The sequence below is a fragment of the Phodopus roborovskii genome, unplaced genomic scaffold (genome assembly GCF_943737965.1).
Source record: "Phodopus roborovskii unplaced genomic scaffold, PHOROB, whole genome shotgun sequence".
NCBI lineage: Eukaryota > Metazoa > Chordata > Mammalia > Rodentia > Cricetidae > Phodopus > Phodopus roborovskii.
In genome coordinates, this window is record NW_026126514.1 from 3029951 (window position 1) to 3174129 (window position 144179).

General features: G+C 37.6%; 1 protein-coding gene and 2 non-coding genes across 6 annotated transcripts; 2 read left to right on the forward strand and 1 right to left on the reverse strand.

Annotated features, from left to right (window-relative positions):
• The first annotated feature begins 5534 nt into the window (after window positions 1-5534).
• On the forward strand, window positions 5535-78236 carry Arhgap5 (Rho GTPase activating protein 5). 4 transcript variants are annotated; one of them, XM_051195829.1, is made up of 7 exons: window positions 5535-5620; window positions 19381-23260; window positions 47439-47583; window positions 66514-66591; window positions 68968-69099; window positions 71042-71147; window positions 75572-78236. In XM_051195829.1, the coding sequence occupies exons 2-7, from the start codon at window positions 19547-19549 to the stop codon at window positions 75897-75899; spliced, it is 4503 nt and encodes a 1500-aa protein (XP_051051786.1). In that variant the 5' UTR covers window positions 5535-5620; window positions 19381-19546; the 3' UTR covers window positions 75900-78236. The 4 variants fall into 4 exon arrangements, with proteins under 4 accessions (XP_051051786.1, XP_051051782.1, XP_051051784.1 ...); XM_051195825.1 differs by having other exon boundaries at window positions 5597-5620; window positions 47436-47583; XM_051195827.1 differs by lacking the exon at window positions 5535-5620 and adding an exon at window positions 5735-5771 and having other exon boundaries at window positions 47436-47583.
• A 28341-nt stretch (window positions 78237-106577) lies between these two features.
• Window positions 106578-106684, forward strand: LOC127230806 (U6 spliceosomal RNA). Its single transcript, XR_007835208.1, has one exon. It is a non-coding gene; the product is annotated as a U6 spliceosomal RNA (small nuclear RNA).
• Window positions 106685-107322: 638 nt separating this feature from the next.
• On the reverse strand, window positions 107323-107429 carry LOC127230805 (U6 spliceosomal RNA). Its single transcript, XR_007835207.1, has one exon. It is a non-coding gene; the product is annotated as a U6 spliceosomal RNA (small nuclear RNA).
• Between the last annotated feature and the right edge of the window lie 36750 nt (window positions 107430-144179).

Consider the following 144179-nt stretch of genomic DNA (forward strand, 5'->3'; position numbering starts at 1 on the left):
GACTGGCAGACTTCAGAATTTAAAAATAAAGTTGAGTCCTCAAATATAAATATGTTCTTTGATTGGCATAGTTTGTTCTGTAGAAACTTTAAAAAGCCATCAAAGCAATATTATCTAGAACCAACAAGTGGCAATAATGTGCTTTCCAAGGCTTTCCTTTAGTCAGAAGTTACTATAAACAGAACTAGACAATGCCCAAAGTGGCCAGCTGTAAGAGTCAAAAGAGAAAGACAGACAGAAAGGTAGAAGGGTCACCTAGAAGGTGAATAAACAGGTAAAAAGAAATGAGAAGACAAATGAAGAGAAGAAGGAAGCCAACATTAGCTACAGTTTAGATTAAATATTAACATACTGGTCAATAATGTTGCCATCTTGTCTGTGAATGTTTTCTTTTTATACAAACCATTATGGCATTATTATTTTTTAGTGAGACTTCACTCTGCTTAAAATAATGTGGTTATTTTTCTCAGTGAATATATACTTCTAAAATGTAATTTTAAATATCTGCTGGGTATAAAGATCAGTGACTGAGTGCTTGCCTGGCATTGTGAGCCCTTGGGTTCTACCCTCAGCATTGCAGAAAAGATGATGATGACGACAATGAATTCCAATTAAATTTAATCTTGTAAGAATTTGACTTATTTGATTTAAGGAGCATGTGAAATGCTTCACTTTTTTTTTTTTACATTATCACTTTTATTTTGTCATGTTAATAAAATCTCAGAATTAATAATGTAAATACTTTTATGGAAAAAAGCAAACTATTTAATGGCCATTACTATATGAACAAGAGTGAGACACAAAATATGTGACATAGACCTGTTCTGGCTTGTGCCGATTTAGGATGGAAAGTCTAATTATGGAAAGAATTTGACTACTATTCTTTACTGTCTACCAGTACTAAGGAGGATGAAGCATTTAGGGCTAAACATAGGATGAGATATAATGACATTCTGTCTCAAAAAAGGTATTTAGCAATATATAATAATTGATCTAGAGGAACTATACTATTTTTTGTTTCTTTCCACAAGAAAATGCATAAGCATGGACAGACAAAGCAAATATTTACCACCTACTGTACTGTATGATAAGGAAAACTGACAGAGCCTTAATTGCAGAGTGATTAGCTACCTTATTGTTGATTACAGAAAGCTCCTATGCCGCACCAATGCTTTAGGATGTTCCCTGATGTTTCAGACCCATAGCTATTGGTTGCCAATGACTCATAGTCACCTGCCAGAGAGCCGCTATATGGAGGGGCGCTAGCTGTACATTGGGAAGGACAACTAAATCAGCTTTTATAGGCTTTCCCCCTTAAAGTGACTATCTCAGCTGGTACTTCAAGACATAATCTAAATCCTCCTGTTAGTAATAAATCCCAGAAATCCATAAAACCTAGAGTGTTTCCTATCAGCAAATATTTACTAAGCTTTGGGCCAATAACCCTGTGTCTTATCATTGCATGTAGCCAAACATGGATCCATAATTTCCATCCAGAAGCGCTCACAATCTAAATTTGGTCTCCACTAAGAATGAGAGAATTCACAACAATTAAAATAATGTTCACGCGACCCAACAGTCAGGCAATACAGGTTTCTGCTTCTCACTTAAAGGATTTGGAACTAACAGAAGAAACAATCTAAAAGAGAGAATCCAAATCCTTCAGTTAGTCACCTTTTCAATTATTTTTCAGCTTTATAGGGTTAACCTTATTGGGATTGATTAAATTCAAGCTGTGATCTTTTATAAAAACACAATGGAGGGTCCAGATGGCCTAACAATACCCCCTTTTGTGAGAGGAAATAACTTGAAGACCTTTTTATTTTGTCTAATTAAAGTATTTGTACTGATGGGACCTGAGCGAATTATTACTTCAAGAGAAGTATATATTTATATATACATTATAAATATTTGTTACAAAATAGCGATTGTTTTATAGTAGAATGCTACTTGGACAATTTTAGTTATGTCCTAGGACCAGAGTTTCAGGAACATGAAACATTTGGGAAACTAGACTCTGATCCCATCTTTGGGATTTAGTCTGAAAATATGGTTCTGGAGAGTCAACAGAACAGAGTTCAGTGGAACAAAAGGCCAGGAAGGTCAATGAACTACTGTTCCCCTGTCCTATCCTGTATTCATGATCACCTTAACTATCGTCAAAATATTTTCTACCCTAACAGCCAAGACACAGTTAGCAGTCTTTCTTCGGGTTGAAACTATCATTGGTATTGGCAAAACACATACAAGGAAAACTCTGCACATCTTAAATCAGCAGTTGGCTGCAGTGGCTGTCTATATGCCATCATTGGCCCACCTGCAGGAGGAAAGCCCGAACTTGCTGTGCCTTCCCATGTCACCAGTCTTAACTCTCTGAGACAGAGCGTTCTAGTGAGGAGATGGGAATAGGTTAGGAGGGTTGGGAGCATGTTGAGAAATGCAGTAGTAAATTAGACAATAGTCTTGCATGTGCTTCTTAGTATAGACATTTATATCATTATTCTCCATCTTCTTTGTGTACATTGTCTGTAACCAAGATGATATTCTGAGATAAGCTCTTCTCTGGAAACCCTTCTTGTGTCAGTGAGGCAAATTTACTGGTTACTTGCATCACTAATGGAAAAGTCATGTGTTTGACTTTTTTTGTGTGTTCTTGGTTGAGGCTACCAAAGACAATGCTGTTATGATCAAAGATTTCCAGCAGGGGGTGTAACTGCTTCTATAGGGTAAGTTCCTGTGAGGACATTGTATTTCATGCATTTCCAACAGAGATGAAATTAAGGTAACATTTTTTATGACAGTCTTTTGGTCCGAAACTGACAATGCAAATTAATATTCTGTTAGGATATGTTGAAGAACTAGAAATTTATACAGGTGAATATTTAAATTAAAACACTAAAATGCCCAACTGGGATGTATGTTATTCTGCCCCCTCCCCAAAGGAAAAGAACAAAGCTCTGCATGATTTTAATTGTCTAGCACAGAAGAAGTGCTTTCATTTTTTTTTTTATTCCAGATAACAGGAGTAACAGACTTGAGAAAGCTGAGTAATATTTATTCCGGCTCCCCCATGTTACTGCAAATGAGTTTAAAGCACAATCTCCTCATTTTTCTTTAAATAGTCTCCTTTGGATGTGGAATGTGTTTCAAAGCTCAGGCTTACAGGACAGCAGCCACACACACCCTTTAATGCCTCTTACATACGTGTGTGTGTGTGTGTGTGTGTGTGTGTAGGCATTATCACTCACAGAACTTTGGCCTCTAATCCCCATTTTTAGGTTTCTATGGCAACAGAAGACCATGCTTCGTTCTTTTAGAGAGAAGTAACATAGAGGCAACAGCAGCAGTAACTTATGTAATTAGTAAGTAGTTTACTATTAATAATAAGCAAAATTTTAAATTTCCAGATCTTCAAAGTCAATGTGGATGGTGTAGGACTAAAAATAATGTCAGCTATAAGAATTATTGTTTGAAAACAATGCCATAATTGGAGAGGGGATCCTTTATTAAGAGAAACGAGATTTCAAGTCCTTTTTGCACCTACTATCATGTCCTACAGCTAAAAATTACATCTTCTTATGCTAATATTTCCTCTGTGAGCCCTGATTTTTTTTTTTTTTTTGACTTCAGATATGTTGAGAAATGCCCATGGTTAAAGATTTTCTGGTTGTTTAGAAAGTAATTCCAAAATTATCTTAGAGTATGGGTCCCCTATGGTACTTAATATTTTATTCAGGTTATGGTTTTTAATTGGCTCCACGCATTGTTTAAGGTTTTTAGTACAAAAAATAAAAACTACACAAACCACATTAAGTTCAAGCCTATAGAAAGGGACTAGTGCATCATCTTTGGAGTTTCCTTCTTTCCCCTTCTAAATTCCATGTGACTTCCACTGCACATGCTCTTCAGCTCTCTTCCCTGGCCGTAGTTCATAAGCATCCATAGACCACAACCTACAACCTACTCTTAGTTTCTTGGTAACAGTCAGATGCATCGAGGGACAGAATCAGAGCTTTGTCGTGCCTTTTTAAAAGTAAGGAGCAAATTACACACAGAGAAGTTAGAAATGTTTTAACTGCTTTTAAACCATTTTAAGTTCACCTTTGAGGACTATAGACAGTGGAGGGACATGGGTAAGGAACAAACGAACAGATCTGCTGGAATATTGTGACAGATAGACTGACAAGTATTTTCTAACGAATTTGTACCAACAGACAGTTTTTGTTTTCTTTCCTGACAGAGCGTGAATTTATTTCGGGATGGTAGCAGCTATGCCATTATAATACGAAAAGGCAACCTTGGCTAGCTTCAGTACCTTATGTAGCATAAGAATAACCTGAATTTTTAAAGCGCCTCTATATGTTTACTGATGATAAACCATTTCCAGTGCAGAAAACAAATCTTTCCCCAAAGAGAAATTCTCCCCCAAATTACTGTGCAGGACCCAATGAATTAGAGCAGATTTGTAGTTTTCCTCATTCTTTTATCTTCTGGCAGCTCTTGTAGCAAACATCTCCCTATAAAATTGGGGTGACCTTGCGAAAGTCACAGAGAGTTGCTTCAGAAATTAAAGGCCATGATTTCTATCGTTCATTGTCTCTCTCTATGCACAGAAGAATACATGAAAAGCTCAACATACTCCCAAACTTGTGATATTTCTAGAAGTCTAAAAAAAAAAGACTGAATACATTTTAAAGCAGTCTCATGAAAGCCAAGAAGCAGATAGTTTCTGAAGTGAGCTGGGGCCCTTGGGACCACCCTAAACCACCTAAATAAATACCGGGGTCTCCTTCAACTTCCCCAAGATCGGCCAGGATCAGGCCTGTGTCTGTGTGGGGCCCACGGAGAAAGGACCCCTCTTGCCCTCGTCTAACTGAGGCTTCTGGCTGAGTGTTGCTCCTAGGTCACTGGCGGGTGAAGTCCAGTTGGTAAGCGATTACCAGGCAGGACTGGCGGTGCGCGCGCGCGCACACACAAACACACACAGAGACAGACAGACAGACACACACACAGAGGCAAGTCCCTGCAACGGAGCTCCCGCACATTCACATTCTTTCCTCCTTTGCATTCCTCAGTGCTCACAGAGACCTTAGACTCTAAGGCTTGGGGAAACTGAATGGAGGAGCGTTCGGCGCCGGTGCCGCGCCTCGCAACGGCTAACACAACACTAAGTTCCTCCGCAGGGCTCTGAGTTAGCGCCAAACACCGGCGGCACGAAGGCTGGGGAGAGGAGAGGAGGGCTGGGAAGGCTCGGCGACCGTGCACGGGCGTGCGGCGCCCAAAGCGTGGAGGATGGGGCGGAGGAGGAGCAGAGCGCGGAGAAAGGGGAGAGCGGAGGAGCGCCACTCACGCCAATGGGTAACAGGGAAAAGGTGAGAAGGAAGGGAGTAGGAGCGGGAACCAATGGACGGCAGAGGCGGAGACGGGAGGGGGCGCGGGGGGGAGGGGCGGAAGCCAATGGGGAGCGGGGCCCGAGCGGGGACGCGGCCCCGCGCGCTCGCGCGCCCCCTCCCCTCCCCTCCCCTCCCCTCCGGCGCGGGAGCTCGCGCCGCCCCGGCTCCCGGGAGACGAGGGCAGGGGCGGGGCCGGACCGGGAGCGCGGCTCGGGAGGCGTCTGGAGGTGAGCGCCGCGGGGCGGGGGATTGTGGGGCGGGCGCGGGCACGCCCGCGCGCCCCCGTGCTGCCCGGGCCGCCCCCGGCCGGGTGTGTGGCTTGGCGCGCGCGCGCGCGTGCTTGCGTTCCGGCGGTGCGCGCCCGGGAGAGATGCTGAGGTAAAGTTCGGGAGAGAGGGAGAGATCCGTCGGCGCGAGGAGCCCGAGTGGCCGCCATTACTGAGCCCAGCGCGGCGGCGGGCGCGGGGGGAAGGGGGAGGGTCGGGGCCGCCGCTGCCGCCGGCGGGAGGGCGGGCGGCCGGGACAGCAGGCAGCGCGAGCCGCGGGGCTCGGGCTTTCGGGGCGTGTGTGGCGGCGAGGGCGCGGGGCGGGGGGAGCGCGCGGGCAGCGAGAGGCGAGCCGAGAGAGGAGGAGGCAGGCGGCGGCGGCGGGAGCGCTCCCCAGGAATGTCGCTGCCGCCGCCACCGCCACCGCCGGGGCCGCTGCCGTTGAGGAGGCGACGGAGGAGACCGGCGTTGTTAGGTAGGACCTCGAGAGCCGGCTGCGCGGGGCCTGCCGCTCCCCGCCCGCCGGGGACCCTCGAGAGCCGCCGCCGCCGGCTGCAACCAGTTCAAGGGGCTGGGGCCAGGCGGCTCGGTGCTCGCAGGCCGGGCCGCGGGGAGACGGGCGGCTGAAGGGCAGAGAGGCCGGAGAGGGGGCGGCTTTCTCCACAGGTGACCTGGCCGGGGTCGGCGGAGGCCTGCGGCTGCTCGCCGAGCTCGCGCCGGCCCCGCCAGGCGTCCGCTCCCCGCGCCACCTTCACTTGTCCGGGGCTTGCTTGGAGGGGGCGCGGGGAAGGAGGGTGGCGGGGTCTGCTGGCTGGACTGCTGCGGCTAACGAGTTCCACCTGGAAGGGGGGAGCGCCGTAAGCGCCGATCGGCAGAAACACGATCTCGCCTGCAAACTTAACCGCCTTTCCGGGCGATCGGCCCTTTCACTTTTTCTCCTTATCGCCTCGACTCCTCCCTAGGTTCTCCACCACATTCCCATCTGCTAAAGCTTGGGGTAGGGAGTGAGAAGTTGCACTGCGCAACCCAAACACAAGACTCCCTCGCGTCGTTCGGCTGCTCCTGGGCCGGGGCTTTTGATCCCGAGTTTTCTTCGCTGGAATAACCTCTAAAATTTCCCTCGGTTCCCAGCAAAGAAAAGTATCGGGGCGGGGGTGGGGGTGGGGAGCAGCTCGGGAGCGCGCGTGCACTTATCCACACATAAATACACTCGCTCACACCCTCCCTCTCCGGCGTTATTGGAAATGCAAGTGAGGTGCGAGCTCTGCGTGTAGCTAAGGCTGAAAGGTGCTAGAAAGTAAGGACAAGCTGTTAGGATGGCTAATAAAATGCCGAGAAAGTTGCAGGGGCGACGTTCATACTTTTACCTTCTGATGGAAATCCAGTTTGGGCCAGCGCTTAGTAAATGGCAAGTAACGTACTAGATCTAAACCAAAATAGTAAGATGAGTGAATTTTTACAAGCATTTCTAACCTTAAATTTTGGCAGTTTGCGTTTTCTTTTGGGAGGGGTGGAAAGCAAGGGCATTTTTCAACACGTCCAAGTGTGAGCAGTGCAGTGTTCTCTGTTTCCTAGTCTTTGTGCATGTTGCCTTCTGCAGGTGTTTGAGGTGGGAATTGCCCATTCTACTTAAATTCAAACCGAGTATCCAATTTGAACAGGATGTTTGGAGATGTTTACCTGCATTGAGGAGACCACTCACGTCATGGACGAGTTCTCTTAATCTCCATTTAAAACAGTCCTTCCGGCACCCATTGCATCCAGATGTTAACTATTCCCGAAAAATATTTTGGTTTCAGTATAGACGTCAGTAAAATGTGTTTGGAAATGTTACTGTCAATTCCAGTTTATACTGCATGGTACTCCTTTTCAGTATTTTTACATCCTGAGATTAATACTGTAGGTGACCAGCTTCCGGAGAAATTTAATTGTAAATTTCTCATTTTGTGCTCTTTTATCCCTTGTATTTGAGCCATATGTCTCCTCCTGTCTATAGAAGGTAGAGTAGAGGAAGAAAGTTGTAAGTGTGGGTCACAAAAACCTGCGAAGGCATTATGAATTGAAAGGCTAAGGATGTGCTTTTTTTTAACTTCAAGAGATTGATCTGATTGATTTAAAACAGAATCCAATAGTATAGGTAATTAGATAACCATTGATTTGGTTGTCTTCTTTTGGGATACGGGATACATTCTTTAACCCTGATCAGCATGCCTTTCCCATTCTTTGCATATTCATTATTAAGAGCATTGGGAGTGGGCTCTGTTACTAGTGGATAGAAAAAAACTCTCACGAAATTGTGTGTGTTGCTTTTTAATAATGTATTTTTGTCCACTTAACCCATTTTGGCAGTTAGATTTTTTTCTTCATGTGGTGCTGGACATTGGAACCAGAACCTTGCACAGTGTTCTACCACAGAACTACATCTCCAGCCCCTTTGAAAGTCTGTCCAATATCTTAATATTTTAGTTCTCTTACGTGGTATTTACCTTGAATATTTTGTTGACCCATCTCCCTTCTTTTTTAAAAGGACATATGTAGTAAATTTTTTTTTTTTTTTTTTTTGGAGACAATCATTTTCACCCTGAAAGTTAAGGTTTTCTATGAAATAAACGCTATATTTGCTTTTTGGAGGTATTGGAAGTTATGGTTCAGGTTTAAATAATAGTTATGTAACACCCCCCCTACACACACACACACACACACACACACACACACACACACACACTGCTGGGAATTGAACCCAGGCCCTTGAGCACACTAGGTAATCACTTACTCTATCAACATCCTTAGGCTTTAACTTTTTTTTAAATTAAACTAAAGTATGTTTCATGAATGCTATACTAAACTTTTCCAATTGTTTATTTGGATACATAGCTTTTTCTTTGCAAATTAAGAAGGCATTGGTTAATTGACTCAAGAAGCAGTCTGTAGTGTTTCATGTTTGTAATAGTCATTAAGTACAAGAAAGAAATGTATCTAAAAAAATAATGAAGGAATTTTAATAAAGTCATATGTCATCCATTTGGTAATTTGTGTAATGAGCCATTTAAGTGCAAGGTTTTGTTGATTTTATCAAACTAGGAGAAAATGTTAGTGTGTCCGGTTGGTGGTGTAGAGTACTTATCTAGCAAGTATGTGCAGGGCCCTTGGTACATTCCCTAGTATTGCAAACAAACTAGAATGAAAGGTTAGAATTTAAAAAAAAAGAAAAAGAATCAAACATGAGAATTTAAAATACATTCTTTCAGGTTCAAACCTCCTGGATTCCATGAGACTTCCTCTGACAAGTCTCCCTCCCAAATTAAAGGCAGTTTCTGTTTTTTAACCCTTGAAAGTTAGTCTGCATTAAGAAGTGCTAAAACCTCTGCTGTATTGTTCATGAATTTGATTATTTTTATTTAGCACTTAATAACATGCCATGGGGATAAAATGATGAATTAGAGGTTAGGACAGTTTGAACTTGAGAGGCAGCAACTAACTGTAAAGGACTAAGTAGATAAAGTACCTGAAGTACAGAAAAGAGAACATTTTTTTTTTTTCTATCATTATGTTTTGGGGAAGCCTTCACAGCAGAGAACATTTTGAGTTCTTTTTACCCCCCCCCTCCCCTTTTTGTGTTCTGGAAGCTGAGTCTCCACAAGGCTGAGAAATAAAACAATAACTTTTCCTCTTACCCTGAGAATTAGAAGTATGACTTAGGAAAAGTTACATGTAACTTTTATTTCATGGTTAAAACATGACCAAAGTTTGTCACTTAGATTTTTCTTAAACTTGCAGCATTATTGCCAAACAGTTGTAAACCCCCCACCCAACTTCAGATTAATCTTGTGAACCTTAGCAAATTTATTGAGCATGTGGGCACTGTAATACTAGAAAGTATATTTGAACTTTGTTGTATGGCCTTAACTCCTCTCAGAGTTTAGAGTTTGTCAGTTTTTATTTTGAAGCCTCCTCTCCATGTGGTATCTCTGTTATGTACATGCAGATGCCCCTGGAGGCCAGAAGAAGACAGAGTGACGTTGAGCTTCTGGGAACCAAACTCTCATTCTCTGCAACAGCAGTACTTGCTCTTAACTGCTGAGCTGTGTCTCCACCCCCAGAGCTTATAGTTTTGAGAGAGAAAAAGAATTTGAGACATGGAACAGTATAAAAATAGTCTAGTGTGAGTCCAATACAGAACAGGTGGATTTGGCTGCAGGACAGCATGTTACAGATTTAAACTTTGCTATGAAGGGCTGGAGATTGGCCTTAACAGTAAGAGCACTCGCTGCTCTTCTGAAGGATCCAGGTTCTAGTCTCAGCACCCATATGGTAGTAACAACCATCTGTAACTCCAGTTTCTGGGGAATCTAATGACCTTTTATGGCCTCCATGGGCATTTCATCCACTTAGTACACAGACATACATGCAGGCAAACTACCTATACACATTAAATAAATAAAACTAAAAAGATATATGAAATGTGGTATAAAGAAATTTCTAAATAAGGTACTATCTGGCCAGGTGGGGGTGGTGCACACCTTTAATCCCAGCACTTGTGAGGCAGATTATCTCTGTGAATTCGAGGCCAGCCTGATCTACGATCTACAAAGCTACACAGAAACTGTGTCTCTAATAGACCCCCCCCAAAAAAAAAACAACAAACAAAAAAAAAGGTACTGTCTGAAAGTAGTATATAGTTAGGATAGTAAGGAAGAAAAAAAAGTCATTAAAGTAATAATGACTATGGACCAAAAAATATGTGGGAAGTGTAGGCCAAATTGGCAAATGAGAAGAAAATGCAAGGTAAAGTGTAAGAACATCATTTTGTATCTCATGAGTAAATTGGACTATTAGGAGAAAACACAGATACAAGAGTAATAAAAAGATGATGGAAAAATAAATATCTGTTCTTTTACTAATTAAATACTTTGTGGGTACTGCTTCTATTTTTACCTTTTCAAAGCCAAGGTGACACTTCTTTTTGGCTGTTGACTATTTAAGGAAATGGCTGCAGAGTATGGGATTCTTCAGATTATTTCTAGGAATACCCAGATGGTCTTGATTTTTCTGAACTTTATGGTCTTATTAGTCATCTTGCCCTTACCTCATTTCATTACCAAGTTCCGTGTCTTTGTAGATAACACCTGAACTCAGGTGTTATCACCATCTGTTGCTAAAACTGATTAGCTTTTCATTGAGAAACATTGACTCATTTATTTCATATGTCTAGCGCCAGTCACGCAGCACTCTGGCATTGTTCTTTTCAGTTCTGCTGAGAGAGTTTAGGTGCTTAAGCATACAGTCTTTATCCATTTTGTGGGCTTTGTATCCCATCAGATTCAGTCTTGTATTCTACTTTTAGACTCTTCTGTTTCATTTTTAAAAGATCTACTTCCTGCTTGCCCGTTTAAAGGATATATTATAAATATAACCAAATTTCTCTACTTTCCGGTATGGTTGCTGTGCTTAGTTCACTCCATATTAATCACACATCTGTAATATCTTCTCTTTGAAAACCAAACCCTATCACATATTTTATTCATATTATTTGTGTTCACAAAAATTTTTTATCTCAGGACTAGGGAAGTGGCTCATTGGCTAAAAAGCGCTGGCTACTCTTGTGGAGGACCTGGGTTTGATTCCCAGTACACATGTCTGCTTAGCTTATAGTTGTCCTGGTACCCTCTTTTAGCTTCTATAGGCATTGGGTACACATGTGGTGCATGTGTGTGTGTGTGTGTGTATGTATACATATATATACATACACACACACACACACATACAGGCAAAATACTTAAACACATAAAATACAAGTAAAAAATTCATCTAAGGTTTGTAAATTTTGACCTTTGGGTCCAATCTAGCCTATTTATTTCTCTGCAGTTCCCCTTTACATTGTGAAATAGCTGTCAAAATTATAATAATGTTTTGAGATATATGAAACTTGTATAGAATTCAAATGTCTAAGTGTCTAAATTATAATATATCAAGATCATTTTATTTTCAACTCAAGTAGTTGGACAGACACTAGACAGTATGCAAAGCCTACTTAGTGCCCAACCATTATGGAAAAAAGTTTTCCAAACCTTGGCCTATAATAGCTTATGACTTACCTTTAATTTGTTTGGAATCATACTACATTTTTCAATACACACACATACACACACACACACACACACACATACACACACATAAAATTGCTTTTATCTCCTTAGCTATAGTTCTATAAAGATATGTGTGGGGAGAGGATTGTTAGTGATAATGGAGTTTTTTGTTTATTTTTAAGGCAATGGCTTCCAAATTGCCATTTAGCCAAGGGTAACCTTGAATTTCTGATCCTCCTGCCTTTGCTTTCGGTGATTGTGCTGTGATTACAGGTACATATCACTGTACTTGTTTATCTTTTAGACTTACTGAGGCAGGCTTTTTTAGTTTAGGCTGTTTCAAAACTTTCTGTGTAGATAAGACTGAATGTGCCTTCTGCCTCAGCTTCCCAGATGATGAAGTTACAGACAATGGATCACCTTGACCAGCAAGATTCTATATATGGTATTGAAAATGATTTTTAGCCTCTCAACACCTTTTTAAAAACTGTCCAATGTTTTTAAACCCTGTACCCCTTTCTGTGATGATTGGGCTTGCTACTTTTCCCATCTTTTAATAAAAGAACCACTGAGATGGTTCAGTGTTTATGTCACATGGTGGAAAACTACACATTTTCCTCTGATCTATCCACACACCAGTACTATATATACAAATAAATGAAATTTAAAATGTTGCAGAACCTTGCTTATAGTTATTCACATAATGAAAATGATGGGTCCTCCTCTGTGTAACAATACAAGTACAAAGAGTAAAAGGATTCCCTTCTCCTACTCTTAGTGTTTCAAAGAGGGGTGAGCATATCATAGTACTGGCTTTACTGGACTTCTTATAGTAAGTACCTTTGGACCTTCTAAGTCTCTGATATAAGCTTAAGCAGGTAGTGGCTAAACATAGGCACTATAACTTAGGTTATAGAAATGGGATTCCCTTGCATGCTTTTATTTCCACTATAGAATAAGAAAATAGACAAGTATGAGTTTGGAATAAAATTCTTATAAAGGCATTGGGAAACATCGTGTTGTCAGAGAAAGATGTAGATTAAATAATAAGGTCTGCAGTTACTTTGTTTGGAAATAGTTTAGCTGGTTTACAGTTGCTTTCATCAATGACTACCCCCCCACACACAGTAATTTGAAATGTCGAAAGACTTTTGTTGAATAGAGCTTAGGAAGCCCAGGGTCCCTGCTTAGATCCCTTACCCTCCACCTCCTGGAAATACTTTACTATTTATAAACCTGTAGTATATGTTAACGATCAAACTATAGGTCTTAGAAAGACGCTGGACATTTTACATTAAGATATTCTTATTAGATTTTGTAGGTTTATAGCAGTCTGTGTCAACAATTGTGACTTCAGAAATTTATGATGGTTTTAGAGTTGAGTGCACTGAGCCTGAAGATTGGGTCACTTACTACTTGCTAAAATTTATTGTGTCCCTCTTGTGTCAGGTATTCTGGAAGCTTGAAGATTGGGTAAAAACAGAGAGTTCCAGAATTTGCAGGTAGTCACTACATAATTGTTTTAAAAGTTTTGGAAAATTTGCTTCATTCGATTATAGTCTTGTCTAAAGACCAGTTCATAGAATTGGCTTCTCGCAGCTACATTACATCTAAAGAGTGTGTGCTTTTGTGGCAGAAATCTTACTTCTAAGGTAAAATATAATACATCATTGATTTTTGTTAAGAATTGCATTGTTGATTACTCAGGTATCTTACATATGCAAAATGTTATATATTTTTGTTCATAACATTGATAAATTTGTCAGTAAGAACTAGCAACATGAACAGAAGTAATATACCAAGTTTACACTATTTTTTTAGTATGTAATTTTCTTTTTTCTCTCAAGTTATTCTGGACAAGTTTGCCTTAGCATATAGATCATAAGATGATCTTTGTGTTATGAATGCTTAGTTATATTGGGTATTTCAGATTGAATTATAAAGTAATTATAAAGTTATTTCTGTATAATCAGGTCTTAGAAATGTAATTTCCTATAATAAGTACTGTGAATTTAAAACAGACTAATATTTAAAATCAGTTACATTCAGGATTGTATTTATTTCTAGATTTTTAAGCTTAGCACTCATTTTATGTGTGTGAGTGCTTTGCCTGCAGCATGAATGGGCATTATATGCCTGCAGTACCTGTGGAGGCCAGAAGAGGATGTCAGAACCCCTGGAACTGTAGTGATGGGTAGTTGTGAGCTGCTGGGAATGGAACTTAGGTCCTCCACTAGAGCAGCAAGTATTCTTAGCTGCTGAGCCATCTCTAGTTTTAAATATTATAAATAAAACATATGATTATTCTGGTCACGTATATTATTATGCATAATAATTTACTTTGATTCAGATATATCGTTTTGGAAAAGTTTTCATCTCCATATTAAGATCTATGATTCTGTTGTGTGAAGTACTTTTAGGCTTGTGGGCTATACTAGAGCAGTGAACATATAGCTTTATGCCTTTTTGGCTCTTCAGTTAAATCTGGAATGAAATGGAAGAAGGGTTGAGTTAATGACATAATAATTATGTTACATGGTAGTTTTGGAAATATTAGTGAAAGTGCAAAGGCAGGAATGTGTTGCTTCCTGTTGTGTGTCTCAGTGTCACTGAAGCAGAATGAGAATTTGAGAAAATGTTATTAGAGTAGCTCAGATATATGAAAACACTGTAGAAGGCAGATAATGTAGATTAGAATATTGAGGACTTGGCTTTTCCTTTTAAAAGTACTGGAAAATTTTGAATGGAAGGTTCTAGTTTATATTTTAGCAAGCTTTGGATGCTCGGATATTAACAGATCAGAGAAAGGGAACAGAAATTATGCAAAGAAATGAAATTAGAATCATTCACCAAACATTATGAAGACTAGAATCTAGGTTATTATAGTAAAGGTATCAGAAACTGCTAATTTACATGTGTATTTTAAAGATAGAACCAGTAGAACAAAGCAAAACATTGTAAAGCTATAAACATTTTGAAAATTATACTTTTTATTATTAAATGCAACAATTTTATGAAAAGGGATAAAAGTTTTATTTAAAGGTTAATGTTTATAGATTATGTGTCTTAATTGACAGTAACTGTATATATATGGAATGCAGTGTGGCATTTTAGTATATGTGATAAATGCTTGCATCAGGATAATTGGCATAGCTCTATCACCTTAAGTTTTTTTTTTTTTTTTTTTTTTTTTTTTGGTTTTGGTATTAAAAACAATCTGAATTCCTTGTATTGGTTTGCTGTTTGATACTGTTATAAAGTGCAGACCAGAACCAACTTGAGGAGAGAAGGGTTTATTTGGCTTATACATTTCAATCACAGCTCATCATTGAGGAAATCAGAGCAGTAATTCAAGAGGAGCAGAGGCAAGAACCATGAAGGAAAACTTACAGGCTTATTTTCCCTTGCAGCTTGCTCAGTTACCTTTCTTACACAGTCCATATCCATTGATCAGTCTAATGGAGGCAGTTCTCAGTTTTGGTTCTTTCTTAGGCATGTCTGGCTAACAGCCAAGATTGACTATTGCAAGTTTAACTCCTTGTCAGCTTGACACACAAACACATCATCATGAAATCTGTAACCTTTCCTTTCTTTGCTCCCTATGGCTTGTAGTAATATTAATATTACAATATAAACACAGTCTAACTTCTAAAAGTTTCAGTCTTTAAAAATTTTAATACTTTAATAAAAGTCCAGATTCTCTTTAAGATTCAAAGTCTCTTAACTGTGGGTTCCTGTAAAATCTAAAACAATGTTTATTTTAAGAGAAAAGAAGAACCTGAGTATAGTTATAATCAAATAAAACCCAAACCAAAGTCCAGTGAAAGGTCTGTGTCTTGACTCCACCACACACAGTCCATGCAGCTTGTTTCCTGTCTCAGGCCAAGTCCACTATGCATCTAACCCTGTCCTTTGTAGTCATCCTATGGTCCTGGCATCTCCAGTATAGTAGAGTCTCCATGGTAACAGATTCTGTCTTCACCAGTGGCCTCTCTTGGCTTCATAAAGTATCAAGCCACAGGTGCTGTCCATGACTCTTTCAGCCATGGGGTTTCTACTGCAACTGAAGCTGAACTTTCACCAATAGCCTCTCCTGTCTCTCTTCAAGGAATCTTTGACCTTGCCATATAGTGCCAGGCCTCAGCTGGTCTCTGTGACCTCTTCATGGCTTCAAAACCAGTACCATATGGAAGACTTACACATTGCCAAGTTTTGCTTTCTGCTTGAAATACAGCTCCTAGATCCACCTCCAACTGTTTGCTTACTCTGAGGAATTACTTCCCAGCTTTCACCTCAGTGATGCTGGTCTCTTATTGATCATAGTTCATTATTCAGCACCTGCTAATCAACATTGATTGTCCCAGTAAAGCAAAGATTCTACTTATATAGATTCTTAATTAAAATGTCATAGGAAAGTAGTAGAGTCCGAGAGACTCAGATGTTCTCTGAAACTTCACAAGCCAGGCCTTCGTCTGCATTTCTATCCACATCTTCCAGGCTTCAGCAACAGTTCACTAAATTCTGGATCACTCAGTGGTTTTTCTACTGGCTCAAATGAGCCACAATCCTCCCCCAAACAAGGTCAGGTTCATTACAATACCCCACTTTCTTGGTGTGATTCTGCTAAAGTTTGTTTCTCTGTTACTGATAAAACACTGACCAAAATAAACTTGAGGAAGAAAGGGTTTATTTGATATACAGGCTATAGTAAATTACTGAGGGCAGTCAGGGCAGGAACTGTGGAGGGAAGCCCAGTAGTGGCTTATTTACCTTAGCTTGCTTAGGTACTTTGTATGCTCTTGTCCACCTTCCTTCAATAGGAAAGGCCCTCCTGTGTCAGTTAACAAAGTGTCCCACAGATACACCCACAGCCCCATTCTAATGGAAGCAGTTCCTCTATTGAGGTGCCTTTTTTTTTTTCCAGGAGTGCCAAGTCAACAACCAAAATTAGCCATATACCACCCTACTAGCTATTTTAAAATATTTGTCAATTCTGATTAGCCAGCTGTGGTGTAGAACATTAGCGGTTACTCCTATCCTCTCTTTAGTTTTCTCTTCCCTCTTTTACTCTGGCTCCAGTTAGTAGTATTCTAGTCTCTAAAAAATATTTTAGGTTAAATTGTGAATTCTTAAGAATCTGTTTTTTTATTTGTCTAGATTTCTTGTATAGCTTTTAATTTATAAAAAAAAGCCACTTAATGTTATTAAACTTTATTTAAAATAGAATACAATATATGAATGCCCTAGGAGTGTTTTACATGTATATTAATTTCTGTATAGGTAATTGATATTTTTGACATAACTTTCTTGTCAGAAAACTTAGGTTTCTAAGATAACCGTTAAAGAATAATAAGAGCCTTCACTGCATACTGTTAAAAGCAAAACTGATTGAATATGTAAAAACTGATCCAAACTGTAATTTCATGCAGGCTGTTACTATCTTCTTGCGTTCCTCATAAGTAAAAATAAGTTTATTAAATGTTATGAGACTTAAGTTACTGTGTATGAAAGTAAAGTTTTACAAGAAAGAAGCTAAATGTATTATTGACCCATGCTGGTTATATTTGAAAAAAAATTTCAAATTAAATTTAAACAACATATAGTTGAAGAGCAGTGTTCTGATCATAGTTTATTATTAGAGATTTTTGTTCTTTGCCCTTTAAAAAAATACCAAAGTTACTTTGACTAATTAATGGAGGATAATTTTGATCTGGTTATTAGAGACCAATGGGATTCGTATGAGACTGCAGTTTTATTTTCTAGACTGGGCTTTCTCCAACTATTTCTCATACTAAGATTTCTATGTTAATTTCCTAGTAAATAAAGAAGACTCTGATGAGTGTTGAGAAAAGGAGAACTATTTACCTAATATTGCTGTTTCCCTTTTCTAAGTGAATTTTTCAACCATAACAAAAATCACTGTGGTGATTCATGTCATAAGCTTGGGAGTTGGCTTCAAAGTAGTTTATCTGACAGCTGTGCTAGAAGGATGGACTGGGAAGTTCCTCACTTGTCTGTCTGATTGACAGTTTACTGAGAATTGGTGTGAAAACCACGAGTTACAGAAACTTTCTTATTTTTAATGTAAATTTTAATATTTATTCAGAAATCATCACTGTCTGATTAGGATGTGCAGAAGCTTTAAAATTAAACTCCATTTGGTTCAGTCTCAATATAAGAGTTAATTATCATTTAGGTAAAAAGCTTTTTACTTCCCAGTGACCAGTGATGTGATGACTTATATAAAACTCAGATATACTCATTTTCATTTATTATTATCTCCCTTTATTTATTATTATTATTTTATTTTTTGGTTTTTTTTTTTTTTTTTTTTTTTTGAGACAGGGCTTTTCTGTATTGTTTTGGAACCTGTCCTGGAACTAGCTCTGTAGACCAGAGATCCGCTTGCTTCTGCCTCACGAGTGCTGGGATTAAAGCCGTGTACCACCAATGCCCAGCTAATCCCCCTTTATTTTAAACTTGCAAAATATTTTTTATGGTAATGCTTTTTTCTGTTTCTTACCTTCCCATTTTAAGCTAAAGAATACACATATAAATGTATATGTGTGTGTATATATACATATATATATACATATATGTATAACATGTCTACATGTTTGTATGTGTATATAAGTGTATACATATTTGTGTATATATGTGTGTGTATATATGTGTATATACATACATACATACATACATACATACAGTTAGTTAGTTTTGGGGTTGCTGTAGGATAACAAGTGAATTTGCTGGTTTGGAACATCAAAAATGGACCCACAAATATTAGGCAGGTTGTCTACCACTAAGTTACATCTCCCAGCTCCAAGTCTGAACTCTGTAAGCCATGCTATCCAGAGTTACATTGTATTTGGATAAGCATATATAAGAGATATTACTAAAAGTATGAGCATTTTGGTAGAGAATAGGTTTGAGTTAAAAAGGTTTTCTGCTTTATTAACTTGTTCTCTCCTTTTTCCTCTTTGTTTTGCTCTGTTCTCTCAATTTTGGGAGGAGCATGAACTCTATAGGTTTCACAGGAGTATTGAAACTTCTTGGGAAAATAAAAACAAACTAAAATTCAAAACTCCTGGCAAAATAGATTTTGAGGAATTCTGTTACCTGAAGCTAGTTATTTTACACTTTTAAGTCATGAGGCTAGAAAGACAGCTGTTTAAAGGACTTGCTTAGAGCATGTTAGGGTTAGGGTCTTGATTTTATTCCTGACACAGTAAGAAACAAAACTGAATAAAAGTTGTAAGGCAGTTGCTAAAGCAGTATAGTTACTACTAACATATTACAGAAGGAAGGAAAATTAAAGGAGTGGAAAAGATTAGTTATTTCCTCAATTCTATAGGATAGAATAATTAGAAGCAGAACTAATGTTTGGTTAATAGAGGCTTTTGAGAGTTTATTTTAAAGCTTGTAAGCCATTAGATTTATATACTTAATATTTTATTGTTTAAATTTGAGGCCATTTATTAAATTATAAATTGTTATGTGGTTTCTTTACATATATGCAACATTATTAGAATTATTACATAATACTTTGTTATGGATATTGTTACTTTGTACTCCTGTAAATCACATAAGATTTTCATTTTTTTTTTTTTTTTTTTTTTTTTTCTCTTTTTCTAGGAAGATGATCCATATGATCTTGAAGACCTTTCTTTGGTGATGAAGGAACTACAAAGAACCAAATATAATTCTGAAATCCAAGAGCTGTATTTTGAGATGGTTTTATTTTCAGAATGAAAAGTATATATGGTTACCTTTATGAATGTAGAGACATGAGAAAAGAGTTATGATGGCAAAAAACAAAGAGCCTCGTCCCCCATCCTATACTGTCAGTGTAGTTGGACTCTCTGGGACTGAAAAAGACAAGGGCAACTGTGGAGTTGGAAAATCGTGTTTGTGCAATCGATTTGTACGTTCAAAAGCAGATGAATATTATCCAGAGCATACTTCTGTGCTTAGCACCATTGACTTTGGAGGACGAGTAGTAAACAATGACCACTTTTTATACTGGGGTGACATAACACAAAGTGGTGAAGATGGAGTAGAATGCAAAATTCATGTCATTGAACAAACAGAGTTCATTGATGACCAGACTTTCTTGCCTCATCGAAGTACAAATTTACAACCATACATAAAACGTGCAGCTGCCTCCAAATTGCAGTCAGCAGAAAAACTAATGTACATTTGCACAGATCAGCTAGGCTTGGAGCAAGACTTTGAACAGAAGCAAATGCCTGAAGGAAAGCTCAATGTAGATGGATTTTTGTTGTGTATTGATGTAAGTCAAGGATGTAATAGGAAGTTTGATGATCAACTTAAATTTGTGAATAACCTTTTTGTCCAGCTATCAAAATCCAAAAAGCCTGTGATAATAGCAGCAACTAAATGTGATGAATGTGTGGATCATTATCTTAGAGAAGTTCAAGCATTTGCTTCAAACAAAAAGAACCTTCTTGTAGTGGAAACCTCAGCACGATTTAATGTCAACATTGAGACATGTTTCACTGCATTAGTACAAATGTTGGATAAAACTCGTGGCAAACCTAAAATTATTCCCTATCTGGATGCTTATAAAACACAGAGACAACTTGTTGTCACAGCAACAGATAAGTTTGAAAAACTTGTGCAGACTGTGAGAGATTATCATGCAACTTGGAAAACTGTTAGTAATAAATTAAAAAATCATCCTGATTATGAAGAATACATCAACTTAGAGGGAACAAGAAAGGCCAGAAATACATTCTCAAAGCATATAGAACAACTCAAACAGGAACATATAAGGAAAAGGAGAGAAGAATATATAAGTACTTTACCAAGGGCTTTTAATACTCTCTTGCCTGATCTAGAAGAAATTGAACACTTGAATTGGTTGGAAGCTTTGAAGTTAATGGAAAAGAGAGCAGATTTCCAGTTATGTTTTGTGGTGCTAGAAAAAACACCTTGGGATGAAACTGACCATATAGACAAAATAAATGATAGACGGATCCCATTCGACCTCCTGAGCACTTTAGAAGCGGAAAAGGTCTATCAGAACCATGTACAACATTTGATATCAGAGAAAAGAAGAATAGAAATGAAGGAGAAATTCAAGAAGACTTTAGAAAAAATTCAGTTCATTTCACCTGGGCAACCATGGGAGGAAGTTATGTGTTTTGTTATGGAGGATGAAGCATTCAAATACATCACTGAGGCTGATAGCAAAGAAGTATATGGTAGGCATCAGCGAGAGATAGTTGAAAAAGCCAAAGAAGAGTTTCAGGAAATGCTTTTTGAGCATTCTGAACTTTTTTATGATTTAGATCTTAATGCAACACCAAGTACAGACAAAATGAGTGAAATTCATACAGTTCTAAGTGAAGAACCTAGATACAAAGCTTTACAGAAACTTGCACCTGATAGGGAATCTCTTCTACTTAAGCATATAGGATTTGTTTATCATCCCACTAAAGAAACCTGCCTCAGTGGCCAATACTGTACAGACATTAAAGTGGAGCACTTACTTGCCAGTAGTCTTTTACAGTTGGATCATGGCCGCTTGCGCTTGTATCATGATAGTACCAATATAGACAAAGTTAATCTTTTCATTTTAGGGAAAGATGGCCTTGCCCAGGAACTAGCAAATGAGATAAGGACTCAATCCACTGATGATGAGTATGCCTTAGATGGAAAAATTTATGAACTTGATCTTCGGCCTGTTGATGCCAAATCGCCTTACATTTTGAGTCAGTTATGGACTGCAGCCTTTAAACCACATGGGTGCTTCTGTGTATTTAATTCCATTGAGTCACTGAGTTTTATTGGGGAATTTATTGGAAAAATAAGAACTGAAGCCTCTCAGATCAGAAAAGATAAATATATGGCTAATCTTCCATTTACATTAATTCTTGCTAATCAGAGGGACTCCATCAGTAAAAATCTTCCAATTCTTAGACACCAAGGACAGCAGTTGGCCAACAAATTGCAGTGTCCTTTTGTAGATGTACCTACTGGGACATATCCTCGTAAATTTAATGAATTACAAATAAAGCAAGCTCTAAGAGGAGTATTGGAATCAGTTAAACACAATTTAGATGTGGTGAGCCCAGTTCCTATCAATAAGGATGTGTCAGAAGCAGACTTGAGAATTGTCATGTGTGCCATGTGTGGTGACCCATTTAGTGTGGATCTTATTCTTTCACCTTTCCTTGATTCTCACTCTTGCAGTGCTGCTCAAGCTGGACAGAATAATTCCTTAATGCTTGACAAAATTATTGGTGAAAAAAGGAGGCGAATACAGATCACAATATTGTCATACCACTCCTCAATTGGAGTAAGAAAAGATGAACTGGTTCATGGATATATATTAGTTTATTCTGCAAAACGGAAAGCGTCAATGGGAATGCTTCGTGCATTTTTGTCAGAAGTTCAAGATACCATTCCTGTACAGCTAGTGGCAGTTACTGACAGTCAAGCAGATTTTTTTGAAAACGAAGCTATCAAGGAGTTAATGACTGAAGGAGAACATATTGCAACTGAGATAACTGCCAAATTTACAGCATTGTATTCTTTATCTCAATATCATCGGCAGACTGAGGTCTTTACCCTGTTTTTCAGTGATGTTCTAGAGAAAAAAAATATGATAGAAAATTCCTATTTGTCTGATAACACAAGGGAATCCACCCATCAAAGTGAGGATGTTTTTCTCCCATCTCCAAGAGACTGTTTTCCCTATAACAACTACCCTGATTCAGATGACGATACAGAAGCACCACCTCCTTATAGTCCAATTGGGGATGATGTACAGTTGCTTCCAACACCCAGTGACCGTTCCAGATACAGGTTAGATTTGGAAGGAAATGAGTATCCTGTTCATAGCACCCCAAACTGTCATGATCATGAACGTAACCATAAAGTGCCTCCACCTATTAAACCTAAACCAATTGTACCTAAAACAAATGTGAAAAAACTAGATCCAAACCTTTTAAAAACAATTGAAGCAGGTATTGGTAAAAATCCAAGAAAGCAGATTCCTCGGGTGGCACACCCTGAAGATATGGATTCTTCGGATAACTACTCGGAACCCCTTGACACAATTTTCAAACAGAAGGGCTATTCTGATGAGATTTATGTTGTCCCAGATGATAGTCAGAATCGAGTTATTAAAATTCGAAACTCATATGTAAACAGCACTCAAGGAGATGAAGAAAATGGGTTTTCTGATAGAACCTCGAAAGGTCATGGGGAACGTAGGCCTTCAAAATACAAATACAAATCTAAAACTTTGTTCAGTAAAGCCAAGTCGTACTATAGAAGAACACATTCAGATGCAAGTGATGATGAGGCTTTCACTACTTCTAAAACGAAAAGAAAAGGAAGGCATCGTGGGAGTGAAGAAGATCCACTACTTTCACCTGTTGAAACTTGGAAAGGTGGTATTGATAATCCTGCAATCACATCTGACCAGGAGGTAGATGATAAGAAGATGAAGAAGAAAACCCACAAAGTAAAGGAAGATAAAAAGGTACGTTTCATTTATATTTATAAAGGTTGCTTGCTTTTGTCTTAAAAGGAAAAAAAAAAAGATCTATTTAAGGTAACGAGTTTGACTTTAATTAAGAACTTAAGATCAGTAAGTGTATCTGTTGAATTTTTATAAATTTAAAACATTTTGTAGGGTCAGATTTCTTTTAAAAATATAAATGAATTTTATTTTTCTTTTTTGGAATAGAAGTTTTATATTCTTCAGTATGAAAATTGTGGGAGGATGTTTATTTTGTCTTTTACATTTTCAGTAACTTAATTCATTTAATGGTATTAAGCATTAGACCCTTTATGTATTTCATATTGGTATTAAAGTTATATTAAATGCTTTCTAACTTGTTCTCAGTAGTACTTCAGGAATTTCTTTTATTATGTGACTTGATTTCATAAAAGCTTTCATTCAAGAATTTTATGGTTACTAAGATAGTATTCAATGTATCTTTATTTTGTTAAGCATTTCATCAGTTAAATTCGTGATCTTAGTAAAATATTAATGTGATTGCAGTTTATCAGACCCAATTAAAGATAAGAATATTTTTAATAATTTTACTTTAGTTTTCAGCAAATAGTAAATTGCCCATTCTGACTTGGATAGACATTTTAACAGTTTAAGCTATTGTATTTATTTTCCTTATTCAGTAGACTAAACACTCATTTCATCTTGCCTAGACATGTAACATACACTCTTATGACCTCATGACACATGATACTAACAGTAAATATCTCTGGTATCTAATACAACCTTTTATCATTAGTCCTATCTACAATTCTCAGGTGGGTTTTTTTGTTTTGTTTTGTTTTTTTTCTTCTTGTTTAGCTTTTGTTTTTGAAATAGGAGCTTCTGTATACTCAAGACTGGCTTTGAACTTGTGGTGTTCTGCATATACTCCCGCATCCAGCCATGTTTAAATACCTTCTATCACTACCAACCCTTATTTCCAGCTGATTTGTATAGATTGAGCATTTTTAATCTGAAAATCAAAATCTAAATTGCTCCAGAACCTGAAACATTTGGGTCCCAACATGGAGCTAACCATAGAAAATTTTGTATCTAACCATATCTAATAGATTACAATGAAAACTAGAAATACAAAATTACCTTTAGATTGTTTTTTAACTTATGTGAAACAAATGAATTTGATGTTTAGCTTTGAATTTCATCCTCAAGATAACTCATTTTATATATGCAGATACTACAAAGTGAGATAAAAATTGAGATATGAAACCTTCCTGGTTCCAAGCATTTTAAATAAGGAATACTCTATTTTGTTATTCAAATTTGATAAATGTCAAACATCTAGAGCAGTGGTTCTCAGTCTTCCTAATGTGACTTTTTCCACTTAAATATTGTCTTTGTGTGTATTTTCTGTTTTGGTTCACAAATCCGAATTTATTTGCTATCTTTTGAGAGAGACAGAGACTGTGTGTGTGTATACATGTGTACATTCATGCTTGTGGAAGGCAGAAGTTGATATTTGGTGTCTTCCAGGCTTACTCTCTGCTTTTTTGTGATAGGGTCTCTCACTGATCCTGGAGCTCACCAGTTGCTTAGACTGGCTAGCCAGTGAGCTTTAGGGATCTGCCTGTTTTGCCTTGTTAGTACTGGGATAATAGATGCTGACAATTGAGGCCAACTTTTATGTGACTGTTGATCAGATTCAAGTCTCTGTGCTTGTGCAACAGACACTTTACCAACTGGTCCAACTTTCCATCCTCCAGGTATAACTTCAGCTTAAATAGAGTTGCAGGGATGGTTAAAAAAGAAAATGAAAAAAAGAAATTCCTGTATGCTTTTCATCAGATTTTCTGGTTGTTAACATTTATTCCTTCTTGCTTGAGCATGAAGTGTGGGTGTGTTTGTTTGCTTGTTTAAGCATTTAGAGGTTAATCTGAAGGTACTAGAACCTTTGCTGTTAAGTATGTTGTCATGTATTCCCTATGCATAAACTTCTCTAGTAACAGCAGTGTTTCAGTGGGTTTTTTGTTTTGTTTTGTTTTTTGTTTTTCTATGCAGCAAATTGTTTAAAACTGATGAATTAGTTGTCCGAGGATTTAATATTGTTTTTTGTTCCTACAATGAATATGTCATTTTTCATGAAAGTTTGATCTGGGCTTATTCTTCAGGATGCATTTGTAATCACCAGACTCAAAAGGCCTATATTTTAGTGATTAAGTATTATTTATTCAGTTCTTTTTGTTACATTCTCAGGAGCATAGGGTAAGAATATACCAAATAGATATTCAGAATTTTTAACATGGTCCTTCATACCCACTGAACAATTAGTCCGCCTCCTTGGATTGAATGTTACTCCTTAAGTTTCATTCACATATGTAGTGATTTAACTGTTCAATTATTTGATTGTAAGTCCTTTTTTTCCCCCTTTCACTTCTCAAATCTGAATGTGTTCAAGAGTTGAAAGCATACCATAATTGGTATGATGTAGAATTTTCATTTTTTTAAAGAGTATATAAGAGAATAGTTTGTTTATAATTACTAGCATCTTAGATGCATCAAATAGAATACTTTGCCTTTAATTTTTGTTATTTGCTAATTACCTCTATTTGATGTCAGCCTTTTTAACACTTTCCCTAGTGTTGAATTAGCTTTTCCTCTCCTATTTGAGTTAGTCACATTCTTAGCCATCTTTCAGACTTCTTTTCAGAAGTGTTAGACTTTGATATGACATTGCTTTAATTGTTCAATCCATGTATATTTAAACTCCTAATAACAATGAAGAAATTGTTTTATTGAAGGTTTTAAGTTTGTAAAGGTTTTAGTCATATAAGTAGTTCTTTGTAGTTTTCAAGTGATAAATATAGGTTATGCAACTTCAGACAAGAACAGGTGCAATCAGTGTGGTATTTATTCTATAGACCCATACTTCTCTGGTTTTAATTCAGGCCCAGCTGCTTAATGTTCAACCTCTGCATGTCCATCTGGGAAAATAGGTATCATACTTAGCACTGCTGTGAGAAGAAGAGGAACATTTATTTAGAGCAGTATCTAGGATACATTAAATTTGTTGGAGAGGAAAACGAGAATTGTTATTTTGTCCAAAAATTTTTTTGAACAGATTAGAAAAGGATCACCATAGAGTGTCATTCACAAAGCTTGATCAGGAAAAGTAAATGAGTGGTTTTATTTTTGGTTTGTTTGAAGAAAAAAATTTAGGTGGAGAAAAACTTACAATTATGCAGAAGCATCAAACTGCTTAGAAAAAGTAAAGGGTGATAAAGAATTTGACCTAATTATTAGGTATTTTGAAATGTTAATATTACATTTATAAGAGCTTTTACTGAGCTGTAGAGCTAATTTGGAGCTAAACAAGGCCTATGTGCCATAGGATTATAAAATTACCTTTGGACTGTTTATAAGGTATATGTGAAACAAATGACTTTGGTGTTTAGCCTTGAATCTCATCCTCAAGTTTACTTATCTATGCAGATACAAAATTAGAAAAAAAAAATGAGATATGAACACTCTTGGTTCCAAGCATTTCAAATAAGGAATTCTCAAGATATTGGAACATGTCATCGTTCATATAGTTGTTAAGAAAGAGATTTGGGCTATATTGACTAGGTAAGAGAAATATGTAAACATTCAGTTATAAAGTTATCCAGGTTTAGAGACCACATGGGAAGTCAACAGCTAAAAATGGATTCTTCAATTCTTCAGAAAGACTAGAAAATAGATAAAGTTGGCAAAAATTGGGCAAATGCAGAGTCCATAAATATAGGTGAATATGATCAAAGCCAAGTACAAAATGTTCAATGAACTCATAAAAATATATTTAAGTTTTAAAGTAAAACTTAAAAATATGAAAAAGGATATGTAATCAGAGGTTCATGAAAATAATAGGGAGTACTGCCAGTAGTTTTGTGCATAATACTTTGAAAATTTAAACAAAACTATCTAAAAGATACGGTTTGATAATTTGCCTAAATAAGAAAGCTTTGATTTAACTGTGAGGTAACAGTTAAATTTTTCCCACTAAAGGAATACCTGGTCCAGATAATTTTATGGGACAGGTCATTCTGGTGTTTCACAAATTATATCAGAGAATAGAATGCAAAGGAATACATTCTTCAGCTTGGTATTTGTTCTTAATTTTATAACCAGATAGCAAAGATATAAGAAAGAAATGATACATATCTATTTTATTCATGAATGTATCCATAGTCTTTCCCCCGTCTGGTCCCACAGCTGCCTTAGCCCCAAATAAGCACAGAGAGATTTACATTTATAAACTGTTGGCTGATGGCTAGGGCTTCTTACTGGCTAGCTCTGTCTTAATTATTAATCCATTTCTATTGATCTAAGTATTTCCATGTGGTCTTATCTTACTGGAGAAGGGTCCGGACCTGTTACTCCTTCCTCTACTACATAGCATCTCTTTGAGGTCTCTCTCCACCTACCTTTCCCAGAATTTTCCTCGTCTCCTAGTCCTGCCTGTTTTCCTGCCTTTATTGGCCAAACAGTGTTTTATTCATCAACTAATAAGAGAAATGTACAGAAGGATATCCCCCATCACATGAATATTTATACAAAATTCTTAAAATAATAGGCCCACAGACCCTTTACTGTAAATTTGACTTTTGTTTTGAGACAGGGTCTTGTTAGCAAAGGTTAGTCCTAAACTCTTGATTCTCCAACTTCTCCCTACCAAGTATTGGCATTAAAGGCATGCCTCACCATGAATGGGTGACTTTCAGATGAGGGATTAGGAACCTGCTAGTGACTAAAAAAATTTAACAGTATATAAAAGTAAAATCTTAGTTAAATTTCAGTTTATATTGCATATACAGAAAATGGCTTAATAAAAAAAGAGAAAAAGTGCCATGATAGTGGTACATGGAGGGGGAAAATGCTTGATAAAATATGGAAAGATGAGAACCTGGCAAAGTACATGCTTTAGAATATAGTAAGCCTTAGGGTTAGAAACATATGCCTTTAGAACCTCAGTGATCTTTATTAAATAAACTGCCTTTTTTAAAATAAATACTATTGGACCTGAACACATTTAAGTCAGCACTGGGGGAAAAGTAGACACTGTGTCTTACCCCTAACCAAGAAGCTATTTGTAATTGATACCTACTGACTGGCAAATGGAAAATCAGTTTTCTATAATGGAGTGTCAGTGCTTACATCAGCTATACTTGAGGGCAGGCCCCAGGTTCAGGAGTAATTAGCTTACACAGAACAGATTTTTAAGCCCCCAATGGGGGAGAGGCACACAAAAATTGAGTAGGTAAGAAGGTCAGGGAAGGATGTGGGAGGAGATAAGAGAGGGGGAAACATGATCAGAATACATTGTATGAAAATGGTTTTAATTAAAAAAGTACTTTGTTATTGGGGTGAATCCAGAGGGTGGAAGCTGGAGTTTGCAGACTCTTTTGCTTCTTTACAATGAAATTTACAGAGAGACATGGATAGTTACAGGAAAGCATGTAGTTTATTCAGAGAAGATACAAAGGAGCTGGCAAGTGTGCCATGTTCCACCTGTGGGCTGGCACCTAGAGGACAGAAAGGGAAAAGGGCAAGGAGACCTGTTAATGGGTCATTAACATAGTATGTGCCCCTCCCATGTTTCTGTAATGTGGACATTTTAGAGCGTACTCCCGTATTTGAGTGAACATGAGGTAGACTGAGCTGTCAGTCTTCTGCTGCTCTGTCACCTGTTTTTTATGCTAATTTATGGAACCTCCCCACTATGGCAGTCATTGTTTTCTTTTCACTTGGTGTATAAATCATCCTTTTTAGGTATAAAGGTAATAAACAATATAAATTTTTTTTCAAATTTATATCCAATATGAATTGTAGGGAAAGTGTATTTTCAGCTTTTAATGTACATCAGCTAACTTCTTGACATCTGAAGAAATTGGGTCTTGAAGGATATATCTCTTCATGGGTGTCTTGTTTTTTTTTGTTTGTTTGTTTGTTTGTTTGTTTTGTTTTGTTTTGTTTGGCCTGGGGATTGAACTTACTGTAGGTCTTCATTTAACAAAACTTGTAAACTGTTTAATTTTTTTTTTTTCTCTAATTTTCAGCATCAGCTACTTAACCATTATTACTTTGGAGTTCTACTCTTAAAAGATACTGAGTCGCCTCTATATGGAAAATATGTTTAGAAAAATAAGAAAGTTTTTTGTTGTTTTTCCATCAACCCTTCAGCTAACATCATTTTAAGTCTCTTTGTCTTGAACTGAGTCAGAAGAATAGAAATTAACTACTGAATTTGTGTCTGAGCTTTTATCCCAAGAGCACTGAGTAATTTCTAAATGTCTACCATGGGAAAAAATATTTATAATTCATATTCCTGACCTCTAGCACAAGTAATAAATAACCAGAGGCAGATATTGGGGTTCAAGCTGAAGAAAAGCAAAGCAGCCAACCACTAAAGAGTTCTTATCTCTGCCAGGGCTGGGGCCATCCTGTCCTCAGTATGACTGCAGACTGAATACTCTGCATTCCTGACTCTACCCACCTTAAAGTCCTCTCTAGTGCTGGGATTAAAGGCTTGCACTACCACCGTCCAACCTCTGTGGATAACTGGGGTGGCTGTGGGGACTAAAGGTGTGTGCCACTACTGCTTGGCCTATATGGCTGACTAGTGTGGCTATCTTTATTTGTTAGATGGTAAACAAAATATCAGCACAGTGACCTTAACAGTTTATTGAGTGTTATCAGTTGAAAGTCCTTATTTGTGTCACAGTAAGTGTGTGTGTGTATGAATACACACACACACACACACACACTCATACACACATAAAAGGATCTGTTTAGTAATTTTAATTTATTTTGAAAGAGGATACTTATTTTATTCAATAAGGTTTTTACTGAATACTCTGACTGTTATTAGAAGCTAATACAGACACCACTTATTCCTTGCCTGTTTCTCAAGGAATTAAGTCTAGTAAAATTGATTTTAAATTATTTTCAACAAGGTATAGCAGAACTTTTGAATTCTCCTGTATCTTTGTGTTAACTGGAAAACATTGGCTTTAGTTATTATTTTTATTGCATTCTTACTGGTGGGCTAAGATGATTTTTGACTAGGTGTGCAGGGTTTATAATTTGTATAAAGTTAAGTTTGTTTTATCACCATACATGATGGCATGCATGTGCCTAGGTAGCCCAGCTATTTTTGAGGCAGAGACAGGAAGATCTCCTGAGCTTCGGAGTTTGAGAACATCTTGGACAACCTGAGTGACAAGCAGTCATAAAATTGATTTCAGTGCTGGTCACACAAATGTATGGTACTGCATAAGTTCAGATTATAATTTAGTTATTTCCACTTTTATTTTGCCATTTGTCATCATTTGACATTTCTTTTCAGATACAGATTAAAATATGCCTATTTTAAAAATATTTCTAATTCATATTTTATTATAAAGTAGTTGCTTATTTCTGCATCAGATTAATTATAATTGTTTAGACTATAATATCTGTCAAGGAGGCACTTTTTTGAGGTCGGGGGTCAAGACAGGGTTTCTCTATGGCTTTGGAGCCTGTCCTGGAACTAGCTCTGTAGACCAGGCTGGCCTTGAACTCACAGAGCTCCACCTGCCTCTTATCTCCTGAGTGCTGGGATTAAAGGCGTGCACCACCACCATCTGGCTGAGGAGGCACTTTTATAATGCAGGATACTATGCTCTAATGTTTAGGTGGACAGCTGTTAGTATTGGAAGATAGGTAAATTTATATAGCATTTCTGTTTTATGTTCTGCTAAGTATTATAAATGAGTTTATTCAATCCTGGAAAAACAGTAGATTTTTATGATTTTTTTTTCTATGATTTCTAGCTCTAATGTTTTCTTGATGGCTCAGCTGATAGATGAAGGGATCCTCAAGTAAACAGAAATTAATTTGTGACTTAAGAAAACAAAGCTGGATGTAGTGGCACATGCCTATGAGATCTCCACACGTCAGAGGCTGAAGCAGGCTGACCCCTAGCCAGCATTGTCTGCATAGCATGGCCTTGTTTTCAGGTTTCCAGTACTTAACACAGAATACATGGGTATGAAAAAGTGGTCTTGTGACTCTATTTAGTGTTATTCAACTATAAGGAATACTTTTCATACTTCCATATAAAATAATTGTTTTGAACTTTTGGAAATTCTTTTTAGTCTTTAAAAATCTGAAGAAAGATTTGAATGTTTCTATTTTAAAAGTGCATACATAAAATTTTACTGCAGTTTTAGTGTTTTCACTTATTTTCTAAAGACCTATGGACTCCAACTTAAGAGCTCTTTTTATAACATTTGAAAGGCCATGTAGGAATACATAAATTAATAATTATGGGCTAACAATTAAGAGAGAGCTAGCCAGTAAGAAGCCTGAGCCATGGACCAGTTTATAATTGGAAAAGAAAGAAAGAAAATTGCCCTGTAAATTTAGAATGTCTTTTAATATTTCAGTTGCCCATGGTATTAAAGAGATTTTTAACTTAAAAAAAAAAAATGTGAGAGGGAAGGAAAGGAAAAAAACTCAAATTTTTATTTCTTTATCCAGACCCCTTCTCCCCCATTCTTCACTAGTACATTGGCTGGCAAACATTGGAGTTAATTCAAGTGCTAAAAGGATTTTTGATAGGTAAAATGAAAATCAAAGGGAATGCCAGTGGTTTTAGGAATGAAATTCTAGGTATACTATGAAATTTAATTGCTATTGAATTTAGGAGATATTTGAAAACACTGATAAAAATCCATTCACTTATAGAACTGGATGTTGTTGCAGTAACTCGACTAGGTCACTCTTGGTTTATATTTTATTATTTGTTGTTAATGGCATTAATAAAACAGTCCACCAGATGGATTAGAGATGTTGAAACCCCTTTTTAGGAAGATACTATCTTGTAGAAGAAAGTTTTCTAAATTAAGTCCAGAAGGTGTTTTTCTAACTTGTGTCTGTAAGAACCCTGACTATAGTTATTTCTTCTTTCATTTCACTTGTGGTTAGCTTAAAAAGTAATCAGTTCTATTAGAAGGGACATATCCTTGTTTTCCAATGCCTAGTTGGACTCCAAGCCAGTGCCCAGAACTTTATAGACTTTTAAATGGAGTTAAATAAACTTTCATAGAGTCTGTACTCCACAAAAGACTTCTTATACTGGCATGTTACTAGACATTTCCCTTCCCATGTTTTTAATATTATGGCTAAATACTTCCCCTTCCACTTTAAAATACTGTAAGCATTTTAAAGGCAGTTAAGATATCATTTGTCTTTGTATGCACTACACTAGCATTCCTCATCTTGACTTATGCAGGGCCTTTATTCCCTTCTTTCAAGTGATCTTCCTGCCTTTGCCCTCTGGGTGCTGGGATTACCATGGTGCCTGGGTTGGGGAGTTTTGGAGTTTTTTTGTTTGTTTGTGTTTTTGTTTTTAAGTTAAAATTCTCAAGACTTCTCAGGAATGTTATCTGTAGTCATTTACCAGACTTAATATCATTGTCCCTATTTTCACCAACCAAAACCAGTGGTTCTCAGTGTAACTAACTGCCTTTTAGGGTCTATGTAACAGTGTCTGGCTGTCAGCACTGGGTTTGAGTGTTGCTCCTATCATATAATAAATACATGTCAAGGATGCTATTAATATTCTAAAAATCATAGGCCATTTCTCACAAACAGTTATGGATTATGTACCCCAAATGTGTCCAGTGCTGAAGTTTGAGAACTATTAGTACAGCTAAAAGTAGTCTTTAAGGAGATCCCCGTGAGGTTCTAAGAAGGCAGGTTTATATGGCATGCTTGTACCTGTTTGGTGAGAAAGACAGGTTTTTCCTCATAGGTCATAGCTCTTGCTTCTCTGTCCTCATCATGATTGAGCAAGAATGTGTTTTTAGAGAGTGCAGCTATGGATCAGAGCTACATACTATTGCTGTTCATCATACTCAGCTGCTCTTTATTGTGCTATCAAATGTGTTGCTTCTACTCCATTGTTGCAATCTTGGCTGAGTTTTTATTCTTACTTGGATTATTGGCATGTTTTTTTATTAAATATTTTATTCTGTGACAATTGTAGATTTTTATGTTATTGTAAGGCATGATACAGGGATCCCAGGTCTAACATCTTGTCAGATGATAGTATGATATCATAGTCATTGCATTGGTATTAGTTAGCTGTCTGCTTTTTTAATTCCCCAATTTTTGAATTGTTTATTTGTATATTTAGTTCTGAAATTTTTCACATGCATGGGTTTGTATATCTACCACTACAGTAAAGATTCAAAAACAGTTTCACCACCAGCCAGTCCCTTCTCCTGTTCTTTTTTATAACCATGCTCTCCTCCTTCTCACCCTTTCCGCATTCTTAACTGCCTACAGATGCTAATTTGGTTTCTGTCTGTATCATTTTGTCACTTCAAGACTATTACATGAGGCTGGGTAGTGGTGGCGCAAGTCTCTAATCCCAGCACTCAGGAGGCAGAGGCAGGTGGATCTCAGCTCAAGTCCACCCTGGTCTGCACAGTGAGTTTAAGGACAACCAGGACTACACAGAGAAACCGTGTCTGGAAAAATGAAAATAATAATAATAATAATAATAATAATAATAATAATAATAATAATCAGATAAAACAGGTAACTTTTTAGGGCCTACTTTTCATTTAGCCTAATTCCCTTCAGATTTATTCAAATTGCTGCATTTTCCTCTTTTATTGCTGAATAATATTCCACAGAATGAGTATATCCAGTTTTTAAATTGTTGAAGGGCATTGTGTTGTGTTTTAGTTATTTTTTTTTTTTTTTAAATAAGTGATGAGTCTTTGTGTTTTTAAAATAGGATTGTAATTGCTAGGTCATATGGTAACTTTATATTTAGTCTTGTAAGGAAACTGTGTTAATATCTTCATGAGTGGGTGTACCATTTTAGATTCCCACTAGCAGTGGATGGTCTATCCAGTTTCTCCACATCATAACCAGTATTTATGGTGTAATTATTCTTTAATTGAGCTTCTCTGTTACATTCAACATTAGTTCAGACTGCTCTCATTACTTTCTAAGAGGTTGTGCTAAAATGGAAATGCCTGATCTGTCTTCCTACAACATATTAGTAGTATCTGTGCAGAGTTCAAACTCCTCGGGTCCCCAAATCTATTTGCAGTCTGACTCTTGTCTGCTTTTCTACCCTTGTCATTCATTCTTATACAGTTTAAGTTCTAAGAATATCAAAGTAGGTACAACATGTAATAATTGTGTCAGTGCTATTGTGAAGATTAAGATTGTGCACATCATTTTAACAAATGTCTAATATGTGATAAGCAGTAAATGGCAGTTTTCAATTTCTCAGTCCTTAACTTTAATGTAACAGGCAGTCACATATTTAGGGGCAAAATGACTTAGAGACTAGATCCTTCAATTTCTGACCTTCTTCTGACTTATTCTGTATATAGAATTTTGCCTTCTGGGTTCTGGATTTAAGCCTTAATACCAGTCATTTCCACGTTTATTAAACTACTTTGTATGTGCTGTTAAATAACTGGTAGTGAAGTGTGGGGTTTTCCTTCTTTTTCTTCATGATTAGATGTTTCTTGAGGGCATTAAATTCCTCATTTTTTACTGTCCTTCACTGTATTCTGGAATGTTACACAGAAAAGGTCTTCAGTTTTTATATTCTGTTATGTTCAAATGAATTCATTTAGGGTTGGCCTATATCTTTACAAGTAATAATTTTTTGGTATGTTTCACATATATTCCTTAAAATTAGGAACAGCTAGTTAGTAACAAAAGAATCTGTAATTAGGTAAAGAAAATGGTTGGTGGGGAATGGTGCTGGAGAGATGACTAGGCAGTTAAAAGTACTTGCTGCTATTGGAGAGGATTGGGGTTTTGTTCGCAGCATGGCAGGTAACAACTGACTATAGCTAATTCCAGGGATCTACATCTTCTTCTGGTCTCTACATACAACACACAGACACAACACATGGACATACATGAAGGGGAAACACATATAAAAGAAAAATAAATTTTAAAGTTTCAATTAGCTAGTAAATAAACTGACAATATTTTATGCATTTACTAGCAAAAACTTTAGTTTTAGAAAGCATTTGGATTTTTTTATTTTTACTATTAGTGTTTAACCTAATACCCGTTATGTGTTATTGTTCAATGCATGTACAGAGAGAGAGAGAGAGAGAGAGAGAGAGAGAGAGAGGTTACTAGATTCTAAATAATGTTCTGAAAATGGTACTAACATGCTTCTAATTTGTTGAATAGGAAGAGCTGAGGGGAAGGGAATCAGGATTGACTCTGGGGTTTGTGGTTTGAATAACTGGATGGTTTTACTTGGAAGACACTTATTTTTCTATCTTTTATGTTGTGTTTAAAGTATCTCTTAACATTCCAAGTGGACACAGTCAATCTCCAATTAGATTTATGAATTCTGGTACTAAGGGAAGCATTTAAAACTGAGATTATTCACTGAAGGGTGTGAAACAGCTAGAGGAGAGAAGAGTTCAGAGTGACTTATGTGGGAGCATAGTTGTAAGCACTGGAGCAGAAAAGGAGAACAAGGAGTAGGGACCTATATGGAATCAAAAGAGCACATACTTAGGGCAGAAGTGTAAGGAAAAATGGGGATGAGAGCTGAAAATTCATCTGTGCCAAAGGCTGAACAGAATAAGTCTGGGCAGTTGTCAGTTTACCATCTCTTGACATTTGTCATCCAGTGAAATTCCAGCAGTTACTAATAAAGAAAAGATTGGAGGTGAACCCATTGTTCTTGCTTGTTTTATCTCCTTTGACCAAAAATTAAATTTTTATGCATGAAGCTTTTTATTACTTTTAAAGATGTCACTTGAGCAGGACATATCTGGTTATATCTAAGATTTTTATTTTTAAATTTCATTTGTAAAATGTGTTGGCAATCCATACCCCCCCCCCAAACAAAATCAAACAAATAAAAAAACAAACCAACAGCCAGTAAGATAGTTTAGTTTAGCAGGTAATGGTGCTTGCTGCCAACCCTAGATGACTTTAGTTTTATATTTGGAACTTGTATGGTGGAGAAAACCAATTCCTGCAAATTGTCTTTTGATTCCCACACATGTACTTTAGCAGGAATGCACCCACTCAGCACATATATGTGGGTGCTCATACACAGTTGCAAAACTACAGGTGACTGTTAATAAAGGTCATAATTTTCTTCAAGTTAGACTCTTAAACATTTTTATTGTGTGGGTTTGGGCTTATGAATGGAGGTCAGATGATTGGGGTCTCAAGGATAAACTTGGGTTGTTAGAGCTAGCATTACAGGCTTGTACCACCATGATCAGCTAGTTCTGTACTTTAGTTTAGGGATTGGTACTCAGGCCCTCATGCTTCTGTGGCAGGCACTTTACCCATTGAGCTGCCTCCCCAACTCTATGAGACAGTATTTTACTGTTTTTGATGTGCATTTCTCTGATAAGTAGCGGTACTAACACTTTTTCTTAATATTCATTGGCCTTTATATAGCTTCTTTTGATAAATATTTGTTCAGATCCTTTGCCCATTTTAGTTGGTTTGCCTTTGTTTATTAGTTTGAGTTCCTTGTACATACTGTCTATTAACCCTCTATGAGATGAATAGTTGGCAAATACATTCTCCCATTGTATAGGTTGTCTCTTCTCTGTATTCATTGCTTCCTTTTATGAGTAAAGGCCTTAACATTTCGTATAATCCTATATGTCAGCTTTCACTTTTTGTCCTGTGCTTCTGTGGTCCTTTCTGGGAAAACCATTACTTTACACTGATGTCTTAAAGTGTTTCCCATATATTTCCTTACACTGATTATGGTTTCTGAACTTACTACATTTATGTCTTTACTTTCCTTGAATTGTTTTGTATATAAGTCAAGAGATAGGGGTTAAATTTCAGTCTTCTGAAGAAATCAGAAGAGCTTGTTCTTTCTCCAGTGTGTGTGTGTTACACTTCGATTGAAAATTAGCAGTTGGCTATAGGAATGTGTGTTTATTTCTGGGATCTCTGTTCTTTTCCATTGATCTGTTTGTTTTATGCCATGACCTTATAAATATTATGGTGTATACATGTGGTTCTGTAGTGTCTCCTGTAATCGGCTATTATTTTATGCTTCCAGCTTTGTTCTTTTGGGTCAAGATCCCTTTGACTATTTGAAATCTTTTGTGTTTCTATAGGAATTTTAGGATATTTTTGTAGTTCTGTTAGGGTCATTGATATTTTGATAGAGGCTGTATTGAATATGTTGATCCCTTTGTGTAGTGTGACATTTTAATATTTTTTTCAACCTAGAAACCTATAAACATTTTTGCTTCTTTTTGTACCTTCAGTTTCTTTTTATTCTGTGCTTAGTTTTCATTTTAGATGTTTTTTTTTTTTATTTTCTTGGTTACATTTAATCTTAGGAATTTTTTTCATTATAGGTAGTGGAATTGTTTACATGATTTGTCCTCAGAAAATTTATCAGTATATAAAGAACCCATTGATTTTGTATGCTAATGCTTTATTCTGTTCATCAGTTATAAGTCTTTTGTTGGCATCTTAGGTTTTCTGTGTTTCATATCGTCCGCAAACAAGGATGGTTTTCCTTTTATTCCTATTTTGTGTGTTTTTTATTTATTCCTCTTGCCTGCTTGACTCCACATAGTTTCTATTTGTGTATTGAATAAGGAATAGTGAACACCTGTATTTTCTTTCTGATCATAGAGGAAATCTCTGTTCAGTGTGATGATAGGTGTGTGTTTGTTGACTCTAGCCTTTATTACATTGAGATATGATCCTTTTACACTTTTATTTGTTCAGTTCCCCATCATTTTAAGCCTTTGGATTCTCTTTATTAAATGGTTAGTTAGGTTTATTTTGTGCTTAGTCTGCATGACTTAAATAGCTGTTCAAACTCTCTATATTAATTTTTATATTTTAGTTTGCTTTTTTCTTTTCTATTTTTTATGTATCTTTAGCAAAAACAAAACAAACACAAAGCCCCACAAAAAAAGCAAACTAGCCACATACAAGCTTCTAATTTTTATATTTAAGTTATCTTTGATTATGCCCTATTTCAGTTTAACTCAGCCACCAATACATTGTAATACTCTACTATATGTATGTGTATATTCTTATATATGGTGTACCTAATGTAGACTTATGTATGCTTATACCACATATATGAGGGTTATTTCCTTTTAAAATGTTTTATAGCAGTTTAATTTTTTGTGTTTATGCATATGGTTATGCACATGGCATGAACACATAGAAATCAGAGGACACCCTGCGGAAGTTAGTTTTCTCCTTCCACCATGTGGATCTCAGAGAGTGAACTCAGACCAGCTTGGGTGGCAAGAACCATTACTTGTTGAGCCATTTCTTATATCTTACCATATTCCTCCTGTTAGGGTAGATTGAGGCTTTTTTTTTTTTTTTTTTTTTTTTTTGATAGTCTTTAACAATTGTTTTTTGTTTGTTTACCTGAAGACTTAGAAGTTATATTTTATTTGTCTTTAATGTTTTGTGTGTGTGTGTGTGTGTGTGTGTGTGTGTGAATGTAAGTGCTATAACACATGTGTGTGGATGTCAGAGGAAACTCTGTAGAGTCAGTTCTTGCCAACCTTGTTGAAGCATATCTCTTGTTTGTGCTACTCTGCATCCTCCAGACTGGCTGGCTATGAGCTTCCTGTGTCTATCACCTACCTCAACAATGTAAGTGCTGGAATTACAGGTGTGTTTCCTGGCATCCAGCTCTCTGCCTGGGCTCCAGGGAGCAAGCTCCAGTCACAAGGCTTGTGGACTTGGACCCTGTATCCTATTTATAACATAAATTTGATTGCTTTTTTAAATTAAAATGTTTAACTGTACATGGTGTTCATTCTTAGGTTTTAATATAGAAAATCTACTATGGTAAGTTCTTTTATTGATATTTCATTTTTTAAAAAATATTATTTATTTGGTTTTTCGAAACAGGGTTGGTTTCTCTGTGGCTTTGGAGCCTGTCATGGAACTAACTCTGTAGACCAGGCTGGTCTCAAACCTGCCTCTGCCTTCTGAGTGCTGGGATTAAAGGCCTGCACCACTACCACCCGGCCATGTTTATAATTTTTAAGAAGATTAGTTTTATTAGGTCAAGTTTTCACTTTTTAGGCCAAGCTGTCCTTGAACTTGGAGCATTCTCCTCACACTAGTTGCCAAATGCTGGAGTTCTACCAAGCATGAGCCACCATGCTAAGGTGACTATAGAATTCTTTTATACTCACTTTTCCTGTGCACACTCTTGTGAGAGAATGTTCTTAGAGTTGCTTTGAGAACTCTGAAGCTAGGCCATATGTTCCTCCTCATCTCCACTATTGATTTTTATTCTATCTGGATACCTTTACTATTCTTTGACATTTATTGAGTTCAGCATAAGACTATCTCAATTCCTCATGTGGATTTTTTGTATACAAATCAAGTTCAGTAGTTTAGAAGAAATCTTAATTTTTTGTTTATTTTTGAGCATTTGTGCTAGTTTCTTTTGCATGCAGTGTTTCTGATCTTTAGGTTGTATATTGACAATAGGTGAAAATCCCTTCACTTAAGTAGAGCATGTATATTGTGGCAGGATAAGTCTTCTCCCATATCCTCAGCCATCCCCATAAGAGGAAAAAATAAGGTATGACTAAGTTACATAGTATTTAGAGAAGAGTAAGTTATATAGTTGTGGGGATTTGTAGTAGAAAGGGGCCGGGGAAGACTGCAGTAGGATTTTGATATTTAATGGCTTTTACTGTGGGCTTCCTTGAGGATACAAAGAGAACAGCCAGTGCACAAGTACTAATGCAGCAGCATTGTTGACATGTTAAATTGTCAATGAAGCCATGTAGCTGGAGGGAATGAATAATGAAAATAGTGGAGAATGAGATCGGTGTAAAGTAGCATTGCATGGCTTGCAAGGTCATCAGTTAAGGAGTTCTGGTTGTGTTCTTGAGAGTGGTCTAGCTTTATAGAGAATACCAGTAGAAGCTGTCATTTAGTAGTCCGGATACATGAAATGATGGTAGCTTTGTGAACTCAAGGAGTTAACAATAAAAATTACTAATATTTCTAGACATTTGCTTAGCAACTGGAAGTAAGGTGTGGGAGGAAAAGAGAGATCAAGGGTCATGTTGAATGAATTTTCCTAGGGAGACATGGAACAAATCCTTGATATGTCACAAAGAGTAGTACAAAAAATGGTTTCATCCTATTGTTTGGTGAGCTAACAAACCTAATTGGGCTTACTTAAAGGAACACAGATGTGACGTTACTTGTGGAAGCACAGGCAGCCACACCACCGGAATCTCTCTTAATCCCAGAAATGTCACATTTATAATCCTACAGGTGGGATGAGCTACCTTATATGATTAGTAAAGCCTTTCTTGGGCTGCCTTGGGGCCCAGCTCATGTGCCTTCCTCTTCTATAAGATGTTAGTAGGCCTATAGGTGGACTTTTCTTTCTCTCCTGCCAGTTCCCAAATAACTGACACAGGCTTAATGTTAATTATAAATGCTTGGTGAATAGCTCAAGCTTGTTACTAGCTCTTACATTTTTAACTAACCCATATTTTTATCTACACTTTGCTATATAGCTTGGTACCTTTTCTCAGTATGGCATGTCCATCTTCTCTCTGTGTCTGGCAGGTGACCCCCCCCCCGACTACCCTTCTTTTCAGTGGTCTCTGTTTGGCTCTCCCCCTAACCTTACACTGTCCAGTTATTGGCCAGTCACCTTCTTTATTAAACCAATCACAGCGACTTCTTTATTAAACCAACCACAGTGACATATGTTCCAATGTTACAAAACTCTTCTGTGGTTAATGACAGTTATAATGATGTACAGATGGCAGTGACCATGATATACCCAGAGGGTAGGGTTCCACAACAGATGACTTAAGTACTTATAGCTTGAGCAACTTGAAATGATGGAATTGCCAACCATTGACATGTATAGATGTAACTAGTCTTTCTCTGTCCTGTCAGCCAGCTACCAAATCATGACATGGAGACTTAATTGTGAAAGTTCAGCTGATAACTTAGGCTTGTTTCTAACTAGCTCTTATAACTTAAATTAACCCTTTTCTATTAGTTTACTTTCTATCTCGTGACTCATGGCTTGTTACTTCATCTTTTACATGTCATGCTTCCTCTGCTGCTCCTCATGACTCTGCCCTTCTTCCCAGCATTCTCTGTGCCTGGAAATCCTACCTAGCTATTGGCCATTTAGCTCTTTATTAAACCAGTCAGAATGACGTTTCTTTCAACAGTGTAACCAAATATCCCACAACATATAGGTTATTTTATGGAAAACATCAGGAATTTTGGAAGTTTTTAAAAGTCTCTCAGATTTCAGAGTCAAGTTATTTTGCATTACTTTTAGAGTTCAGGAGAAAGGTGAATTCAACTATTCATTTGAGTTATCAATATGTAGAAGGCATAACCTAGAAGGGGAGTTTAGATGAACAACATAATCATCCATATCATTGTTATAGCGTATGCTGAGAAGAATGCCATGAGGTAATAGGGTGGTCTTCTTGAAGTCCACTAAAAAGACTTCTGAGAAGTCAAGGAAAATAGGAACTAAGAACTAGCTATTGCAGTATGTACTTTCTAAGGCAGATTTAGAAGCCTGTTGAGTGTGATGGGGGCCAATTTGAGTGTGTATTAGAATGAAGGAAGGAAAATTGGAACTAGTTAGTACAAATGATGCCTGCATGGTTTGTCTGTCAGAAGAATACCTAGTATCTTAGAGCAGCAACAAACAAGGAGAGAGACTTCTTTTTAAAACATGAACACACTCTACTCCTAAATAAAGAGCTACAAACAGTTAATGACGAGATGGAAAATCTATCTTCCCCAAGGATGAACCCCATAATTGGTTGTCTTAACACCAAATGGTCAGTCCTAAAAATACACACATGAGTAAAGCTAAGTAAACTCAGAAGGTTGTAATTTCTGTAATTAAATTATATGTTAATTTGTATATATATGCATGTGTTTGTATAACAATAATAATTTTAAAAGAGGCCATGAATTTGAGAGAGAGAGTAGTGGGTGTGTTTCTAGAGAAGAAACTGGAGGAAGAAGCTGGACAGGGAAAGGATGTTGTAAATGAAGTACATGTACACAAAATTTTTAAAAAAGTAATTGAGAACAAACTCCATGTATTTGGGTATATGTTATAGGAGTGGTTTTGTAAAAAGGTAGAATGGTCCTTAATATTTTATTCTGGTGTTTTTAGTCATAGTGAGTATTTTTTTTTTTCCCTGCTGCTGCCAAAAGATTTTCCCATTTTTAATTTAATTTTTATCTCAAAAAACTGTCTTAAAAGATAAGAGTTCCAGATTTTCTTGCTTTCTTAAGTTCTTTGAAAGCCTATTCAAGTATCTTTTGCTGGATAGAATTTTGTTCAGAGTTTGTTGTTTATGTGATTTTAATATTATTCATTATAGTGTTTATATGAGTATGTTGCTGATATCAATGCAGTAAGTGGGATAGGGGAGAAAACTATTTCTCTTCTTGATCTATTTATTTAGACTGAGAATCTAAACTATCTGCTGTACCCTTAATTGATAACACAGTTTACATTATTTGCAAGTAGAATATTTCTTTTATTATAAGCATATTTCTGCAAACATTAGATTTGTTTTAAAAATAACAGTTTAAATTAGATAAAGTCTTGAGTATGAAGGCAGTAACAATTAAAATTGGATCATGATCTTGTTTTTCATGACAGACTTGCTTTCAATTGGAGAGTCTATTTCTCACTAAATGTGTGTGTGTGTGTGTGTGTGTGTGTGTGTGTATCCTAGTTTTTCTCTTATTTCAGAGAACCAGGTAGCATTTTATAAAAGTTGTAATTATCTAATCTTATTTGTTTATTGATTTGAAATTGTTATTTTGAATTAGTGTGAATTAATGACTTTATCAATCAGTAATGCTAGCCAAGGGATGGATCTCAATATTATGTGGAGAGTTTTAAATCCTGCATTTGTCAGGCATGTAAATCCTAGGACTGGGGAAGTGGAAGAAGACATGGGTAACTGTTCTTTCACTGTCCTGCCAGCCAGATCCCAAACAATAACACAGAGACTTATTATTAATCATGAGAGCTCAGCTTTAGCTTAGGTTTGTCCCACCAGCTCTTGTAATTTAAATTAACCCATTTATTTTAATCTGTGTTCTATCGAGTGGCTCATTATCTCACCTTTCCGTTCTGCCCATGCTACTTTCTCCTTGCCTGACTGGTGACTCTATCTTCTTTGTGGAGTCTGTCTGTGACTGGAAGTCCTGTCTACAACTCTTGCCTAGCTATTGGCTATTCAGCTCTTTATTAAACCAGTCACAAGAATATATCTTCACACAGTGAATGATTATCCTACAACATTCCCCCCATTTTTGTCTAAATTAAAAGGAAAGGGTTTAATTGTAATACGGTAAAATCATATACAATAAAGACAATAATCAAGAAAGAAATACATTTACAATGTCAGTCTATCTGTATTTGGCAAATCCATCATTTTAGACCTCAAAATATTTTCTTAGATAAACAACTTAAGCTTTTATGTTTCTCAACCTTTTAACTTTATATCTCTTAGGTAAGTTGCTTTTTTTGAATTTGGTAACAATGAAAAATAGTCATGACTATCTAGTCTTCTTCAACTCCATCAGAGATCAGAGAAGAATGTAATATTACCTGAGTAAACAGGAAGTGTAAGACAAGCAACTTCCAAAACTATAGAAATGACAGAAAGAGCTGGCTCCCTAGCCAGTAACCCAAGCTTCCTCTGCTGCTTTGGGGCATCCGTCTTCAGCCTACAGGCCTAGACTATCTGAAAGACTTTTCTGTGAAGCAGGAATTTTGAAGGACCATCCTACTTTGTCTTGGCAAAGTTAAGCAGTTGCTTTTTTTTTTTTTTTTTTTTTTTTAATGTTCTGCTTGTTTTTTAACCTAATATGCCAGTTAGTTCCTCAAGTGTTCTGCTGCACAGCAGGGTCTCTTATTCTTAAAAGAGATGCACTTTTATATGCTCGGAGCAGTGGGCTCTGAGTACATGTCCCATATTGGACTCCATCTGTAACAAGTCTTCTCTACCCCGCCAGTCAGCTCCCAAACAGCAACACAAAGACTTATTGCCTGTAGCTTAGGCTTGTTCCACTAGCTCTTATAACTTAAATTATTTTAGTGTGCATTCTGTTGCATGGCTCATTAACTCATCTCTTGTATACTGCCTGTGCTGTTTTCTCATCTTCTGGCCAGTGATGCCACTTCTTCCAAGAGTCCTCTCTCTGCCTGGAAGTCCTGCCTATACCTCTTGCCTAGGTATTGGCCGTTCAGCTCTTTATTAAACCAATCACAGCAATATATCTCACACAGTGTACAAATACCCACAATAAACATACTTTACTTTGAGGACAGTCTTGAGGTACGGAATGAAACCTTATCTCAACAACAAATCCTTAAATTAGTCAAAAACTCCCTGGAGTGATTCTGCTGGTAAGAACTATAAATTATAGGACAAAAAAAAAAAAAAAAAAAAAAAAAAAAGAAAAAGAAAAAGAATTGTATGCATTTTAACTCATTTTGAAAGGTGTATCTAACCTAAAACACCCTTTTTAAAAAGTTTCTTTATATACCCTACATTGAGTTCACTTTGTGTGACCCAGACTGACTTTGAACTAGCATTATTTCTGCTACCACAGCTAAAGTTACAGGTATACATCATATTTCCTGCCCCAAATTACTTTTCAGCATGCAAACTTATTTGTGACAGTATCATTAGGAAATGGACTGGTCATGTAGGTCCGTCTCCTCCTCTGTAATGATTATCAGAGCAGACCTGTATTAAAGTGTCCCTTTAGAGCTGGTGAAAAATTCCTTGCTATAAGATCTTGCCTTTTTCTGTATTGGATTACTAGTACCACATCTTGTGGTTTCAGAATTAAATCACCTGTCTCATTATCTTTGGGCCCAAAAATATACTTTTGAGCTTATGCAGATAATCTACTTTACTTTTATTTTTTTTTTTTTGTGTTCATATATGCTTGGGATTTTTAAATTTTATTATTTGAGAATTTCATACAATGTATTTTTTTAATTCTTCAGAGAAACATATACATGAATCTCAAATCTGGTTACAGAATGTCTTTGTTCTTGATAATCTTGTCTGTCTGTGAGAATGGAACTTAGTCTGAATGTTTTTTTTTTTTTTTTTTTTTTTTTTATTAACTCACCAAATTTAGTGAAGTAGTCAGGTATTCTAAGACAAAGTTAAGACTTTACTTTTTCCTCTCCTCAAGTGGGGATATATAATTACTTCAGTCATCTCAGAGTTTAAATGGGATTTGAATGGCCAATATAAGTTCTTAAGAGTGATTTACAAGAATTTAAACTACACAGCTTACTTTTAAAAAGTTATTTTTAGTTATATGTATGTGTGTGTTTGTGTGTCCAAGCATATATAGGTATATGCATGTGGGTAGAGGTACCTGTGAAGACCAGAAACATCAGATCCTTGTGGATGGGTGCTGGAATCCAAACTCAAGCTTTTTCAGGAGCAGTACATTCTCTTAACCATTGGGCCATCTCTCCAGTCCCATATATCTTAATGCTTAAAATAATAATTCTTTGATTTTGCAGGCTAAGAGTTCTTTACCTCTTCATTTCCGTTCATACTGTTAGATTCTAGGCATTGCTGTTGACTAAAAGTGCAGTTTCTTTGGCAATTGTTATTTCTATAAACAAACGGAAAAAAAAAGTTTTGCTTCAGATTTTACATTCTAATTTACATTCTAATTATAATACAGTTCCTAGTTTGTAGCTTGAAAAAGATTTCACTTTCAAGTAAAAAGAATTCAGCCACTTACCTCTATCTGGCTTTTAAGTAGTTTCTGCTACTTTCTTGCACATAGCTCTGTTTTGGTGATGGTCAGTTGGAGAATACAATTACAGACTGTTTAACTAGGTAAGTTAGGTTTGGAGCCTGAACACTCTAATGGCCTGTTGATAGTCTACAGTTATCAAGGGCTGTATATTCTCTTTCTTACTGAGAAGTGTTAGTGCTAAAGATTTGAAAGTTAGGTTTCATGAGTTCTGGAAGTTTGTTGAGTGAAAAGATTAAAATGTGCAAGATGTTCAGTGCAGAGACTAAAACAAATTTCCTGTACAAAGAATGGAGAAAATGAGAGGTGTTTGGGGCATTAGGTGTGATGATGGTATCTGTGCTTATTCTTCCTGCTACTTGCTCCACTTTTCTGACTAGAAAGTCAATTTTCGTCTTATTTGTAAGTCAGCAACAATACTGACTATATGAATAGATTTTTTTTTTTTTTTTTGGGTCAGGGATGTGTGTGTGCTGTTAGTTATTTTAGTTTGGTTTATACCAAGGGGGAAAATTGTATATGGAGTTAGACTGAAAGAATCTAAGGTTGTCAATAAAAGTGCTGCAGCATTCTCTTTTAGTGTTTGAAAACTTCATCTTCCTACACTATAGAAATCCCGCACTGGATGTTTGCAATAGAATCCATCTATGGAAATAACATCTAATCCAGAAAGGTTGAGTTAGTATCTCCTGAACAGTTGGATTTCAGACAGTATTCATTGTGTTTTTAAAATGTTCACTTCCTAGAAAGAATCAATTTTTTATCTAATATTAGATTTAGAAAATTCATGTTTAATTTCTTTACTTTTATGCTGAAATGTAAAGGGACTAAATAGGAAGAAAACTGGGTGGGAGAAGGGTGGTGGTGACATTAAAAGTTTATAATCAAGCATAATTTGTTCTTACAAATAAAAGTTTATATAAAAATCACAATTTACCTAAAAGATCAAAAAAGTTGACAGACCACATATATAAAACAAGGAGGGTGTTAGTTATCACTGTTGGTCCTTTGTGTTAACATTGAGAAATTATTTTTTCTGATACCTTGCTATTTTTCCAACCTCTTATTTATTTATCCAGTCTTATGTTCCAAAGAGACCATTTTCTTACAGTTAGCTGTTTTTTCCTTGTTCATTTCTGTCTCCATTGTTCAGTTTACATCTAGCAGAATTTATCAGGGCAAGTATACCTGGGCATTTGAATTGGATGTGACTTGTAAGTACTTTGGCCCCGAAGTATTTATTTACATTACTTGGAAATATTCTGGAAAAGATAAACATTAATAGTTTTAATTTGAATATGTTTTCTTGTAGCAGAAAAAGAAAACTAAGACCTTCAATCCACCAACACGTAGAAATTGGGAAAGTAATTACTTTGGGATGCCCCTCCAGGATCTGGTTACAGCTGAGAAGCCTATACCACTATTTGTTGAAAAATGTGTGGAATTTATTGAAGACACAGGTAGGCTAGAAGAATCAATACATGAGATATGACTTGTATTTGCTACCATATCAGTTTGTTAAATGTTTGTGATATGTGTTAAAGCTGTATTTGAGCTTTATAGTTTGTTAGTGTCATCCTAGTCACCTGGAAGGTAGTCATCTGATACTTACTTGATGTTGATCAGTAGTGATTTTGAAGATCTTCCTGAACATAATATATATTTTGAAAGCTAAAATATTAAATTTCTCTAATTCTTGAATTTATAATAGCTTCATATGAGAATAATACGAGGTTGCTTTTATGATTTTTTTTTATTTTCAACTTAGTAGTGTTTATGTTATTTATTTTACACATGGCTAATTTCCTTTTAAAAGTTAAAGCCATAATCATAAATTTATAAATGGCAGTTCATTCTGTATGTGATTTACTATTTATTCAGCAGTTCTAGCTTGATGTTTGATGGTTTGAATTATATTTAGAAGGAATATATAGATACCTTCACAGTTCTGAAAACAAGTTTGATTTATGTTTTGTTCTAATATAGATCATTAAAACTGAAAAAAAAATGAGAGTTAAGAGTTAGGGGATAAATTTGAAAAAAGTATTGTGCTTGAATGTATTTTATTGTTTTTGAGTTAGGGCCACAATTTGTAGCTATGGGACTGTGTAAACCAGTATATACTTAAACTCACAGAAATCCTGCTTCCTCTACCTCCTAAATGCTGGGATTAAATGCATTTGCCTGGCTATTGAGCATATTTTAAATGAACGTAAGCATGAACTGTAGTAATTGAATAAACTACAATTATAAAAAAAAAGGTTTAAAACATGAGCTACATCAGTTTAACCCATTTGTTTATAATGATCTTTTTGATATATATATAAGTTTTGGGGAGTTTTCTTTTTCATGGTGTTGTAGTTCTTAAACTAGTATAGCCATGTCTTACCTAAACCTAAATAATCATGCTTAGTTTTGTTCATGGATGCCCTACTCTTTATTCCATTTATCAGCTTTATTTCTGTGCATATTGGTTTGTCTATTTGATGAGGAATGGTGACTTCTGGTTTCAGTAAGGGATAGAATGTGGTAAAATACTGTTATTCGCTAGTATCACAATTGAAATAATAGTATACATCTCCTTTCAATTAATACATACTAGTTTCTAGAGTTCACATTTGATGACTCTTTCCTTCAGCAAACACAAGAAATAAGTTTTAGATAAATTTCTTATTTGACTTCAAGATTGGAAAAACAAATGCAAAGAGTTTTCTAATACTAGCTCTTTGCTTTTGACTGATTTTTTTTTGTTTTGTTTTGTTTTTTTTTTTTTTTTTTGTAGTAATATATTTAGGCCTTGTGAATGAGACATGTTTGTTGCTTGTTTAGGAAAGGGATTGCTAAGCTGACCTTGAACTTGTATTACTCTTCTACTTCCCAAGTGCTGCGATAAAAGGCACACACAGCTAAAGACCCTGTTTTGCCTGGTGCCGAGGATCAAACCTAGAGCTTCCTGCATACTAGAAAAGCATTTCTACCAACTGAACTACATTCCACCTATAGGCCTATGCATGAGTGAGGAATTAGAAAATGATTTTCTTCAGTGATTAAAAAAAAAATTAAGATAACAATGTATTTAGCATTTACCAATAGAATGAAAACTATTTCTAAAAAATACTAATTTCTTGAATATTTTCATAGAAATTGAGTGATCTGTCTTGAGGATAGTGACTTCAATTCTAATTTAATTTTTCCCTTGAATTAGTCCAGGTCAAATAATAAGTAATATGCATGACATTTAAGTGCTTTGATAGAAGTATACTTCTAGAAATACAAGAGATATAGAATAGAAGAATGAAACTATAATCTTCTTTTATATTGCTGATATTACTGATTTTTAAACTGATTATCAGTTTGGCACAGATTGTCAGTTAGCCGGGCTATAGTGTGGCACACCTTTAATTCCAGCCCTTGAGATGCAGAGGCAGGGGGATCTCTGTGAGTTCGAGGCCAGCCTGGTCTACAGAGTGAGTTCCAGAATGCTCCAAAGCTACATATAGAAACCCTGTCTTCAAAAACAAAAAATAAACAAACAAAATAATTCACTTTATTTTGTGCTGGGGACCCTCTCTATATTATTCTATCAACTTGTGGAGCTGAGTGAAAGGCCAGCCTGGGCTATGTGGTGAGACCTTGTGTCAAAATAAAAGGGAGTTTACAGCTCTCTGTGTAAACTATAGCATAGTAACCACCATAAAGTTCAGCTTATAGTTTTTAGTAAATGAAGATATATAAATGGTATTTGTTATTGTAAAATTGTGTTTTAGCCATTTATAGATTCTAAGCTCTGATATAAGTCATGAGCGTTCATTATAATCAGCTCTCTTGTTTAGAAGAGTAAATGTTGTGAATAATCATGATAAAAACATGATGGGTTTAAGAGTCAATGGGTCAACTTTATTGTCAGAATTTTACATAAAATAAATCCATCAGTTATCATTATACACAATTATAGAACACTACATGCTTTTTGAGGCAATGGAAATTGTGTTAACTGTTAGATTTTTATCTCTGATGCTGGAGATCAAGTCTGATAGGGTCCCGTGCATGCTAGGCAATCTATCTACCAATGAGCTACATCCAAAGATCTTATTTTATTATTATTATTATTATTTTAATGCTCTGTTAGGTTGAGAAGATGTTCCTAGAATGTTCCCCGGGTGTTAGGAATTGTTGTTCATCAGTATTTTAATAAAACAGAGATTAATTGTCCTGTGCTTAAGTGTCTCATAGTTACATGTCTACATCTGTAAAACAACTTACTGTAAGGACTCTTCACAAATAACACTTTGGATAGCAGTAAAAAACAAAAGTATTTAGAAATTGTTGCTGGGACAGTGTCAATTTAGCCATAGTCTACTTATAATTAATTAATATTTTTTAAAATGGCGCTTAACATTATTTATAATTACATCAACATTCATAGTGGCTAAATATCATGGACAAAAGGCACACTATGATCACATTTTTTTTTTTGTTTTGTTTTGTTTTACTTCCCAAATTGTGTTATATTTTAGCTGTGAAAGATCAGTTACTACAACCCAACCTATTCTTAACAAGAAAGATTTTTATGTCTGTTCAGAGACTTGACCCTTTGGGCCAATTCACTAGCAGATAGAAGAAACAAACTGCAACTAGGTTCTTCAAGTCTGACATTCACATGTAATTCCCAGTTTTCTTAAGCTGTCTAACTTCTTTAAGCTGTATGGAGAGACTTAAATCAGGGCCATGTAGAGGAAGATGTTCTTTATGAAGGATGTTCTTATGCATCTCCACAGAGTCCAGTTTTGATGAAAAGCCTTCAGTCTAGCTAGGTGTTAATTTTAGGACAAAGTGGCTCTGCATTTTCAGAGATGATTATAATGTTTTTTATTGGTTTCATATAGTGAATTACATTGGTTGTTTGGCTTTTTTTTCTTTCTTTCGGTTTTTTTTTTTTTTTTTTTTTTCCTTTTTCAAGTAAGCTAACATTGAATTCCTGAGACAAATACCACTTTATCATAGTGGTTTATACTCTTTATATGTTGCTGGATTAAATTTGCTAAAATGTTAAGGATCCAGAGTACAATTTAGTCTGATGCATAGTTAAAATTACTTATTATATCAAGATTTTACTCAATTTCCTAGTTAAGTAAAAGATACTTCAGAACAACTTTTAATTTCTGGCTATGGGAACTTTCATTTCATACAGTTTTCAACCAGTTTGTAGAGACTCCCCTCCCACCCCCATACATGTATGGGGCTCTTAACTCTGTATCTCCCCACACACAAATCAGACTTCTGTTTTTCTGACCTCTTAGATCTCTAGCTGCTAGGTTGTCGGGGCCTATTAGGGTTCCATTGCTTTTTTCTATCATCTGAAGATCCTCAGGGCACTAAATTAGGCCATTCACATAGCTTATCTCATTTGCTTTTCCCTATGATTAACAGTTTTGAGCTGGGTACTTAGCACTTAAAAAAAAAAAATTTTTTTTCCCCTTGTTTTTAGTTATTTGCTATAGGAGCATAATTTTCATGCAGCTAATCCTTCATGGTAGAAGCAATCTCCATATTAATGCAAATAGAATCACAGTAAAACAAATTAAACGATTTAAAAATAGTTTGGACATGTTGCATCTAATGTGCCTGTGGAATATCCAAGTAAAAGGCCAAGATTCTGTTGCATATATGTCTACAGAACTCAGTGTATTGGGTTTTTCGTGTTAATTTAGTAATTGTTAGTATATAAATACTAATGTAAGCTTTATGTTAATGGAATTCAGAATCAACATTTAGAGTGAGAAGAAAAATTCAAAATGTTTAACTGACTGTGCAAAACAGAGGCCCTAAACCCAGAGAAGAAAATAAAGAATCATGGTTATCAATATCAAGTAACTTAATTTTTTTTTACTGTTTATTAAGGTAAAATTCAAAAGCTTAAAGCTAACCTTATTAAAATATACAACCCAGTGATCAATATTGCATTTAGTATTGTAAGGTCATCCCTTGGCTTGTTCCAAAACATTTTTAAAACCCTGAAGAAAACCTTATCCTTATAAGAGTTCCTTAGTCTTGTTCTCCAGCCTACCAATCTGCTTTCTGTCCCAATGGGTTATTTATTCTGTGTATATCATATAAATATCATCTTGTAATATATGAATATTTTATCTGGTTTCTTTGACTTAACATGTTTTTGTGATTCACATGTGTTGTAGCGCCCCTATTTTATTTCCTTTGTTATGTGGTAGACAGATTGCTTCTACCTCCTGACTATTGTGTTAACTTTCATATACAAAGATTTGTTTAGGTGTTTTCTATTATTTCAGTAGGTTCCTGGAGGAATAGAATTGCTTTATCATTTAGTAACTGTTTAATTTTTTAAAGGAATTACCAGACTGTTTTCTATAGTGGATACTGCTTTACATCTTCCCTGGATTGTACGAAAGGTCATCACCATTTGCGTCTTTGCTAACACTTGTATTCTGTATGGTTGTGTATCTCTAACTCCCATTATTATTTTCCTTTTAATATGGATTGCATTTGATCTGTACATTTTGATAGTATTGCTATAAGCAATATTGTCATATTTCTGAGCATCTTATTAGGTACTATTCAATTGTAATGTTTTAATTACCTTTTTTGTGTGTGTGTGAAATGCTGTCCTATAGTGTTTTGTATATTGATCTTGTAATTTAGCTGAATTATTTTTTGTTATCTCTAACAGTTTTTGGTTTGTTTGTATTCTTTGGAGTTTCTTGTGTCTTTGTGTGTGAATACATATATATGTTTTCTAAATAGGTATTTTATATTTTGTATGGCTTTGTTTCTTGGTATTGAATTTTTAACGCATTGGTGAGTTCCAATGTGAAAGCAGGATCTTTGTCATATTCCTTATCTATGGATAAAGAGCTTTTTGTTGTCATTGGGATTTCATAAATATTACTTATCCTGTTGTGGAAGCTTTCTCCTGTATTAGTTTCCTGAGGCTGCTATAAGACTTTTAGACACTGGCTAGAATAAAATTACAAAGTTATTTGTCAGATCTGAAGACTGGAATGCTGAAACCATGACTACCAGCAGGATTATGCTGTCTGAAAATCTAGTAGAATTCTTCCTTTTTCTTGATTTTGGTTCTGATCCTTGGCTTGCAGGTGTGTCACTTCAGTCTTTGCCTTTGGCATTCTCTGGGTGTTTGTTTTATCTTTTACTTATTTTTAAAATAATGTATTTATTGTGTGTGTACGCAGGTATATGTTCCTGTGTAAGTCAGAGGATGACTTAGGGGAGTTGGTTCTCTATCCACTATATGGGTCCTGAAGCATCTTTAGCCACTGAGCCATCTCACTGATCCATTTTCTCTTTTTATGTTGCTATCAGTTACACTGGGTTATGAAAGTCACCCAGCTGCAGCCAGTATGATCTTATCTTGAATAATTATATATGCAATCATCAAAGTCATCGTACTACTTTTCTGTTGCCAGAAACCAAAAAAAAAAAAAAAAACCAACTTGAAGAACAAAGGCTTTATATTAGTTTATGGTTACAAAGGGATAGAGTTCTTATGGCAGAGATGGTATAGCATGGTGGTGTGGCCGCTTTATGTATCTTTTCTTACATTTTTGAACTCTGAAAAACATTACAAGAATTATTTACCAGGATCCATTCAGGGATTCTCCATTATAGTTTTTAATGTGCTTCTTTAAAATAGCTTCTTACCTATGTCTGTTTTAAATCATGTATGCTTTTGATTTTTAGTGGGTTTTTGTTTTGTTTTGTTTTTGGTTTTGCTTTGTTTGTTTGTTGTGTTTATCGCACAGTAGGTGAAAGTTTTTAAAGAACTGTTTCAATTGCTTTTAAAATTTTAGTTCAAATAACCCCAACTTACAGTCAGGGAACAGTCAGAAGTTGCAGTTATTGTCGCTTGAATTTAACAGTGCTGGTCCTGAAACAATGGCTTGGCAGTTAAGAGCACTGGCTGCTATTGAAGAAGACTTGAGTTCAGTTCCCAGCACCTACCTGGCAGCTCACAACTGCCTGTACTTCTGGTCCCTGGATTTCCAGTGCTATCTTTTGGGCTCTGAGAATACCAGGTATACATGTATTACACAGAAATACATGTAAGCAAAATACCCATACACCTGAAAATAAATTAATTAAATTTAAAAAGGAGAGGAATGGGCTATTAAAATCAATCTGTATATTTCTTTCCCTAGCACAAAGGAATTAACCCTTGAAACATTTCTTCAGATTGTTTTCAAATGCTTATGTCCAACAACAAATTCCTTTAGGCTTCCTGGTATATTAATTTTACCTTTTATGGTTTTCTGGCTTTGGACTATCTTATTTTTATTTGTTACTGACAATACCATCTTACTGAAATATCTGATCATGGTTAAAAAGTCAAACTTTTTGTTTTTTATTTTACCCACCATTAGAATATACTTTCCATGAAAGTAGTGGTCCCTAGTTCCTTAAACTAACTGTACATAATTGATGTTTAATAACCAAATGATTGCCCTTATAAAATTGCACATAGATATTTCTTTTAATTTTCTGTTTGGGAAGCTGGAGAAATGATTCATTAAGAGCATGTGCTACTCTTGCAGAGGATCCAAGTTCAATTCCTATCACCCATGTCAGCTCCAGGAAATCCAGTGCCCTTTTCTTGCCTCTGCAGTACCTTCACATATGTGCACATGCCCCTACACAAACACACATACATATTATATAATTAAAATTAATAATCTCTTTTAAAGAATGTTTTTCAAACTAGAATTGGAATTATCCTCCCTGCCCCTATCCCCATATTAAAAAGAGGGCCTGGTATGGTGGCAAGCACTTGTGAGGTATGAGTCAGATGAACATCTCTAAGTTTGAAACCAGCCCAGAGCTATGTTGTGAGACTCCTGTCTCAAAAAATCAGATAGATAGATAGACAGACAGACAGACAGACAGACCAGAATGATAGTTTGAATATAATTGTCCATTAGGAAATGGCACTATTAGATGTGGCCTTGTTAGAGTAAGTATGCTTATTGGAGGAAGTGTGTCACTGTGGGGGCGGGCTTTGAGATCTCTTTCACAAAAGCTTGGCTCAGTGTGATACTGAGACTATTTCCTGTTGCCTTTTGATCAAAATGTAGCCAAAGTTAAGTCTGGCTGCCTGCTATGATGATAATGGACTGAACATTTGAACTGTAAGCTGCCACCTCGTCTAAATTTTTTCCTTTGTAAAGTTGCTATGTCTCTTCACAGCGGTAGAAACCCTAATTAATACATATGGATGGATGGATGGATGGATGGATGGATGGATGGATGGATGGATGGATGGATGGAAGATAGATAGATAGATAGATAGATAGATAGATAGATAGATAGATAGATAGATTTAAAAAAGATTAAAAGAGGAGGCAGTCTTTGTAAGAGGTCATTTGTTGTTATGGATGAAGTGTGTTCTTGGCAGAGAACCATACATTAGATACTGTTTTGGGGGCATTGATAGTAAGAGGGATGAACAAAGCTGTCTTCTACATGTTAGAAGCTTGGTCCTAAATATGGCAGTGTTGAGCCAGGCAGTGGTGGCAGATGCCTTTAACCCCAGCACTCAGGAGGCAGAGTCAGGCGGATCTCTGTGAGTTCAAGACCAGCCTGGTCTACAAGAGCAAGTTTCAGGATAGGCACCAAAATATGTCAGTGCTGAGAATTAGTGTGGACCGTTAAGAGATGAATGCTGTTGAGAAGTCTTTAGATCATTTACTAAGGTGATTATGATAGTTTTCAAGAGAAGGTTATAAATGCCTGAGCTTGGCCCCTCCAGTTCTCTGACATGCTTTCTGTTAATATTATATTTCTACTGTAATGATGCAGCTAAAAGCTAATACTGATACTAAAATAAACCTCTTTATAAAGTTAAATGTCCTTGACTATTATAGTAACAAAAGGCTAATAATATATTTGTGCCATAGAGTTTCATAATTTAAATTTATATGAACTTGAATAATTTTCATTGTGCTGACCTTGTTACAATATAAAACAAAGACCTGTGTTTTTCTTTGTGGTGGATTTATAAGTTCATATAACTGTATTGCTATTTTATACTTGATAATCCAGTTATGTATATTTATAGCAACTTGTTTTGTTAAACATTTGAGTTAGCATACAGAATAGTGGGCTTCATGGCATCTTCATGCATATATGTCATTGTACTTTGTCACTCCTCTACCCTGCTACCCTCAGTACTCCTTAAAAATTAATCAATTAATTAATTATATTTTGAGGCAGGGTCTCACTGTGTAGGCCTGACTGTCCTGGAACTCAACTCTCTAGGCCTAGCCTCAAACTCATAGAGCTTTACCTCCTGAGTGTGGGATTAAAGGTGTGTGCACTGAGTCTGGCAGTATTTTTGCTTTTAATGACAAAATTTCTACAGGAAAAGGAATGTTGCCCAATTCTCAAGAAACACTTTACTTTTACCCTTTTAAATACCCCCAAATGAAAGTATTGATAATAGAATCAATTTTGCTTAATGCTTACTGTTTTCATAAACTTTCATTGTGATATGAAATGAGTCAAATGTGTGTACAGTTACATTGAATTAGTAAAGGAAGAAAAACCCAAGAACTTAAGTGATGTGTCTTAAGTCATATAATTGACGGTTAACTGTTTATTGGTGATTTTGATAAACAGAGATTTCTAGAAAAAGGAACACAAAAGAATGTAACAACTAATCCATAAAGAGTAGCTAAGAATCACCTGATTCCATGCAGATAAATTTTCTTTGTGTTTATCCAATATATGATACACATTTAAACACTTGAGACTTTTTCAAAAAGGAAAACTAAACTTACTGTTCTTTGTTTTTTATTATTTGTTACACAAAAGCAGTTTTAAAATGAGACATGGCACTGTTCTTTGGGATTGCTTTTTATGGCTTATCCCATCGTATTCTGATATGTTCATAATTTTTAGTGTATATAATAACCTCTTAATTCTGAGTGTAAGTCTTCAAATGCTCAGTATCTTTTGGTCATTATCCTTTTATGTCAAATGCACATAAAATTTCTATCCGGGTCTGAACGATAGAAATCTTGTGGAGAGAAGAAACCTTTCACCAAATCATTTGGAGTCATTTCAAGAGGATATCTGTTATGCATTGAATAGGACAAACTAATGATTTTAGCTTGTTCATCATGTGGCTAAGGAATTTACTTTTTTTAATCATGTATCTTTAATAAATCTCTTATTTTTTAAAATTTTTGTTTATTCTTTGAAATTTATATATCTGTATACAGTGTATTTTGAATCATATCCATCCACTACTACCTCCTTCCAAACTCCCATTAGTGAACCCTGTCCCTTTTCCCAACTTTCTACTTTTTTAAATTTTTAATAATAATCCCCTAAGACCAATTAGTACTTCCCATAGTCATGTGGGGTTTGAGGCATGGCCAGTCAACCAGAGAAAATCCCCCAAATAGTGTGACTTCTCCACACTTAGCAGCCATTACTCACCAGTAGCTATGCTCCTGAAGGTGGGACTTTGGAGTTACACCCCACCTCCTTTGTGCATGCTTGAATTTTGATTGGCTTGCTTGTGTGCAGTTAACTACAACTAGTGAGTTGATGTATTCAACAGCCATTTCTTATCCAGAAGTTGCACCCACACACGCACTGTTAAATTTTTTCTGTCTTTACTAATGTGATGTTCCCTGAAACTTAGATGAGCCCCCAGTTACTCATACTCATCACTCATCATTTGTCTAGCTACCAGTCTCTCTGTATTAACAAGTATGGGCTATGTAAAGAATATTTCTCTGACCAAGTTGAGAGTCACATAGATCTCTCCCTTGGGTTCAAGACTTCCACCATCCCAAGTTGTAGAACTCCTGGCCACAGTCTTTTGTTGTTTTCTTTGTTGAAGATGGAATGAAAATGATGTAATATGTACTTTGTTAAATTTTAACTATTGTATGTAGTAGGAATTACAAATGTCAGATAACCATTGTCATTTATTTGTTCATTTGTTTATTTACTTATTTATTTTGGTTTTTTGAGACAGGTTTTCTCTGTGCAGCTTTGTAGACCAGGCTGACCTCAAACTCATAGAGATCTGCCTGCCTCTGCCTCCCTAGTGCTGGGACTAAAGGCATGCGCCACCACCACCTGATTAGCCATTGTTATTTTTAATAGCTATCAGTTAAATGGCTTTCAAATAGTAGGGACACAGTTTAGTTCAGTAAAGTAAAAATAATTTATATGCACTCCTGGCTCTGTAACATTAAAAAAAGAAAGAAAGAAACTTGTACTTGATAAACTGGAAAAACACTCTTTACTCTTATTCATGTAACAGTTTTCTGTCAGAAATGTCACATAACTGCTGCTAAGAATTCTTCCATTAATCACTGTCAGCTTTTAGTAGATGAGAATCCTCGCTTAGTTTGAGTGAGTTTCATTGCTAATATAATTAAAATCAGCATGAACATATTTATTTTAGTCACAGTTCTGACACTTAGAATAGCTGGCCCCTTGAACTATATGCTAGGTAATACCCAGGAAAATACATTTTATGTCTTGTATTACATGAATATTTTACATGACATATAGTATTTGATTAAGAAACATTAAATCCTAAATCCTGTTTTAAATAAAATTTCTGTATATGACTTTTAAATTTTTTTGATTTTACTAAAATACCTTCTTACAACTTCAGTGATTTCTAGCCATCACTTTTATGATGCCATTTTTGCATATCTGATTGATACTTGCTTTTTGGCTGAAACCACCACATTTATAAGAATTACCCTCTAGAGCTTTCTATTTTATACTTCAGTGAATTAATATATTCTAAACTGCCTATTGAACATTTCTAGTTAAAATAAGATGGCTTGTACTTGACAAAATTAAGATGTGATTCATCTTCCCGCAAATCACCTTTTGATTTTGCTTTTGTTTTAGATCTTGGAATTAATAATTAGATTATGTATTTGAGATCAGTGTTACTTTGCTGCATCTATGATTAAAAAAAAAAAACTCTCTTAGAATTTCTGTTGTTGTAATAAATCACCATTACCAAAAAGTAACTTTGGGAGGAAAAGATTTATTTCATCTTATAACTTTCAGGTCACATCCATCACTGAGGGAAGTCAAGGCAGGACCTGAAAGTACGAACCTGTAGGCAGGAACTGAAACAGGTTATGGAGGAGTACTGCTTATTGACTTGCTCCCAAGGTTTGCTCAGCCTGCTTTCTTATACACTGCAGCACCATCTGCTCAGGAATGGCACTACCCACAGTGCCTTGGGACCTCCCATACAATCACTAACTAAGAAAACGCACCACAGGCTTGCCCACAGCCCAGTCTGGTAGGATATTTTCTCAATTGCGGTTTCCTCTACTCAAACAACTCTAGCTTTTATCAAGTTGAAATAAAATACTCAACACAAACACATGATCAAAAGTGATTTGTGGAAGAGTTTATTTTGCCTTCATGTTCCAGAGGTTCCATCATAGTGGGGAGGCATGGCCACTATGGTTTAGGAAGCCAAAAGCTCACACTGTCATTAGCGAGCATGAAGGGTAGAGGGGAAACAGAAAGTGACACAAGACTGTTAATCTAAAAGCTGGCTTCCAGTGATACACTTCCAGCTAGGCTGTACCCCCTAAAGCTCCCCAAACAGTGCCACCAACCATGGACCAGCTAGCTATTCAGATGACTGAGACTATTAGCAAGATCTTTCTGAGTATTTGATGTGAGTACTCATACCTATGAACATTCCTCTCAGACTTCCTTACCTATATCCCCATTGTTCTGGTTAAATAATGCTTTCTTTGTAATCTGATTCTAGGAAAGTTATTAGTTTCTTCCCTGATTTTTTTCCCTCAGTGACCCACAGGTCATTCAGGTGTTATTATTCAGTCTCTAAAGTTTTTCTCACTATTGATTACTGATTCTCTTGCCATATGTTTGGATAAGATACAAGATATTATTTACAGCACTTTGGAGGCAGAGGCAGGCGGATCTCTGTAAGTTCGAGGCCAGTGTGGTCTACAAGAGCTAGTTCCAGGACAGGCTCCCAAAGCTACACAAGGAAACCCTGTCTCGAAAAACCAAAACCAGAAAAAACAAAACAAAATAAAAAACAAGATATTATTTAGATTCTTTGTATTTAGTAAGACTTGATTTGTGGTCTATCTTAGAGAAGATTTCAAGGCCTACTGAAAGACAGTGTGTATATTCTGTGCCTGCTAAATGGAATGTTATGTATGTATATGTTTTAAACACTGAGTTTCTTTGACTTTCAATTTGAATGGACTATCTAGGAATGAGAGTGGGTATTGAAATTACTCATATTATTGCATCAGGCCATACTTGCTCTTTTATGTTCATCATTAGCGTTTGCATTATAACATTGTGGACCCCAATATGTTTGTTGCACATATATTTATAATTGTTCTCTTTATTAATAAGGTAGTTTTCTTTTCGTTTTTGGTTTTGGCTTTTTGAAACAAGGTTTCTCTGTGTAGCTCTGTAGACCAGGCTGGCCTCGAACTCACAGAGATCCGGCTACCTCTGCCTCCTGAGTTCTGGGATTAAAGGTGTGTGCCACCACCGCCTGGCTAATAAGGTTCTGGGTTTTTTGTTTGTTTGGTTTGGTTTGGTTTGGTTTGGTTTGGTTTGGTTTTTATCTCTTCTGAGTTACTTCCATTGAAGTCTACATTATCAGACACAAAATAACTACACCAGCTCCTTTTCAGTTACCATTTGCTTGATAGTTTTCCACCATTTATTTATTTGTTTGTTTGTTTGTTTGTTTTGTTTATTTTGGTTTTTTGATACAGTGTTTCTCTGTATTGCTTTAGAGCCTGTCTTGCCATTTGCTCTGTAGACCAGGCTGACCTCAAACTCACAGAGATCCGCCTGTCTCTGCTTCCCAAGTGCTGGGATTAAAGGTGTGTGCCACCACTGCTCAGAGTTTTCCACCCTTTGATTCTTGGATTGTGGGTGTCTTTACCAGTGAGTCATGTTTCATGGAGACAGTGGTTGGATTTAGTTTTTTAATCTCATTAGAGAGAGGGAGGAGAGTGTGTAGATAATTTGAAGCTATTTACATTTGAGAGATACTCTGATTTTTGGAGTGTTGGATTACTTTTGTACATGATTGGATTATTTATTGATCATTGATTACTTCCCATCAGTATTAAAGATTTTCTTGTTCAGTGTTGAATATGATGAATTCCTATCACTTATTACTCTTAAGTAATTTTTTTTCATGTGCTTATTATTGAGACATTATTCTCAGTGTGTAGTATTCCTTTAAGTATTGTGCAGTGCTAGCTTGGTGTTATTGGTATGCCTTGGTTTGTGCTTTTCTTCAAATGTCATTATTTATCCATCGAGTTTTAAAGATAGCTTTACCGAATATTATAATCTTGATTGGCTGTTATTTTCAGCGTTAGAAATAAGTCACTCTAGGCCTTCTTGGTTTCAAGATTGCTGATTTCTGATGTATTTTGGCATTGTGAATTGATGTCTTTGCTTTATCATTTCTTTGCTCAGTATTGTGACACTGAATATAGTTAGGGAACGGTTCTCTGTTTAATAGTCTAAGAGTTTCTTCTGTTTGGATATTCATTTTTTTCTCTAGGTTTGGGAAATCTGTTATAATTTCACTAAGTGGATTGTCTATGTCTGTAGTGTTTATTTACACTTTTATGCTATGGGATCTCAGGCTTTGTTGATTATATTCTGGAGTTCTTAGATGTTAGTCTTATTTTTTATCTTGCCAATACTTTATCATGAAAGTTATTGAATTCTGTCAAATGATTTTTCTGTATGAGTTAAGATATTCAGGTAGATTTTTTTTCCTCCTGTAGTCTATTACATTAATTGACTTGTTTGTTACCTTTGGATAAATTCGGTTGGTCTTGATGAATAATTGGCAATATACTGATTAGATATGTTTTCTCTAGTATTTTGTCGAAGAAGTTTTATTTGTATTAGTAGGAATATTGGTCCATGAATTATATTTTTGGTGATTTATCTTTGACATTTAGGATAATCACTTTCTCTTGCAACTAATTACAGAATATTCATGTTCAATTTTTTAATAACTTGAGATTAATTCCTGTTGATAATTTTTATACTTAATCAATGAAGCCATTGATTTTTCTTACTGCCAGATTTTTATGATCAGCTAACACTCATATTTGTTGGCATAGATTTTTCCTGGTGTACTGACTTGTATTTTTTGTTTGTTTCTATGTTTTCAGTAATATCACTATTTTCATTTCTGATTTCGGTAAAAAGTCTTCTCTGATTCCCCTTGGTTAGATCTCTTCAAAGAACCAACTTCTAGAGTTGTTGGTGTTGTTTTCTATTTTTACTAAGTTTCTGATGTGTAATTCACAATTTTTCTAGCTTTGAGTATAAGACTTTCTAGGGTTCTTAAAGTTAACCTTAAAATGGAGTGCTTTCTTTCTTCCTTCCTTTTGTTCCGTGTTGTGGGTGATTAGATTTAGAGGCCCATATATGTATGTTCTCTTCTATTGAGCTACAGTTCTAGCCCAAGTACCTACAAATAATTCATAATGCTTTTGCTAAGTCATGTAGGTTTGGTGAGCTAATACATGATATGGTTTGTACTAGAAATATCCCTTGTACATTTAGAGAGAATGTATATTGTGCTGTTTTTTGGATGTTCTGTACGTGTTTGGTTTAGTTGACTTAGGATGCTATTCAAGTCTTGCGTTTTCTTGCTAATCTTTTATCTTTTTTCTTTCATTGTTGCTCCTGTACTTCCTCTTTTATACTTGAACGTAGTGTTGTATAATTTTCTTCTTAAAATTTGGAATGCTCATTGGGTATAGATGTTCATAATTACCCTACATCATCTTGATGGATTCCCTCAGTTAATATTTTTGTCGTACAGTCATATTATTTTCTGGTAATTAAGATAGCTACTCCAGCTATCTTCTTTCTATCTATCTATCTATCTATCTATCTATCTATCTATCTATCTATCTATCTATCTCATTATCTATGTATGTATGTATCTATCTCTGCATTGATTTATTTTTCAATCCTTTTAGGTTTGTTTTGCTGTTATTTTTGGTTTTTTGTAACAGTGTTTTCTCCGCTACCTAGCCTGCCCTTGAACTCCTGGGTTTAACTGTTCTTCCCTTCCTCAGCCTTCTAAATAGCTGATACCACAGGCACAGGCACTAGGGTGTTGATTAGTGTTCCATCTCTTTAGTTCAAGTATTTGTGTCATTGGTTTTATGGTGGTATCTTATAGAATGGATCTTGTCAGAGGTTTGTTTGTTTTTTATCTCTTAAGAGAGAAAAGGAGAATTTAAATTAGCTTTTAAATTCTTACCAGGGGTTATAAATAACATCTTAACTTTTTTGTTGTTTTTTGAGATGGTATCACTATGTAGCTCTGGCTGTCTTATAACTTACTATGTAAGGTCAGGCTGGCCTCAAAATCACAGAGATCCACCTGTCTCTGATTCCCACTGGCTGGGATTAAAAACTTGTATCACTACATTCAACACATCTGAAACATTTAAACAGTCATGTTTTGTTTCATTTTAATTCAACTTTGTTTTAACATCCTTTACAGATGTTTCTTATGCATTGTGATATAAATATATCACAACAAAACAGGAAGTTATAAATCAAAGTGGAAACACTATTTGACTTACTCACTTAGCTGTATATCTTTTGTTGTTCTGTTTTGTTACTGTTACAACTTTTATTGTCACCTTGATTTGATCTGTAGTCACCTAGGAGATAAATGTCTGAGCATAGTTAAGGAAATTTCAAGATGAGGTCAATAGAAATAGAAAGACTCATCCTAAATTGCGTACATTCCATAGGCTAGGAAGAGTTCCAAGCTGAGTAAAAGGGGCAAGGTATGCATAACACCTCCCCCCAGCATTTCCTGACTTTAGTCATAATGCAGTCAGCTGCCTTCTATTTCTGCTCACGTGACTTTCTTATCTTGATGGACTTTATTCTCAAACAGTGAACCATTAATAAAATCTGTTTTTTAAGTTGCTTCTGTTGGTTATTTTGTCTCAGCAACAACAAAAGAACTAATAATACTCATTCCTCCAGTTACATCCAAAAATATTTCAAGGCATTGCCAAGTGGCTCCTGAAATACAGTATCTCCCCTGAGAACCACTACAAGGTGTAAAGGAACTTAAAGATGACAAGGCATTGCTAACATTGTTAACATTTACAGCTGAGTACAAGAGTGTGTTCTAACTGTACTATAATGTATAAAGTACGTAGTGGTAATAGTTGCAGTTTTAAAGTGCTATGGGAATGCTAAGAATTTGAATCTAAGTAGAAATAGCATGGAAGGTGTCAATGAGGAAGAAGTTTTTTAGTTGGTGTAATTATCTAAAGAGCATTGTGATATAATTATTTGGTAGGAGTTTGTAAAGCAAATGAAAGAAGTAGAAAGAAAAAAATCATTGGCACTAGATCTCAAAGAAGAGTTGAACACCAAATCATTAGCAGTAAGTAACGATGTGTTCTTGAGAGATAGTAATTCTCGTTTTATGGTATTACCATGTTTGAATCAAAAAGGAATGATATTAGGCAAGTTTTTTTTTTTTTTCATTTATAACTTAACTGTTTCAGGTTTCTACCAGAAAAATAACCAGTAGGAGATAATATGAGAAATATATATATATATATTTAACTGCTGTTTGAGACTGGTTAAGATCAGTATCAAGGCAAGAATTATGGTTAAGAAACTGGTTGCTGGCTGGAGAGAGAGCTCAGCCGTTAAAGACTAGGCTTATAACCAAAAATTCAAGAAACTGGTGGCAAGCACTAACACCACATCCACATGTGGTTGTTGCACGAATTCTAATCAGTATTAATAATAAAACCCCAAAGTCAGATATTGGTGGTGGCAGTGGTAGAATCTGAAAGATCAGAGAAGCAAAGCAACCAGTCACTAGCTCTTACCTCTACCTCAGACCAAAGGGGCATTTCTGTCTTCTATTTTATATTCCTCTCTCTGCCCAGCTGAATCCCTTCCTCTTTCCACCCCCTTAGTGCTGGGATTAAAGGTGTGTACCACCACTGACTTGCCTCTATGGCTAACTAGTATGACTAGTATGCACTCTGATCTTCAGGGAAGTTTTATTTGTTATATCATAAACAAAATATCAACACATATGGTATTTCTTCATTGGAGAAGTTTCAGTTTTCTTCATTGTTTCTATCTGATAACTAGGGTCAACTCAAATGATTGATTCAAGTCTCTTCTGATTGTGAATGAGTTTTGGGTGTGTGTATGTGCATGTGTGTGTGTGTGTGTGCATGCATGTGTACCCAAAGTTAATGTCCAGTGTCTTCCTCAGTTACTCTGTCTTATTAAAACAGGATCTCTCACTGAATACAGACCTTGCTAGCTGTCTCATCTACTTAGCTAGCTTGCCTTAGAAATTCCAGTTCTACCTCCAGAACCTAGGATTATGGGCGACTGTCACAACTGCCTGGTCCTGGGGATGGGTACTCTGGTCCTCAGGATAGCCTGGCAATCACTTTATCTCCTAAAGCATTTTCTTAGCCTCTGTTTGTAGCCTATTCAGTATTTGCTTATGGCTCTTTTGTTTTTTAAGGATATGAGCTACATAGAACACAGTACATTGATCATGTAAGTACAGGTATGTGCATTTTGGACAAGTTCATATACCTGTCAAGATATAAAACCATCATCACTTTTTTTGTCCTTTCATAACTGATTTTCTAGCTATTAGAAACAATGGCTTTTTAGAAGGTTTTTTTTTTTTTTTTTTTTGCTTGTATTATAGGTAAGTATTCCTTGTTATAGGATGTTATATAAGTTAAATATATTCTTTTGTTTCTGCCTTCCTTTGATTCATTCATTCATTGAGACAGAATTTTGCTGTTGAACCCAGATTGGCCTTATCCTCATGATCTTCCTACCTCAGTTTCTCAAGAGCTATGGTTATAGGCATGTACCACCACATCAGACATAATCTGGTTTCTTTCACATAGAGTTCTCATTAGACTAATTCATGTTGGTTGTGTCCATTATAACTTACAGTTTTTATGGGTATGACCCTGTCCTCATAAATTTTCTGACAGTAAATTTTTGTTCATCGTCACAGATTTCTGAGAGTTGAAATTTTTTCCCAGTATAACACTTTGTAAAACATGAAATAGCTATAACCAGGCAGAGAGATATAATAAGTTGCCATATGCAAAGGCCTTTACATACTGCTCCAGGAATGATACTAGATAAGAATTAGTTTTCTATTATTTCTGTAAATCGTGATCACATTTTGACTGGTTGCTAAGGATTTAGAGTTAAGCATAATTGTTCTGGATATATGTGCTTATAACAACATTTTAAATTTTTTTTAGGATTATGTACTGAAGGATTATACCGTGTTAGTGGAAATAAAACTGATCAAGACAACATTCAAAAGCAGTTTGATCAAGGTAATATAATTGCAAAATAAAATTGTCTTACTGTTTTCCTTATTAAAATTTTATGTTAAAAAACTTATTTGAAACTTCTTATAGAAATGGATATGGGAAAGAGAACATTTAAAAGTTTGACTAGAAATATAAAATATATGGTAGTTGCAATAGTAAAGAAAATACTGGGCCTGGCATGGTGGTGCATACCTTTATTCCCAGCACTCAGAGACAGAGGCAAGGTGGAATTGTATGAGATCAAGAACTACCAAGGCTGCATTGTGAAATTTTGTATCAAAAACAAACAGGAAGGAAGGAAAGAGAAAGAAAATGGTGATTCTTTAGAGTCTTGTTAGGAAGGCGGATATTAGGAAATTAGAAGAGGAAGTTTGAAATATCAAACTTTGAAAATACATTTAGAATAAAAGAAAGATTTGGGACAGTTGAAACAGTTGGACTAAGAAAATACAGTATTGTATCTATATTTTGATGTATGAAGGTTAGAAGACAAAAATAATTTATTGAGAAGAAAATACTCCGAATTGAAGCAGAGTCTGGTATAGGCAGCAAAATTTATAGGTGGTTTTAGAAATGAGAATCTTTTTCATATGCTGAGACTGCGGTGATTAATGTAAAGCAAACACTTTGAGGTCAGCCATGATATAGTATGGACAATGGACTATTCTTACCCTATTTTATATTTCTAATCCAATAAACTATTTCAAATAAAAGAATAACAGAATCAATCTGTACTGCCAGTGCCAGAATTAGAAGGCAGTAAGTTTTCGTATGATGGATTAGCAACAGTTGTATCAAAAGTGGTATTGTGTAAAAATGCTTTTTAATGTGACAGCAAGTCTGCACAAGTAGGTAATTCCATGTATGATCAAATAGAAAACTAAAAACTGTAAATAAATTATTAGTGGGGAAATAAGTGAATATTTGGAATTCCATGTATGATCAAATAGAAAACTAAAAACTGTAAATAAATTATTAGTGGGGAAAATAAGTGAATATTTTTATAGTCTTTGACTGGAAAAGGCCTAAATTTGGTAGCCTAGAAAGCATAAGTGAATAACAATCTAGGCTTCTTAAAAATGTAAAAATTCTGTGTGAGAATATAAGAACAAAATCTTCAAGAGTATAGAGTGAATGATGCATATTAAACCATTAGTATATATTTGAAAATATACACAGTCTCTACCAATGACAAATTTATTTTACGATTGTATTTATTATCAGTGAAAGAGATTGTTGGTAATGTAGGCAAGCACAATTTGTGTATCTGTTGTAGGTACATTTTGAAAGGCAGTTTGAATACTAAAATTCAGATTCCTTTGTTTTGGAAATTCTACTTGCAGGAATTTGTATTCCAAAAAGCCTTTGCATGTGCTTGTTAAAGACATTTGTTGTAGTATTTATATTTAAAGAGAGGAGGGAGAGCTGCCCGTGTATTTATAAATGTTGTATATTGTAGTGAAGTAGAATAATTATTTATGTTTGTTAAAATGGCAAAACATTACTTATTGAGTTGTGTATTGCTGTGTAAAAATATACCATGTTGCCAAAAGTACTCTATCATATCTTTAAGAAGTATTAGAGAAACTGTTTGTATTTTATAACATCAAATTGGTACAATTCCATTTTCAGTGAGGAGGGCAGAGTAATAGTTGGGGTTCTTGGAATCAATTTAGTGGTTTTATTTTTTTAGTCTTGTTATTATCTGTGCCTCAGGCAAGTTAATCTTTCTAGATCTAATTTTTTCCCTCACATAGTGGAGATGAAAGAATAAATATAAGGCTAATGAGATAATGCTTGCCCAGTAAGATGTATAAAATGGATTGTGTTTTCTGTAAGTGATCATAGAAGGACTCAAAGGAAACATGCTATAAAATATAATAATCATTTTCTCTAATTCATGGGATCATTTTTTTGATCTGTATTTTCACATTTACGTGACTTGTTAATGTCAAGTAAATCTTACGCTTCACCTTTAACACGTTCCATTCTTGTTTTTGATTTCACTTTACTGAGAAGGTAATTACTTAACCTGTTTGTTTAAAACATTACAAAGTAGAGTTTAAACGTCCTAATTAGAATTGTTATGCATAATTTGTATTGTTTGTCTTTCCGTTTTATTAAGATATTTTAAATAGTCTGTGTATAAACAAGAAATTAAAAGAACAGTATTATTAAAATTCTTTAATGTACTGTCTGCTGATATATACTATACAGTATTTGTGGATGAAATGCTTTCTCTCTGATCTTTATAGTTTGCTGGACTGTGAGGAAAAGTAATTAATGAGAAATGTCTTTTGGCAGAAAGGTGCCTGTTCAGTTTACTTCTGCAATAAGTTAAACTTTGATTATGTAAATTAAATTTTGATTGCCTTATAGATCATAACATCAATCTGGTATCAATGGAAGTGACAGTAAATGCTGTAGCTGGAGCGCTCAAAGCTTTCTTTGCTGACCTGCCAGACCCTTTGATTCCATATTCACTCCACCCAGAGCTACTGGAAGCAGCAAGTAAGCGTGCACTTCTTTTGGGGGGGTGGTGATCATGGTTTTTGAATATTAGAATTCATAGTTAATATCTCACCTTATTAGAAATATCTCTTAAAAGCATCCACCAAGTTTAAATAAAGTCAGGGTCCCTCCCCATGGATGACCTTAGGTATATTTGTTTTTTAGCTACTCTCAGATAATGAAGGGGTGGGCAGGGTACACCTTGAAGCCAGAAGAGTATTACTGTCCACCTTATTCCAAGACAGTTTCTCTCTCTTCCTCTCTCCTCTCCCTCTCTCCTCTACCCCCTCTATCTCAGCCTCTCTCCTCTCTCCCCCCTTTTTCTCCCTCCTCCTCCCAACCCCCACACAGAGCTAGGTTGTCAGCTAGGATCCTTGGTTTCCTCCTTTCCTCACAGTCCTGGGATCACATGAAGTTGCTCATGATCCTGTTTTTCACATGGGTGCTAGAATCTGCACTCAGATCTAACCTCCTAGATAAGTTAAATGCTCCTAGAAGATAGAAATGTTTTTAATTATTAAGTAATTTGGGGTAGCGAAGTAAGGTAGATATGTAAGAGTACATGATTCAAAGTGTATTCCTACTTTGGTAGTAGTCACTCAGATCTTATTCATCTGGAAAATGGAACCTAAAGTCTATTTGAGCATCAAGAAACCTAGTGCTTAATTTGCATTAATGGCTGAAATTAATGTGATTTCTAATTTTTTCTAATTTTTTCTTTTTAAGTTTTTTAAATGAGATTACTTCTTTAGTTTTATTTTTAAAGTTCTCAGTTAACTTATTTTCTAACTAAATGCAGTTCTGAGCCAGCAAGTTGTCTCTGTAGGTAAAGGTGTTTGCCACCAAACCTCACAATCTGAGCTCCATCCCCAAACACACATGGGGAAAGGAGAGAAACAAATTTAACAGGTTGTCCTCTGAACTCTGCCTGGCACATACTTTCCCCTTTATACACAAAAATAAGTGAAGAAGGGTAGAAAAGAAAAATAAACTTAAAAAGAGGTCTGGAAGAGCACTTCCTGCTCTTACAGAGGACCTGAGTTCAGATTCCAGCACCCATGCCAGGTAGCTCCAGGTGATCCAACAGCCTCTTCTTTAATACAAAGACACATACACAAAAGTTATGTAAAATAAAAACCTTGAAAATAAAACCTCTTTTAAAAAGTAAAAATTAAAAAATAAACTTTCAGTATATTGTCACAAAGTATGGTTAGTTGCCTTATACATATTCCCAGGTGTTATCTCTTGGTCAGAAACACTCGTTTTAGAACTTCCTACTTAGAACATTCATTTTAAAGGTAAAAATGTGACAAATGAGAATTTTTAGTACTTGATAATTCTTCCATGACATAAAGTGAGAGACCAGAAAATAAATCTTTTTTCCCCACTTACTGCTGTACTTTGTTTTAGTTATTTTGCTTTATTATTTCATAAACTTGGAAAATAACTACATTAAATGTTTATGCTACTGGTAAAGGAAATGTTTAGGTAAAGTTATTACAAGTAAGTGTAGTGTGGATAAGTGTGAATTCAGGACTGCTTTTGGAAGTTTTTGCACCTGAGGGTCATACTTTAATCAAAAGAAAAACTTGAGGACACATTTAAATACAAAAAGTTCGTATTTCAGAAATTTCATTGAAAAAATGAAATACGCAATGTTCATTTATTAGTGTTGCATGTTACTGCTTTTATTGTTCTGCTGTGGGACTGAGTAGTTGTACCCATAAAGCCTGAAAGCCTTACAATCTATAGTGGGATTATTAAAGAGACTAACATGCTTATAAGTAATTGGGTAGTTCTAAACCAATATGTAGTTGTATATGTAGAAATATAATATGCTTCAAACACAGTCTTAATTGTTGTAGTAAATATTAACTGGAAGTTTGTGTTAGATATTTGAAAGCTTATTCATTTTACACACAAAAAAATTTTTCTTTTATAGAAATTCCAGATAAAACAGAACGCCTTCATGCCTTGAAAGAAATTGTTCATAAATTTCATCCTGTAAATTATGATGTATTCAGATATGTGATAACACATCTAAACAGGTACTTGCAAAGTAAAATGCATGTTGTGTTTCAAACCTGTAACCTTTATAAGCTGGATAATTATAACTTCTATTAAGGGGAATATAAACTAAATGCAAGGTTCTGTTTGGAGTCTTTGTAATGGTTGTCTATATTATCTAATTCATACCTATGAAGCTTTATGATTACTGTTTTGCATATATAGTTAGTGTTAAGTTATTGTATTAGGAATTAAACCTAGGGCCTTCCACATGCTGGGCAAGCACTCTACCACTAACTATACCCAGCTCAACAATATTTTTCTCAGTTTTCTTTATATTTTTCTCTTATGTGGAATCTTAGAATTGTATTTGAAAAATGACAGTACCCAAACTAGCCAAATCAACTTATTTAGAGTAGGATAAATTGGGGTTTGAAGAGTTCTTATGTGGTTCACATCACCTTGTGTATTACACTGTGTTGTATAGTTTCCATATTCCATATGTGGCAGTTTTACCACAAACTGTCCTGTCACCCAAAATATGGGACATTAATTTTGTATTCATAACTTTTAATGTTATAGTTGGAATTTCCATTGAGTGTAAGGCACAGTAGTATTGATGTAAGACTTGCTCGATGTAGTCAAACAAGTGTCAGTTTGCAATGTTGATATAATGTTGTTATAATTGTAAGCATTGACAAACTATCCATTTCTCTGTTATAAAATCAGAGAAAATAACATTTTGTGAAGTTGTTCTGAAGAATGAATTGGGTGCTTTTGTTATGTGCAAAATTTTATTTGCACAAATCCAAAAAGAAAAAACATCTTACCAAGTTTATTTAAAACACAAGTGGCAGTTTAAGGAATTCTGTAGGGTCTTGGTGTGTCTCATTGGTAGAACATTTGCCTAGCATCTGGGAAGCCTTGAGTTTTATCCCTGCCACCAGAAAATAAACTGCATTAATCATAATAGGGTCCAAATAAAGTGTATTCTAATCTATTCTTCTTAAAAGGAGACACTTCACTAATGTTTAACGTTTCATCATTGCTATCCGTGTGCAGTATAATAGCTTTATAATCCTGCCAAGTCCCCTTCTAAAAAAAAAAAAAACTTTTAACTTGACAAATAATATCATAGTAAAATGGTGGAATTTCTTGTTTTCAAAAATGATCAGTGGTTGGTGTTTGTTAACAGAGTGCATGGAAGCTGTAAACCTCATTCAGTATAGAGAATGGCAATAACTTGTGAACAAATCAGGTTGAATTTAAAATGGGACTTGATTTAAAAGATAATGAAAAAGGACAGGGCAGAATGTAGTACTACCCTGCCTTCAAAGTTATCTTAAGTGCTGTTTTCAGGAAGTGTCTTTGGCTATGTACGGTAGTAAATACCACTGGCAAGAGCATGTTTGGTATATGAAGAAAACCAAGAGGAGGCTTATTTGAACTAACCAAAGTAAGGATGGAGAACGTCAAGAGATAGAAAAACAATGCCAGGTTATATCAAACAGTAACTTGTGGACTAGCTTAGTCTTTATAATGATAAGTTTGTTTCAGAATAGAATAAGAAATCTTTTTTTTTATTATATGTATTATTCTTTTTTGCTAGGAGACTTTATGGAAAAAGCGTTGTATGGTTTGCATTCTTTGTGGCCCTGAGAAATACTGTACATAGAGCAGAAGTTATTCAGACTTCAGTTTTAAAAGAAATACTCTACTGCACAGTTGTAGTTTTCTTTTGTATTGCTCTGATAAATGCCACGGCCAGCAGCAACTTAGAGGAACAAGGGGTTTATTTGTCTTATGCTTCTCAGGTCTGTCATTGAAGGTGAAGGCAGAAAAGGAGCTGAAGCAGCAACCGTGTAGAGGAATGCTGCCTGCCCTCTTGTTCCCTAACTACTGCTCAGCTAACCTTTTTCATACAGTCCAACACTCTTTCCTAGCAACAGTACCACCCACAGTGGGCTAGGCCCTATTACATGTATATTAAAGCAAGAAAGTAGCCTACAGACATACCCACAAGCCAATCTGTTTGAGACAGTACCCCAATTGAGTTTCCCTTAGGTGACTCAAGACTATATCAAGTTGATAGCTGAAGGTAACTAGAAGCTACTCTGTAACTCAGTAGGCTCTTTTGTTGCCACCCCTCATCCGATTCTGTTACACACACACACACACACACACACACACACACACACTCACAGTGCTAGGGATATAGCAGTGAAAAAATGGGGCTGCAATTCTAGGGAAAAGACAAATACATGTCATATATCTCTTTGACAAATTGACAAGACTATAAAGTTATCCTGTAGAATGATTTTTTGATTATATTCTTCCACTCGTCCTATCCAATGAGTATCAAGTCCATAATTATTTTTCTGCTTTCTTTCCTTTACAACAACTTTATTTACTGTATCTCATTCAGGAACTATTAGTGTTAATAGTTCTTTGCCAGTGTTTACTCCTACCCTCACTTGACTCTAATGCCAAGATGACCTTTACAAAACATCTTTGTATAAAGATTTTCTTAGTTGTTTTTGCTTTTCATACATACATATACACATACATATATATCTGTATGTCACATGTGTTCCTGATGCCTGGTGGTCATACATGGGCAGCAGTTCTTTGCAAGAGCAACATGTGCTGTTATCTGCTGGGCCATCTCTCTAGCCCCCAAGATTTTTCAAGATTAAAATAGTACTCTATCTCTTTAGGATAGAACTGATTAACACTAGTAGTTCTAAGTGATTACACTTCCTTTCCTTTCCCCATGAACAGCATTTATGCTGAGTTAAATTATTAATAGCAGCTATCCAGGAGTATCAATTTGTGGCACATCTTAACATGCTTCCAGTAGTCCCCAAAAAAGTATGGTCCCCAAAACAGCAGGCATCTGAGAATTAATGAGGAATTATATGTTATTAGGCTTTAGGCTTTACCACAGACATAATAAATAACAGACTTCAGGTAGTCACCAGCAGTTGATGTTTTAACAATCCCTCAGAAGGTTCTGACAAATACTATAGCCCTGTTGTAACTCAGTTTCCCTTCCTACCATTCTTTCCACATCCATTACCTTTGACTTAACCTTAAACTATAACTTGTCCCCAAGGCTTACCTGGTCAACCTAATGTCTACCAGATATACTACCTTCAGATAGACTTCATACTGTATTCATAACTTTGGGGGTATTTCCAGAGCCTTGCTCTTCACTGCACAGAAGCACCACACTAGCCACCTACTACTTATTAACAAATGGTTGGTGTTGAGTCTTCTTTTTAACTAGAAATAGTGTGACTTTTTCATCACAGAACACAATGTTAGGCTACATATTTACATTAGTTGAATGATTTCTGTATATTGGAGTTACATTTGGTTTGTTGATTTTGTTTTCTTTTTATTTATTTAATCTTAAAGATTTTCCTGCTATGCTATAGACTTCTGGACAGTTTTTCTTCCTTTTCCTTCCTTAGCTCAGGCTGACCTGAAATTCATTATCCTGCTATTTCAGCATCCTGGGATCTGGGATTACAGATGTATATTACTATGCCCAGTTTGAAGTGTTTCTTTATATGTAAAATAAGGGTCGAGTAAACTCCTAGCTCACTTAATGTAGTAATTTATAGTTTACAGTCTAAACTTTGCTTCTTATATGTCTTGCTTACTAGAGATAGTAATAGAAGTGTTTGCTCACATATTTAAAGAACTAGATGGAAATTATTTAATACTCTGACCATTTGTAAGTTGATGTTAAGTTGTGAGAAATTTTAAAGTCGAGTGTATTGAATGTTATCTTTGAGGTAAAATTTCAACAGTGTGTAAAATAATGTTTTTTTAAAAAATGTTTATAGTGTGCTATGAGTTAACTTTCTTGAAAGTTAAAAATATTCTTGGCTGGATAGGTTATGCTAAGTTTTCCAAAGCTGGTTTAAAAGAGATAACATACCCTGAATTTTGGGTTTCTCTGTATAGCCCTGGTTGTCCTAGAACTTGCCTTGTAGACCAAACTGGCCTCAAACTCAGATCCACCTGCCTCTGTCCCCTAAGTGCTGGGATTAAAGGTGTGCACCACCACCTCCTGTCCCTGATTTTTTTCTTAATCTCCCACAGTTATATCTACAGTTAGAATTTGCTGTTTGGAAAGCCATTAATGTTTGTTACTTAGCTTTATTAACCTGGAAGAAAGGGTTTTCTTTTCTTTTCTTTTTTTTTTTTTTTTTCGCCAAATTTGAAAGACTTCCATGTGTAAACCTTTAACCCAGAGTGCAGCATCTTTTAGACTGTATGGCATTCTCTCACAAGGTATTCATTGTTCTCTTGCTTTAGAATATAATTGAGTATATAATGCTAAGAAAAAATTTAAATTTGAAGATAAAATTAGAATGAATGATAAAATAGCTTTGTGATTCTATAATTTCAATGAGTTCTGATTTCTTTTTTTCCTCCTGTTTCATTATTTCAGGGTTAGTCAGCAAAATAAAATCAACCTAATGACAGCAGACAACTTATCCATCTGTTTTTGGCCGACTTTGATGAGACCTGATTTTGAAAATCGGGAATTTCTGTCTACCACTAAAATCCATCAATCTGTCGTTGAAACATTTATTCAACAGTGTCAGTTTTTCTTTTACAATGGAGAAATTGTAGAAACTATGAACACTGTGCCTCCTCCCCCACCTTCAAATCCAGGACAATTGGTAGAGTCAATGGTTCCACTTCAGTTGCCACCGCCATTGCAACCTCAGCTAATTCAACCACAATTGCAGACAGACCCTCTTGGTATCATATAAATAGAGTGTGATTGCAAATGACCTGAAATTGGACGAAAGCAAATCTAGGCATGCATGTTTCAGGGTTTAGTAATATATTTCATATTTCATACAGATAGTCCACAATCAAAATGACAAGACATTTTCTCTTTGAACTCTATGGTATTCCCTGTTCACTTACATTACAGAGCTAAAACCGTGGTAAGCATGACTGGAGAGGTTTAATTTTTATAAACAAAAAATAGTTATAAAAATGCAAAGCTGCTGCTGCATGCAACCTTATTGCAATCAGTATATCATTCCTGTGGCAATTTCTGTCACATATTGTGAATAAAATTTTTCTATAGAAATGAAATGATTTAAAAACTCATATATGAAACGTTTAATGCTTTCAGCCTGCTTTATGGCTGGTTTTGTTATTTGATGTGTTAATTTGGAAATTTAATTTACATTCAAGCAGTCTGTAGATAACTAAATCCCAGTTAAGTATTTTATAATTTCAGGCTACTATGCCATGCTTGGGATGTTGTTTAAAAGGAAGAAAAAAATACATGTAACATACTTCACATTTCTTCTGCACCTTCATCTTCTAAGTAAATCTGTGGATGATTTGATGAGGAGTGAATGAACTTGTTTCTTTTACTCACATACCAAGGACACACTTGTGGTTTAAATGAGTTGATAATATGGTATAAAGGATAGTTGTCACCAACTCATTTCTTTATGATCTATACTGAAAAATACATTTTGTATACCATTAATTCTGTAAACAGATGCATGTTCAAAAGATCTATGATGGTCTTGTAATCTTAATCTAATATATTTTAGATATTTTAATTTTTCCCTCTTGGGGAATACATTTAGTATAGTGTAGAAAAATACTTCATGACATTTTCATATAAGGTTATATAACTTTTCATACATAAACATGAAATTTGTTGTAGAAAGTTCTTTAAACCAAACATTTAATCTAGGAGTTCAATTTAATCTGTTCCTTGAATCTATTTTTATGTGGCCCTTGAGAATATATCCCCCAAAAATCCATTGCTAATATAGCAATAAAAATACTTTGGGTACTGACAGACTCCTTGGAGTATGTATATATAAAATCACAAACTTGTATTCATATTCTTTTGTGATATGTTGTTCTGTAATCCAGATGGTTGTTGCACCATTTTTTAAACCAGTTTTCTCCCTCCCCCTCTGATGTTGGTACCAGAGTTGCTATAAATGACTGCTGCTTTAGGGGTTAAATTTTTGTTAGTGAAGATAAAACCAGAACACTAAATTATGATAAAACTTTCTGACTGGATAACAGGTAAATTTAGTTGGGCTGTATTCAAAATTATTTTATTATCAAACCATATCATTTGTTTTACTGGAAAAAGGAAAATAGTTTGCTTTCTACTGCTGGGTCATATTTTGTGTAGTAAAGAAGAAATTCTTTGGTCAATATTGTAATCTTTATATTTCAACATTAAGGTTTCTTTATTTGTATTATAGTAAATCGATGATTTTGAGATTCAAGGCTCCTAAGAGTTTGATTTGCTCCATTTTGTCTTAAAATAAATATTCTTTCCCAATTGTTGTATCTTAGGTATTGTACTTCCAGTTTCAACGTCAACATGAACCAGGATGCTGTTGAAGTACATGTATATTATAAATTATCTTATTTGTGTTATGCTCTTACATGTTATTATCTTTTCTAAGAGAACAAAGTCCCTATTATTCCTATTGCAAAGCACACAGGAATTAAGAAAGTACAGTAATTTTTAAAAAGAATATCCGGTAAATGTAGTATTCTTAACTTGTTCTATATTACTTATACCTATGTCTATATAGCTTTAATTTATAGCTGTCAGTTTAACATTGGCATGTCTGGCAAAGAAAATTAAACTTTAAGAGTTTTATAAACTGTTTCTAGGTTGCTAAAGAATTTATTTTTCTACTATATATGGTATAGACAAAGCATCAACTATGTACAGGAAAAAAGCCTGAATATTTCTATTGGAAGTGGGCTTAAAAGAGAATTTTCAGAACTGTTCATATCTTTGGTTCATTCTGTCCTAACTTTACAATTGTAATATGTGAGTTCCAGTTTATTTAAGCTATTCTCTTTTATAATGTGTTAATTTAACAGTCATTTACATTTAGAACTATTTTTGTTATTAAAATTAGCATTTATAAGTTTCCACATTAACTACCTTAACACCGTTCCCAAAACTGACCTTTTACTTCTCTATGCATTATATCATTGATTTGACACACTACATAGTGAATCACTTAAATATTCTACATGTGATTCATTTTACTAGTAGGTTACAGATAATTGAAAATTAAAGTATGGTTTAAAGCTCAGTCTGTTACACTGACTTGTGTTTGTTTTTGGACAAGGGTATAGATATGTTCTTAAGTACTAGAAAAGTAATTGTAAGAAGAGAATGACAACATTCATTTTTTTACTTATGAGTCACTGCAACATTTCTGTTTAGGAATACACGCATATACACATGTGTATATGAGACTTAATGGGTTAAAAGAATAGTAGATAGTCTCATGATTATGGGTAAACATTAAGATGTTTAACAATATTAAAGAAAATTACATCTGTACATGTTGCCATTGTTCATTTAAATTTCAGGGCTCATTCCAGTGCCAGGCTCAACAGTATTTAGATAAACAACATAAAGAAGCATAGAGGGCCTCTATATCAGACTGTGAGTAGGGTTTGTTTGTTTGTTTGGTTTTGTTTTGTTTTTTACTGTTTTTTAGAAGTCAAATTCTGTTTGATACGTGCTTGTTGGGGTATACAGATATCTTAATAACAAAATTCCAGGCCCAATATATTTGTTTAAAGTGATATTTTTAGTAGTACCTCCCCCCAACTAACATTTACAGTATAAATACTGTAAGTAACAGTGCTGTAACTTAGCCAAAAAAGCAGCTCTTATTTTCCATAGTATATGTAAATATTAAAGACTTTTTGGTTATTTTGTTTTGAGGTACTGAAATCTCGTTTCTAATACCTTTTAGATACAAACAAAAGGGACATTTGAAATAAAAAAAAAAAAAACTTAGGCCTTAGCTTCCATGATTATCTATAGTTTATTCCTAGAGTAATAATTGTGATGCTGTTTGTCAACTGGATATAAATATATGTGTATATATATATATGTATATATATATATAATTTTTAAAAAATCAAGTCGTTTGTTTCTTTTTATAGTTAATATAATTTTATCCTATATCCAAATGATGCTGTAGTAATTTAAGTATCAGTAAAGCTTCCGATGTAAGAATGCTTTGAATAAAACGTTAAGAAGCTGTGCATGCCCAGCAATGGAGGCACACGCCTTTAATCCCAGCACTCAGGAAGCAGAAGTAGGCAGATCTCTGTGAGTTCGAGACCACCCTGATCTACAGAGCTGGTTCCAAGACAGCCTCCAAAACAATACAGAGAAACCCTGTCTCAAAAAACCAAAAGGGAAAAAAAAAAAAAAAAACTGTGCAATTGTAAGTTAAAGTTGCTTATTTTTACCATCTTGTTGGTAAAAATCAACTAATTTTAGTAAAATAGGAACATTTAAATTTTTATATTAATATAATTTTTACTGGATGATTTGTTCAACTTTCTCCTCATACCATGAAATGAAATCAGAAACTCATTCTATGTGAACTTATATGTGAACATAAAAGTTTTTAAAAATAGGAGGGGCTGAGGATATGTAGCTCAGTTGATAGAGTGCTTGTTTAGCTTGCATGAAGACTGGATTCATCCTCCAGCACTACATAAACTCGGACTGCTGGTACATCTCTCTAATCCTGGCACACAGGAAATGTACATAAGGCAGAAATTTGGAATCATCTTCACTACATAGTGAATTTGAACACAGTCTGGAACAGATTAGACCCTGCCTTTTAAAGGGGTCAAAAAATAAAATAAAATAGGAAAACAAGAAAATTATACAGACTAAATATATATGGAACCACTGGAAATAAACTTATTTTAGTTAGAGCACAGTTATTAATATTGGAAAATGTATGTTTTTGCTTTCTCTTCTTAGCTTACCATTTTCTTGGGACTGCTGAGGTGGCTCCGGGGTAAAGAACATTTACTACTTTTCCACAAGACTCAAGTTTAGTTCTCCGCACAGGCTGTTCTATCAACACATTTAGATCAGGTTGTTCTATCAACTGTGACTCCAGCTCTAGTGGATCTGACACCCTCTTCAGTTCTTCACAGGCAACTGCATTCACATGCATGTTCCCATACCCATGCCCATGGTACATTTAAAATGTACCAGAGTAACATGATAGCATCTTTATGTTTCTGCCCCATAGTCTTACATGCAATGATTGCCTGTGATACAAGTACCAATAATTGTTATAAAACAGTTCAAATCTAACTTTAATGAACTTGGAGAAATCTTCACTATTTAGTTGATTATGCCATAGACAACATAATATGCTATTGTTACCTTTTTCTGAGGGGTGGAGATCTGAAGAACTATAGAATTTCACATTCCCATCTTAGTTGAATGGTATAAAATTTGTTTTTATGAAAAGGTTAGTGGTAGCCAGATTGATTTTGAAAAGCAAGTGAATGACAGTTTTTATATGTTACATATTAGACAAAATTTTAGTCCTTGAAGTTAACGTTGTTAATGTTGTAACGTTGACAGTTCTTGTTTACCAGTTGTTAGGAATGTTAAAACTTTCAAATATTTTTGAAATATTTTCAGGTACATTTGAGTTATATATACATACATACATACATACATACATATATATATATATACACACACACACACATATATATTTTGTAATTACATCTCATATATATATATATTTATATATATATATATGAGAGAGAATTTGTGGTTGAAAAACCAAACTTGTTAATCCCCATAGTGCAGATGTTCTGTTCAATCTTATTTTCTTAAAATAGTAATGTTGCTGTAAGTAATTTGGTAATGGCCCTCCTATCAACAATTTGGTGTTCAGTTTAAAATTTATTGTTTTGTTTTAACATTTTTCAAATTTATCTGTCTCATCACTAGATCATTTTCTTGTATACTTGAATTGTAAAAGCTTTAGTTGATATTTTCTAAGTCTAAATTATCAGTTTTACATTTGGAGCTCTTAGTTTACTTTTTCATCTGATTCTCATTATTAACTTTGTCCAAATAATTTTAGGTGTCTGAGAGGCATACGTAACACTGCTTCCTTAAACATGATAACTGGGTTTAGAAACAACATGAATTACTATTATTATTGTGTAGGACTCCAAATTACTTAAAAATAAACAGAAAGCTAGCTTTCTTCCCAAGTTTACTTCTTAAAATTTTTGCTTCTAAACTTGCCATTTGTAGGCAGTCATGTGTGCCTGTGAAATGCTTTTTTTTTGTAAGTTGGAGTATTTTAAGTGAATTTTTCTACCAGTGTATTTTTAAAATGCAAATTGTTTCATCTAGTACTTCATTTACAGATGAACTGGTGAGTTATCCTAAAGTTACTATTTTCATGGTGTGGACTAGGAATTAACAATTTCCCACTTTAGGAAATCAGATGGTATATTAAACTTTTCAGGGCAGTTGGTCAACTTTAACACTACTCATCTCTATTACTCTAGTATGTAAGTAGCCATTAATAAAATAGAAATGAGTGTGAGTTATTTGGCCAGTAGAATTTAGTTGGCTGATCACTGTCATAGATTATTAGTAAAATTAAAGCTTCCAGTATGCTTCTGTATCTGTATGGAATAACTGATGGTTAATTCTTAACACAGATTGAAGTAAAATTTTACAGGTGACAATGATACTTACCCTCTTACCATTTTTCCAAAGGAAATCGTCCTTTTCAGTTGTAGGAAATAAATAAGAACTCTGTATAAAGGTTCTTATTTATATTCTGAATGGTGACTTAAAAGACTTTCGAGGATGGTAATTACATATCCACATAGTATTCATTGATTATGACAATGCAGTAACTATTATAGCATAGATTTTGAATAGATGAACATCAAAGTCATAATTAATGATTGCAAAGATATGTGGTGATTAATGGTCTCCAGCATGTGTGCCTCACTCACCAGACAGTTCTCATTCATGTGGGAAGTCATGGGAGAGACAATATTGAACAGAGTGTTCAGGAGGTGTGTTTTTACTGGACATTGGACCGTTAAAAATGGAGAAGAATATAAATGTAATTATAGGAAACTAAAGTTGTACCTCAGAATCTGTAATCAGTAGAGAAATTATGTTGAATGTAGAGGGAAACATTACCAGAAGATCATATATCTTCTTCACAGCTGTGTCCTTGCTGGTCATAGCAAAATAAACTTGATGACAAATCAGAGAATTCACTCTTGGAAAACGAATACACTGGCCATGGAAAAGCCTTTACCTAGAAATCATATTGAATGAAAATGGCATTAACTACAAATCAAACCTCTTCTATAATCACAACGATCTCCCAGTTCTTATAATTCACATTTGTATGCCTCCTACTTTGTTGTCCTATGCTCTTCTATGGGGCTGCAGGCATCTTCTGTGAATGTAAAGTACCAGTTGACGGAAACAAAGCTAGAATTTGGTAAACATGTTCGCTTTCTTAGCCAAAATCCAAAGGAGATACACCAACAGTGAGATTACATCTTTATTTAAAATTCAATGTCCAACAAAAAAATGTGCTTTGAATATAGTCCTATTAGGGTTACTGAGATGACTCTGCTAGTAAGGGAGCTTACTGCTGAGTCTAATGACTTGAGTTGGATCCTAGAACTCATTTGGTGGAAGGAGAAAAAAAAAAACTCCTACAAGTTATCATCTGACTTCTACCCATATGCCATCAAACACACACCCACACACATGCACACAATTCATATCCCTTTTGGATTAAACAGGTTTTTTTGTATCAATATATTTTTAAGAGATGAAGACCACTGACTGCTTCGTGTGGTCTGAAGTACATACAAGGAAAAACATCAGTTTCTCTGGGAAAAATGAAGGAAATACACATAGTCTGAACCACATTAAACTGAAGTTGTAATTACAAGTTGACAGGTATCCATGTGGCTTTGCAAATGGGCCTTACTAAATCTTTAAAGGAGAAATAAAGACTTTACTAGAACTTAAAGGAAATACTGATTTGATCAGACCAACATAAACTTGATAACGAAATTCAACAAAAATATAGTTGGGGGCAGTCTCATTCATAAATATAAATGCAAATATTTTAAACATTTCATGAAAAATATCATTGAGTTGATGTAATTTTGAAAAGTTAACCACAATGCAGAATAAAGGAATATTTGTGATTATGTCACTAGATAGTAAAAAGCATTTTATTTTATGTAGGTATAAAAGTACTGTCAGTTGTTGTTATCATGCTGTTTTCACATAGTCAAATATAAGGCAACATACACCACTGGATATGCAGGATATTCATAATAAGAGATTCGGTTTAGCAGGATCATGTAGTTGTAAATTACTGTGACCTAGGGAAAGTCTTTTGAAATGTGTTGCATATTTTGTCCCCTCCTACGAACAAGCGTAGTACAGCGTCTATTGTACTTTCTTACAGCCTTTCAAGGCAAAACATTGTACACAAGAGCGTGGTTATTTGAATAGAGAGCCATCTTGTGCATTGTGAGATCTTTAGCAACATCCCTGATCTTTAACAGAAGTAATGCTAGTAGCACTCTGTCTATCCCAATTGCAAAGATCCAAAATAGTTCCAGATTTTTCATAGTATTCTTTACAGAACAAAATTAACCATGGCTCACAAGAAGCTGTGAGATCCAAAGCAGTCAAGGAAAGTGTTCAGAAAATGCAAGTTTGTGTTCAAACAGCTCTCTTACTTGGAATGTATAGTATAGCCAACCATTCTGAAGAGATCAGTAGCAGGGATGATACAATGAAGAATATATGAAAAACCCCATAGAAACATGCATTAAGTTCCTGGGAATAGGCTTCATAGTCTGAAAAACAGCTATTGGCGTGTTTCTAGACACAGAAAGGAATGCCTGACAACCACGCATCTTGATCTGGCAATAAAATGAGTTTTGTAGACCTCAGTGCAATAGATAGGCACACATAGCACTAATCTATTGTGAAATGAAGATGATCTGTCTGGAATTGCACCATCACCTACCTTTCCATCCCTCAGCTTACACCTCTGGTTGTATGAAAGGCCCAGTGTAATCAGATGGAGAATTTTCTGGAAGTTTGATTTATAAACTAGAAGCATGTCTTTGACACCCAAACTAATTCTAAGGCATACTTCCTCTGATTGTCCAGGAGACAATACAATATACTGCCATAATATGTCCAGGGCCCAGTTACCAGACAAGTGAAGACCACTTAAATAGAATGTCCAATCCTAAACTGTACTTTGCTTGTGTTTTCTTCAGCACCAATAAAAGCATTAACCTGATGCTTTCCCCTTGCTCCTGGCCATCCTGATGTTTTCCCTGTGTACTGTGTGTCTCCTTTCCATAGAATCTGTCAGTATGATGAACTTTGTTTTCCTGAGCTTCTCTTTTCTTTCCTCTTGTAGTTGCATCTGAATGATCATATAAAGAACTGAAAAACAGCAACAACCCTCAGCTAGTCTTTAAAACCAGTGAGCTTCTCAACTTGCCAAATCTAGCTCCTGTCCCCACACCTAGTGCCCCTGCCCAGGTTGGCCATTCTGCTTGATTCCACGCCAACCTCTAGGCTTCTGCCAGGATTAGCCCTACATACCACCCCACTGGTCTCTTCTGCACCACAACCAATCTCTTCATACAGCCAGATCTATTACCTCCTCCAGGGTGTATCCCTGTTAGTCTCCCTAGCCCACCAGCTCTAGCCCGGGTCCCATATCCAGTGTTCCTGCCTAGTCTGCCTTTTTCTTTATCTACGGATCTCTTTCCACACTGTATCCAACTTTTCCACCAAGCCAGATCTAGCCCCACATTCCAGGCTTGGGTCAGGAAGTGCATCTTGTACACCAGTTCTTTCCCCTCTGTCCATCTGACTTCATGCCACCAAAGCCATTTCCAATCTCTAGGCACAGCCTGCCTACTCATTTTCTTCTGCCCCAATCAGCTTTGTCCATGTCAGACCTAGAATTAACAAGGGAAGTCCTTATGCCCAATTTCATCACAAAAAATAACAGCAGCATGAAAGATCGAGTCAGTATTTTCTCTCCAACATCTGCCAGTCCTGTAGAAATGTGTATCAATGAGAATTTGCTAGATGAACTCAAGGATATAATTTAAAAGAACAATTGGAACAATAATACAAATAGAAAACCCAAAGGCAAACCTTACAAATGCAGTGAATTAAGCAGAAGAATATCAGGACTTGAAGATAAATATCAGGATTTAGACCAAATAAGCAAGGAATATGGGGCAGAGGGGACACAGAAAGGGGAACATACAGGAAATGTGGGACACACTGGGGGGAAAAACAAATCTTAATTACAGACATGGATGAGGGATAAAAACCCCAGTGGAACAGGCAAGATATTCAACAAGATCACAAAAGAAAACGTCCCCAAACTTATGGAAAGACACTCATACAGATACAAGAAGCACACAGAACACCAAATAGACAAATCCAGAAAATTCCCACAACAAATTTCATTTTAGTTAAAGCATAAGAATGCTCTTTTCTTTTTAAAGTATTGAGAGCTGAAGAGATGGCTCAGCCATTAAAGGCTAGACTCATGACCAAATTATATGGTCACATACAAAGGAAAATTCTTCAAAAATAATGACTTATTTCTTGATGGAAACTTTGAAAACTTGGAGTAATGCATTCCAAGCTTAGAGTAATAACCCAACAAAAACTCTTTCCCATAAATGGAGAAAGAAAAGCTTTCTGATAAAAAAACCTAAAAAATATATCCAACATACTAAACCTAAGGGAAATACAGGAAGCAATATTTCTAGCTGAAGGGAGGAATGAGCATGGCAGAAAGACTACAAATAAAGAAACGAATGTTATTAAAGTATCAGCTGGGCAGTAATGGCTCATGTCTTTAATCCCAGCACTCAGGAGACAGAGGCTGGAGGATCTCTGAGTTCTCATCTACAAAGTGAGTTCTAGGACAGCCAGGGCTCTTAAATAGAAAGCACTGTCTCAAAAATATCTAAACACAACACCAAAAATCAATACTGTGTCTACAATCAACAGACATTAAATATCAGCACACACCAAAGAAATTCAGAATATCATAAGGGAATGTTTATGAGGAGATTGAAATAGTAATAAAAACTTCATACAAAAAGGAGTCCAGAACCAGATAAGTTCATAGCTGAATTCTACCAGACTTTCAAAGAAGACTTACAGTCAATCCTTCTTACACTATTTTTTTAAGAAAGAAAATGAGAACCAGAAGTACTCCCAAACTTCTACAAAACTTCTATTACCAAAGCCAAGATACAACAAAAAAGCAAAAAACAAAACACAAAAACTACAGACAATATCCCTGATGATGTTCGATAAAATATTTTCAAACCAAATGCAGATGTACATAAAAAAAGATTATACACCGTGACCTGAAACATGAAAAATAAAAAGACCCATAGACTGATAATGGGGTTCAAATTCCAAGCTGAAGATCAGAGAAGCAAAGCAGCCAGCCACTTGCTATTAATCTCTACCTCAGACCGAAAGGGGTGATCCTGTCTCCACAAGCTCTTCACTAAGCTTCAGACTACTTACTCTCCTCTACATGGAATCTCAGAATGCTGTTTGAGACGCTGTGCTCCAATTCTCTTTTAGACCATTTTACTCTAATGTAGTACTGGGTGGCCTTGAGCTCACAGAGATCCATCTTCCCAAGCCCTGGGATTAAAAATGTGTGTTCACCACCACCCAGCTCCTATAGTTAACTAGTGTGACTGGGTTTGCATTTTGATTGTCAGTGGCTTTATTAGATCATACATAATATATCACCACAATGACCAATTTGACTTCATCTCTGAATTGCAGGATGATTAAACATATACAAGTTCAATAAATGTAATAAGCCACATAAATAGACATAAGGGCAAAAATTGCATTGCCATTTCAATAGATTTGGAACAAGCCTTTGACAAAAATACAACATGCCTTCATGATAAAAGTCTTAGAGAATGTAGGGATAGCAGGAATATACCTCAATATAATGAAAGCTATATGTGAGAAACCCACAGTTAACATAATCCTAAGTAGAGAAAAGCTTGAAGCAATCCCTCTGGAGTCAGGAATGAGACAGAGATGTTCACTATGCCCACTCATTTTCAACACTGTGCTCAAAGTACTAGCTGGAGCAATAAGCCAAGAAAAGGAGATTAGAGGGATATAAATGGGGGAAGAATAAAATAAAACAGGAATAAACTTAACCAAAGAAGAGAAGGACCTCTACAATGAAAATTTTAAACCTCTGATGAGACAGATATACAAAGACACTAGAAAATAGAAGATTTCTCATGCTAAAGTTATTTGCAGATTCCATGCAATCCTAATCAAAATCCCCATGTAATTTTCATAGATATAGGAAAAACTATCCTAAAATTATAAGAACCACAAAAGACCTCAAATAGCCCTGAGCAAAAAGAACAATGCTAGCGTGATTACAATTCCAGTTCTTAACATATATTACACAGCCATAGTAAAAAAAACAATATGATATTGGTACAAAGGCAGACATACAATCCAATGTAATAAACTTGACTCAAATATGAGTGCATATAACTTCAGCCATTTAATATGTGACAAAGATACCAAAAACACAAGCTGAAAAAAACAAAGCATCTTCAATACATTGTGCTGGGAAAACTGGATGTCCACATGAAGAATAATGGTATTAGACCTGTATCTATCAATTTGCCCAAAAACTAACTCCAAATGGATTAAAGACTTAAATGTCAAACTTAAACCTGCCAGAAGAAAAGATAGGCAATACCCTATGTGATATAGATGTAGGAAAGAACTTTCAGAAAAGGACTCCACTTACTCAGGAATTAAGGTTACAACTGACAAATGGGTCTTCATAAAACTAAAGGAACAACTGAGTGAGGAGAAAGCCCACAGAATGGGAGAAAATCTTTGCCAGCTATACCTCTGACATGATTAATATCCAAGATACAAAGAATTCAAAAAACAGTTAAAAAAAAAAGTGACCCATTTGAAAAATGGTCCTGGTACCTGAATAGAGTTCTCAAAAGAAGAAAAGAAAAATGGCTAATAAATACATTAAAAAATGTTCATTGTTCATGCCAAACAGAGAAATACAAATCACAAGTTTGAGGTTTAATCTGGCCCAAACCAGAATGGCAAAATTCAACTGACATAAACATTATATGGGTGCTGGGGAAAGGGGAACCCTTGTTTATTGTTGTTGGCTTGCAAACTGGTACAGTCACCATGGAAATCAGCGTGTATAATTTTCAAAAAGCCATTCCCAGTTATACTACTTGGTATATGGGCTATCAGCATATGCCCAAAGGTCATGACTTTCTAGACCACAGATTCTTGTTTAGCTGTGTTCATTGCTGCCCTGTTCTAAGTGGCCTTCAACTGACAAATGGATCCTGAAAATGTGATGTATATGCACTGTAGAACACTATTCATTTGTAAATAAAAGTAGGTAAGTATATGGAACTATAAAAGATCATATTGAGTGAGGTTAACCAGACAAAGAATGACAAAGGTCCCATGTTCTCATTAGAGGCTCCCAGCTCCAAATCTTCAGGTGTGAGTATATTTCTTGGAATAACTGTAGAAACAAGGAAAGTAAAAAGGGACCAATGCCAGAGTAGGGAGTGGGGAAGGGGAATCATGGGGTACAAGTGATCTGATTAGGGAATGGGAAAAGGAGGATAATTAAGGAGGGGAGAGGGAGATAAATACTGAACAATAAGGATGTCTGAAAAAGTCATAAGGAATCATACTATTTATTTACCTTAAGAACCTGTAACATATATAAAGTTTAAATATACATGTATAGTTTAAATAAAAATTTCTTATCCAGACTAACAATATCCCTTCTAAGAGCCAAAGACCACCTAACAAAAAAAAAAAAAAAAAAAAAAAAAACCAACACCAGGGGTGAGAAGCCATCTTTTGAAATGTTGGCCAGTGTTTTCCAAGAGACTCCCAAAACATACAGCCTAGCCTGGAGGTGATGGCACACACCTTTAATCCCAGCACTCAGGAGGCTGAGGCAGGTGGATCTCTGTGAGTTAGAGGCCAGCCTAGTATAAAGAGTGAGTTCCAGGAGTGCTCCAAAACTACATAGAGGAACCCTGTCTCAAAAAACAAACCAAACAAACAAATAAAAATAAACATACAGTTTATTGCTGCTGCCTTTGGTTGCCCCCTAGAGATGGAAGGTGCTGAAGACACTATGTTCTTCAGGTGTAGAACCCAAAGGCCCCTGAGCTCAAAATGATCTGTCTGAGGATTATCTACACCCACAGATAAGTGTAGCTCTCACCCTCTTTAAGGAAACTAATTTTTGTAACCCATGGAGACTATTACAGGAGATCACAACCAATCAACATGCAGCATTCTAGAGCCCTGTCTCAATGGATAAATCTACAAAGCAGCTATAATCCATGAGACTCCAAGAACATTGAAGAAGAGGGAATAGAAAGATTGTAAGAGCCAAAGGATCAGGGAGTTTGCTATGAGATTATGTCTATTAGTAATGTCAGGAGCCACACACATAAAGTCTCACCATCTTGGGGATTCTATTGCTGTGAAAAGACACTATGCCTATGGCAACTTTCATAAAGGAAAACATGATTTTGGGGCTTGGTTACAGTTTCAGAGGTTTAGTCCATTATCTTCATGGCAAAAAACAAAGCATCATGAAAGGCAGACATGGTGCTGGAGAGGTAGCTAAGAGTTTTACACCTTGATCTTCAAGCAACAGGAAGTGAACTGTGTCCTACACTGGGTGTAGCTTGAGCATATGAGGCCTCAAAGCCTGCTTCCACAATGACACACTTCCTTCAACAAGGTCACACCTCTTAATAGTGCCACTACCTATTAGGCTAGGCATCCAAACACAGGAGTCTATGGGAGCCATACCTATTCAAACCACCACACTTACCACAATAGTCTAAATATAAGCTGAACAAGAACAACAACAATAGAATGCAAAAATGGACAGGAGGAGAACTACGACGCCTCAACCCTACACAAAGAACTATGGGCAACTAAGGAATGCAAAGTGGGTGAAATAGTATTCCATAGTGAAGAGCACACATATTGGTTATCCAATACCAAATGGTCAGCCCTGAAAATGTACAAGTAATATTATATGTATTGAAAAGGTTATATTTAGGAATATTAAATTAATTATATATGTATATATATATATATATATATATATATATCAATGATCAATGAAAAAACAGGCTACAAAATTGAAAGAGCAAAGATGGATATATAGGAGAGTTTGAATGGAGGAAAGGGAAAAGATATTTGATATAATTGTATCATAATCTCAAAAATAAAATTTCAAGTAGTGCAATAATTCCATGAATATCATGGGAATAACCAACCACTTCCTGATTGGATCAATAGCCTGCTCCATGAGATGGAACCCATATCTGGCACTGTTTAAAAAAAGCCAAGAATCTATGACTATACAGTTCATAAGAACCCAGGGAAGAACCTGATACTATTATTCTGCTAAATAGATACATATTTAAGGCTTAGGTAATGAATTCTGGATTCTAACACTCAAATTTATAAGAATAACGGTTCAAAAAACCCATTCTATCAATCACGCTGAGGCTGTTCCAAATCAAATGAATTCTCTCTCCATCTTGTAAGAAACCATAAGGCATGCTATCTCTTTAAACCATATGTTTTCTAGCAACCCCAAGCCAGGATAAAGGCTTGGCAGATGTTCATCTTTGTGTTTTATCATTTTTTAACCTTCATAATTCCTTGCAAAAAGACACTTCAACTCTTTATGCATGACACTTTTATTTTCATTTTGTCAGTCTAGAATATTTCTAGTCAAACAAGTATATTTTAAGTATCATACAATAGTATTTTATGTTATTATGTATAAATTAACATTCTCTATTAGGCAATAGTCTTTTGCCTCAGACATTTTATCCTTGTTGAAAGAAAACTATGGATTTCTCTGGAATAGCAAGCAGTGATGAAAACTAATGATAGTGGCTTTGGGATATGATTTGTAATTAATACAATATCTGTGCTCTTCCCATCACTCAATCCCATTGTTCCACTGTGAGGAGGAAGACTGCACAGAACAGAGATGTGGGGTTCGTGCTATAGAGAGAGAAGAACTCTTATAAATCCTCTTCATTTCACCAATGAGGTGTTTAATTCCAGAGGTTTGATCATTTTAACCAAAGACATCACCAGATTAGCAAGTCTCTCAACCCATAAATTGGAAATGATTGCACTGCCCCATGGAGCATTGTCACATATGGTTTGTACAGAGTCGTAAAGCATATCAGAGAGAATAGGGAGGCTCCCATTGGTCAATTTTTAAAAGTAGCTTCTTTACATAGCATAGACTGAACTCCTCAAAGTAAATTACTGTATGGGGTGATGTATATAGGGAATATGTGTAGTACAGGTATCCAAGTTATAGAACAACTAACTAAAGGGACTCTCACACATGTCCATGAAGCGGCTGCTTTCATTCTTATATGATCAAGACCCAGATTAAGAAATCCTCTAACATTTCGACCCAGTCCTTGCATGCATGCACACAGTAACATAGGTAGTTGCTTAAACTGCCCACTAAGTGAGCATAAAACCAGTCATTCATAAAAGTATCTGTCCATGTATGTGCATACACAAATAGAATACTGCCAGTAGGATAGCAACTTGGGCATCATCCCTTCGGCTGATGCCCACAGTGTCTTCTGTTAGCTAGCCAGATAGTAGGAAATTCTTTTACACCAACACTAACTTCAGGGTTACTAAGTGTCCTCAAACAAGCTAGCCACCACCAAATGTCTTAAACAATTTTTGTTTTAAAAATAAGATTATTAAGTGTATGATGCTTTGGGTTTCCTAAACCTGATCCTAGGAGAATCATTTTCATCATGTATGAGTTGGATTCACTTGACCGCACATCTCCACCAACAGGGAAAAGAGACAGAGGCAGGTGTAAGGAGTAGGTTTTTCTGCCCGCTGCTGGTCTTGTCCTGCCACCGCGCCAGCCCCAATTAACACAGACTGTATTTGATATAATGCTGTTGGCCAGGTACTAGTTTCTTATCAGCTAGCTCTGTCTTAAGTATTAACCCATTTCTGTTAATCTACGTATTTCCATGTGCTTTCATCTTACTGGGGAATGGGCTGGCGCTGTGCTCTCCCGGGTCTCTCCATCTTGACTCCTTACTACTTCCTCTTTCCTTCTTGTCTCCTAGTTCCACCTATCTTGCTTTCCTATTGGCTAACAGTGCTTTATTCATTAACCAGTATGAGAAACATATTTACAGAATGACATCTCCCATCAGGCAGGGACTAAGTACTCATTATATAGGACAGCCATCCTCTGAACACAGCTTAGTACGCCAGTGAATCATCACATCTTCCACGGATATGTAAGCAGTCCTTGTGTCTCTGACTTCCAGTCCCACATTCTTGCACCATCTCTTCCTCTTCTGTTAATTTGACTTGTTGACTGTGGGGAGGTGGCAGGAACTGAGTCGTGTGAAAATGTCCATAATGTTATGAATTCCTACCACACCGGGCGAATGGCAGGTAAGCCTGAAAGCTGGTACCCTTCTGGTATTCAAGCTGGAACATGTCCAATCCAGAGTCGAGGCTGGAATTCTGAGTGTCTGGGGTTACACAAGTGGAGGTACCCCAACATCTTTCCATGATGTGTACAGCCTTCCACAACAGACAGGGTGTTGATAGTCCTTTCCCTCACTCCTACCCTCAGCTGGTATTTTTATGCACCACCTCCCCCACCCTTATAAGCTCAGTGTTGAAACTTGAGACTGATCAGGAATTAACTCATACAACTTTCTGAGACAAAGAAGGAGATATCATATTTGGTGTGGGCTGAAAATTCTTAATGAATTTCCAGTTTACCCTTTACTAGTGACATATTTATCTACTGTGATTGCTAATATTTTCCTATAAAATTGTTTCTTTCATAGAAGTGTATCAACAAAATTGTGCAATGCTTCTATTAACCCTTTGTGCCCCTATCTGTGACACTGCCTTTACCTTCTAAATAACATTTCTCTTTTGTCTTGATGTTTGTTCTGCTGGATTTTGACCAGTTTTATTGATGTTGTTCCCTGTCCCACTTTGAGACAAAGTTTTCCTATGTAACCTAACCCTGAACCCCTCTCACTGTATCAAAATCCAGAGTGCTGCCCTTGTAGACCTTTGTCACCATGCCCACCTGTCGCTCATTTCTTTAAAACACATTTAAGTGGTGAATTTTCTGTAGGATAAGGGGGCAGATTTAGTTCCAGCTTCTCTGAAGACTGAGACAGGAGCATTGTTTTTGAGCCCCATTCAAAACTAGCCTGGGCAACAATGAGGAACTGTCTAAAACAAACAAGAAAAGGAAAGTACATTATGGGTCCCTTCACTTGTTTCCAACTATCTTAACCTCTCCATCTAGGTTTTAATATCTTTGTCCTACATTATATGTGTTTTCCATCTTATCAATTCCATTTTGTGACTAATCTGATCCTTACTTTGATCTTTGAATTTTTAATCTTAGTTTCACTTTTCATTTCTATGTTAGCTTTGATTCTGTTTTTCTAATCATTATTTCATTGTCTCCTTTATTCCTTGAGTATACCCTTGATATTTTCTTGTTTTTCAAACAGTCATGTTAAGTTCTTGCTCAGCTCCAGGGACTGAACCTGACTGGAGAGGCAATGGAATGAAGAAAAGGCATAGGACTTGAGGGCAAGGCAGACTGGGCTCTCTGATGGAGAAACAGCAGGACTCTGGACACTCAATGTGTTCTATATACAGTTGAACAGAGAGTTGGGGTCATTGCATATAGCTGAAAATACAGTTTATGGCATACAGCTGGATCAAGGAGACAGGCTTAGCCAACCTTGATAGTTGCTGTCTCTTTAGAAATCCTCAGGCTGTTAATATCTGGGGGAGAATACTAAGATGGGCATTTTCTGCACACACTATCTTGTGAGAAGAATCTCCCAACTCTATTCTAAATAAGACTGAGATGGGCATGGCACTCTGTGTAGTAGGAGTTTCTCCAAAGTTCATCGTCCCATTAGAATAGAATCTTTCAGAATCCCAATTTAGGGCAACATATTACATCACTTGGATTTCTTATCTTATAAATCCAGGTTTTCTCTCTTAACTTAGATACTGTCATTTAAATCCAGTAAGTCTGTATTTCCAAAGATCTCTCATCCCCAATTCTCATTTTCTCTATGGGGGTGATTGTCTTGGCATCTTCCAGCTGTGTATTTACAAAGATTTAAATTTTTTAATCTATTTTTCCTTCCTTCTTGAACTCCCTCCATCTCTCCCACCCTTCTTCCCTCCCACTCCTCTCTCCCTCCCTCCCTCCCCTCTTAGTACGTTGCACTGATAAAACTCCTTGGGGCATCTTATTCTCATATTCCCAAAAACAGAATTGAGTTTTATCAATGCTTTCATGTTATGCTTCTGAGATGCCCAATTGAATTGTGCTGTTAGACTTTAACTACTAATTTAGATTAGTGTATTCATAGTTCATATGCAGACACAAAACCTTGTTTAATTAGGAATATGATGGACTGAGTCTATAATTAATTTTATTTCTGGGTTAACTTTATTCTAGGTAATATGTTATAAAATGGATTATTTTTTAAATGAAGAGGCTTGGTCCTAAAGGTTCTCAGAATTTAAGAGGGAATATGTTGAAGAGGTGGTTTCAACTCAGTTGTATGGAACTACGAAAGGGTTTTCCTAGGGTCATAAAAACTCAGAGAAACTCCTCTGACCCCCACTCCTACAGAGGAGGAGCACTCTGGTGTGTGTGTGTGTGTGTGTGTGTGTGTATAATAAAAACTTTTTTCTTTCAATATACCATCACTCTATAGACTTTCTATTATAAATAAAAGATTGACTTTGTTTATCCAGACTCAGTTACTGTTGAGTCTGGTCTGTAGTCCTACTGGAGCCGAGGTCCCTATTGAAGTATGAGGCCTATACTGCTACCAAAGGTCACACAGAAGCTGGGGTTGGGGCAGCAACCCCAAGCTGGGTTGGTGCCCAGGGGTCATGCCACCAATAGATTCATCCTAATCTGAGTGGCTAGTGTTCCACCTGGAGCCAGCATGTTGTTCGAGGCCAAGCTATTGCCAAGGGCCATGTCTGGGTCCATGGTTCTGCTGCAGCTGGGGTATGTGTTGATGTCAGCGGCCTATATCACCCATAGGGAAGATAGGAACCATGTGTGATGAAATCAGAGGGCCATGCTGAGCAGGCTCCGCCCTTCAGTGGCTCTCGGAAAGCTGGGGTTTCCTCTCACTGGACACTGCAGCTGGAGAGATGGCCCCAACTCCCACAGAAGAGCTGACCCCTGCGCTCAGAGACAAGGCTCCACCTCTCACCACCGGTAAAGGAGAACTGACTGTGAAGTCATGGGTGTAGGGGAGCTGGCTCTGCCCCTCGCCTGAGGTGGATAGCCCCAGTGGCCAGGACTGACCAGCTCAGCTACCACTCAGGCCCACAGCCAGGCCTTGGGTTGGCCTATGTTAACATCTACCCCATCCAGGACCTGCTGGAGCTAATGAAGGGACTGGTCCTATGGAACTGTGGAACAACGCCAGACAGATCTCCATGACTCAGGGCAGCTGCCAACCAGATATCCGAGAGGAGTTCTGGTGAGGATCCAGTGATGATGGTGAACTAGAAACCAGAGACCTTGAACCAGACCAGTGACTCATCGCGATGAACATTTGCTAGTAAAGCTGATGGGACAAGAGTATGTACTCGTGACTCACTGCAGCTCCCGACGCCTCCAGGACAAATGAAGAGCTGTTGAAGAGGCGGGAAAGATGGAGGAGCGAAGAGGTTTATTTGGTTTTGGTTCTAATTTATTCTTATTTTTGTTTGCTTGCTTACCTTGTTTTGTTTGCTTTTTCAGTTTTTTTTTTTTTTTTTTTTTTTTTTTTTCCTTTGAGGGGTTCTACAGGTGTGAGAGGAGAATATGGAGAAACTAGGGGATGAGTGGAACTAGGGTGTAGGGTGTGAAATTCCCCAAAGAATCAATAAAGAATTTAAAAAACACTTAAAAAAAAGAAACAAACACACAAATTAGCCTAGGCTTATTTAAAGTTGGGTAATGTAAATCACTGACTTCTGCCTCCTCCTCATTTGCCCTATGGGAAGGCTGGGGCAGTAACACAAATGTAGCCTTCATTTCCTGGGTGACAAGCTCTTCCATAGCATTCCCCAAAGGAAGTGCCTGGGGCTTTTGGTGAGTAGGTGCCGTTTCAGAAATGTGTCTTTGATGGTGCTTTCATTCTAGGTTTACTTCTAAGTAGACAGTACAGTGTTGAGTGTTCTCTCTATTGATAAAAATGTTCCACATTTCCTCCATTTTTACAAAATTATATTTTCATTTGTGTGTGTGTGTTTGTGTGTGTGTGTGTTCAGGTGAACACATGTGGAGGTCAGAGGACAACTTGTGGGAGTTCGTCCTTTCCTTCCCCTTGTGGGGGTAATTCAGATATTCAGGATTGGCAGCAAGCTTCTTTACTCACTTAGCCATCTTCTGGGCACCATTTTGAGTTTTGAAAGGGTCCATTGAAGTCTGCAATGCTTCTTCTAACCCCATCAACTGGGGTTACTTTTCATTTTCCTGCTAACTCCCTTTTCTCTTTGCTTCTCCAACTATATGTTCCTGATCCAGGTACATTATGATCTTATGAGCCCCTTGCTGTGTATGGGCTCCATCTCGGAAAAGTGTGGCATGTCACTGAATACCAAGTGTAGGCAGCCATGTTGGAAACAAGCCATTGCAGATTATGGGTGTTCTGCTGACAAGAAGAAAGGGTTTTACTGCACTTATGGGATAGGGTAAGCATGCATATCACAAGCTACAAAGAGACAAAAATAAGCTTCAGCTGAATCATGCAAATAGCCTAGTCGATCCTCATATAAGATTGCCCATCTGAAGTAGAAAGGCTACAGATTTAATTAAATGACAGCTTAGAAAAATAAAAGCTAGCTGGGAGGTGGTGGCGCATGCCTTAACTCCCAGCACTCCGGAGGCAGAGGCAGGTGGATCTCTGTGAGTTCAAGCCAGCTGGTCTACAGAGTGAGTTGCAGGACAGCCAAGGCTACACAGAGAAACCCTTTCTTGAAAATCCTAAATAAATAAATAAATAAATAAATAAGCTTCCACCTAATGAAGAGAGAGGTTACTGGGAATTTTGGGATGGTTTTATTTCATTAAAGTGCTGAGTGCTTTCTGGGTTACAAAAGGTAACATTCAATATAGTTTTCCAGAGCCTTCTCTGGATAAGGACAATGTTCAGGGGAATAGAAATGAGTAAGCAGCTCTCTCCATCATTATAGAGGTTAAAGTCTAGCCAGGAGAAAAGATAAGACACACCCAGGTACCTGGTTACACAAAGCACGTTGTGATAAGAACTGCATAAAAAGAGGAGAGAAAACAAAACAACAGCTATTTGAGTCTTTTTTTTTTTTTTTTTTTTTTTGAGCCAGGAGCATTGCACCATCTTTCTTTCTTTAATCTTACAACTGTATGAAGTTGGTTTACTCTCAAGGAACAGTGAACAAGTACAAAGTACGCTAGCTATCACCGGCTCATGGCAGAGCCAAGACCCCAATTCTGATACTCTGATACATCCATCCACAAAGCCTGTGTTTCTAACAACTCTCCAGATTAAGAATCATGTAACCTACAGAAAAAAATTTTTTTGTCTTGCCTTTGTAGTGCTGAGGATTGAATATAGGCCTCCCACATGCTAGGCAGGTACTCCATCAAGAAGCTGCATCCCAGGAGATGCTTATTAATCTTGTAACTTAGAGTATGGAGGGAAAAAGAGAGTCCTTTTCCTCCTCCTCGTCTGTCCGTATAACTTACCCCTATCTGCTTTTCTTTTCACTATTGATATTTATGCAAATAATCTTTTGACCCCCCCCCACCTCTGTTCTGTTCAAGTGTCAAGAATACAGCTGTCTGGCTCAAGTTAATTCCTTGCTTTCATTTACATCCCTGCTTCACAGTTGCTCAAGCATCACTGTCACTGTTTCCTAGGGCAAATGAACACAAATGTAGTCTTCTGTCTAGGACGAGTCAGCTGACAATGCGTGTTTCCCATGTGAATTGTTTGGTACAGAGGAAATGCTGGAAGATGAGGCCAGAAAGGACAAGTCAGGTTTTCTGCTTTAATTTCCATCTTGCAATGAGTAAAGCAGCAGGCGGATCATGTTTGTCCCCTGCAGGTCTCTGCTTCCCAGCAGACGATGACTAATGATTCCTGCTGTTTTTCCTGAACTGCCCATGAGTTTATAAAGAAAAGCAGCGCTATATTTCATGGTAGTACTGAGTACACTATCCAGCTACGAGTCCAGGGGATGATTTCACCTGTCTTAGTGTGGATAGTAGTTGACTTTGAATGAAAACAAAACTGGGTTTGTACAAGATTTGCAATCTTAACTGAGATAGATTACCACAATTTTTGTCTTTTCACTGGTGTCAAACATAGCTAAAACTCTAAGGGGCTGAATCCTCCATACATACCTTTACTGATGAGGACTAAAATAAATAAAGAGCTAAAAAGCAACAATGTGGTGGTAGCAGTATACAGCAGGTGATTAAAATCGGTATATCTGGGTCAAGTGGAAACCACTCCAGTGCCGTAAGTGATAACCAGAGTTTTCCAGCATGAATGTTTACTCCCTGGCCTATGCCGATAGGATGCACACGGTTGGTATATAGTCTCATTTTCACAGGGACTTCCAGCTTATAATAGGTTTAGAAATTCTGACGTTTATGACTAGGTAACTCCCTGAGGAGAACTGGGAGTTCTGCATAATGTCCTGTGCTTTAAATACAACCCTGGTCTTCCCGTTTCTGTTTAATGATCTGATGAACTGTCAATCTGTCTTTTCTAAAAGACCGTATGAGACTATAAATGTGCACATGTGAAACATGGCTTCATGTTTTGAAACAGCAGTTTTCGTTTGTTCTTGTTTTTCAAGACAGGTTTCCTCAGTGTAGCCCTGGTTGTCTTGGACCTAACTCTGTGGATCAGGCTGGCCTGGAACTCACAGAAATCCACCTGCCTCTGCCTCCCAAGTGCTGGGATTAAAGGTGTGCAACACCACCACCACCGGGCTTGAAACAGCATTTTCTCCGTGCAATGAGAATGAAAGAGGTAAGAGTTGATCTTTGTGATCACGAGGGAGCTAAACATAGGATGATTTGACATGCAAACACATGTGGCTCACATACCCTGCCTCAGCAATGAGTAAAATATAGTCACACAGTTCATTCTCTAAATATTTCATCTTCACTGTATTCATGGACAGCTCGAGTTATCCATTCTTTCATTTGCATATCCTTTCATTGTGTGCTTCTTCTACATGCTCTGTGTGGCAAGAAGTATAGGGACTTGATCATTGCTCTATTCTGGTGCCAAGAACATTGTCCATACAGAAGTATGTAAATTTGTAAATAAAATAACCAATATCAATTGAAAAGTATTCAATTAACAACATCACAGAGTTACAGAGATTTTTTTTTAACTCCACTTGACTGAAGCTTCTACAGTCATGCTTTCTGCATTGGAACTATTTGGAACTGTTATGTATATATATCAATAGCAGACAGACAGAGTTCCAGGAACCATGGTTTTGCTGTCCAGAACAGTAAACCCCTGGGTTATAGACATCAGTGACAGTTTTGAAGTTTTGAGTTTGAATCTTTCTCTTTAGCTAAACACAGTGTTTTGGCAGCATAAGTGGCATGGCGATACTCAAATGTCAAGGGTACCGTTGAAATGCTCTGACAAGTGAATGTTCTGACAAAGTACATGCTGATGGAGATGAATAACTTTAAATCATTCTAGAAAGTTCCCCTCCCTATAAATAACACTTTGCAGCCAAGACACCATTCCTCCTCCTAACCATTGGTATCTTAGTTTCTATTACTATTAGATTATCTTTGCATGTTTATGGATTTTAACATGATTAGCTCAAACATTCCTTAATTGCATTTATTTATGTATATATGTGGGAAGAGGGGAATGCACGTCATGGCCTTGTTTTCTCCTTTCATCTCATAGATCCCAGAGATAGCGTTCAGGCAGTCAGGCTCAGTAGCAAGTAAGTACCATTACTTGCTGAGCCATCTCACTGGTCCTTGTTCCTAGATTTATGTGAATGGATTTATGATACACAACCTCTTCCAATTGCCTTCTTTTGTGCACCAAGCCTGTGAAACATCCATTCTATGCATATCAGCACTGTCTCTTCTTATTTCTGAATTGCATTCCACTGTATCAACATGTCACAATCTTTCCCCTTGTTATACAAATCTTCCCAGACTTAAATCTTAATTTTTCCTGTATAAATATTTAGAAACTGCTGGGTCACAATGTGTTTTTCTTTGTAAGCAATCTCAGTTTCTTATTGCTGTGATAAAATACTCTGGTGATGGGAAATGTCATTCTGTAAATATGTTTCTCTTATTGGTTAATGAATAGAGCACTGTTGGCAAATAGGAAAGCAAGATAGGTGGGTCTAGGAGACAAGGAAGATTCTGGGAGATGAAGTAGAAGGGAGTCAAGATGTAGGCCATGGGAGAAGTAAGAGGTCTGGACCCTTTCTCCGGCAAGATAAGTCCATGTGGAAATACTTAGCTTGATAGAAATGAGTTAATATTTAAGACAGAACTAGCCAATAAGAAACACTTGTAACTGACCAACAGCTTTATATCTAATATGTTATTTGGGGCTGACGCAGCTGTGGAACCAGGCTGGTGGGGAAAACTGCTCATAACACTCTGGTGAAAGTAATTTAAGGAGAAAGGCTTCATTTTTGCTCACAGATCACGGTATAGTTCATCATGGAAGGTAAGTGCAGACAACAGAAGCCTGAAGTAGCTGGTCACGTGACATTCACAATGAGGAGCAAGAGTGAATTGCTCAGTTCACTTTCTCAATTTTACATAGTCCCTGCCCAGGGAATGGTTGCACCCACAATTAAAATGTATCTTACATCAACTAATATCATCAAGAAATCCCCCACAGGAACCCAGCCCAGAGGCCCATCTTCCCCATGATTCTAGATTCTGCCAAGTTGAATCACTTACATAGGAAAAGCTAAACAGTCCTTCAAAGATGTACCACTGGCCCCAACAATGTCACCTAGGAGCTCCAGTAACTCTGCATGGTTGCCAGAGTTTGGTGCTGTTTATTCTTGGTTTTTGCGATTTTAGCACCGTGCGATGGTATTTAGTAGATATTAGCAATTTTCTAATGATTAATGGCATTGAATTTGTTTTCATTTGCTTGTTAGACATTTATGTCTTTTTTCATTTTTTGTTTTTCTCTTATTTCGATTTTCATTTGCATATATTTTTGTGAAGTGTTTGGCTTTTTTGATGTTGGAATGTAGAAACACATCTTGATTAATTACTTAACATATTTAAGATTTATTTTAGTTTATATGTACAAGTGTTTTGTATGTATATATGTATGTATGTATGTATGTATGTATGTATGTATGTATGTGCACCACGTGTCTGTTGCCTTCAGAAGTCAGAAGAGGCAGATGCCCAGTAACTGGAGTTACAGGTGATTGTGAGCCGTCATGTGGGTGCTGGGAATTGAACCTGGGTCCTCTGGAAGAGCAGCCAGTGCTCTCAACTGCTGAACCTTCTCTCCAGCCTTATCTTGATTTATTCTTGATATATTTCTGATAATGGATTCTTATTACTTTCTTCTGTTTTTGTCTTGTATTACAGTTTGACTCTGTGTTGAGTAGGGCTTTAAATTATGTTAAAGGTCAGTTTAACATGTTTTTCAGGATTTCTGCTTTCTGAATTTCATCTTAGAACCCCTTGCTCACTCTAAAGTTGCAAAAATACTTTCCTATGTTTTCTTCCATAATCTCTATTTCAAGTTAATTTTTCACTTGACAGAAAAGATGACTAACTCTTATCCACACACTTTGCAGTTCTCAGAAGTACTGAGACCTGGGACTAATGGATGGCTCAGTGAGTAAAGGTGTTGCCATGAAGCCTAATGAACCTGCTTGATGGAAGGAAAGCTCTAACTCCTGCAAGATGTCCTCTGACGGACACACACATGCTATATAACACATCCACTCACACACATGCACACAAAATGAATAAATAATGCAACAAAAATATAAACAAAGTACCCAAACCCCATGCAACCTCATGGGGAAAGTTGCAATGAAAAACATTAGATTAAAACAAGTTGATGGACAAAGCATAAAGTTGGCTTGATTAAATATTCATTCAAACAACTGAAATGTTACTTAATTTCTGCAAAATCGGAACATCAAGGCAGTTCTGAATCACTTGTATTAGTGCAGCATAACATGGAAATAAATTACCTCATTTTGGTCATTTTATTATTTTTTTATTGGTTTGAGTTTTTCCTGTGTTTTTTCATAATAGCCATAATAATATGATTATGATCATATTACATTTTGTTTTATTCACAAACATAAGCAGTCTAAATAAGGTAGCCCCAAAACAGTTTGGAAAACTAAAATAATATAATATGTGACTGGAGCTTTTATTGTTCCATATATCGATGACCCAAGAACTTCAAAATAGTGCATAATGATTGATTTTCATTTCAATATTAACTTGATAAGCCATATTTCAAGAGGAAATGTTTTTAACTGGCTGCAGTTAGGCTAGCATGTCCTACCAACTAGACAAAGCCAAGGCCAGTGTCTGCTACTGTACTTACACTGAATTATTTGTCTATGGAAGCAAAATTTCTTTTTCCTATGGTATACATATAAGTAACCTATTCAATGACTGACATTTTTCTTTTCTTATGTTTTTAATAAACCACAACATGAGAATGATATGTCTCTGAGTAGTGTGCTGCTCCCAAGGGGTTCGTGAGAATTGAACACAGGCAGATAAAATAATGCAAATAATGCATTTGCACCAAGTAAAAGCCAAATGCTTCCAGGTCAGGCTGCACACATAAAAGTTTAACATTAATTTGAATAACCCAAATCAAAACAGAATGGAAGCAATAATCATAAGATTTAGTCTATGATTACTTTTGAAATGTTGTAAAAGAGTAACTCTCTGTTATCTACTAACTGCCTTTGTGAAATCTTACATTCTCAAGCTTCATACATAGCAGACATGATACTGAATCTGAAAACAAAGCAACCTTCTCAAACAAAACCTCAAAATAACAAAAAACAAAAACCATCTAAGATATGCTCATTAGGTTGGTTTCTGTGCACAAACCTGTCCACTCTGTTTTGTGGAGAAAGGGGAAATTTCTGAAGACACTGGCCAGTAGTAATCTGTCTCTTGAAACAGTTGTTGCAATAATGGCCAAGCTGTGAAATGTGGCTTCCTTCCTTGTTCTCAGTAGTCACATTGGGCTAAAACTGAAAAGAATAGTTTAATAGATATTCGAAAGAATTTGAAATTCACTTGAGGAAAAAAAATCTTTTCAAATTTCAGCAGTTTGATTTCATTATATATTTATACATTGACTTGGATAATACATGTTATTTGTTTATTTATTTTGGCTTTTTGAAATAGAGTCTCACTATATAGCATTGGCTGGCTTGGAATTCATTATGTAGATCCAAGCTGGCCTCTGCCTCCCCAGGGCTGGGACTAGTAGCATGAGCCACTATGCCTGTTTTACTTCAACTGTATTGTTATGTGAACTCCATGCTGAATTAGGTGGTAAAGATTTATCAAGTAGCATGTTGGTATTGCTGCCAGGATTCTTCGCTGGCAGTTTTAAAAGTTCGAAGCTTAATTTCTTAAATTATTTCATACATTACTGTGTGTTATGTTCTTAGGTTTAAGTCTTTTCACTAGGAAACATGGCCCAAAACATCATCTACTGCAATAAATTAATGTTGGCACTCCCCTAAGCCTCACCAGAGGGGCCTTTGCCACTCCCATGAGCCTGAGGTATTGGGGTTTTGACATGGCTGTGCCCATGTTAACAATATACATTTACTCATGGCTTCTGCCTGCCATACTGAACACATCTGAAAAGATTCTCTACTCAGTACAGACTTGATCTTTTCCTTTCTGTATACAGTAAACATTTCTTGTCTTTTCAGAATATGAAGGGCTTATAAGTGATCTTTGGGGAGTGAACAACTTGGAGGAACACCAAGGTCATAACCTTGTAACTGACCATCCTTCTTAATGTCCTTTAATTATGTAGGAGAGAGAGAGACCATTTAGGAGTGTGAGACATGAAAGGGTTTTGATACATTTATCAAATCATAAAATTGAACATCAATTTATTATTACTTAGCACCAGAAATAGCCTAAATAGCCTATTGAAAAGACAGGCTAGTAGAAGAGTTAGATCAAAGCCTTAAAAAAAAATTCTAGTAGATGATTTAATTCAACAGACCCATCACTTCCGTCATTTTTCACTCTTTGTGGTTTCGTGTGTGTGTGTGTGTGTGTGTGTGTGTAAAAGAACATCGTTTTTTATTACTTTTCAAAAATTGTGTAAGGAAACAATCTCAGCTCCAGAGAGAGAAAGTAGTGCACAAGGGCTTTCTGTTCCCTGCTTTTGTCTCAGCAATGAAGATTGTTTATATGACTTCACACTGTTTCCTTTGTGTGCATTAGAAAATTGGGCGCCAATTAAACAAGTCTCAAAATTACTTCATGTATCAAGTCAGAGGAAAGGCGGGATGATGGGGGGAGGGCGAAACTCTAGTTACATTAAGTAACATGCCTTGTTCCTGATTTAGTTCATTTTCTTATTTAATTATTTATTTATATTTTTAAGAAGAGCTCGTATAGCTGTTGTACAGGACTATATTCTTAATCAAACAAAATCCACCTTGCTACACCCAGTTATTTAAGTAAAAGATCATCTCAGCTACACCATAAAGGGGCGAGGAGGTGGCAAGACCCCTGAGGATCCACCCCACTTACTGTTGTAAAGCAACTCTATTCATAACTACTTGTGGCCTCGCGGAGGGGCGGGGCTAGAGTCTGTAAGCTTCAGGGAGTGGGGTTCCATCTGTCTGGCTGTGGGGACGGAAGTCTTTATCCCTGCTGGGTAAAGACTTTTCAGGTGAAGCCTCTTGGGGGATGAGCAACAACTCCTCTATGTCTGTATGCTAGAAGGAAGCGCCCCAGGTTCCCCGAGTGAACTTTAGAGGAATCATTCTTCTGCTTGGAAGGGATTTTAGCTGTACTGGCCCAGGCTGGGTTTGTATTAGCTATGTCTGGGAGTCTGGCCTTGAACTTCTGACTCTTCTGTGTTTACCTTCCAAGTACTGGGATTACAGGTATGTGCCCCGCCACAGCCGACCGATGGTACTAATTACAAGCCCGCAGGGGAACCTTTGCCCAAACTTCATTCTGAGAAAACACTGAAACCACACCAGCTATCAGAGGCTCTGACCTTTGTCCCTCGTTTTACAGCTCACGGAGCTAGGACTTGAACAGCACAGGCTCTGCTGTTGTTTAAAATTACAGTAACTATTTCCTGCAAGTAGGCGTGTTTTACACATTTGTGTCGTTTACAGGGCTAACGTATCGAGTACAGATGTCATTTAATATGCAGGAAGAGAGAAGGAAGTACAAGAGTGATTCGGCTGTCCTACTCCAAAGTGAACAGCCTCAAATTTCTCCTTTCGGGCCAAGTAGGTGGGCTTCCTCCCTTCCATCTGTGTTCCGGATGTTTGGTTGCCAGGCAACATGCTAGCTCCTGCCAGACACCTGTGAAGGGGTGCGGCCCTTGGTCCCAGAGCCTGGGTCCTGGACCCAAACGGCGCCTGCGCCGAGTGTGCACAGGCGGCTGTCACCTGTGACCTGCCACCAGGGGAGAGTGGAAGGGCGTGGCCGTCCAGCCAAGTTGCTGGGTCCCAGGCCGCACCAGAATAGAAGTAGCCCACTCTCGTGGTGCACCTAGAGCCTTTGGACGTACCTACAGCACCGCGCCCATAGTTCTGGAACCCAGTGACCCTAAGCTGGGAGAGATCACCTGGCCGGCCGGGCATACGTCCAGGCTTTCCGACGCAGGGATCCTACGTCACAGTGTGATGTTGGTAACAAGTCCCATATTTTAATGGGGGTGGGTGCGGGTATGTGATCTAAACGGGGCTCTTAGCAGCCACACATTGCCCAGGCTCCCCCCACGGATGTCTGAGAAAGGCGAGCCTCCCGGCTTGCCTGGAGAGCCGGTTGCTGGTGAGCTCTCTCAAGCTCATCGCCCGGCCTAGGACTCTGGAGGAGGCCTCTTACCCGACGTGCACCGGGCTCTCATTTGCATGTCCCTAGACGAAAACCACGCGGGTCCACCGGGACAGCGATCTCCGCTCAGCAGCCGAGATCACGAGTGTAGTCATAGGATTCCAGGGAGGAAACTTTCTACTCCCTGGGAGTGCAGGAGCTTGTGGAAAGAAACTCACCCTAACTACAAAGTAACTGAAATTTTGGCCCTTATATACCATGTGGACAGCCGGGAAATACGTGCTCGCTTCGGCAGCACATATACTAAAATTGGAACGATACAGAGAAGATTAGCATGGCCCCTGCGCAAGGATGACACGCAAATTCGTGAAGCGTTCCATATTTTGCAGCAGCTGTCTTGTTTTACCAAAAGTATCGAATCGAACGGTACAACTCTTAACCTCATGTTTTTGCAGTGACTCCTCCCTCACAGCCTCATGCATCTCCAAGGCAACACAACTACGTCACTATTAAATGTCCTTACTTATCCACATTTGGACCCGAATTCTTGTTTTCATCAATTAAAACCCGCTGTTGTCAAAATATGTGTAAGGCAGCATTTGCTAGCGTTCTTTGGAGGCTGCTTTCAGACAGGGATTTGTGAAATCAGATCCTAATAGCTGGCTGCTTTTTAGTTGTTACACACTCAGGCCTGCAAAACCAAGACAGTGTCAGGATGCAGGCGAGGAAACTAGCAAGGCTATGTATGATTGCTTCTCTGCGGGGCCTCAACAATTTATCAATGTAAATTCGAAAAGATTCATCACGCGATACGTGAAAACGTTAATCTTACCGCGGCCTGGGGTTCCGGATAAGGAAGGAAAAGTCTTAAATCAATTTCCTAATAAATGAAATATACATTATCAGATTATTTCATTATCTCCAAGTACTCTCAGTCCTGGTAACATTCATTCGTATTTTACAGTGCCGTACATAATCATTGTGCTTTAATACTACAGACATAATAAAACCGAAATCCACACTGCAAAATATGGAACGCTTCACGAATTTGCGTGTCATCCTTGCGCAGGGGCCATGCTAATCTTCTCTGTATCGTTCCAATTTTAGTATATGTGCTGCCGAAGCGAGCACAAACGCACTCTCTAGCCAAGGGCTATATAAGGTCCATAAATTACTAACTCTTTATATTAGGGTGACTTTTATCCACCCATTCCCAGGGCTACAGGAACTCAAGAGAGGTTTTCTCATCGGATTCGTATGTCTACGCTTGCAAACTCGGATGTAGAGTGAAGATTTTCCCTGCTTGGGTGGATCCGCGTGGTTTACCTGTGCGGACACATGCAAATGAGAGCCCGGTGCATGACGGGTAGGAGGCCTCCCCTTGCTCGCCTAGGCAGAGAGTTCCAGGCTTGCCGGGACTGGCCGCAGTCAAGTCCCCCAGTCAGTGAGCCGCTGAGGCTCGGAGGCCGCACAGCTCTCCACAGCGTGGCTTCGACACTTAAAGTTCCCGTGACAAGTTAAGTACTTCGGAAACACACTAGGGAACACACAACAGCCCCTAATGACACGGCCGTTAGTAAATATGGAAATGTAATATAAGTCCTTTATATTGCCTGATCCTCAGCTCGTGCTCAGATTTATTTCCTTGATGGTTTTCAAAGATGCCATCTTAGAAATTGCCATAACTTTCCAAAGGGCTAAACTAATCTCACAATACATTTGGTAACGATGCACTTGGGTTTCTATTCTCCTCCAACGATCATTATTGGTTTCTCTTCAGGCTGATGACTTATTGAGGAAATGCGATGCTTACCTTGCTATGGCTATGTCTTTGCTGCTGTGCATTTGGTCCTTTATGCTGCTTAATTGGCTTATCCGCTCTGTTTCATGAAAATGCGTAGTTATGCATAGAGGCTGAATTCTGATCACTTTTTAAATTTTTTTTTGTATGCAGTGGTAATGGGTAGGGCGTGTACTTGATAGTGCCTCTCATCAGGAGTAGGTAATGTGGGCACATGGATAACGAAATGTGATGGGGTCAGCATCCATTTTAAAGCTTTTCCAAACCTCCCACTAATGGTTATGGACACTGTAGGGAACAAGGGCCCCCCAAAGAAGCACACCCCGAGTGGGGGCCAAAGGAACACACTTTGGCCCTAGAATCAGAGCCAATGAAAGAAATACACCCTGGCCCTAAAATTAGAGTCAAAGGGCTAAAAAGGAACAGTGAAAGAAACACACTTTGGCCCTAAAACCAGAGCCAAACCTGACCCTGAACCTGAGCAGAAAATCAAACAATCCCTGAGTACAAAATCTAGCCAGTCTGAGCTCAGGCATTGAAACCTGACCAATCCCCACCCTGTAAATGTGCCTGGAGAAACTCCGACCCTAAGAAGCCCTGTATAAACCCTGTGCCTTGTGGCTGTTCAGCTTCCTCTACCACCCTGGCAGAGGACAGTCACTCTTCTGGATTCTACTCTCCCAATAAATCTCTCGAATGAGGTTTGGGTGAGACCTTCCTAGGCTGGAATGGAGCAAAGGAGAGGGCTGTAAACTGCTATGCTTACTGTGACCTGTGGTATTCTTTGACTCCCGAGTGCCAGAATCCCTGTCCATCCGAGCCGCAATGCTTACAGACACTCATGAACATTTTCCAGGTAGAAAGCCTAATGGGATGTTTGCATTTAACTCTCGGTTCATGAGTTAGCAAGGAAGGTCTCTGGTAGCTAACATATGTGCTTCCTGCTAGAGAATTAAGAGAAAGAAAAGGCAAAGCAATGGGGAAAAGGAGCGTCGCTTGTGAGTTTCTGGATCATTGGATTCCTAATCCAGGTGTTTTCCCAAGTGCAGTTCCTTGAGCTTACTTGATGAGCTCAAGCTGGAAGGCTAAGGTGCTCAGCCTGGGTTCCAGGTTGTAACCCTAAGAACTTTCAGAACACCAGTGCAGGAGCCAGCCTATGGGAGATCTGATTTATTTGTCCCCAGTAGGGCTTGAGTTTCTGCGATCTTTTTGTGTAGTTGTAGTTTCCTCCTTGGACTCTCAGCCCCTGTAAGGGTTGCTTTGCATTTGTTACTATCTTCCTTTTCCTCTCTTCTTTCTCTTTCCATCAATTGTACTGTGGAGCACGTAAAACTTATCTTGAATTCTTCACCAAGCCCATTCCCCTACCTTGCCAGCACCCATCCCATGCTTTGTGGCCATATTCGGGAAGAATCCAGTGGTCCTGCAGGATTCCTGGAAACAGCTATAGGCTTTTTAAACACGTACCAGATTATTTAATTTCTGGTATTGAATTCCAAAAACTAAAACATGCTGCGGAACCACTTCCCAAACTTTGCTAGTCATAGATTCCTTGATTCAATTTCTGACAGTTTCTAGAGGTTTGATCTAGTCATTCAAAGAATGATCCAGAACATCTCCCAGATATTTAAAAAGCTACTTTTAGGGTCTAGAGAGATGGCTGAGCTCTTAAGAGCACTTGCTGCCCTCTCAGAGGACCAGCTCCCAGTATCCATATAGTGGCTATGCATATTGTGAACATATACAAGAATTTAAAAAAAGGGGTTAAATGCCCTGATTTATGGCTTCCGTTTATTCTGTTATTGTAAAAGCTTGATAAAACTATGGAACATGCTAATTGGGGTAACCTCATTCTATCCTCCTGGGCCATGGCCACTCATATTTGGCTCTTGACTCGCTCTTAAATCCCTTGAGCTAAGAGCTGTGGTTTTGCTTTGACACTGTGTGAGAGTTTTTTCGTGCATAGAGTTTTCTCACAGTCAGCAGTTCCCTTAATTTGTAGCAAATGTTTCACTGAAGGTACAAGAGGATTAGCGGAAGCTGTCAGAGATGAACATCTTTAATTTCTTGGAGTTCCTATAAGTTAACTTGTAAATAAGCTCATCTGCCCCGCCCTTCTTGTTTCAAAGGAGAGGCGACCCTTGTATATGAAAAATGTGTGGGCGGAAAAGTTTCGTTGTCCAGACTCTAACATCTAATTTTAAGTCTATGGGAAACCATTTTACAACTATGTAAGTTGTAGGTAAATTATAACAATGCAAAGTAATTTTTATTTATGGACCTCTAGATGCTGGCCTGGCCTTCAGTCGGTCTCTCTTTGCTTCTACTTACACCATCTCAACATTCCTTTATCCTACATCATTTAAAAAATTCTCCTTTGAATTGGCTGTAACACCTATCATGCAACTTCATTGACTAATATGTTAGGTAACATCTCTGGTACCTTTTTTTTTTTTTCTTTTTTTTTTTGATACACACAAGTGGCATGTTTTTAATTAAGAAATACTTTCATATAAATTTGGAGTTCTTCCACTGAGTTTCCCAGTGGATTTACCTAACAAAGCAAAGTAGATTTTTAATCAGAGAGAGTACAGTTTGTGTTCCAATTAAAGCTCAGGCATATTTTCTTCATGTCTAAATGACAATGGAAATTTAACGACTTTTTTCTCATTGAAATATTCTCTGTTGATTTGATAGTTTCCTTGTTCGTGACCATTAAGTCAGCTCTCACTGTTGATAGCAATAGCTGGGAAATTTGATGTTACAATTTATTGAGTAAACTCTGACTAATGAGCTTTAGAGATATAGTCTCTGTGTGTGAAAACCTTGAGAAAAACTCACCTTTCTATGACTTTCATCTGCTTCAGACTCAATCAGATAGGGGTGTTGTGCTCATCTTCCAGGCAAGGGCCTCTAAGATACCAAAGTCAGTAAGTTTGAGAGCTTCTGTGTTTATTCTTTACCTTTGACTATAATTTTTGTACTTCGTGTCTGTATGTCTATCATTCAAAAAGGTATTTGCCTCTTAGTGAATGTGTAGTACTTTCCTAAAATCAGGCAATACTGCTAATTTATACTGTGAAATATTGTAAAATAAAGGATTCTCATTGATTTAAGATGATTCTAATTATTTAGATTTCAAATCTCCTGAGTTAAAATCTCTTCTCCGTTTATGAGATATATAAGTAGAATACTCCTATAATTCTTTCATCTTAGTTAAGGTTACTATCGCTGTGATGAAACATCATGACCAAAAGCAACTTGGGTAGGAAAGAGTTTATTTTTCTCAGATTTCCATATACACATCTTCAGAAGCAGTGAGGGCGGGAAAACAAAGCAAGGCAAGAACCCAGAGGAAGGAGCTGATACAGAGGCCATGGAGGAATGCTGCTTCCTGGCTTACCCAGGACCACTAGCCCAGGGGTGTCCCAACCCACAATGGACTGGGCCCTCCCACATCAACCACTAATTAAGAAAAATCCTTGCAGGCTTGCCTACAACCTGATCTTATAGAGACATTTTCTCAGTTGACCCTTGTCTCTGATGACTCTAGCTTATGTCAAGTTGACATAAAGCTAGCCAGCACATCCTTGAAAATAAGGTTGTAGAAAATTTTCAAAATTGTTCTAGTTTTGAAAGCATTCTTCCCCCTTTTTTTTGACAATTTTCTTCATATATAATATATCCTGATTATGGTTTCCCCTCTCTCTATCCTCCCAGCTCCTCCCCATCTCCCCTTCCATACAGATCAACCCCATTTCTGTCTCTTCTTAGAAACAGTCTTCTAAGAAACAATGATAAATAGAATATAATGTTATTGGATAATATAATAATATAATATGAAATGATAATAAAACTAACACCTTGGGGTTGATAAAACAAACATAAGGAAAAGAGCCCAGGAAAATACACAAGAAGCAGAGACCCACTCATTCACATACTCAGGAATCTCATAAAAACACTAAACTAGAAGCCATAGTACTATATGTAAAGGACCTCTTATTATTTGCTGTTCTGGGATTATTTTTTTTTTCTTTTGTGTTTTCTTAGATGTCATTAATATCATTAGGTCAGAATTTTCCTTCTAGTGCCTTCTTTACGACTAACTTTGTTGATAGATTTCGCTTAAATTTGTTTTTTGTTTTTTTGTTTGTTTGTTTGTTTTTTTCATGGAATGTCTTATTTTCTCCATCTACTGCGATTGAAAGCTTTGCTGAGTATTGTAGTCTGGGCTGGTATCTGTGGGTTCTTAGAGTTGTAGGACTTGAGTGCATGCTCTTCTGGCTTTTAGAGTATCCATTTAGAAGGCAGGTGTTATTCTGTTTTTAATATTCTTTCTTTGTTCTATATGTTTAGTGTTTTCATTACTATGTGCTGGTGGGAATTTCTCTTCTGGTCTACTCTATTTGGTTTTCTATATGCTTCTTGTACTTTGATAGGTATCTTCTTTAGATTAGTGAAATTTCCTTTTATGATTTTGTTGAAAATATTTTCTGGGCCTTTGACTTGAGTTGGTTTTTTTTTTTTTTTCTCTCCCTTCTATTCCTATTATTCTTATATTTGGTCTTTTCACAGATTTCCTGGATGTTTTATTCCAGTTTCTTTTTTGTTTTGCTTTTTTTTTTTTAAGATTTAACATTTTCTTTGACCAAAGTATTCCTTTCTTCTAATGTGTCTTCATTGCCTAAGATTTTTCTATCTTCCATCTCTTGTATCCCGTTGTTGAGGGTTGCCTCTGAGGTTCCTTTCCAAGTTCCTAAAATTTTCATGTCCAGATTTGCCTCAGTATGGGTTTTTGTAAGGAGTAAGGTTTTTCTCCCACTGCTGGTCTTGTCCCGCTGCCGCGCCAGCCCCGATTAACACACCGAGACTCTGTATTTGATATAATTCTGTTGGCCAGGTACTAGTTTCTTATTGGCTAGCTCTGTCTTAATTATTAACCCATTTCTTTGTATTTCCAGGTGGTCTTACTGGGGGGGGGGGGCGGTGGTTCTGCTCTGCCCAGTCTCTCCATGCTGACCCCTCCTTCCTACTTCCTCTTTCCTCCTTTCTCCTAGTCCCTCCTATCTTCCTTTCCTATTGGCCAACAGTGCTTTATTCATTAACCAGTATGAGAAACATATTTACAGAATGACATCTCCCATCAGGTTTTCTTTATTTATTTTGTTTCTACTTTCAGTTCTTAAATTACAGTTATATTCATTTCTTCCCACTGTTTGTGTTCTCATAGGTTTCTTTGAGGAATATCAATTCCCCCTTTAAGGACCTCTCTCAGATTCATAAAGGCCATTTAAATCTTTGTCTTATATTTCAGCTATGTTGCAATACACAGGGCCTACTGTGGTAGTATTGCTGTGCTCTAGTGTGGGTATATTGCCCTAGCTACTATTGACTGAGTTTTCATGCTGACATCTAGGCATCTGGATTTGTAATTTTAATTTTAGGTAATAATATCTAGTCTTGTCTTTGTTCTGTGTCTTGTTCCTTGTTTTTTTTTTTTTTTTTTTTTTTTTTTTTTTTTTTGCCTTCTCTGGTTCTTAGGAGGGTGTGGTGCTGTGTGTTGTCTGGTAGGTAATTCTTCTGGAATCCTGCTAGGTGTGGCCATGGGGGAGGGGGAGTCTGGGTAATATGTGTGTCTAGGTACGGGGAGGTCACACTTAGGAATAGGCTGGGCTGGAGTGGGGCTGACGGGGTCCACAAGACAGGGTTGAGTAAGATCTACTTAGTCCCATGGGAATGGGGACAGAGAGTGAGAAGGACATAATAGTCTGCTAGAGAGCTGGGGATGGGGATAGGGGATTAGAGTTGGAGGAGAAGAGAGGGAGTGACCACCTGGGACCCATCTACCTGCTGTGTTGGCCTGCTTGCTTCTCTGGCAGGCTTCTGTGATATCCTAGGGTTCTTGGTAATTCTCACTGGAGAACATTTCCATAGGACCAATGGGTTAGGGATGGGTAATGTCCCGGCCTTTCATGTAGTTTGTATTGTTGCAATGTGACATGGACATATGCACTTCTTTCATTGTTTGTGTACCAGATATGAGATGCTAGCCTGCCTCAGGCTGAGCCAGTATTGTGGGGGTGGCAGTGGCAGACAAGACCCTGAGAAGCCCACCAGCAAAGGCCATGTGAACTGTGTATCTAGGGCTAGGCCTGGGAATGTGGAGACTGTGCAATCAGACTTCTGAGGGAACTCACCAGGGAGACTGGCACAGGAGTATTCAGGCTAAGCCTTGTTGTGTGGGATGGTGCTCTTAGATGAGGTTCTGGGAAGTTCACCAGGCAAAGCCAGTGCAGGATCATTTCTTAACATTTCTTAAATAGTTTTTAGTGGCTCTTTAAAATTCCCTTAGAGTAGACGTACAATTTTTGTTTTACAAGGCCATGTTCCTTTTTTTCCCCTTTTTTTAATTTAAAATTGAATCAAAGTTGTTTTACATGTCAATCCCAGTTCCCTCACCCTCCCACCCTCCCCTATCACCCCCCACCAAACCCAGCCCATCCCCTTTCTGCTCCCCAGGGAGGGTGAGGCCTTCCATGGGGAGCCTTCAAAGTCTGTCATATCATTTGGAGGGCCTAGGCCCTCCCCAGTGTGTCTAGGCTGAGACAGTATCCCTCTGTGTGGGATGGGTAAAGGCTAGGCTCACAGCCATTTTCCTTTTTACCTTGATCCAGTCTTTTCTATGACAGTTGTGTCTTAATACACACACACACACACACACACACACACACACACACACACACAAAATCTATCTTCTATCTATTGATCTATCTATGTATCCCAAGGATGGAAAAATACAGCCTAAACTCTCCAATGACCCCAGGAAGCTAGAAGTTTAAAAATACTAAATACCTTAAATTCCAGACCCTGTCCTCAGCCAATAAATAGGCAAAAGGTCACACTCCTTGCCGCTTATCTGACTTTGTAAACTGCTTGTGAAACCCCTGCCCCAGTGACCTAACCTAACTGCCATTTGTCACCCCACCTAGGAGCCCAGGCAAATGCAGACCAAAAATGCTGATTGGTCTATAAAGCGCCAAACTGATTGGCCCACACCACACAGGCTCTGGATGCTATGAGATGATTGGTTTACAATGCACGGGCTTTGTTGTAACCCTATAAAAGCTGTCTCAATCCTGTACTCAGGGTCCTCAGTCCTCTACACTGTGGACCCCAGTGCACTTGGAATTAAAAGTCCTCATGCTTTTGCAGCAAGACCACTTCTTGTGAGTGATTTGGGGTGTCGCCTTTCCTGAGTGGGAGCGTGAGGGTCCACGCTCTGCGGGTCTTTCAGTATCTCTGTGTATATTGGTTTTTGTCTTTTCTTTTATTTTCTTACTAGACTAAATCTTCCAAAGATCATGACTTCATCTGTATTGTTCACTACTGCATTTCAACTCCCTGTAATAAACTCTGTTGCAGTCTGCCCTCCGTACTTTCTGAATGCATTAATGCATAGTAGAGCCATACAAAAGCAACAGCATAAGTTTTCTGAGAGGCTGTCTGATTCACTCCATGGCAAACTGCCCTGTGCCTACATTCTACATGGGGTCATTTCAGAAGTAACTTCTACACCCCAGTGTGCTCTCATACGGCTATTCAGCACAAATACTACTCCAAGAGGGTTTGTGTGTGTGTTCTCAGTGTCCCAGAAAGATGTTTAATAGTTTCTAATTTTAACTTACTCATTTTATCTTGGCCACCTCTAAACTAGCCAGGACTTAATCTGGATGTGGTACCACAAACCCATTCCATGAGTCTGAATTCTCTCTTTCCAGAGCAGACCCATTTGGTCTTTGTAGAAGATCACCTCTGTGCTCTGTAAAACTATCTGGATGCCTCACTGCTTCTATGAGTGGTTTACACATTCCTGGATGCACCATGTGTAGGAGTAACTTTCTAATAAAACATTGTCCTTTCATAACCCGCCCCCTATTTTGTGACTTCACTTTTTCTGTCATTTCGGTTCATTCACAGGCTGAATGAAGATTTTTGTTTCTTAGCAAATATAGTTTTAGCTTAAGCTTCAGCTCTACCAAAAAGACTGGTTGGACCCACTACTAAATTATTATTATCTTTTTTTTGGGGGGGGCTTGATGCTTAGGATAACTGGCTTCCCTAGAGAGCTTGCTGTCTTTCCAGCACCGGGCTTTTTGCGTGGGTGCCAGGGATCCAACTTAGGTCCTTATACTTGCATGGCAGACATTTTACCAGTGAGCCAACTACCCAGCTCCCATTTGTATCACTACAACCCACAGTATTTGATAATGTTTTGTTTTGTTTTTGAGACAAGGTTTCTCTGTGTAACTTTGGAGCCTGTCCTGGAACTCACTCTGTAGACTAGGCTGGCCTTGAACTCACAGAGATTCGCCTGCCTCTGCCTTCTGAGTGCTGGGAGTAAAGGCATGTGCCAGTACCACCTGGCTAGTATTTGATACCTTGATAACTGCAACTAAATTATTTTTTAGTCAAGTTTCCCTCTCTGACTTATTATAATTTTATTTAAAAATAATATTTAGTTAGTTAAATTATTTTCTTTTTCAGACAGGGTCTTATTATGTAGCCCTTGCTTTCTTGAAACCTGCTCTATACACCAGGCTGGCCTTGAACTCACAGAGATCTGCCTCTGCAGCCCAGGTGCCAGGATTAAAGGGGTGCACCAATAAACTCTGTTAGGATTCAGGCATTGTGCTGGCCTGCCCCTGTCACCCGGCAGAATGCACTCAGGCAGTACCCTGGTCAGCCCAGCATTCCATGACTACTAGTCTGCACTCAGGAGCAAAGGACCCCTTTAAAGTAAAGACCCCACCCACTTACTCTCTTTCCTGCTGTTTCTCTGGAGCAGACAGGACTTTTCCTGTCTCCCTCTTCTCTTCTGTCCTCTCTCTGTCTTTGTGTCTCTGTGTCTCTTACTTTTTCTCTTTCCTTCTCTCCCTCTTCCCTTCCTAATAAAGCTTCTCCCTAAGCTCTGTCTGCCTGGCGTTGTTTGTCCCCTGCTTCACCCTCTCCTGCCATGGAACCTACCAACGTTCCCCACGTGCCTTGTCATAACAAGCCCAGTGCTGGCTTCATTTTTAAAGAGGGAGAATGATCTGTTTTTAATCGACTGTGTATTTTGTGTGTCTTAGAAGGGTATTAGGAGCTGATGGCCAGAGTTCAGAGCTGCAGGCCTCGGATAGCTCACTTCTGATAAGGTGGGGATGGTGATCACATCTATGAGAGCATCTGTCAAAAATGAGAGCATGTGCGTCACTGCCCCTGGCAAAGTACCTTGAGCATGTTGTCGCCTTGTCACTGCTGTTGTGTGAGAAGGTTTACGTTTGGAACACTTGAAGCTATTGCATTCCTTTTTATTCAGTTCAAGAACATTTAGCTGTTTGCATCAGGGACACTGACTATATAGCCTGTAGAGAATTTCCCACAGACCCCTAACAGGAAGGCGCAACTGAGCAACTCTTAACTGTTACAATGTAAAAGCCATTGACCATGTGAAAATTATCCCTGGAAAGGTATTGTAAGTTTTAGGAGAAGTACTGGCCTCACTCCAAAGCTTACAACAAAACCCCAGGCACCAGCTTAGTTTCTTAATCATTTTTCAAAATGTACATTTAAAAGGTATATTGGTCTTAATGGCTTGATACACAATTTTTGGAAAAATAGAATGAAACTGAATTACATAATAATAATAATAATAATAATAATAATAATAGTAGTAATAATAAGTAGCCCCCTAACCTCTAAAGAAATAGAACCAGAATTAGAAATATGTCCCCCAAACACTGCCTGAAAAAGCAAGTTCTGTGAACCATTCTAAAGGAACTAACTTCTGTACTGGGTACTTGCCCTTGGGCTATCGAGGTGGAGCTTCTTGTTTGTTGAGTTACTCCCTTAAAAGTAAGAGCTCTCTTGAGGTAGGAGATCCAATCATAGCTTCCAGCACCCCCAGGGCAGATGACCAGAGGTGGTTCTCTACCTTGTCATTCCTGAGTGTTCCCCAATAAATATTTGATATTCTTTTATTCCGGCTCTCGTGGACCCCCTAACCACTGCCTACAAACTTCAGGCTTATAGAACCACTCCCACCACTGCAGATAGTACAAAAGTTAGAAAGAATAAAACAAACAAACAAACAAAGCAAAAAACGATGAACAAAATTCTCTCAAGGAACAGAAAACTGAAGACTACTCCTCAGATTAGTTACTGAAATCTGTATAACCCTGATACCAAAACTAAGTAGGCATTAATTACTCACAGATTGCATCCTTTCATGTCAAAATTATGATAAGAAACTTCAGAAGCTTTGTGCAACAATGTGTTGGCAATATGCAACACATTTCTTCTGTATTTCGGGGAACCTAGTGAGAGCACAGAAAGGCTTTCAAATGCGACTGGGTAGACATGGAGAGGATGAGGAAGCAACTGAGGGGACCCAGGAACCCCAAAGTCACTTCCAGGTGACTTTGCCGGTTTCCTCCCTTCCCTTGTTGAGTGGGGGAAACTGAGAGTCTGCAATGGGGAACATTCTTTCCACATTAGAAAATCAGTAAGCAACTCAAATGTCAATGCCATGACTCTAGAATTCTTTCCCTACTCCCATCCCTTTCCATTGTCCTGTCTTGGTAAAGATTCCATAACCAGCTCTCTAGCAAAACAAATCTCTCATTTATTTGTATGCCTTGCTGGTTGCTGTGGCGTGTACGTTCCCAGGGATGATTTTGAGCTGTCACTTGATGCCCTTGAACACAAGGTATAGAAGAGACAGATGGCACTAATGCCTGTGTGGACTGCAGCAGCTGGGCCCCACACACCACTGCCTGCATTGACTGACGCCCACTGTCTTTTGTTTTGTATTTTTTTTTTTTTTTTTTTTTTTTTTTTTTTTTTGAGACAGAGTTTCACTAGTAGCTGTCTTCTGGATTTCACTATGTAGAATAGGCTAACCTTAAACTCACAAAGGTCCACCTGCCTCTGCCTAGCAAGTGCTGGGATTAAAGGTGTGGACTACTTTGCCTGGCCCAGCAGGATCTTTTCTTATGCAAGTATTCTGTTTGAATTTCCCTGTGGCAGTTACTGCCCTCTGATACAAAATTTGAATTTTTTTTTTTTTTGGCAGAGTCTTTCTCTGCCTCAAACTCACAGTAATCCTATTGCCTCACTTTCCTGACTGCTGAGATTACAGGGGTGTGCCACCACTCCTGACATAAATTGTTTTTATTTGCTTTAAAGACCAAGTCTCACACTGTAACCTTGGGTGACCTAGAATTGGAAAAGATATACCAGCTTCTACCTCATGAGTGCTGGATTAAAGCAATGGTTTACCATGCCTTCATAATTTGATTTTAATCTGTTTCTATTTTCTCCTACTATGTCTGTGTTATTATTATTTTATTTTTTTTTTCTCCCGAGACAGGGTTTCTCTGTATTGCTTTGGAGCCTGTCCTGGAACTTGCTCTGTAAACCTGGCTGGACTCAAACTCACAGAGATACACCTGCCTCAGCTTCCCGAGTGCTGGGATTAAAGTCGTTGGTCACCAATGCCCGGCTCATTTATTATTTTTATTGTTCTTTTCTTAAGAAGAATGACTGGTATACTTAACTAAGGATAACTGTCTATAAATGAATGATGTTTGTGTATTATTATACAGGAAAGAAGTTAAAAAAGCTTTTTTTTTTTTTTTTTTTTTTTTTTTTACAATTAGGAGTAACGTTTAAAAGAAGGCATTAGAGATGAATGAATGAATGAATGAATGAATGAATGAAGCCTTCATTTAAGGTGCTGGGAACTGAACCTAGGTCCTCTACAAGAGCAACAAATGTTCCTAACCACTAAGGAGCCATCTTTCCAATCATGGAAACTGAAGGGACCAGCCCCCTGCTTTAGCAACCATGACAGGCTTCAGAAAACACATGTAGGCCTCTGACTCAGCACATGTCTTACCTTGCTGTGCCTGCTCTAGTCACTAGGAGGTCAGGTACCCTCCTCTTGACAAGGAGCCAATCAGAAGTTAGCTGGTGGGACTCTGGGTGTGCTTTATGGCTCTGGGCATGCTTTATGGTAAAAGTGGCACAACACTAATGTGCAGAGCATAGCAACCACCCTGGGAGGGGCCTATAGGCCACAACAACCAGTTGACCAATTAACACAGGCCAGGTCGTCCAAGCTGAGAATCGCATCAACCTAGACACTCCCCTTATGCTGCCCTGTAAATTCCCTGCCTCGAGGTGTCTCAGGGTCCTTCTCCAGCTATCTGCTGCAATGAATAGTCGAAGGGCCCATGTTAATGCAATTAGCTGGTTAAACAACAATAAAAGACTATTTTTGTATCAGAACGGGTCTCTTGGTGATTTTGGGATTCAGAATCTGGGCACAACAAAAACATTTCTCTCTCTCTCTCTCAAGATGTTGGGGTCCATAAAAATGACTTCGCTTCATCTTGACTTAAGGTCAGAGAGTTCAAAATTATCCTTTCTTTCCCAAGGTTAAAGTCATAAAACCTACAGGTCTAAGGCCTGGCTATTGTAGGATGTTTGGTCTAAGGCATAGATGTCTTATCTAAATAACAAGAGACTTGGTCTAAGGTGTGGTTACTCTTAACTCTCAAGGCCAGATAATCAGAGATTTAGTCTATTGAATGTTTGGAAATTAAGGAAGTAAGTCTGTTTGTTCCTTGTATCATGGTAAAGAAATCTCTTTCCACCCCCCCCCCCACTTTTTGGTTTGGGTATATTAGAATGTTGAAGAATAAACTTGGGACATTCAGTATTCATTGACTCTATTCTGTGTATCATCTTTTCCTTAGTATCTTACTTTACCTGCCATTTTCTTAATCCACACTACCCCTCCCAGGTACAAACCAGGCAAGTCGGTTGGATCCTACTGAAGTCCCCGCAAAGATGGGCAACTACCGATTGGCACCACAATGTGGGCCTACTGCAGAAGGCAACAAGATTAAGATTTTTTTTTAATTATGTATAGGTGTATGAGTCCGCATGTGGGTATAGGTACCTATATAGGTACTACACATGAGTATAGGTACCCTCAGAGACATCAGATTCCCCTGGAGCTGGAGTTATAGACAGTTATAAGCTGCCAGGTGTGGGTGCTAGGAAGTCATGCCCTTTTGAAGAACAGCAAATGCTTTTAGCCACTAAGCCATCTCTTCACCTCCTGGTGAAAAATTTTAAGTGCACGCGCGAGCGCGCGCGCGCACACACACACACACACACACACACACACACACACACACACACGGACACTTTGGAGTACTTAAACAAACAAACAAACAAACAATCAAACATTTCCTGGCCTGGAGATGACAATTACTTGATAAAATACTTTCCTAGCATGTAAGAATCCCTATATTTAATCTCTAACTCTGTACATGATGCCTATTGTTACAGTACTGGGAGGTAGAGGCAGGAGGATCAGAAATTTAAGGTCATCCTTTGCTACATAGGAAGTTTGAAGCTAGACTTATTAATAGTTACACTGAGCCTTAGTTTTGACATGTCTTCAAGTTTAAATTTATTCATAAACTCAGGAGACATAGCTAATCCTTGTAAAAATAAATGTTTCATTCCTTGTCTTAGTGCTTTGGTGTCCTTAGTAGACATGAAGATGCTTGTGTTGAGAATGATCAAGCACATAGGAATGGTCTTCTCACTCACTCAGGAATCCAGACTGTTTCCATCTGGTGGCTCTGCTACTCCAGATTCCAAGGTCAGCATTGAAAGGGAGAATGGAGAAGGCACACCTGCTTCTTAACACAGCTGACAATAAGTAATTACAGCAGTTTCTCACTGAATAGAAGAACAAACCTTCGGGAGACATGTGGCTACCTGTGCCACAGCTTCCCGCTGCCTCTCTCTCTCTGTCTCTCCCTCCCTTCCTTCCTCCCTCCCTCCTTCCTCTTACTCTATCTTTACCCCCCACTCCTAATTTCTGCAGGCTTGATCCTCTCTTATTACTTTGTATTCTGTCTGTTGGAGCACACACACACACACACACACTTTCTCATTTTAGTTGCTGTTCTTATGGTTCTAACATATTTATTTAAGTCTTGAGATTTCCATAAAGCATATGTTTATTTAGTACATCTCTTTTCTACAGATAAGAAAAGAATCTCATGATTCCTCTCTCTTTACAACTATTATACCATATATCCTTCTTAAGGTAGTGCATGACGTTATTCTAACTTTAAAGAAACTCATAAAAATCATTATGAAAATTAAACAAATGCACATTATGTATTTCTAAATTTCTATGTTCATTTGTCCTGAAATCTTTATTGATGGAATCTAGACTTTGGTCACAGTAACACCCATATGAAATATGGTCTCCATGTTTTTCCTCTCATAAGAACATGATAGATACATCCCATAGTTGTGATGTTCATATAAGTATGTGGATAAGGGATTCGTGTGCCTAAAATTTCCTCTTGTCATGGGGATGATATTGCTCCACTTTCTCCTGATATTAACTGTTACTAATGCTAAATCTATTGTCAGTCTAAGTGTCTTTTCCTTGGATGAATCTGCCTCTTCTCTCTAGGAGCTTTTACAAAGCTCTGTCGTTTAACCACAATGTGATTTTTTTAAATTGATTCTTCACTTTGCTTTTCAAAATGTGTCTTCAAACTTTGAACTCATGCTTCTCCAGTTCATAAAATCATTATTCATATCCCCTCCAAATGTTGCTTATTTTCCATTAATGCTATTTTTATGGGATTGAGTAGATGTATTTTGAAACGTCTCAACATACTTTTCATGTCTATGAACTGCCTTTTATATTTGTTCTTCCCAGAATATGTTCTTAGCACAGTTTTTCAATACCTTTTTTTTTTTTTTGAGTGTATGTAGACTGGAGATAAACTTCTCTTTTAAAAAATCTATTCTTTGAAAGTTTTGGTCATCCCGTCCCCAATTCATCCCCAACTTGTCCCTACTTCTATACCCACCCAACTTTGTATCATTAAAAATAAAAGTCTGAAAGACAAATTTGTGCCGCCCAAATACTCTTGGATGTGTGGTCTTTCTTTGGGAAGTGCTAACTTGCTATACTTTAGGCTATACTCCTTTAGAAAGCTGTCTTCCTCTCCCAGCAACTAATAATTATCAATAACTCCATGGCCTGGCATGGGACTGTGTGCTCCACTCCTCTCTCCTTGCTGGGATTGGTCTAGCTTGGACTTGCATGAGTTTTGAGATTTTATTTCTTTTTAAGTGTATGAAGGTTCTGCCTGTGCTGATGTCTGTTGGTCAGTGCCTGCAGAGGCCAGAAGAGGGTGTTGGAACCTCTGGAACCAGAGTTATTGTGAGCCACCATTTGAGTGCTGGGAACTGAACTTGGGTCCTTTGGAATAGGATTCACCTCTCTAGCTCTTTTCTTTCTTCTTTGTGAGATACTCTCCCTCCATCTCTCTTCACTTATGCCTCTTGGAATGGTTGTCTGTATCCCAATTCCCAGAAACCCCAGCTGTCTCGGTGCCTAAGACATAGGTGGTAGGACTCCCACCCTTTGTGATGGGTTACACATTTACTTCCTGAATTTGTGAATAGCTTGCTTAGAGTCTGTCAGTAGTAACCTTGATGTCCAGGCTGTGGAATTTCCTCTGATCTCTCTGGTTTACAGGACAGTCCCATTCCTCTTCTTTCAGGGACCATCTCTCTTGACATGAGAGCTCTTACCTATTCATTTTGATATCTTCATTGATGTCTGCATTGCTCTGCTCATTTTTGATTGTCCATGTCTTTGTTAGATTTCAAAATGCAACCAGGGCAAGCAAGCCTGAGTTGTCCTTGATTGTCATAAGAGATAGACAGCAGTGGTTAAAAGTGATGCTAGGAATGCATTGGCTCTCAAGATCTGTGTTGGTGTAGTTAGGGTAGCAAATGTGAATCGTGACAGGGACACTGGGCTTTCTTGATCCTTTTCTCCCTAAAATCTTCTCTTCTTGCCTTGCCAAACATTGATTGGGACCCCAATGCAGAGGGTCATGAGAGAACTGCTTTGGGGTCACACTGACATGCTGTCTTTTCTAGCACTTTGCTAAGAAACTAACTTATTTATAGCCTCTGACATAAGGGATGGGACAATCTGTGTGGCTGTGTGTTGTGTATGGAGGCTGAAATCCAGCCTGTATCAAAACTGCAGTAGTTCTACTAGAACACATCTATAGTCTCTTTCCAGGTTTGCCCATAACTTGGGTAAGATAGTTAGGTTGCTAACATCCTCCCTGTCATCTTTACAGATAGGCTGCAGATGAATCTTGTAGGTTGTGCTGAAGACATGGTGAGGGTCTAGCACCAAGTTGTCATCATAGTGTTGGTTGCCAAGAGAAACATCAGAGGCTGGGATTCTTTCCTTATTGCATCATGGAGCCGACAGATAAAGTGTAAGCCTCCTTCTTTAGCTGAGTTATAATAGTCATTTTGTCTAGTTAGTAACTCCCTCAAAGTACCTTTGACTAGATCGGCTCTCAGCCATTTGTTTTTTCTGCAGAAGTCCCCCTTGGAACACACTGTCCCCAAATTGATCTTGTAGGAACCAGGGAGTAGTGTTCTGATACTGTGTTGCTTTGTGTGGCTTTCACATGTGGTACCTTATTTCATGGTGCCAGCAATCCCATGAGTTGGCCAATAAGGATGGGATTATTATGAGGTCTTTCTAAAAAAAAATCTCAAAGTGGTATTTAGTGTTCCTGGTCCTGACCATGAAAGGAGATCTCCATCTCACAAGGACAGAGTACTAGCAAATTGTGACCATCATTTTTAGAACAGGTTTAAGGGTCTCTAAAGAAGATCTTCTACTAATGAAGAAGGAACATATGATTTCCTTAAGTCTCATTAAATGAACAAATAATGTCTTAGAATCAGATTTGAATTAATGAATTCAAATTGGTTGGTTGCAAGTCAGGGAATATGGGTACCTTTCTAGGCAAGTGTTATGATATAATGTTCTTTGCCAAGGAGGAACAGGCTGAAAGTATATGCTGAATCCATATACTGCCTCAGGAGAATCATGAAGTGTGAATAATTAATTTCTCAGTGGTATTTTCTCACTCGCCTAAAGAGGTCCATTAGAGTAAGTTTGGTATTCAAACTATTTCATAGATCAAATGGATTCTTTGATCTGAGGTATTTGTAATGAGAGTTAATAGGCAAGGGATATCTATGTGCTATAAACAAAAATAGTTTTCACTTGCCAGAAGTCAGCATCAAGGAGGTTCCATGCAGCACATCAGATCCAAGGAAAGATGGAAGCGAGGAGAGTGTGTCAGGATCTTCCATGGTTTCCCTAGAGTACTAGTTAATCTGGTTGCTGCTGGGACAAAGGTGATTTGAGGCAGGGAGGCTTCATTTTGGCTCACTGTTTTAGGGTTCGGTCCATGGCAGAGAAGGCATGGCAGCAGAACCTCAAGGCTACAGCAAAAAATCCCCAGTCTTCACAGGCAAGAAACTGAGCCTCCAACAGGCTTGTCTAAGGCGTCAGAGGAACAGTGAGAGAATGGTTTCTCAGAGTCATAATCTATACAGTTGGATCATCTTTTGAAGATTCCTAATCTAGTTCTGCATCTGATGTGGCTAGAGACCCTTTTCTTAAGGAAGAGATCATGAATCTACCATTAGTTTCCTTATTAGCAATGGTGCCAGAAGGTCATGATAAGTTTACAAACCAGACAAATTCCTACTGCTCTTGGAGAAAAATTAAAAATATTTTATATAAAAAATAAAATGTAAAAAATTTCCTTCTTAGTAATGGCTTTTGCTCTTACTAACGTTCATTTCTTTCTCTCTGTGTCTTTTTATTTGGGTGATGCCTCTGGGCTTCTTGGAGTGAATGATGATTTGTCATGAGCAAAATAGAATTTGCTCTCCAGTCCTGCTGGGGTAAACTCTGAGATAAATAAATGGAAACAGATAAAAGTCTCAGAAATAAACCTGACCACTTACATAAGCATATGAGTTGGCATTTTCTTTCCAGTAAGTTGGAAAAACTCATAAAGCTAATTAATAATTCATCTCCTTGCCTACATATAGGATCTTCACCCAAGATACTTTTTTATTTATTCATATGTGTCAAGATGGAGGATTTCTTCTTTCTCTTTGTTATCAATCTTAGGAAGGGCCTCTATCAGTTTAATTGGTGCTGAACGAACTCCTACCATGTAAAATGTCCAATAATAGTAGTACTAGGAACAGCGGTCTTAAGAGTTGTTCCTCTGAGCCTCTGAAGGACTCTGAATAAAGTTGATCTGCATTCTTCCTCAGAGACAGAGCAAGGCACTTATGAGAAAGATATGGGTAGAAAAAAAATTAGGGACTATTTCTTTCTAGGGAATAGAAAAATAATACAATTTTCCTCAAGTTAAATTATTTTTGTTTATTATAGTTCTTAATATTTAGCATGCATAAGGTTTAATGTAGAGGAATGGAAAATACTTTAAAGTACTGTTAGTGTGAAAATTTCCAAATTTGGTGCCATTTTAGCAATTGTAATGCCAGATACTTAGATTCTGTCTCTTTCGTATTTTTATTAGCCTTACTAAGGGAAGTCAGGGCAGGAACTTAAGGCAGGAACCTGAGCACAGGAACTGAAATTGGGGTCATGGAAGACTAATGCTTACCCTCGCTTGTTCCCCTCGCTCTCTTAGTTTGCTTCCTTAAACAACCTAGAACCACTTACTTGTCCAGGGGTGGCACCACATGAGTCGTTAAGCAAGAAAATTCCCTACAGGCCAATACGACAGAGGCATTTATCTCAGTTGAGGTTCCTCTCCCTAGATAGTTCTAATTTGTGTTAGGTTGACAAACAATAACAAAACCTACCAACTAAACACACCAGGACACCCTAAACACAGAAATCTTCAGTCCTCTAGTGGATGCAATTCTCTAGTGGATGAATTGCTGTCACACTAAAACATCTCGTTTTCTTGTTTACTGCAGTTGCAGTCTAAGAAACATGTTCAGATTCTCTTTGCAGTGAGGGATAGAAAAGATACCTTAAATGTAGTAGTAATGCTTGGTCAAAGGAGGACCCTGGATGAAGAGTATCTAGAATCCTCAGTTGGCTCCCTTACTAGCTCCCTGAAGCTAGTATTTGTCCTACCTTGACCTGAGCTTGAATGACTCATGCTTGCAAAAATCCAAAGGGAATAAAACAAAGGGAAGATGGCCACTGACTCTCTATGTCCTATTCCTGATAAGGTAGTATTCAAACTTGCTGTAACATGCTGTCTATCTCTGACATTTGCATGTAGCTTCTCTCTATTAAAAGTCACTGGGTTAGCCAGGGATTGTTATGCTTCATTACAATTTCTGGACAAACTCTGCTTGCTAGAATTTCTGTTCCTATTGAGAATAATAAAAATCTCTGCTTCACTGTTTGCAGACAATTTGGGCTTTATGAAAAGACAAAGAATTATGAAAAAGATGCATTACTTTCGTTTCCTATTTCCTGAAAGTAGACTTCCTTTTATTTAGAACTGGGTAGTGAGAAATTTGACACAGTACCTGCATTTATATGGTGAAAGTCATGATTTTGGTGGGCAGAGAAGTATCACAGAGGACCATCTGTGTATGAGCATGTAATCTATACAGAACTGCCTCCAGTGAGTAAGCATGCACCATGCCCTTAGTCAGAAGGGAGAGACTTGGTCATTTACCTCCATGAGGATGTCATTTTGCAATTCTAGTAATACTAAGAGTCTAGTTATCTACTTACCCATGAGAAGGGAAACACCCACCAAGACTAACATCCAGGGCTGGAGTTGCAATCCAGAGCTAAAGTGCTCAGTTGGTTGCACAGAGAGCCCTGGCCAGATTCAATTCTCAGCACTGAAATACTCCATGTCTCCATTAATTAAGTCATATTTCTGGAACAGTGCAGATATAGGATACAGTCTTTTGATCCCAGATTAATAATCTTGCTTAGCATCTTTACTTTGATCTGTTGGTGACCAGGAACAATCTAGAAATGCTATTAAAATTTTCTGGATAGCTCTTCTGTCTGCCCCCTTTACTGGGTGGGCTTCATGATTTTAAAGCCAAAAATCATTAGATGGCTCAGTCTCCAGGGCCCACGTGGAATAGGAAGAGAACTGATTCTTGCAAATTGTCTCTATGTGTATGCCATGACACATGTAGTTCTCCCAACATAAAATAAGCAAATGCAATAAAATATAATTTAGAACTATTTGTTAGGAAAAAAAATCTTATCCAGCCCTGATTGATACAATGCCACACAGAGCTATTAAATGCAAGGTTTCTGGTTTCTGGTCATTAGCTATGTGCTTCAGACAACTGCTGAGAAAGCCAACAGGAAAAAAAAAAAAAAAAAAAAAAAAGCCAAACTTTCTAAACTTTCTAAACTGGGTGTAAGCAGCCATGTGGGCTGTGACAGAAAGTTTACAAAGTACAGAGACCAGGCTGGCCTTAAACTTGCAATTTCCTTGTTACAGTCTTTCAATGGCTGAGATCCAGTGTGTACTACTGACACAGCTCAATGACAAGGACAACACTGAGACACGGTGGGCATGAATTAAGTGTCTTTGTAGCTATTAAAGTAGTGTTTTGCCCCCAGTGAACATTCACTAATCAATTGTATAGAGTTTTCTGATGATAAAAATCATGTTTGTAGAAAACCCTGATCTTGATGTTCAATCCCTTTCTTCTGTAAAATCTTGTGATTCTGGGAGGGTCAAGATTCTGAAAAAGATCTGGTGTTGATACAATATGGAGTGTGAAGGAATTCTCCTGACAGATGAATCTGGAGAGGTGAATGGCAGGTACCCTTCAGGCAAGGCCTCAGGGATTCCTCCTAAAGTAGAACTGTTGAAGGGTTTTTAGTGAGCAGCGCAACATGCTTAAATAAGCTGTAGAAAGGTCAGCAGACGAATGTAAGTCTTGGCTTAGAAGAGTGAGTAAGGATAGAGAAACCAGCTGGAAGGATGTTAGGGCACTTTTGGGAAATTGTAACTTTGGTTTGAACTAGGTTAGTGGCAATGACAGTGGAGGCATATAGGTCTATCTAAGAGGAAACTGACAGTCCTTGATACTGGTTGGACATGAGGGATCCTGAGTGAAGAGGAGTGACAGGTGACTCGCAGGTTCGCTTGAACAGTGATAGTAAGTAGTGCTATGAAGGAGAAAAGACATGGGACGGGATAGAGGGAGGTGATCTGTTCTGTTTTCTGCATACCAACTTTGAGATGCTTATAAGGCATTTCATAGATGCAGAGGGGGAGAGGGAGGGTAAGTGAGTGCATGCCAACAGAAACGTAAGCATAAATATAGATATGTAAAGAAACCTAATCACCAGTGGTCAGACAGGTAATAGTACATACACACAGAGAGCAAGTTTGGGGAGAAAGAAATTGAAGAAAAGGGGAATGGTATAGCTTCTTTCCCTTTAAAACATCTTGTTGCTACATTCCTAAATATTTTAGGTAACTCATGGTCAAAATGTCCCAGATTGGTGGAGTGGGTAAGAAAACCTGTCCAGCTAGTACTGTGTGAGTGACATTACCTAAACCTAGGTTCTGATCTCTGATGATTTTTTTACCTAATGCTAAAGGAAATGAGAAGACATCATCTTTATTTGATCAAGTTCACAAATACTAGCCAGCAAGGGGAGTGACCTAGAAATACTCTGAGTGAATTAAGGTAAGTACACTTTCTTAAAAGGTCATGTCTTTGGACTATTGCCTAATGTGATGATTGGTGAGAATGGAACCCAAGAGTGGCAGGAAATATTAAGAGGAGGTGGCTTACAGTCCTATGGCCTTAAAAGAGCAATGGACTAAATCTGTTCCCCAGAGGGAGGTTTGATGAGTGGTGACCTTGATACTCTTTTTAAACATTCTGACAAAGAAACAATGGGCAATTCTTTTACTGCCTGATTAGCAGGTTCTCGTTTGAGTGACTAGGTCCATTATTTTGAATCTACTTACAGAGGGCTCCCTAGTGGCTCGGTGGCAGCAGCATCATAGCCGCTATATTTGTCTCGTTACAGGCAGTGGGTGCTGTGGAAGGCGTGCTACAAGGGGCTGTGAGTGGGTGCTGTAACACCAGGGCCCTCTTTCTCTGTAGTGGGAAGAGAGCCAGCAAGGTCTCAAAAAGGTACACTTTCCCCAAACACCCCACTCCCTAGGTGCTGATGAAGAGCTGATGATTCACGCCTAGATTAGATGCTCTTCCACTCCTACCCCTTTTCCTAACAACATAAAACCCGAGTCAGCTAAGAAAACAGATTTGCTCTTTTTTTACTCTTAGCAGAGTTTGGGTCTAAAGACAGACTCTGTGGGAAGGCAGATCCTTAGTTACCTCCTCCCCAAGCTGGTGCAGGAATTTCAGATCTCTGCTTGCCAAAGCATTTTCATGGAACCCAGAATTGGGGGGTAGGGTGCTGAATGTACAGCCTTGATTACCTCACATTCCACTCTGGGCTTTTCTCTCTCTGACAAAGGACAATGTATTAAGGGGTCTCCTAGGGTCCCCTGCCTGTGTCCTCACAACCGAGTCTGTCCTTCCACGGTGAACTTGACTGGCTCATGGGTGCTGTGCTATACTTGGCTGTGCTATAATGGCAAGCCATTATACATTTGTATGTAGAGAAGAATCCTGTTTCTTATAGAAACTCAAGAGGGAAGAGTCTTCTAGGGTGACAGTGTACTTAGCCCTCTGGGAGATGGAAGACAAAGAATGCTGCTGGTTTCTAAAGAGCCTAGAAATGAGAATGATTAAATTCTGCTTGTCTCTGTCCCTGCTTGCCCAGTACTCTGGCCTGTTTAGTTTGTGTTTGCTCCTGAGAATAGCTTCCAGGTCTAAGGCATCAGGAGCAGGCAGATGTTACATAGCTACCTCTAACACTAGGTTGTTGTGTGACCTTGGATAAGTTGTTAAACTTTACATACCACATTGTCTTTACCTGTTAATAGATGCCCCATAGGGAGACTAAATAAGCCATAAGCCATAAGCCAACTATCTCTCTCTCTCTCTCTGTACACACACACACACACACACACACACACACACACACACACACCTCTCTGTACACACACACACACACACACACATACACACACACACACACACCTCTCTGTACACACACACACACACACATACACACACACACACACACACACACACACACACATCAGGCCTGTGGTGTGGGGAGTTCACCATCTGCATCTCTAGTCCTCCACTCCCCTTTGCTTATACCCTATCTGTTCACACCTTTAGTGCTAAGGGGAGTCTCTCATTGTTTCAAAGTGCTTTCTTTGGTCCTTCTGGTATTCCATAAGCATCACTTGGCCTTTTATTTTGGAGATAAATTTCTTACATTGTTCTAGTATTAGTATTTCCAAGGGAATGCTACTTAACCTTTCTATAATAGCTGGCAAAGTCTTACTTAGGCACATAGTAGAAACATAAACAATATTTGAATGAATGAATATAGATCACACTAAATTCCAGAGAGAAAGGGAGCTATATGTGCAGTATTAAAGCTTCAATGAATGCTTAAACCAGCTGGCTTGGGTTTGAATCTTAGTGTTGCCAATGCAGAGCTTTGCAAGTTTAGGGAATTGTTTGACCTCTCTGTTCCTTGGTTTGTTCATCTGTAAAATGGTTGTGGTAAAACCTCTTTCCCAGGGCTTTTGTGATGATTAAATAAGTTATTGTTTGACGGATGTTTTGACTGATGCTGGAGAACACATTATCATTATTTTAAAGTGCACAGGCTTGTGATCAGACGAAACTGAGTTCAGAGCCTGTTGCATGGCTTATCTTATGTGCTCTTGAACAGAAATTATTCAGTTCCTGTATACTGCACTTACCATTCAAATAGGAGCAAAACACACTCTAATCAGTTGTAAGGGTGAAATTGAGATGAGGATCCAAAAAACCTGCACATGTTTGGTGACTTGGCTTTTAAAGCCCAGAAAGAGTTTGTAAGTTGTGTCATGGGGAATTCTTACAGTAGCCCAGGCCCTGTTAACAAACTGAAGACCTGGGTCTTACCCTTCCCGGGAAGAGTGAGAGAAGAATGGAGTCAGGTTGCCTGTGGGTAAGCTGCAGGGAGAGATGCCCAATCTACTCTGTGTTGGTTCTAAGTTGGGTCATCAGTTCTTGACCAAATTAGGTCATTAAAAAAGTTGTATTTGGAAGGAACTAGAGATTTTGCCCATGTGAAATTCCAACACAGGTCTATACCCGTTGCATTTCAGTCTATCATCTGTCATTATGTAAGGCATTTCTCTTTTTGTCCTTCTGTAGCCAGCTGAGTTAGCTGTGGGTGAGTAGAGATCTGCCACCCCCTGTAGTCACAGTGGCTCTGTGACTGTCATTCTCAGAGAAGGTGAAGTTGGCCAAGACAGGCTTTATGTATTCAAGGGGACACTTAGCCTATTCTCTTAAAATGGAGGAGTTTAAAAACACACTGACATTTACAGGGACCTAGTTTCTGTGGTTCAGATTGTTGACGTTTACTCTGAAATCTGATTTGGCTCCAAGTGATGGTTTAAGTCTGTGGAGTGACCCCTCTCTTCCCTCTCAGTAGTGGGGGGCCTTTCCCGAAGGTAGAGATATTTGAGGGGGTAGACTCAGTCAGAAGCGTCTACATTTGTCACTCCTACAGGGAGGGAACAGAGGGGAAGAGAAAGCAAAGAGAGACTGGTAGGCCTTGACACCAATGGAGTGTTCCCAAGGTGACTTTGTTCTGTTACCATAATAAAATTGGAGGCCTGACCCTGTCTTCCTCTGGATTTTCATTTAGACTTCATGGTCCAAGCCTCTTATAAACATTTTCTCTTTGTATCTTAATTGTTTTTGTTTGTTTGTTTGAAAGTAATATTAAGTTGGGTAATGAGATTTTTTTTTTTTAAGAAAATGTATATTGCCTCAGAATTACAGATTTTCTTGCATGATCTTACTGTCTCATCAAAATCTCCTGGCTTCTCTGTCAGTAGTGCTAACAACTGGCTTCAAACATGAAGATATCAGTTATGATATCCTTTCTTCATTACCTCAAGGTTTTTTTTTATGATTCTGGTCTTATTTTTGCTCTATTCTTTTAGGAGAAGGATTGAGGCAGAAGGATTGAGAGTTTAATGTCATACTCAACTACATGACGGGCTGAGGGCAAAGCTCAGTGGTAGAGTGCTTCCTAACATGTGTGTGGCTCTGGGTTCTCTGGGTTCAATCCCTAGTAACACACACACACTCTCTCTCTCTCCCTCTGACACACTCTCTCTCCCCCTCTTGCTTTCCCTCTCTCTCTTTCTCTGCTTGAGGCTAGAGATGTAGCTCAGCTGGTAGAGCGCTCACCTAGCATGAGAAACCTGGGGTTTAATCCTCAGCATCCAATGAAATAGGAGTGGTGCTGTACATCTGTAACCTTAGCACTCTGGCAGGGAAGTAAATGCAGGAGAATCAGAAGTTCAAAGTCAATTTTGAACACTTACCAAGTTCAGTGACAGCCACCTTGATGGGAGATGTCATTCTGTAAATATGTTTCTCATATTGGTTAATGAATAAAGCACTGTTGGCCAAAAGGAAAGCAAGATAGGTGGGACTAGGAGACTAGGAGGGGAGAGGAAGGAGTAGGGAGGAGGTTCAAGATGGAAGAAGGAGAGAGAACAACAGCCCCTCTCTCCAGTAAGATAAGACCATGTGGAAACACTTAGATTAATAGAAATGGGTTAATATTTAAGAAAGAGCTAGCCAATAAGAAATACTAGTTAACAGGCAACAGCTTTATATCTAATACAGTGTCTCTGTGTGTTATTTGGGGCTGGTGCAGTTGTGGGACCAGGCCAGAGGAAAAACTGCTCATAACAAAACGGCGCCCAACGTGGGGCATGATCCCACAACCCTGGGATTAAGAGTCCCATACTCTATCAACTATCTAATCTCAGAATAAATATATGAATACATAAATAAATGAAGATTATTTTCCTGGTTGACCTGGATGTGCTCATTCTGGTTATATACTGGAGGAATTTAAAAAACAAACAAACAAATTGATTAGATCCACTCAAAACCAGTTAAAAGCAACAATGGATCAGGCGGTGGTAGTACAATGAAATTTTAATCTTTCCAGGTGAGGTTGAAGACAAACATGAGTCACCTCTGAGTTTACTGAGGAAACAAGCCCTTTTATTTTATTTTTTTTATTGTTTTGATTAGAAAATTACATGAATTAGTACAAGAGAATTTTCAAAATATAGCTATAATTGTACATTGAAATTTGCTTTCTGCTGTTACTTTTGAGTCAGCAAATTTCTGGGCAATGTTAACTATAACAAGGGTTTGTCTTTGGACTTTTATTTAAAGGATGGGGCTTTAGGGTTCTAGGGCAGGAAATGTTCACTGGCCTTTTAATAGGACCTTAGGGCATGAATACACTGCTATTGCCAACTGAGTCTTCTCTTTGATGTGTGATTGTGCTAGCTAGAGTGACTTTCTCAGAGGCTGAGCAGAATACTCTCAGAGGGCTAGTCAGAATTGATTTTTTTCTGAGGATAGGTATCTTAGTAAGGGTTACTATTGCTACGATAGTAACATAACCAAATAACCAAAGAACACTATAACCAAAGAAACTGAAAGAGGAAAGGGCTTATTCAGTTTAAGCTTCCACATCACAGCTCATCATCAAAGGAATTCAGGACAGGAACTCAAACAGGGCAGGAGCTGATCTAGAGGCCATTGGAGGGGAGCTGCTTACTGGTTTGCTCCTAATGGCTTGCTCAACCTGCTTTCTTAAAGCACCCAGGACCACCACCCCAGGGATAGTAACATCCACAATGGGCTGGGCCTATTCCCATCAATCACTAATTAAGGAAATGCGCTCAGGCTTGACTACAGCCTGATACTGAGGGAGGTATTTTCTCACCTGAGGCTCCCTCCTCTCTGATGACACTAGCTTGTGTTTTGTTGACATAAAACTAGCCAGTGCAATAGCTTTCTCAATATACATGCTCCAGCACAGTTTCCACCTTATTTTTTGTCCTGGATCTGTTACATGACCTCAGCCTTGGTAACTGATGAAGTACATCTGTGAAATATGTGAATGCAGAATTTCTATTGAGACAAACGTGTTTATTGAGATAAAATATGTTTTCTGCATACCTTATTAAGTGTGGCATATTCACCCATGTCTTTAGTAAAGCTCTGTTGGTATGCCAACCCAGTACTTGCCAAAGTCCTTGTATTTTATCTGCAAGTATGATGTAGCCATAGCTAGAATTCTTTTCTTGGGGTGGAGGTCAGGGCAAAAAGGGAAACCAATTCTGTGGAAGACTGGCTCTAGAATGGTGTCTGCATCAGAGTTCTTCTGGAGTCACTCTGAGATTCTTCAAATTTGGGACTTGGCCAGAGAGTTGTCATTAGTATTTATGAGGAGCAAATGGACCATACCAACAAAAGGTGAGAAACACAAGGCTTGTAGAGGGCCATGGGGGGGGGGGGATATAGTTTCTTCTCAGATGAATACCAAAGTTACTTTCTCTTGGCACAGAGCCATTCTCTAGGTGGGAATGTGTATTGTTCATACTAGTAGGAAAGTTTGTCATTAATTTTTTTCATTGATGAAGTTTTAATATTTGTGTACTAAAACAAAACAAATGAAAAAACACAAAACAAATTATCTTGCACTTACAAGGTGGCTTAGTTGGTTAAGGTGCTTCCCATCAAACCTGCCACCTGAGCTTGATTCATGAAACCCACGGGATGGAAGGAACTGGTTCCTGAGAATTGTCCTCAGACTTCCCCCCAACACACACACACACAAACACTCTCTCTCTCTCTCTCTCTCTCTCTCTCTCTCTCACGCACACACACACAATCATTTTTTAAGTTTTAAAAAATTCACAAGTTGAACAAATGCTTCCTGTGTCATAATGACTTGCTTAGAGAACTGAAAAGGCCTTTGATAGAGGATCTCACTTTCCCCGACATATTTACCCACCATTGAAGCACACTTGAGTGAAGCCAGGGACTGGCAGGCAGGCTGTAAGCATTTTGCTGTAGCTAAACTTGGGATTGACAGAAGTTGGTGATAGCCATTTGTATATAAAGAATCCATTCCCAAAGCCTTAGATATCACATACCAAAGAAGGATGATTGTGAAATGCAGGGACAAACTCAAGTGTTTCCCAGCTGTTGTGGGTACATTTGGTATGTGTAATTCTGTCTGACACTGTTTACCACTTGGTTGTCTAAACAGAACTTTGTGGTAGCAAGTATGGAGTAATGATCACATCCAGCAGTTATCAAGATTATGAGTGGTTATGCCAGTTAGCTTTACACTGAAACCTTCAGCTTGGAGCTCTTAGGCTCTCCTCTAAAGTTTCACTGTTGGAGATCAATGACCAGGGATTGTGTGCTGCAGAGATCTAGTGAAGAGAGGAGCTTAGCCAGAATGCCAGGACTCTGAAGGCTCTGTTGCTTCTTATCTCTGTTTCCAAGCTCCTTGGGCCTGGATATTGCAACAGCAACCCCTAGTGTGTTACGGATGAAAACAGGATTCTAGCTAATAAGGTGAAATGAAACAGGGTGTGGGAAACAGGCATCTTGGTGTTTATAAAGTAATATAGTTAGATCTAAATATGTAATATCACCATGTTTTCTAGGTTTTGACATCTGGGAAAGAGAAAAGACAGCAGGAAGGTAGGTTTTAAATTACTTTAGAAAACTGTAGAGGCAAAGAAGATCATAGAGTAGGAGGGAATTAGGAGGTAATTGGAGAAGGGAGCTGTTCTTGGGGACAATTTGCCATTCTTTCAAAGATGGCAAAACTTGACTGCGTATAGAGAGTGGTTAGGGCTCGGTCACAAAGGTCACTCAGATTGGAGGCCTATGATGGGGACCAAAAACTGAAATTCCAGAGATGCCACGCAATAACCTAAAAACTACCATAGTGTGAACGACTGGTAGAATTTACTAATAATAAAGTTTTGATAAAAAGGATTAGGCCTAAGTACAACAGGGAACTAAGAAGGAGGAAGGTGGTGATGATGGACCCCGAGAGAAGAGACAGGGGTGTGGGTATGAGTAAACTAGACCTCGCTTTCATGAAGCCTACATTTTGTTCAGTTGCCAAGGATCAGTTCACCACAGCTCAGACCTTGGTGTTAGAATGTTTCAAGCATGAGTCATACACAGGCAGAATGTGATTTGAGGGATAACTCAAGACTTTGTCTCCTGCCTGCCCTGTATGTCTCTTCTGAAAAAGAATTAACACCAAATGCCTTGTCCAGTAAATGTCTTTTTTTTTCCTAATGAAGTAATAATGGAGCCAGTTATTTTGCCTGGTGAAAATGATGGCAACAATTAGGTAGGTGTGTGTGTGTGTGTATCCTGAACCTAGGCTTTGAGGAGTTTGTTTCTTAGGGGCAAGTTTCATTCACCCATAGACATAGCTGTATTGATTCCTGCCAGTCCCTTTCTAGCTCTAAGAATCATCCTGTCATATGAGGTGGGTACCACTGGAGAAGGCACAGAGCACAGGACATCTTGGGGACCCTATTGTTTGGGGACGAGGGATAAGACCAGACTGAAACTGAGAAGCATAGAGGGTTTATGAAGAGGGAGTATGTATCTGATAATCAAATTCAGGATGCTTAAACATGTTTCTAGGAAACTTATCCCCAGATTTAATTTATGCTAAAAAGTGCTTGGGTGTGAAGGGGATAACGTGGTTGTGATCGTTGTGGGTTTGGCAAAGCACAATCAGTTTTACTTCTGTAGTTCAAATTATTTTTCAAAATTACTCAGAAAGCTCCCAGTTGTAGTTCTGATTCCAAGTTGCAATTAAAGAATTGCTTCATGCTTTCTTGTTCAGGACATGGTACTGCAGACTGAGACTCTGACTTCGAGAAAGCAAACCACCCCACTTTGTGTTGTACCTGAAATATCCAGTTAGAATATATTCTAGGAAACAGCTTTTCAGCCTGACATATGAATGCCAGTACAGAGACACGTGCTGGCTCATGGTTGTTCTCCTGAAATGTGTGTAACCATTAACTTTTCTACTTAAAAAGAAACAATACTAAACCCATAGATTGCTTTTGTTAGAAAAGACTATAACTGTAGCTTTACAGACACAGGCGATGAATGACCAGCCAAGGTTTTCATTAGTGCTAGTGCTGTTTATAAATGCAGAAGCTACCAGCTGGGTTCCCTAATAGGTAGAGGGCATTGAGCCTGGTCTTTGCAGTTTATTGCCAGGGTTTCCTTATGTGGGGTTCTTCTTTCTGCAGAGTTTTTGCTTCTCGGTGAAAACCAAAGTATCATGTAAATAGGGTTGGAGGATGGAATGTGAATGAAGTTTTTAAAAATTTGCAGAATCCCTTCCAACACATGGATCATTAGAAAAAAATGTTTTCAATGTTGGAGACTGAATTCAAGGTCTTGTGCTTACTAAGCACACACTTATCCCTGCTGACTTTTCAATAGCTAACACCATGGACCATCTGAGAGACAAGAAGTAAATAAATAGAAAATGCTGGGTGACTTTGGAATGTTCTATGTGTGTGTTCTGCCACCTGCTGGAAAGGGATCTTCTTGGAAAGCTGAGCAGCAGAGTAGAGCTGGTGTGCAGTTGTAGTCCCTCTGTCCATCTTCAAAGGCTGGGCAGAGAAAAGCAAAATCCTAAGGTTTTTATGTGTTTGGCTTTCTATTGAATTTCACAGGCTAGGAGCTGGTTATCACACAGGGATTTCCCCTCTGACCTGTTGAACTCTCTGTCCCAGCTCAGGCCCAGGCTATACTGGAAACTTGCTTCGTATCATCTTCTAGCCTCCTAACTCTGGGGATCCAGTATGTTGACTGGTATTGCCCTACACTACTTTCCCTTGGTTTAAAATGAAAACACAATGAAATATTTAATTCAGGTTAGATGTCTTCATCAGTATGTGAGGGCCAATTGACCTATTCAGCAAAGAAATAACCCCCACTCTTTATAGTAGCCCTACTCCTTAGTGTCAAAATGTCTTTTTATTAAATGGTGTAGGTAAACGGTGTAACATACCAGCCTCTGAACCAAACTACTGTCATCTTCAGAACTTGAGGTAAGTTTTATGTACTTGCTAGAGTGCATCATGAGGGAGCCTGTGGACTGTTGACATTGCCTCCTAGAAGGAGGGTGTGGGAGAGTCATTGAACCTGCACTTCTGTATTTGGCCACTTTGCCCAGCCATGTGCACACAGTTCTGCCCTAATTGCACATGGCCTTGGAGTCTTTGGGAGGGCTGGAGTATATATGCTGGGGAAGGTTAGGGAAGGGGCTGTCCATCTGTGCAGCTATGGGGAAGCCGTTGTCTGTGTAGGGTCCAGTGTGCCTGCTTTGGGGACCTGTCAGTGTCTCTCTACTCATGTTGTTAACATAAGTCCAATAAACTTTTTGACTCCCCCAAATTTCATGAAATCAAAACTTGGTGTTTTTGTCATTGAGACTTGGGGTGTGTGTGTAGGGGTAGACATTTACATTTCCCTCAGGGAAGGAATTTTGGTGACAAGTTAAAAATGTTCATTTTCTTGGCAAAAGAAAATGTTAACAACCATAAATCAATCTCTGAACTTTTTACAAATGTTTTCCCACCTACTAAATCTCTAAATTTGGGCAATCACAGGTTTTTAAACTCTATGGTCTTACCTTTTCTTTCATGTGACCACTTGTACAAAAAAGTAGGGTCAACAATTCTCAGTTGTAGCTTCCATATTTTCCCTGGCAAATTCTCTGTGGAATTTTCTGTTCTGTGACCCACATAGATATACAAAATAACAGTGTGCTGGAATGAGGGTAGTGTTTCTTCACTAATTGGGTCGCTGCCTTATAGATGAATTTTGGTTTGTAGTAAATGCTTGGCCTGATTTCACAGTCCTTTAGATCATTCTCTTTCTCTGGAGTTCTGGCTGGGTTGTGACCTTCCTGGCTGGATGTGTATATAGGACTCCCATGGGGGAAATCTTAGATTTTTGGCAGCCAGGCCTTCAAGGCAACTGGGACAGGATGTGGAGGCCTGGCTTCCCTGCCTATTGAAATGTCTCAAACACTTAATACTTTTGAAATATTTTCACACAGGAACACAGCATGTTAATATCTATGACTAGCTAGAAAAGACACTAACAACTAAATTAATAAAACTTCATTACTAAGGGATATCATTATGAATTCCCCCCCAGAAGTTTTGTAGCCTTAATTCCAGCAAGCTGGTGACACTTAAATGGAAAAAGCAGAGCTACCACAATTGAGGCATGTTTGGAAGTTAGCTTCATGTAACCAAAATGGAACATTGGTAGTAGAGAAAACCTTAAAATCAAAATTTGCTTTGGGAAGATTTTTAATTAAAAAAGGGTAGTAGTGTGATCTGAATAGGTGGAGGCTGAGAAATAGATTTGTACTGTAGTCAGAACACATAGTGACTTCATTGTACATAGATGTTCCCAAGGAATAAAGCTTTTTTTGTATATTGTTTATTTATTGATAACAACAGCTCTGGATGGCTGAGAACCATCAAGATCTCAGGCTATGGGTTTCTTATGAACACATACAGAAGTTATGTCCTCAAGGCCACATGAAGAAGGTAGAAAAAGATTCCCTGCTTTATTTCAGATCCATATCATCTGGTAAATATTTTTGGACTTTTTAATGTTTTCAAAGAAAGGCATTAAACTGTAGGAAAAAAATAACTTCAACAAAACCCAAACTTTTCAGCCAGAACTTTGATAAAGACTGGGGTATTTTCCTGCCCATCCCAACCCAATCATATAGTTGATAGAACTGATTCAATTTAAATTCTCTTTTATTAAAAGTGACCTGGTAGGGGCCAGGAAGATGACTCAACAGGTAAAGGCACTTGCCTCCAAGCCTGGCTACGTCAGTCCCATCTTTGAGATCAAATGGTAGAAGCTGAGAGCCAAATTCTACAAGCTGTCCACTGTCCTCCACAGGAGAGCTGTGGCAAGTATGATTCCCCCACAATAAATAGAAAAGAGAACTTTTAAAGAGGTGACCAGATAGAACTTGGCCTGTTAACAAAATCTTTCCAGATAGCATTACCTGGAACTCTTTCCTTTTCTTCAGTCTTCCTTGCTCTACAGAGCTTATAGAATCTCAACACCACGTAAAATCCCAGTGTGTTTCAGCAACAACCTGGGAATGTGAATTTCCTCAGGTCACAGCTTTCTGTTAATGACACCAACTGCTTTTCTTTCCCTACGGGTTCAGTTATGTCATCTCATTTGTCTTCCAAAATAGCTGCTAGTGTAAATGGGTAGAGCGATCCTGACTCCATTTCAACACTTGAAACAGTGTTAGAGGTGAAGTGTCAGTTTTCTCATCTGGCTTTCGCTCTCCATTGTTCTTCTGGTCAGGAGGGTAATGTAAGTGTCAACTACTTTCTGCATGTGAAATGTATCACATGTGTGATTTATTCTTCCTGTCAGTTTGTTCTTTTATTCCCAGGTAAGGGAAGAGTGGCTTATAGAGTGCTGTTGCAGTATGAATGTGAAATGCCTCCCACAGGCTCACATTCTGAGCACTTGGCCCCAGTTTGTGGTGCTATTTTGGAGGGTGTGGAGCTTTTCAGGAGTTGGTGCCTGGCTAGTGCCAATAGGTCCCTAGTGGTGGGCCTCTGAAGGTTATAGGTCATACCCATCTGCCAAATTACAGTAAGCCACTGCCTCATGGCAATACATATTTTAATAGTTATGGGTTAATAATTGAGAAAGCCTCCAGGGAGACACCATGTAGCTGCTGAGGGAGCAAGATTCTCCCGTAAGGTAAGACCATGTGGAAATACTTAGATTAATAGAAATGGGTTAATAATTAAGAGAGAGCTAGCCAATAAGAAGCCCAAGCCATCGGCCAAACAATTTATAATCAATAGAAGCCTCTGTGTGTTTATTTGGGGCTGAAGGGCAGCAGGACCTGGTGGGACAGAAACTGTGTGAACACCCATCCCTGGTTGTAGTCTAGGGCTATGCTCGAGGTCTGCTGCCATGTGAACAAATGTCTGCTAAAAGATCCTGCCACCATGACTTTTGCCACGCATCCTTACGATGACAGAATGAAATTTCAGAAATGGTAAGCCAAGATAAACTTTATCTCCATAAGTTGTTCTTGTCACAAGTTCTGTAGTAGTGAATGACACACAGAGATTTTAAAAACTTGGCGTTTACATAGCAAGTAAGTGGACCTGGGAATGGATACATTTCTGACTTTTTGAAACCATGTAACCTGAGAGCAGGCTGCTGCAGGGAAGGCAGATCCCAGGCTATAGAACTCAGCTGCCAGTCAGCAGGTGCTGTCTCATTATCCTCCTCCATGTCCAACACTGAGATGACCAAGGAGTTCGCTTAGAGGTTCCAGAAAAGAGCCCTAGAGGGCCAAAGGGTCTTGCTCTCTATCTAACTCAGGATCATCTGCCATCTGTAAGGCCCTTCTCTACGATGTCTTGGAGTCACATGACACAGTAAATGAATATACTTTCTATACAAATGTGCAGTAAATAGGAGCAAGTAGGAAGCCTCAAAATGAACATGGCTACCCAGCATATAGGCAAACGTCATCCCTTAGGCTTTATTATCACCATGACATCTTCCCTTTACTGCTGTATTGGGCAATGGCTCAACTTTTCTTTAAAAAAAAAAAATAAATAAATAAAAACCAAAAACCAAAAAACAAAAACAACCAAAACTTTTTGGCTGCCCAAATTAGGGGCTGGCTGTCTCTCAGAAGAAACAGGTTAGGCTGGCCTGGACTCTCTCTTGGCATCCCAGGAAGTGGAAAGTCCACAGAAAATTCTTAATACCAACAGCTGTTTTTTTCAGGCCTCACCAGAGAGGCTGAGGCAGATTGGACTGAGTTCAAGGGCAGCTGCATAGAGATACTGCTTTAAAACAAATAAACAAGGAAACAAACCAAAACAAATCAACTAACCAAATAATCACTAACTGTACCTGATGTCAAGCAAAGGATGTTTTGGGGACTGTCTTCCAGACTTCCTAGTTTGTGTTTAGATAACAACCCTTCTCTTTTAGGTCATAGGCCTGTACATGTGAAATTATATTTGGGTATAAAGTTTATCCTAAAAAGTGGGTGCATTTTGGACTGGCTTTGTTTTGAAGCATGGTAGTTGTCAATTTTGTTGATTATGAATTATTAGAAGAATGGTTTTACATAAGGTATTTTCTGGGCTCTTTTTTGTGAAAAAAAAATCACTTCAAATGAAGATATTTAAATGTCTCACTTTCAGAAGGAGAGGAGTTACATTTTTCTACTTTCTTCTCAAATGTCCTCTCAATGTATAGGCATCACCTCACAGGCTTTATCTTATTCAGACCTGACTTCTTTGAACACCTCAAAAAATTCAAATGTCTGCTGTACTCATCATGACAAAACATCACAAGTGCCTTAGGAGTCAAAGTACACTCTGTGTTAGAAGCTATGGCTGTAAAGTCTTGCCAACATAACCACCCAAACATGAGCTAGACAAGGAGGACTCCTCTAAACATGCCAACCTGGCTGGGGAAAAGCCCATGAGGCTTCAACTCAATGTAGAGAACTACAGGCAACTGAGTAAAACTGGGAGCAGGTGAGACGTTCCTGCCCAGGGAAGAGAACAACAATTGGTTGTCCAGTGCTAAACAATCAGCCCTGAATACACACACACACACACACACACACACACACACACACACACACACACACACTCATACACACATACACACACAATCACATGCCCATACACTCACATGTACACATACACACTCAAACTCACACACACATACTCAAACTCACTCACACACAATCATATACACACACTCACATGCACATATACACATACATTCACATGTATACACTCACACATACACACACAATTACATACACACACTCACATGTACACACACACTCAAACTCATACACACTCAAACTCACTGACTCACACACAGTCACATACACACACTCAAACTCATACACACTCAAACTCACTGACTCACACACAGTCACATACACACACTCAAATGCACATATACACACACACTCACATCTATATACACACACATTCAAACTCACT

What these genes read in the sequence shown, in the direction of transcription:
- Arhgap5 (XM_051195825.1), top strand. Translation starts at nt 19,547, where the DNA reads ATGATGGCAAAAAACAAAGAGCCTCGTCCCCCATCCTATACTGTCAGT. An exon ending in AAGTAAAGGAAGATAAAAAG is followed by an intron (nt 23,261 to 47,435) that starts GTACGTTTCATT and finishes GTTTTCTTGTAG; the next exon opens with CAGAAAAAGAAAACTAAGAC. An exon ending in AGAGCTACTGGAAGCAGCAA is followed by an intron (nt 69,100 to 71,041) that starts GTAAGCGTGCAC and finishes TTTCTTTTATAG; the next exon opens with AAATTCCAGATAAAACAGAA.